This window comes from Salvelinus alpinus, chromosome 9, assembly GCF_045679555.1.
Source record: "Salvelinus alpinus chromosome 9, SLU_Salpinus.1, whole genome shotgun sequence".
NCBI lineage: Eukaryota > Metazoa > Chordata > Actinopteri > Salmoniformes > Salmonidae > Salvelinus > Salvelinus alpinus.
In genome coordinates this window covers 74,497,621-74,641,799 of record NC_092094.1, presented here as the reverse complement: position 1 = coordinate 74,641,799, position 144,179 = coordinate 74,497,621, and the positions used below count along the sequence as shown (strand labels likewise).

Genomic DNA, 144,179 nt, shown 5'->3' with positions numbered 1-144,179 from the left:
CATCACTGGCTCTGATTGCATCTCTAAAGCCAGCTAGTGCCAGGCCTACGGTATTATCTGCTATTATAAACTTAGCAGTGTATGAATGACTTTCAGTAAAAAAACGACAGTGTAAAACTACTCACTGGGCACAAACGTCAGTTTTAACATCTAGTTTTGATTGACATTTGATTGAGTTGTCAACTAATGTGAATTCAAAGAAAAAACAACAAACATATTATCTTTATAATCTTTATAATCGACCTGGCCCGGGTATCCTGGAAAGATATTGACCTCATTCCGTCAGTAGAGGATGCCTGGTTATTCTTTAAAAGTGCCTTCCTCACCATCTTAAATAAGCATGCCCCATTCAAAAAATGTAGAACCAGGAACAGATATAGCCCTTGGTTCACTCCAGAACTGACTGCCCTTGACCAGCACAAAAACATCCTGTGGCGTACTGCATTAGCATCGAATAGCCCCCGCGATATGCAACTTTTCAGGGAAGTTAGGAACCAATATACACAGGCAGTTAGGAAAGAAATTTGCATCCTGTAGCACAAACTCCAAAAAGTTATTGGACACTGTAAAGTCCATGGAGAATAAGAGCACCTCCTCCCAGCTGCCCACTGCACTGAGGGTAGGAAACACTGTCACCACCGATAAATCCATGATAATTGAGAATTTCAATAAGCATTTTTCTACGACTGGCCATGCTTTCCACCTGGCTACCCCTACCCCGGTCAACAGCCCTGCACCCCCCACAGCAACTTGCCCAAGCCTCCCCCATTTCTCCTTCACCCGAATCCAGATAGCTGATGTTCTGAAAGAGCTGCAAAATCTGGACCCCTACAAATCAGCCGGGCTAGACAATCTGGACCCTCTCTTTCTAAAATTATCAGCCGCCATGGTTGAATCCCCTATTACTAGCCTGTTCAACCTCTCTTTCGGTTCGTCTGAGATCCCCAAAGATTGGAAAGCTGCCGCGGTCATCTCCCTCTTCAATGGGGGAGACACTCTAGACCCAAACTGCTACAGACCTATATCTATCCTACCCTGCCTTTCTAAGGTCTTCGAAAGCCAAGTCAACAAACAGATTACCGACCATTTCGAATCCCACCATACCTTCTCCGCTATGCAATCTGGTTTCAGAGCTGGTCATGGGTGCACCTCAGCCACGCTCAAGGTCCTAAACGATATCCTAACCGCCATCGATAAGAAACAATACTGTGCAGCCGTATTCATTGACCTGGCCAAGGCTTTCGACTCTGTCAATCACCACATCCTCATCGGCAGACTCGATAGCCTTGGTTTCTCAAATGATTGCCTCGTCTGGTTCACCAACTACTTCTCTGATAGAGTTCAGTATGTCAAATCGGAGGGCCTGTTGTCCGGGCCTCTGGCAGTCTCTATGGGGGTGCCACAGGGTTCAATTCTGGGACCGACTCTCTGTATACATCAATGATGTCGCTCTTGCTGCTGGTGAGTCTATGATCCACCTCTACGCAGACGACACGATTCTGTATACTTCTGGCCCTTCTTTGGACACTGTGTTAACAACCCTCCAGACGAGCTTCAATGCCATACAACTCTCCTTCCGTGGCCTCCAATTGCTCTTAAATACAAGTAAAACTAAATGCATGCTCTTCAACCGATCGCTGCCTGCACCTGCCCGCCCGTCCAACATCACTACTCTGGACGGTTCTGACTTAGAATATGTGGACAACTACAAATACCTAGGTGTCTGGTTAGACTGTAAACTCTCCTTCCAGACTCACATCAAACATCTACAATCCAAAGTTAAATCGAGAATTGGCTTCCTATTTCGCAACAAAGCATCATTCACTCATGCTGCCAAACATACCCTTGTAAAACTGACCATCCTACCGATCCTCGACTTTGGCGATGTCATTTACAAAATAGCCTCCAATACCCTACTCAATAAATTGGATGCAGTCTATCACAGTGCCATCCGTTTTGTCACCAAAGCCCCAAATACTACCCACCACCCATCACTAGCTTTAAGCACCAGCTGTCAGAGCAGCTCACATATTACTGCACCTGTACATAGCCCATCTATAATTTAGCCCAAACAACTACCTCTCCCCCTACTGTATTTATTTATTTTGCTCCGTTGCACCCCATTATTTCTATCTTTATTTTGCACATTCTTCCACTGCAAATCTACCATTTTTTTCTACCTGTACGCTCTCGTTGGCTGGCCCTCGCTTCAAACTCGTCTCCAAACCCACTGGCTCCAGGTCATCTACAAGACCCTGCTAGGTAAAGTCCCCCCTTATCTCAGCTCGCTGGTCACCATAGCAGCACCCGCCTGTAGCACGCGCTCCAGCAGGTATATCTCTCTGGTCACCCCCAAAACCAATTATTCCTTTGGCCGCCTCTCCTTCCAGTTCTCTGTTGCCAATGACTGGAATGAACTACAAAAATCTCTGAAACTGGAAACACTTATCTCCCTCACTAACTTTAAGCACCAGCTGTCAGAGCAGCTCACATATTACTGCACCTGTACATAGCCCATCTATAATTTAGCCCAAACAACCACCTCTCCCCCTACTGTATTTATTTATTTATTTATTTTGCTCCTTTGCACCCCATTATTTCTATCTTTATTTTGCACATTCTTCCACTGCAAATCTACCATTCCAGTGTTTTACTTGCTATATTGTATTTACTTCGCCACCATGGCCTTTTTTTTGCCTTTACCTCCCTTATCTCACCTCATTTGCTCACATTGTATATACTTATTTTTTTCTACTATATTATTGACTGTATGTTTGTTTTACTCCATGTGTAACTCTGTGTTGTTGTATGTGTTGAACTGCTTTGCTTTATCTTGGCCAGGTCGCAATTGTAAATGAGAACTTGTTCTCAACTTGCCTACCTGGTTAAAGAAAGGTGAAATAAAAATAAATAAAAGTAGTTATTCCCAAAACAACACCTTTTGACGTCAGTGTGTGTTTGGTCAGGATTCTAAATTTGTTTCTAGATTTTAAATGAATTGTGTACTATTGAGTCCCTGGGTTCAGGAGTCAATTAATTCCATCAGCAGCACCTCGATTGGATCACGACTCTCAACACCTGCAGAGACGAAGATAACAGCTCTTATCTTCACACACTAACCAAGCCCACTGATTTCTCTGAGTTTTCTCTCAATTTTCTCCCAGTTTTCTCGATCCCATCCCATTCCCCTGTGTATGGAGGAGAAGAGAGGAAAACAGTCCGAATGCATCAGTAACTACTGTCTGGGTTCAGGTTGATTAAAACCATGAGGCAGGGAAAAACAGGGACCAGAAATTAGCCTGGGAATTTCTAACACACCGGTCTATTTTTGTTCTCAAGGTCCCGACACCAGTCCATTTTATTCATTGAGGCCTCAGTTATTAGCCAGATCGTTGTCATTCTGCACACAAAAATGAGGTGCTCAAGACGGTCTCTGTTTCCTATAATTCTTTGGGCTTCATTTAGAGATTGGCAGACTGCTTCATCGTGATATGAATACTGTATACTGTAGAAGAAAATGTTTTATTTTGTGTCTTTTACTTGAATTTGTTTGTTGTTCACAGGGGCGCAACTTTGGTTTTAGAAGTGGGGAGACATAACGTGGCGGGGGGGTCTGGGGGTCTTCCCATTTTTCGGGCATTCAATGTTTTGGGGCATCTAAAGCACATTTCCTGCATTTCTACACATCTAATATGACCCATGTCCCTTCTAGCCGTCTATCTAGAACAACAAAAAGTAAGCAAAAATGCCCACAGTCATCAAGCTAGGTAAGAGATGATTAAATATGTTTAAGTGATAAGTCTGAACTCGATCAATGATAATTCAATAATCAATAATGTGTTGCACCTTTAACCAATAGCCTAACAAATGAACAACTCTTATAAATAAAGTACAAAGACTTCACTTTTGATTGTCTTTATTAAGACATACTCTATATCTAATTTCAGCCAGACCACCCAGCCAGCCCAAGCCGCTTCCACGCCTAACTCCCAACAGTCTAGTCAATAACTCAACTCCTTCCTTCCCATCGTTCTTTTATGTCGCAAGGGAAAGGTTTGGAAAACAAAAGTGAATGAAAACACACATACGCCTACACATTAACACAGAAACGGTACACCCTCCATATAATTCATATCATAAGCCTAATAGTACTGTAGAGCTCTTTTTACTTGCACACAATATAGCTGGGTCACCCCGTCTTGCCCTTAGGGGCCCACGGTCCTGTAGCGCCCCAACCCAAGACAACCCACTCAGCTTTAGGATCTTAGTGAAACATTAATTATTGGTTTCAGGTGTGTTAGACCAAGGCCAGAGTGACAACAGTACAGCAGACCCCCAGGGCCAGGACTGAGCAGACCAGCAACTAGGGATTGCCTAAATAGGTATCTCCCCTGATGTGGGCATGTTTTCAATACAGACTCCTTTTATCTTACAGTATTCCATATAAGGCATCCAGGCCTTGTGAAAGTGGCACAGTACACCCTTAATCTTGTAATAAATAAAATCTAGTGATACGTAACTTTACATTTCTCCCATCCATTGTTGGAGGATAACCAACCTTCCAATTAAAGGTAATACATTTCTTAGCCGCTATAAATGCTAGGTACACAGTTTGTTCTGATAACAGTCTCCAGTATCAACATTTCCACGCAACAAAAACAGTGAGAAGGGAGAATCTGTAGACATACTGAGGTAAAATAACATAATCTCTGACAGAATTCAGCCAGCCTTCACAGGACCATAACAAATGCAAATATGTCCCTTTTTGTGTTTTACACCTCCAGCAGAATAATACAATTTCTGCATGATATTCAGTTTCCCTAGCATATAGTACATTCTATGGATGGTCTTATACTGCACTAATTTATGTCTGAGATTATCTGAATATTACTTGTCAGTCTAACATATCTGTATCCATTCATCATCATCAATAGCGTCTCCCAGGTCCTCACATTTTTGTTTTACATGTTTTGTGTCATCGGGGAAAAGCCTCTATCAACCCTTGATACAGTTTGGAAATCAACTTTTAGAGGTTTGTCAGAATGCCTTAAAATAGTTTCAATCTTTGAAGCTTCTTGCTTGTCCAGTGTTTCTATCGGCAAAAGTTCACCTCTGCGCTGTCACAGACTGGTCTTCCCTGGCTGCCTGAATCTGATGAGACCCTGTCACCATCTGATCCTGCTCAGATGAGGCATGACAAAGAATTACCTTGGTGTACATTTATACATTATATTATCCATGAATAGAGTCAATGGTTTAATAATTGAAATGACCATTATTCCCAGATTCCAGACTGTAGCCAACCCATCAACTCAAGATGGAACTTTGTAGCCATCCACTAATTGTTATAATATACTGCAAAATTCACCTGAGCTCCGTAGACTAGTCTTCCCTGGCTGTCTGACCCTGCAGGGACGAACACCTGTCACCATCTGATCCTGCTAAGACATGATGAGCATAGTGTTGTGTACTGAATGTGCACCATAACAGTGAAACCTGTAGAGCTGTTTGGTAGATCATCAAATTACTTCTCTTGAAACGGGACAAAACAAAGGCTACAAAACATTTCCATACACACAACAGCTGTTAGATACTGCTACCTGATAGGTAGCTAGAGGCTAGCTAGAGCTGAACTGGCTGTGGTAGGTACTAGCTAGCTAACTAGCTGCAAGTAGTCCATTCACTTCAGTCGAGAGGGGATGAAACATTCTCTAACGTAACGTCTGTTACTACTAGCTCAGCACTGGGAATACATACAGCAGTTACCTTGCCAGCTCGATCAGTCAACTAAAGTAGCCTGTTTCTGATCTGCTTGCTTTTACAACTCAGAGAAAAATCGAAACACAGCAGCTGCCTCTGTTCATCTCTCCCGTGCTGGTTCTATACACCAGCCTTTCAGAAGCTTTGCCTTCACACAGCCTGTCAGCACAATCTGTAATGTAAATCCAGCCAGCTGAAACCAGAAAACAGCCTACCCTACCACTCTCAGGCATCTGCATGGTCCTAACGCACACCTGCGCCGCGTTTTGTATCACAGTACAATGATAAAACTGGGGGGGACAAATATGCAATTTTAGAATGTGTGTGTGTGTGTGTGTGTGTGGGGGGGGGGGGTCATGTCCCCCCCGTCCCCAGTGAAAGTTGCACCCCTGGTTGTTCAAATAACCCTAAGTTGATGGACGACTAGCCACTATAGTCATCTGTTCATTGAAAGTTTGCAATCTACATGCTCACCTGTGTGGTTAATATCACTCTAGCTAGATTCTCTCAGAAGCAAGCCTCTGCTTGAGATTTTCTCACAACTCAATCTGTAGGATCACTTTCAATGGAAACTGTAAGTGAAATCAATATCACTTCTTCCCTGACCTGAAGTCCTTTTCTCAGCCAGCATAGAAATCAACACATTGTTCGAGTTCACATTGTATCCAAAGAAAAAGTCAACGCACAGAAATGTAAGTGTATTTTTAGACATGTCATTCATTCTCTCTAAATAACTGTTTACCTAGCAGTCATTTCCCCCCAAGGTAATTGTTAATGACTTTCAACACTTTAATTAGCGACGTTGATTAATTTGCACTGCATGCCTTTAAAGCAGACATTATGACTGACACACACACACACGTGCATGCTCACATCCACTACAACACACACACACACACACATATGCAGACACATGAGGGAACACGCGTATGCATGCACACACACACACACACATCCCCCTTTTCATCCTTCTATGGGCCTTTGAAGAGAAGTTACAACTGTGAGACTGTAAGGAAATGGTATTTCATAGAGCACCAAAATGTCTGTGCTCAGGCCTTGTCAAAACTAGTTTGAGTGTAAATAGTGGTTGCTGCCAGCTTCACAAAGAGAGCTAATTGCTAATTTAGCGTTTTGTGTCTCTTCTGAGACCGTCAACATTACAGAATGTGTCATCAGGCACACAACAGTCAGCTTTGTTAGGGAAAACATGGCGTCGTGAAGTGGACTAGATAGCTTTTCCAATGGGGAAAAATAGATTAGAACAGCTGCTATAGTTGTTCTTGAAGGTATAAGGAGAGGGTTAACTCAAGAGTTCGTAAGTATGGACCCTGTAAGTTTAGTCTGCGAGTTTGGTCTGTTTAGTAATATTTGCTGATGATACAATGTGGTATGAGCCACTTACGTTGTTATGAACATTTTATACAGTCCTTGACAAATGTACCGTAGGTGGTGGGCACAACGTGTAACAGTGTGGATCCAGCATTAAAGGGGAAGTTCAGTATTTTACAACTTAATGTGAGATGGTTACTCATCCTGAAAGTAGTCTAATGCCTTGAGAAACTGTACACTGAAAAAAGTGAAATCTAAGCTAGCCAAATATCTTATATTGATTAATAATTCACTTTTTTTTACACAAACATTTGATCTTATTTTGAGAATACGATTAAGTAAGGTAAAATATCTTGAAAGATATCTTGAAATAAGATAAATTACTTGTATTAAGCCTTTTTTAGGTTAAAATAAATGAAATGATCTGCCATTACATTGAAATAATTTAGCTTGGTAAAAATATATAATTTTAAGTTAATTATTAATCAATATAAGATATTTAGGCTGGCTTAGATTTCACTTTTTGTAGTGTAATCCATGGTAATATTTATTTAAGCAGTCACTACACACTTCTGGTAACTTTAGACACCTCTAACAATCAATAGAAGTGATAGGGGCAATTGGGAAAGGGAAAGGGGGATAGCTAGTCAGTTGTACAACGGAAAGCATTCAATTGTGCAAGTTTCGGTTACTTAAAAAGGTGATTTTTCTTTATGTTTCCCAAACAATTTTGCACTGAGACAATTATTATTATTTTTTTTAAATGTCTTGATCCATAAACAATATGAATGTTTCTGGCCACTATCTAGCTGTCGTCTGCAACTCATAAAGGAATCAGCTGCCATCCAGACAGTGGTTCCAGATGATCAGACCCGGCTGTTCAATATGGTTGAACTTGCCATCTTGCAATCCCCATCATAAAAATAGATATTTCAACACATTGTAATTCCAGACAAATCATCGACGTCTCCCTCCATATATGTCATTCTCATCACTGTGTTGTGCAGCAAAGCGCCGCCTGTCGTAACCTTAGTATTGAACAAGCAGTAAAGCCCTGTATGTCCCTGGGACAAGAGCAATGAACCCTTTGGTTTTTATTCACCCATGAAATATCCTCCATTGTCCACCTCCAGACCTCTACAGACCCCTTTGTCTGCCCCGGAGAGTGTAGGGCGACTGGGGCATGGCCTCAGGGTGAATAGTGGTGACCAGAGGCTAGAGAGAATAGCTGAGTGGGGACAAATGGTATTCTTATGATAGAACAGAATGTACATTTTTGTGTTACGTATTCCCCTTGACTTCCTTACCTCACTAAGATTGGCTTCGGGCACACACACACACACACACACACACACACACACACACACACACACACACACACACACACACACACACACACACACACACACACACACACACACACACACACACACACACACACACACACACACACACACACACACACACACACACACACACACACACACACACACACACACACACACACACACACACACACACACACACACACACACACACACACACACACACACACACACACACACACACACACACACACACACACACACACACACACACACACACACACACACACACACACACACACACACACACACACACACACACACACACACACACACACACACACACACACACACACACACACACACACACACACACACACACACACACACACACACACACACACACACACACACACACACACACACACACACACACACACACACACACACACACACACACACACACACACACACACACACACACACACACACACACACACACACACACACACACACACACACACACACACACACACACACACACACACACACACACACACACACACACACACACACACACACACACACACACACACACACACACACACACACACACACACACACACACACACACACACACACACACACACACACACACACACACACACACACACACACACACACACACACACACACACACATCAGAAATACTTTTAAAAGAACTGAAGATGGGAAACTCAATGGACAATGAATGGAGAAACGTATAACGCACCACCCAGCAGACTGTCGACCAATTGGGTTCTCGTTGTCATGCTGCGTCACGCAGTTGCTAATCCAATTGTCACGCAATCCCTTCTAAAAGTCAGGGTATGAGTCGAGAAACATATCTATTTTCCTTGGAAGTAGGTAAGGTCACGATTTTAAAGCTATACGATATGACAGAGAACAAGTTCATTATCTCTGAAAAGATGTGTAATCTTGCTGTTCATGTAATTCATGCTAATGTTGGGTTTTTGACTCCCATTGACTCCTTGAAGGAGTGCACTCTTTGTGGGAGATCACCCAGAATGCACCGCGTGGCCCATTGACGACAAACGGGCAACGTACACAATGGGCGTATCGAATGGAGTTTCCCCATCTCTTTTCTTAAAGTATTTCTGCACACACATATACACACATACGCTCGCGTGAACCACCTAGGGACTACAATGATCTTGTTATAGTTCATTCTCACTTTGAGTGCTGGCAAAAGTAACAGTTCTTCGTTGCACAGGTGTATGCGTGTTTGTATGTGCGTCCATGCGTACGTGTGTCTGAGAGAGAGTTTTGAGTTTAAAACATGACGTCCATTTCAAATGGATCATCGAGTCCCCACCCAGACATTTGCAAACATATCAACGCATTATGCTAACATAATTAATTGTATGCATATACATTATTTTTCTCTTCATGTAAACAAAAATTTTGAAACCACAATTATAAGCTTCAATAGAGTCAATTTATTATTGTTCGATTTGGTATGAAACAAGTTTCATTATGTTGCCAGGTAACTCATGCCTTTGTATAATCAGAGGTAGACTTAATATATATTAAGTTGTAATAGGGTACCAAAGCTTATCATAGTTTTCTCTTTTGTAAGCAGGCTGTATCATAGCATTTTAGCTCCGCAAATTACCCTTATTGATTTCCCTTGATGCTAAACCAACAACACTGACTAATATGAAAATATACAGGAGTTGCAAGGCAACACAAAATCTAATGAGACAATTTACATTTCAAATATGAGTTTAACATTACTATCTGAATATACCATCTAAATATGTGATTTTGACTCTATTACAGAGACAACATATACAGTTGAAGTCAGAAGTTTACATACACCTTAGCCAAATACATTTAAACTCAGTTTTTCACAATTCCTGACATTTAATCCTAGTAAAAATTCCCATAAGTGTTCAATATGGTTGAGATCTGGTCTTACAGACAGCCGTGGCATATGGTTTACATCATTTTCATGCTCAAACAATTCAGGCACTTGTACACTGTGGATAGGGGAATTTCTATCCTTTGGGGGCATAGCCATGGTAGCCAAAATAATGGCTTGCCCAGCATTTTTATACATGACCCTAAGCATGATGGGATGTTAACTGCTTGTTTTATTTCACCTTTATTTAACTAGGTAGGCCAGCTGAGAACAAGTTCTCATTTACAACTGCGACCTGGCCAAGATAAAGCAAAGCAGTGCGACAAAAACAACAACACAGAGTTACACAAACGTACAGTCAATAACACAATAGAAAAATCTACAGTTGAAGTCGGAAGTTTACATACATAGCCAAATACATTTAAACTCAGTTTTTCACAATTCCTGACATTTAATCCTAGTAAAAATTCCCTGTCTTAGGTCAGTTAGGATCACCACTTTTAAATCAAATCAAATGTATTTATATAGCCCTTCTTACATCAGCTGATATCTCAAAGTGCTGTACAGAAACCCAGCCTAAAACCCCAAACAGCAAGCAATGCCGGTGTAGAAGCACGGTGGCTAGGAAAAACTCCCTAGAAAGGCCAAAACCTAGGAAGAAACCTAGAGAGGAACCAGGCTATGAGGGGTGGCCAGTCCTCTTCTGGCTGTGCCGGGTGGAGATTATAACAGAACATGGCCAAGATGTTCAAATGTTCATAAATGACCAGCATGGTCAAATAATAATAATCACAGTAGTTGTCGAGGGTGCAACAAGTCAAAACCTCAGGTTTCATAGCCGATCATTGAGAGTATCTCTACCGCTCCTGCTGTCTCTAGAGAGTTGAAAACAGCAGGTCTGGGACAGGTAGCACGTCCGGTGAACAGGTCAGGGTTCCATAGCCGCAGGCAGAACAGTTGAAACTGGAGCAGCAGCACGGCCAGGTGGACTGGGGACAGCAAGGAGTCATCATGCCAGGTAGTCCTGAGGCATGGTCCTAGGGCTCAGGTCCTCCGAGAGAGAGAAAGAGAGAAAGAGAGAAAGAGAGAATTAGAGAGAGCATACTTAAATTCACACAGGACACCGGAGAAGTACTCCAGATATAACAGACTGACCCTAGCCCCCCGACACATAAACTACTGCATCATAAATACTGGAGGCTGAGACAGGAGTGGTCAGGAGACACTGTGGCCCCATCCGATGATACCCCCGGACAGGGCCAAACAGGCAGGATATAACCCCACCCACTTTGCCAAAGCACAGCCCCCACACCACTAGAGGGATATCTTCAACCACCAACTTACCATCCTGAGACAAGGCCGAGTATAGCCCACAAAGATCTCCGCCACGGCACAACCCAAGGGGGGGGCGCCAACCCAAACAGGAAGATCACGTCAGCGACTCAACCCACTCAAGTGACGCACCCCTCCTAGGGACGGCATGGAAGAGCACCAGTAAGCCAGTGACTCAGCCCCTGTAATAGGGTTAGAAGTAGAGAATCCCAGTGGAGAGACTTTATTTTAAGAATGTGAAATGTCAGAATAATAGTAGAGAGAATGATTTATTTCAGCTTTCATTACTTTCATCACATTCCCAGTGGGTCAGAAGTTTACATACACTCAATTAGTATTTGGTAGCATTGACTTTAAATTGTTTAACATGGGTCAAACGTTTTGGTTAGCCTTCCACAAGCTTGGGTGAATTTTGTCCCATTCCTCCTGACAGAGCTGGTGTAACTGAGTCAAGTTTGTAGGCTTCCTTGCTCGCACACACTTTCCAGTTCTGCCCACAAATGTTGTATAGGATTGAGGTCAGGACTTTGTGATTGGAGTCATTGTCCATTTGGAAGACCCATTTGCGACCAAGCTTTAACTTCCTGACTGATGTCTTGAGATGTTGCTTCAATATATCCACATAATTTTCCGTCCTAATGATGTCATCTATTTTGTGAAATGCACCAGTCCCTCCTGCAGCAAAGCACCCCCACAACATGATGCTCCCACCTCCGTCCTTCACGGTTGGGATGGTGTTCTTCAGCTTGCAACCTCCCCCTTTTTCCTCCAAACATAACGATGGTCATTATGGCCAAACAGTTCTATTTTTGTTCATCAGACCAGAGGACATTTCTCCAAAAAGTACGATCTTTGTCCCCATGTGCAGTTGCAAACCGTAGTCTTGCTTTTAATGGCGGTTTTGGAGCAGTGGCTTCTTCCTTCCTGAGTGGCCTTTCAGGTTATGTCGATATAGGACTCGTTTTACTGTGGATATAGATACTTTTGTACCTGTTTCCTACAGCATCTTCACATGGTCCTTTGCTGTTGTTCTGGGATTGATTCTCACTTTTCACACCAAAGTCTCCTTCCTGAGCGGTATGACGGCTGCGGGGTCCTATGGTGTTTATACTTGCATACTATTGTTTGTACAGATGAACGTGGTACCTTCAGGCGTTTGGAAATTGCTCCCAAGAATGAACCAGACTTGTGGAGGTCTACAATTTTTTTCTGAGGTCTTGGCTGATTTCTTTTGATTTTCCCATGATGTCAAGCAAAGAGGCACTGAGTTTGAAGGTAGGCCTTGAAATACATCCACAGGTACACCTCCAATTGACTCAAATGATGTCAATTAGCCTATCAGAAGCTTTTAAAGCCATGACATCATTTTCTGGATTTTTCCAAGCTGTTTAAAGGCACAATCAACTTAGTGTATGTAAACTTCTGACCCACTGGAATTGTGATACAGTGAATTATAAGTGAAATAATCTGTCTGTAAACAATTGTTGGAAAAATTACTTGTGTTATGCACAAAGTAGATTGCCAAAACTATAGTTTGTTAACAAGAAATGTTTGGAGTTTTTGAAAAACAAGTTTTAATGACACAACCTAAGTGTATGTAAACTTCCGACTTAAACTGTATCTGTCTATACCTGCTGTTTAAAATTCATGCAGGTTATGATGCGCTCTGATTTGGAAAATAATATGGAATAATGGTACAAGCTATCAACCAAGGGTCAAAGAGTGAAAACAAATGCTTGTTGGTCCATTTCTGCTACACCAGAAGATAAGAGCGCTCCATATTTCTGGAATGGTTGGCTAGGATCTGTCCATTATGAAAGGTGTTGAAAATACTAGCACTTTCAAGATGCACCCTTCCTTCTGCCCCTTCCTCAAGGTAATCATTGACCTGGCCCGTTTTATCCCTTTTCACCTATCCAACATTGCCAGTTTGGTTTTGAAATGTATTTGAACGAGGCCATGGACTCTTTTCACTTTGCATCTCTCACCACCCAAGCCAGAGTCTCACTCCAGGGAGAGGTAGGTAACATAATATGATAATATATGCCATTTAGCAGACACTTTCATCCAGTCGTGTTTGTCATTCTTTTTTTCCCTATTTTAAAGATACGGGTGGTCCCGGGAATCAAACCTACTATATGCCATGCTCTACCAACTGAGCTACAGAGGACCAATGATAGCACAATGATATCTGGCCTAGATTTCAAAAGAACATTGATACTGTACTGCCCTAGAAATATTTATTACACTGAAAGTGTAATGGGGAAATCTCTCAAAGCTTATTTTGTTACACTGTAATTCTGTACCGTGATTGGTGCATACAGTGGTATAGCCTCTTCTGTATCCTGATTAGTGTGCCTTGTTCTAATTTTGGTGTGTTTCGTGGGTTCTGTTTGTCCTGTAATTGCAAATCAATGGCCTTATGACTCATTCTCATCATCCACCATATCAGTAATATAACTCAATTATACATGTCTTGTTTTGATTCATCCCCCTTCAAACATTTGTCTTGTCTAAGTGTCTGTCCTCGTAAAGGGCCAGGCCCCCGTGCCCTCATACATCTATCTGTCTATCTTGGTGTGTGTGCACACACTCGCAAATGTGTGTATACTCGCCCCTGTGAGTGTGTGCGTAGCGTGCGTATGCAAGCAATTATGTGTTTGCGCACGCCTGTGTATGTTGGGCCTCCTCTCAAGGCCGGCCCGGCATAAGCGACATAAGCGGTGGCTTAGGGGGCTCCGAACAAAAAACAAACAAGGAACTCAGTCGGTGTATCAACTTACTATTGAGAGTAAGTATAGTAGAGGTGCAATTTCGAAATTTGCTTGTGCAACATCAGTTTTTTATCAGACACTAACTGTCACTCAATTAGCCATGTCAACTAACAATATCTAGATTGGTAGTTAGCCTGCTATCATTGATTTGCTATTCATTCTCACTCAGACAATCGCAGGGCTCTTCAGAGGGTGGTGCGGTCTGCCCAATGCATCATCGGGGGCAAACTACCTGCCCTCTATGACACCTACAGCACCCGATGTCACAGGTCAAGGCCATCAAGATAACCAAGGACAAGAACCACCCGAGCCACTGCCTGTTCACCCCGCTATCATCCAGAAGGCGAGGTCAGTACAGGTGCATTAAAGCTGGGACCGAGAGAGTGAAAAACAGTTATATCTCAAGGCCTTCAGACTGTTAAACAACCATCACTAGCACAGAGAGGCTGCTGCCTAGAGACAGACTTGAAATCATTGGCCACTTTAATAAATGGAACACTAGTCACTTTAATAATGCACTTTAATAATATTTACATATCTTGCAATACTCATCTCATATGTATATACTGTATTCTATACTTTCAAATTGCATCTTAGCCTATGCCGCTCGGACATTGCTCATCCATATATTTATATATTCGTATTCCATTCCTTTACCTTATACCACCCCTATCTTGTTAAAAGTTAGTTTGTGGAATTTCTTTCCTTCATGTGTTTGAGCCAATCAGTTCTGTTGTGACGAGGTAGGGGTGATATAATGAAGATGGCCCTATTTGGTAAAAGACCAAGTCCATATTATGGCAAGAACAGCTCAAATAAGCAAAGACAAACGACAGTCCATCATTACTTTAAGACATGAAGGTCAGTCAATCAGGAACATTTCAAGAACTTTGAAAGTTTCTTCAAGTGCATTTACAAAAACCATCAAGCGCTATGATGAAACTGGCTCTCATGAGGACCGCCACAAGAAAGGAAGTCTCAGAGTTACCTCTGCTGCAGAGGATAAGTTCATTAGAGTTCCCAGCCTCAGAAATTGCAGCCCAAATAAATGCTTCACAGAGTTCAAGTAACAGACACATCAACTGTTCAGAAGAGACTGTGTGAATTAGGCCTTCATGGTCAAATTGCTGCAAAGAAACCACTACTAAAGGACACCAATATGAAGAAGAGACTTGCTTAGGCCAAGAAACACGAGCAATGGACATTAGACCCTTGTAAATCTGTCCTTTGGTCTGATGAGTCCAAATTTGAGAATTTTGTTTCCAACCGCCTAGTCTTTGTGAGACGCAGAGTAGGTGAACGGATGATCTCCGCATGTGTGAACCCACCGTGAAGCATGGAGGAGGAGGTGTAATGGTGTGGGGGTGCTTTGCTGGTGACACTGTCAGTGATTTATTTAGAATTCAAGGCACACTTAACCAGCATGGCTACCACAGCATTCTGCAGCAATACGCCATCCCATCTGGTTTGCGTTTAGTGGGACTATCATTTGTTTTTCAACAGGACAATGACCCAACACACCTCCAGGCTGTGTAAAGCCTATTTGACCAAGAAGAGTGATGGAGCGCTGCATCAGATGACCTGAACTCCACAATCACCTGACCTCAACCCAATTGAGATGGTTTGAGATGAGTTGGACCACAGAGTGAAGAAAAAGCGGTAAACAAGTGCTCAGCATATGTGGGAACTCCTTCAAGACTGTTGGAAAAGCATTCCAGGTGAAGCAGGTTGAGAGAATGCCAAGAGTGTGCAAAGCTATCATCAAGGCAAAGGGTGACTATTTTGAAGAATCTAAAATATAACATATATTTTGATTTGTTTAACACTTTTTTGGTTACTACATGATTCCATATGTGTTATTTCATAGTTTTGATGTCTTCACTATTATTCTACAATGTAGAAAATAGTAAAAATAAAGAAAACACCTTGAATGAGTAGCTGTGTCCAAACTTTTGACTGGTACTGTATATTGTTTGCTTAGTAAACTTGTGGGGGGGGGGCAAATAAAACCACCCGCAGGTGAAATTCGGGCCATCAGTTGGGGAACCTTGGTATAGCCTAGTGCCGTAAGCCTATAGCACATAACGTTGTAGTCACTGTGGGTAAATTGAAGACTGTAACAAAGGAATTTGTGGACAAAGGGATGTAATTGTGGGTAAACAGAGGCAATACCTTCACACCCATATTTAGAAGCCATTTTAGAGAGGCTCTGTTTGCTCGATGAGGCTAAACATGATGCATCATCAGCAACATAGGAGATTCTCACACAGTCCAGAAATACACTGGCGTTTAGTTCTGAAATGAATGAAAATATACTTTTCAGATTAGGTTCCATTTAGCCATGTACTTTTACAGTGCTCTCACATATAGTATGTTTGGATCCTTATAATTGGCGTTTCTTGGTGATAAGAAAGCACATTTTTATGACACACTGACTTCTCCTTGCTATGAATTCCCTCCTGTGAACCAGTCAGGGCATGTACCTTCCCAGTGAGCACGAGAACGTTGAAAAATACACATTTTCAATCCCAAAAATATGTACACATAACTAAAATATAAACGCAACATGTAAGTGTTGGTCCCATGTTTCATGAGCTGTCATAAAAGATCCCTGGAATATTCCATAAGCACAAAAAGCCTATTACTTTCAAATTTTGTGCACAAATTTGTTTGCTTCCCTGTTAGTGAGCAAGTCTCTGTTGCCAAGATAATTCACCCACCTGACAGGTGTGGCATATCAAGAAGCTGATTAAACAGCATGATCATTTACACAGGTGCACCTTTTGCTGGCGACAATAAAAGGCCCCTCTAAAATGTGCAGTTTTGTCGCACAACACAATGCCAATGAACTAAATTACTATCGCCCCGTAACACTCACTTCTGTCATCATGAAGTGCTTTGCGAGACTAGTCAAGGATCACATCACCTCCTCCTTACCTGTCACCCTAGACCCGCCCCAATAGGTCCACAGATGATGCAATTGCCATTACACTGCACACTACCCTATCCCATCTGGACAAGAGGAATACCTATGTAAGAATGCTGTTCATTGAGTACAGCTCAGCATTCAATACCATAGTACCCTCCAAGCTCACCATTAAGCTTGAGGCCCTGGGTCTGAACCCTGCCCTGTGCAATTGGGTCCTGGACTTCCTGACGGGCCGCCTCCAGGTGGTGAAGGTAGAAAACAACATCTCCACTTCGCTGATCCTCAACACTGAGGCCCCACAAGGATGCGTGCTCAGCCCCCTCCTGTACTCCCTGTTCACCCATGGCTGCGTGGCCATGCATGCCTCCAACTCAATCATCAAGTTTGCAGACGACACAACAGTAGTACGCTTGATTACCAACAACGACGAGACAGCCTATAGGGAGGAGGTGAGGGCACTTGGAGTGTGGTGTCAGGAAAACAACATCTCACTCAACATCAACAAAACAAAGGAGATGATTGTGGACTTCAGGAAACAGCAGAGGGAGCACCCCCCTGTCCACATCGATGGGACAGCAGTAGTGAAGGTGGACATTTTTAAGTTCCTCGGCATACACATCACGGACAAACTGAAATGGTCCACCCACACACAGTGTGGTGAAAAAGGCGCAACAGCGCCTCTCCAACCTCAGGAAGCTGAAGAAATGTGGCTTGTCACCTAAAACCCTCACAAACTTTTACAGATGCACAATTGAGAGCCTCCTGTCGGGCTGCATCACCGCCTGGTACGGCAACTGCACCGCCCATAACCGCAGGGCTCTCCAGAGGGTGGTGCGGTGTGCATAACGCAATACCGGGGGCAAACTCCAGGACACTTACAGCACCCAATGTCACAAGAGGGCAAAAAGATCATCAAGGCCAACCATCCGAGCCACTGCCTGTTCACCCCGCTACCATCCAGAAGGCGAGGTCAATACAGGTGCATCAAAGCTGGGACCAAGACACTGAAAAATAACTCTCTATCTCAAGGCCATCAGACTGTTAAACAGCTATCAATAACACAGTGAGGCTGCTGCCTACATACAGACTTGAAATCATAGGCCACTTTATTAATGCCACTTTAATAATGTTTACATATCCTGCATTACTCATCTCATATGTACAGTTGAAGTCGGAAGTTTAGAGTGATTTATTTCAGCTTTTATTTCTTTCATCACATTCCCAGTGGGTCAGAAGTGTACATACACTCAATTAGTATTTGGTAGCATTGCCTTTAAATTGTTTAACTTGGGTCAAACGTTTCGGGTAGCCTTCCACAAGCTTCCTACAATAAGTTGGGTGAATTTTGGCCCATTCCTCCTGACAGAGCTGGTGTAACTGAGTCAGGTTTGTAGGCCTCCTGGCTCGCACACGCTTTTCAGTTCTGCCCACAGATTTTCTATAGGAATGAGGTCAGGGCTTTGTGATGGCCACTCCAATACCTTGACTTTGTTGTCCTTAAGCCATTTTGCCACAACTTTGGAAGTATGCTTGGGGTCATTGTCCATTTGGAAGTCCCATTTGCGATTAAGCTTTAACTTCCTGACTGATGTTTTGAGATGTTGCTTCAACATATCAACATAATTTTCCTAACTCATGATGCCATCTATTTTGTGAAGTGCACCAGTCCCACCTGCAGCAAAGCACCCCCACAACATGATGCTGCCACTCCCGTGCTTCACGGTTGGAATGGTGTTCTTCGACTTGCAAGCCTCCCCCTTTTTCCTCCAAACATAACGATGGTCATCATGGCCAAACAGTTCTATTTTTGTTTCATCAGACCAGAGGACATTTCTCCAAAAAGTACGATCTTTGTCCCCATGTGCAGTTGCAAACCGTAGTCTGGCTTTTTTTATGGCGGTTTTGGAGCAGTCGCTTCTTCCTTGCTGAGCGGCCTTTCAGGTTATGTCGATATAGGACTTGTTTTACTGTGAATATAGATACTTTTTTACTTGTTTTCTCCAGCATCTTCACAAGGTCCTTTGCTGTTGTTCTGGGATTGATTTGCACTTTTCACACCAAAGTACGTTCATCTCTAGGAGACAGAACGCGTCTCCTTCCTGAGCGGTATGACGGCTGTGTGGTCCCATGGTGTTTATACTTGCATACTATTGTTTGTATGGATGAACACGATACCTTCCGGCATTTGGAGATTGCTCCCAAGGATGAACCAGACTTGTGGAGATCTAAAAATAAAAAATAAAATAAAAAATATTCTGAGGTCTTGGCAGATTTCTTTTGAATTTCCCATGATGTCAAGCAAAGAGTCACTGAATTTGAAGGTAGGCCTTGAAATACATCCACAGGTACACCTCCAATTGACGCAAATGATGTCAATTAGCCTATCAGAAGCTTCTAAAGCCATGACATAATTTTCTAGAATTTTCCAAGCTGTTTAAAGGGACTTCTAACCCATTGGAATTGTGATAAAGTGAATTATAAGTGAAATAATCTGTCTGTCAACAATTGTTTTTTAAAAGTGACTTGTGTCATGTACAAAGTAGATGTCCTAGCCGACTTGCCAAAACTATAGTTTGTTAACAAGAAATTTGTGGAGTGGTTGAAAAACGAGTTTTAATGACTCCAACCTATGTGTATGTAAACTTCCAACTTCAACTGTATATACTGTATTTTATACCATCTATTGCATCTTGCTTATGCCTCTCGGTCATTGCTCATCCATATATTTATATGTACATATTCTTATTCCATTCCTTTCTATGATTTGTGTGTATTAGGTAGTTGTTGTGGAATTGTTAGATTGCTTGTTAGATATTGCTACAATGTCAGAACTAGAAGCACAAGCATTTCACAACACACACAATAACATCTGCTAAACCTGTATATGTGACCAATAAAATTTGATTCAGTGAAGTCTTTTCAAAGTATTTTGCTGATTGGGTTGTTTGCCTTGTAGACGGAAGGGAAATTATACTGTGCTTGTATTTTGTGAAGTTTTATGTAACCTAACACCGAGCTAAAGTTTAGTGGTTAGTGAGGTCAGAAGGAGGGTCAGTAAATAGACAGTGATTGGTTGGCCTGGAGTGTTTAATTGGACCCTAAGGTAATGAACTCGATGTAAGGTGCAGACTAACAGATCTTAAAGTTAGAAAAAAACAAATAGCCTAAATAGAGTCACAGACTCTAGAATTCTCCATGTTTTTTACACTAGAACTGGTTTTCATGTCAATAGAAATAGAATCCTCATTGACTTGAATGGGGAGGCTCGTTCTATAGTCTATTTCTATGGTCATGTCAATTTGCAGGCAGCCCATGATGTCAATTCCTTCAGTGACACGTGTTGTGAGAGAAGTGTACCCACTGCAGAAACGGGAGGTCTTTGACCTGTGAGGGGTGTGGCTGCAAAGTGAGAGATGAAGTTACAGATTCAAAGACGAGGTAACAGCACCACACGTGTCCACTATTGAAGTGTACAGTAGGCTGTCACACCAACCACTCCAACTCCACGTGTCCTGCTCTATAATATCCCACATCACCACACTGACCTCACACACCCAGGTCCACCATTGAAATATACACGTGTCCGGGTTTTCCAGGGTTTAAAAAAGCAATAGAATATCATATCAATAGAAAATAGTATTTGGACAACATTGTCCAGATCAAATTTTAAGTTTTATTAGTCATGTGTACTGGTATACACCGTCCAACAAAATGCTTACTTGCAGGTTTCTTCTCAACAATGCAACAACAACAATAAATAATATAAGATTAGAATACAAACAAAGTAAATGGCTCAGTAGAATAGAATAAATGTTTTAGCATAACTATACAGAACAAAATATAAACACAACATGCAACTATTTCAACGATTTTACTGAGTTACAGTTCAGATAAAGAAATCAGTTAATTGAAATACATTCATTAGGCCCTAATTTATGGATTTCACACGACTGGGAATACAGATATGCATCTATTGGTCACAGATACATTTTTTTAAAAGGTAGGGGCATGGATCAGGAAACCAGTCAGTATCTGGTGTGACCACTGTTTACCTCCTGCAGCGTGAAATCTCCTTCGCATAGAGTTGATCAGGCTGTTGATTGTGGCCTGTGGGATGTTGTCCCACTACTCTTCAATGGCTGTGTGAAGTTGCTGAATATTGGCAGGAACTTGAACATGCTGTAGTACACGTCGATCCAGAGCATCCCAAACATGCTCAATGGGTGACATGTATGAGTATGAAGGCCAATGGAAGAACTGGGACAATTGGAGTCGTTTTCAGGTATAGAAATGAACATTGAATTCTATGGCAACAGCTAGGTAGACATTCTGTTAAATCAGCTTCTTGATATGCCACACCTGTCAGATGGATTAATTATCTTGGCAAATTCTCACTGACAGGAATGTAAACAAATTTGTGTGCAAAATGTAAGAGAAATAAGCTTTTTGCGCATATCAAACATTTCTGGGATCTTTTATTTCAGCTCATAACATTTTGGACCAACACTTTACATGTGTTGTTTATATTTTTGTTCAGTATATAATACAGGAAGCCACAATTTATAGTTAAAATTTACATGTGCTTTGGGAGAAGGGGGGATTGCGGGGCAAGTGTTTCAATTGTGCAGTATTTAATTTGCTCGAAGGACTAGTGTCTGGTAGGAGTGATACCTCCTGACATAAGACAAGGATTTGGACCGAGCATCAGTGGAGTTCACAGGAACTAAGACAATCTAAATGAGTTGCTTTTTGTTGTACAGGAGAGGACCTGTGATTCTGATGCACTCCAGGGTGGAGCCAGCCACCAGTTCGTCACAGGACAAATGGACACACCAGCTCAATCTGGCTGGACATTGGACAGCTAAGTGGCTAGAGTAGTACAGTCATTAGGACTTGAGTGCAACATAAGAATTGTATTTACCTTGTCTGTGGGTGAAGTAAAAAAGGTCAAGATGATGAGTTTGTGACGTTGGTGGTAGAAGTGCTGGGAAATGGGGGGATTGTGTGTTTGTTCTAAACAAAACTATTTCCTAACGATGCACAGTGCAGCAAGTGACAAACACACACAAACAGGAACACACAACTACTTGAATTGGTGATGAATGGTCTTAATTAAAGCCTTGGGACTGTGAGCCATATAGAAATCTCCATCTATGGCTATGTTGGGACTGTAATAACTATATCCCAATGGGATGATTTGATTGACTCTAACCTACTTAAAGGTTGTGAATCATTGCGGTTGGATTTTTCTTCTCTGGCTAGATGAACCAAGGCCACGTCATTAGCTGTCCAGATAAGGCTGAGAGATTAATGGATTGGAACATTGATTCAGGCCATGGTTTAGAGATAACAAAATGAGATTAAAAGAGATTGCCATGGCGCCATGAGGTAGCCTAGGCAGAGAGCTCTGTAAATATTGTAAATGTTTTATTTTTTAGTGTTTTTATTTAAAAAAAATATCAACTTTTTTTGTTTTTGATAACTTGATAACTAGATGAACTGAAATATCTGGTGGTGGCCCACAGAATTGCAGGACTGATTATGGCAAGTCAGTTTATATTTGGCTTGGCTAGCTAGCTAGCTAGCTTGTAGTATGATTTGAATGACTCAACAACACCAGATCAACAGCATCGGCCTTTTGGCCCCCCTGCCCCAGTTTCTAGAGGGAAGTGGACTGAAGTGTGAGGTGATTTGTTGGACCACTGCTGAGTGTGTTGGTCTTAGTGGTGCTTTTACAGTCGCCGAAGCATCACCCCGGTGGGTGCTACATTTCAATAGTGGACGATCATACTTACGGAGGAGGAAGAGTTGTGACTATCGAAGACGACGAGGTTCCCTGAGCTCTGTGTCCTGACTGTCAGATGTCTCTACATCCCTGCCCGGCTGTATCATCTATGCCGCCTCCTCTTAAGATACAATCTTTCCAAGCTGCCTATCATATAAAGCTGTGGAAGACCTTCGCTCAAGAACTGCTAGATCCATACATTTGTTTCGTTAAATAGTTTTTATTTTTTTATTTTTTTAAAGCGACTTTGAAATTCTACTTTTAATGAAAAGCGCTATATAAAATAAATAAATATATTATTATTAATGTTACTGGTCCCAGGGTTGAGACCAGGAAAACAGATTATATGTTTCCTGAGCCTTCGTTTAATAAAATAAAGTCATCAAGAGCTTATAAATGTACTTTACAACTTATAAAAGTCTGTGACGCCATTTTGTTAGGTTCACCTCCTTGTTAAATAATTTCCACCGAGCATGACTTCATTACTTATAATGGAGACACTTAGCATTTTCTAGCTCTGACAAAAACAACCAAAAACTGTGTCTTAAACATCACACAACCCATGAAACATGTTATCTTACTATTTTGAGGTATATTTTGTATAGTTGTACATTACAAACCTGTAAAACAAGAGAAAATATGAGATGAGAAATTTGTCCGGTTTCAGAAAAAGTTATCTCAATAGAATGAGGAAGTAAGGTCACGATCACCAGTGTCAAGGCCACCAACCAACAGATCTGCTGGCTCCACCTAGTGTTACCAATACCTTTCAGTGCATATTAACCTAGATCATTTTATAAAAGTAATAAAAGTTATGGCCCACAAATAATATACTGAACAAAAATATAAATGCAACATGCAACAATTTCAAAGAGTTTACTGAGTTACGGTTCATAGAAGGAAATCAGTCAATTGAAATAAATTAATTGAAATACATTTTCCCCGACAAGAGGGCTTTATTACAGACAGAAATACTCCTCAGAACTATCAGGTTGATGGATTATCTTGTCAAATGAGAAATGCTCACTAACAGGGATGTACATTATGGGGATCTTTTATTTCAGCTCATGAAACATGGGACCAACACTTTACATGTTGCGTTTTATATTTTTGTTCAGGAAAGAGGGTGGCAGGTGGTTAGTGTTGGGCCCGGCCTCCGACCGCAAGGCACTACAGAGGGTAGTGCGTACGGCCCAGTACATCACCGAGGCTAAGCTTCCTGCCATCCAGGACCTCTATACCAGGTGGTGTCAGAGGAAGGCCCTAGACTCCAGCCACCCTCATCATAGACTGTTCTCTCTGCTACCGCACGGCAAGCGGCACCGGAGCGCCAAGTCTAGGTCCAAATGGTTTCAAATGGCTTCTACCCCCAAGCCATAAGACTCATGAACAGCTTCTACCCCCCCCCCTTCTATGCTGCTACTGCTATTCACTGTTATTATCTATGCATAGCCACTTTAATAACTCTACCTACATGTACATATTACATCAATTACCTCGACACCGGTGCACCTGCACATTGACTCTGTACCGGTACCCCCTGTATATAGCCCCGCTATTGATATTTACTGCTTCTCTTTAATTATTTGCTAATCTTATCTCTTACTTTTTGGGGGGGGTATTTTCTTAAAACTGCATTGTTGGTTAAGTAAGCATTTCACTGTAAGGTTGTATTTTGACCATTAAAAAAAAAAAATGATTTAACCAAGAATGCAAATTGCTAAATAAACTAAAGGAAAAATAGTAAAACAAGAAAATAACAATAACAAGGCTATATACAAGGGGTACCGTTATGGAGTCAATGTGCAGGGATATGGTTTAGTCAATGTAATTGAGGTAATATGTACATGTACAGTTGAAGTCGGAAGTTTACATACACCTTAGCCAAATACATTTAAACTCAGTTTCACAATTCCTGACATTTAATCCTAGTAAAATTCCCTGTTTAAGTCAGTTAAGATCACCACTTTTTTTTAAGAATGTGAAATGTCAGAATAATAGTAGAGAGACTGATTTATTTCAGCTTTTATTTATTTCATCACATTCCCAGTGGGTCAGACGTTTGCATACACTCAATTAGTATTTGGTAGCATTGCCTTTAAATTGTTTATAACTTGGGTCAAATGTTTTCGGGTAGCCTTCCACAAGCTTCCCACAATAAGTTGGGTGAATTTTGGCCCATTCCTCCTGACAGAGCTGGTGTAACTAAGTCAGGTTTGTAGGCCTCCTTGCTCGCACACACTTTTTCAGTTCTGCCCACACATTTTCTATAGGATTGAGGTCAGGGCTTTGTGATGGCCACTCCAATACCTTGACTTTGTTGTCCTTAAGCCATTTTGCCACAACTTTGGAAGTATGCTTGGGGTCATTGTCCATTTGGAAGACTCATTTGCGACCAAGCTTGAACTTCCTGACTGATGTCTTGAGATGTTGCTTAATAAATATATCCACATCATTTTCCTGCTTCTCTTTGTCCCCATGTGCAGTTGCAAACCATAGTCCAGCTTTTGTATGGAGGTTTTGGAACATTGGCTTCTTCCTTGCTGAGCGGCCTTTCAGGTTATGTTGATATAGGATTCGTTTTACTGCATTTGAAGGTAGGCCTTGAAATACATCCACAGGTACACCTCCAATTGACTCAAATGATGTCAATTAGCCTATCAGAAGCTTCTAAAGCCATGACATCATTTTCTGGAATTATCCAAGCTGTTTAAAGGCCCAGTCAACTTAGTGTATTTAAACGTCTGACCCACTGGAATTGTGATACAGTGAATTATATGTGAAATAATCTGTCTGTAAACAATTGTTGGAAAAATTACTTGTGTCATGCACAAAGTAGATGCCCTAACCGACTTGCCAAAACTATAGTTTGTTAACAAGATATTTGTGGAGTGGTTGAAAAACAAGTTTTAATGACTCCAACCTAAGTGTATGTAAACTTCCGACTTCAACTGTATGTAGGCGTAAAGTGACTATGCATAGATAATAAACAGAGAGTAGCAGCAGCGTATGTGAAGGAGTGTGTGTATGTGTGTGTGTGTGGCGTCAATATGCATGTGTGTGTTTTGTGTGTTTGTCCGTGTATGTGTGTTGGAGTATAAGGGGGTCAGGGGCCTCCCGAGTGGCGCAGCGGTCTAAGGCACTGCATCGCAGTGCTTGAGATGTCCCTACAGACCTGGGTTCGATCCCAGACTGTGTCACATCCGAACGTGACAGGGAGTACCATAGGGTGGCCCACAATTGGCCCAGCGTCGTACAGGTTAGTGGAGGGTTTGGCCGGGGGGGCTTTACTTGGCTCATCGCACTCTAGCGGCTTCTTGTGGCGGGCCGGGCGCCTGCAGGCTGACTTCGGTTGTTAGTTGAACGCTGTTTCCTCCGACACTTTGGTGCAGCTGGCTTCCGGGTTAAGCGGGCGGGTGTTAAGAAGTGCGGTTTGGCGGGTTATGTTTCGGAGGACGCATGACACAACCTTCGCCTCTCCCGAGCCAGTTGGGGAGTTGCAGCAATGAGACAAGATCGTAATTGGATCGCAACTGGATTTCACGAAATTGAAAAATAGATACAAATAATATAAATATACAAAAAAAAATAAGGGGGTCAATGCAAATAGTCTGGGTAGCCATTTCATTAACTGTTCAGCAGTCTTTTGGCTTGGGGGTAGAAGCTGTTAAGGAGCCTTTTGGTCCCAGACTAGGCACTCCGTTACCGCTTGCCGTTACCGCTTGCCGGACTTGGGTGGCTGGACTTTTTTAGGGCCTTTCTCTGACACCGCCTATTATAGAAGTCCTGGATGGCAGGAAGCTCAGCCATTCACACTACCCCCTGTAGCGCCTTGCGGTCAGATGCCGAGCAGTTGCCATACCAAGCGGTGATGTAACCAGTCAGGATGCTCTTGATGGTGCAGCTGTAGAACTTTTTGGGAAGTCCCATACCAAATCTTTTCAGACTCCTGAGGGGGAATAGGCATTGTAGCGCCCTCTTCACAACTTGGTGTGTCTTGGTGTGTTTGGACGATGATAGTTCCTTTGTGATGTGGACACCGCTCCACTACAACCCTGTTGATGTGAATTGGGGTGTGCTTGGTCCTCCTTTTCCTGTAGTCCACGATCAGCTCCTTTGTTTTGCTCGTGTTGAGGGATAAGTTGTTGTCCTGGCACCACACTGCCAGGTTTCTGACCTCCTCCCTATAGGCTGTCTCATCATCGTCGGTGATCAGGCCTACCACCGTCATGTCGTCTGCAAACTTAATGATGGTGTTGGAGTTGTGCATGGCCATGCAGTCGTGGTTGAACAGGCAGACTAAGTACGCACCTCTGTGGGGCCCCCGTATTGAAGGTCAGCGTGGCGGATGTGTTGTTGCCTACCCTCACCACCTGGGGACAGCCAGTCAGGAAATCCAGGATCCAGTTGCAGAGGGAGGATTTCAGTCCCAGGGTCCTTAGCTTAGTGATGAGCTTGGAGGGCACTATGGTGTTAAACGCTGAGCTGTAGTCAATGAACAACATTCTCACTTAGTGTGTTCCTTTTGTCCAGGTGGGAAAGGGAACTGTGGAATGCAATAGAGATTGTGTCATCTGTGGATCTGTTGGTGCGGTATGCGAATTGGAGTGGGTCCAGGGTTTCTGGGATGTTGGTGTTGATGTGAGCCATGACCAGCCTTTCAAAGCGTTTCATGGCTACAGATGTGAATGCTACAGGCGGTAGTCATTTAGGCAGGTTACTTTGGCGTTCTTGGGCACAGGGACTATGGTGGTCTGCTTGAAACATCTAGGTATTACAGACTGGGTCAGCGAAATTTGGAAATGTCAGTGAAAACACTATATTTTATTATTTTATCTGCTACTTGGCCAGGTTTGATGACAATGTTCTGTGGCCTGACTGCATCAGTCTGTACCCAGTTAACTATGGTCTTACCTTTGTCATCTTGAATTGCCATAGCCCCACTGATCAGATTGACAAGGGTTGGCATGACTCGGATCTTGTTGCCCTTTAACCAGTTCTTTAATCACATTGAATCCAAGCAGCGGACTCTCAAGCTCCATGCAACTCACCAGAAACGGGTCCTGGATGGATAGGTTGGGGTCCTCATTCCCAGGTAAGTTTACAGTGATTTCGACCCAACCATCAAATGGTATAATGTCTCCATTCATGGCATACACGTCAAATCTTCTGATGTCATGCCTAGGTAGGTATCTGTCCTTCCAGGCATGGACTATGATGCTAACTTGGGCCCCTGTATTGAGTAAGGCACTGGCTTTAAGTCCACTCATGTAACATTGAATGATGCCCTTATTCCCTATGAGCCAGACTACTTTATCCTTCTTCACAGCTGTTTGACCTGTTGAGCATGAAGTAGAAGTTTTCCTTGGCTTGCCTCTCTTCTTGACACTAGCTGCTTCTCTGGATACGCATGGTGAGGCCATACTGCTGAAGTGCAGTCTCTGTACCTCGGCCCCTTGTAAACCTTCAGCTTGCTGCGGCCCGGTCACTGGTCGTTCCTCCGCCATGACCTGCTCTCATTTCCCAAACGCCTGAGGTTCTTAAGACAGCCTAACACCCTGTGTCCTTCCTTGTCACAATAGAAGCATTGTTCGAAACATTTCACACAGCCATATAGTCTCACTCATTTAGGCATAGGCGGGAACACTACCATGTGTGCTCAGGCTGTACTGGCTGTTTCAGGGAGTCTGTTATGCTTGCTAGAGATTCAACCTCTGCACTGAGTTGTTGTGTGGGGGTATTTTTGCTTTTACGGTCGGGGACCTCTTCCTTAGCATTAGGATCTTTACCAGGGTCTTCCTCAAGCTGCAAACATTTGTAGGTTTATGACAGTGTTGATCCTACCTACATTGCCTCCTGCTTTCATCGTTTGTCATTTTCATTACATGCCTCAGTATAGCTTCATCACTTAGTTGGTTGCCTGAGAGGAGAGGTTTCAGCTCCCTGCAACAACACCATGTCTTTTCCCTAGTCCTTGGTAGGAATACACCTTGGACTATATCTGAGCTGTCCTATATGTCAGCATTGGCTTGTTTTTAAGTGAACAGGGTTCTTTGTTTTAACCCTATAACTCGGTAGAGGAACTGTTGTGGCGTCTCATGCTTGTTTTGTTTGGTGCATATTAGCTCTTGGAATAGTTATGTGCTATTATTTTCACCCATATGAGACTGGAGAAACCCCTTCAGCTCAGCTACTGTGATGTCATCCTTATTTATGAGCATGTCCTTTAAGTTCCCTGGCTTTATTATCCTTCTGACTATCTATGGATCACTGACGTTCTCTTCGGCACCTTCTTGTTGGCAAATATCGTTGTAGCTTATGTTGGACGCATGGTCGCCTATTGGACCCCCCCGTATTTTGAATTCCCTCCAGTGTGGGTAGGAGAGATCTCTTAGGAAGACCACTTTGTCATGTGTCTGGTGTGATACAGATTCAGAATGACTACTACTGTGTGGTAGATTACTGTGTGGTTCTGTGTGCCGGGTCTCAACAAGCTGTAGTGTAGGAGTAAGTTTACATGAGGGAAGTTTCTTACCTAGCTCCTCATAGCCTGAGAGTAACCTCTGGTACTCTGTGTGTGGTATGTCATGGGCTACATTAGCTGTGGTTACATTAGCTGCATCAGTGGATAGAGAGAGTGTGTTGTGTGACTCGACATTAACCTCTGTGCTCGCAGGTGGTGTAACAGTTACACTACGGGCCTAGATAAGAGCTTAAATGGAATCTTTCAAAACGAACATTTCAACCATCCCCATATCCTCAGACTCAAGCAAAGGCTTACTACACATAAAAGTATTGACAAAATCAAAACACTCCTCATTACCCACTTCAAGCTCTGATGGATCTTTGTCTGGTATCTGACCCACAGTGTTGGCGACCTTAAAGAGTTCCTTAGCCCGACAGAACGTGCAGGCACTTCCTGATGTCCCACACTAGGGCTCTTCCTCCTGTTGTCTGACATGGCAACCTCTTCTTTTATCCCTCACACAGTCCCAGATGTCTGATTTACAGCCTCAACTCTCACTCTGATGTTCTGGAACACAGCCTCAGCTTCTGCTTGGTGCCAGATGTCATAGATCACTGGATCAGGTCCCAACCAGCAGGTGTCGCCGATCCCGGACGAGCCCCCAAAAATCTGTTACAGGTCCCAGATGATATGTTTCCTGAGTCTTCATTTAATAAAATAAAGTCAACCGGAGCTTAAAAATGTACTTTTACAACTTAAAAAGGGTTAACCTCTATGTTAAATCATTTCCACCTAGCGTGACTTATTACTTACAATGGGGAGACTTAGCATTTTATAGCTTCAACAAAAACTACTCCAAAATGTACCTTAAACATCACACAACCCATGCTGGCAAGATGGCGCCGACAGACATGGCAGCTCTGCTTCTAGCTCGTAAGCACAAGAATTTCGCCAAACCCGCAATAACATCTGCTAAATGTGTGTATGTGACCAATAAAATGTGATTTTAAATAGATAGCAAAACATGTTATCTTACTATTTCGAAGTATATTTTGTATAGTTATATATTACAAACCTGTAAAACAGGAGAAATTATGAGACAATAAGTTTTCTCAATAGAATGAGGAAGTAAGATCACAATCACCAGTGTAAAGGCCACCAACCAACAGATCTGCTGGCTCCACCTAGTGGTACCAATACATTTCAGTGAATATTAATGCTAAACCTGGAGGGAGGACTGCAATAATTAAATAAAAGTAATGCGTGTTATGGCTCAGAAATAATAAAACAATTTCTTAAAAATCTAAAACACACATCAAATTAACATAAAACTGTAAACAGTTTACATTTTGGGCGCGTCACATTAAAGTGATTATGACTTTATCATCTGGAAACGACTCAATGAATACACTTTTAAAAAATCTATCTTATGATGTTTTTATGCTGTACTAAGACAGTGAAATTACAGTAGATCTAGACCTGTGTTCCTTATCTTGTGGGTATCTTTTAGGAGGCCTGAATAACGGCGAGAGAGGGATGGTGATGAGAGAGAGAGATGCAGAAAGAGAGAGAGAGAGCGAGATGCAGAGAGAGAGAGCGAGATGCAGAGAGAGAGAGAGAGATGGAGGAAGAGATGGTCTTGGGGTGATATTGGTACATAGTTTGTCTGTATTTTTAGCCCATCACAGTTTGTTCCCAGGAAGTGTGTTGGTCAGATGACGTAGGAGACCGCAGGTTAGATAGCCGCATTGATACACTGATGCGTCTGTCCATCATAAATAATAAGCCCCCTCTCTTCTCTTTCCCTCTGTATCTTTCACCCGCTTTCAATTGCCCCCTCTCTTTCCTCATCCACCCTCTCCCTCTCTCCATGTCTCCAACCCTTCCCTCCCTCTCTCTCTAACTCTCCAACCCTTCCCCACTCTCTCTTTCCACCCTCTCCCCCTCTCTCCAGCCCCCCTCCTCTCTGTGATGAAAGTGAAAGAGGGATGCAGGGGGCTGCACCAAAGGGAGGGGTGTGTCCCTCTATAAGAGGTCTGAGCAACAGCCTGTATGTATAGATGAAATACACTGAGATAGAAGACAGGACACTTACTAGAACTACTGTACTGTAGACCTAAATCACCCAAAAGACCTACGCCCAAACGCCTCATACACAGGTAAGTCTGACCTTAGACCTTCGGGCTTTGGCTTAAGGTGTGGGGGTGGAGGAGAACTCACCTGGCTTGGTTTGAGATGGGACCCTTCCCTGACTGCCACTGAAGGAGTTTGGGTTCAGCTTTAAAGCCGAGAAGTTGCCAACGGCTTAGTGCAGTTTGGCATATCTTATGGTGGCTAGTTTATTTATAGTTTGGCATATCTTATGGTGGCTAGTTTATTTATAGTTTGGCATGTGTTGGGAATTGGGTTATTAGGGTTCGTTAGCTTTGAGCAGCGTATCATTTCTCTCTGGGTTTTCGTTGAAGTTGGGTGGACTTTTCCACACTGTCATTGAAATGCGAGGCATGTACACTGCACCTGAAACAAATGAGAAGAACTGAAAAGAGGGAAATGGAAAAACCACAACAATAAGTTGGTTGAATTCGTCTGATAAATGTATCTGATGTGACACAAACACATAAGGAGAAAAGCAGAAAATAGCATTGCTCATACTGCAATTTCTTTCACTGAGAATGTGAAGTAACATGGCAATATATTACAGTAACTCGTTGGTGTTATCTCCTTAGCGATTTAATTGGGTTGTACGGTATATACCTCGGGGAGTTTTGCGATGTGTATCAAGCACTCTCTCTTTTATTCCCTTTTACTGCGCTCTTTCTCTTTCCGTGCTCTCCTCTTTGGGTGCACTCTTTTTCTCTTTCCGTGCTTTCTTTCTTCAATATCTTTCTGTGCTGTTTTTCTGTCTGTGCTCTTTCTCGCTCTTCCCGGTGCTTGTGGCACAGTTAAAGTCCTGACCCATGACAGGAGCATATTTTTCCCATTACTCTCATTATTATCCTATTGATCCCCTCGTCCTCAAATCAATGCATCTCCACAGAGACGATGCAAGACTATTATTTTACACAGTTAATACCCGAGGGAGAAGATTAAATGTTCAATCTCTACGCTTAGGTGCAAAATACTAGCTGCAAATACATTTACTGTTGATGATCTAATGACGGTAGAGAATGAACCACATAGCTGCCTATAATGCCTGCGAAAGCTCGGGGGCAGTTTCTGTTGCTTTCCAGGACTCAGTTTGTGTGTTCTGTCAATGGAACACCACCACCACTTAAATGAGTGGCTATTCTACAATTAATGAATTCCTGCCTTTTAATTGGCTTTGATTAAACTTGACTATTTTAAAGGTTCATTCCAAACCTGGTTTAACAGTGGTTTGTTTGATGTAGGGGTTTTCCTTTGAATATCAGTCAATATCAATTTGGGTTTATTTAAAGGAGTCAATCAGGATTCCCGGCTCTTGACTAGCTTTTAACTGATTATTGGCTTAAGCTGTACATGACTAGCAGCCTCTTGGGTGATAAAGGCTAGTTGGTGGGCTAATACTGGTGTTTCCAGTGGTGAAGGCACAGAGGGACCCAGGAGGTCAGATTTAAAGCTGCACATCGACCAGAGCTGCTATCGGTCAAATTTCATTATAGGCTGATATTTGAGAGCACAGCGGGACTCTACTTAAGCAAATTACCTTTATCTTTTTCTGAAAATATACTCTGTATAAACGCTGTGTTTCAAATAGAATTTGAACATAATCCAAATAGGCTTTTTTTAGGATGACATCTTTTCATTTGTAATTCCTCAAATGAATGGAATGATGTGTTATTTCCTTTTAGCATATTCCTGAAGACTTGCGTTAGCTCCCCAAGCATATGCTTACAACCCTGGTTAAAAATCCAGTCGGTCACATATGAGCTCCGTGACCAATATTATCGTCTCAGGGACCAGGTTTTTCTGCCGTTACCCTACGTCTTCACTACACCGATTAGACTCAGAATGTGTGTGTGTGTGTGTGTGTGTGTGTGTGTGTGTGTGTGTGTGTGTGTGTGTGTGTGTGTGTGTGTGTGTGTGTGTGTGTGTGTGTGTGTGTGTGTGTGTGTGTGTGTGTGTGTGTGTGTGTGTGTGTGTGTGTGTGTGTGTGTGTGTGTGTGTGCTTGTGTGTGTGTGTGTGCTTGTGTGTGTATGCGTGCATCTGCGTACTTGCTTGCTTGCACCCGCCCGTGTGTCTGCGTGTCTGCATGACTGCATGCATATTTGCTTGTCTGCGTGTGTGTGTAAGAGAGAGCGAGAGGAGTGTATAAATGTTATTTTAAAGGGATTCCAAGACAATTAAACGCTGTCTCCTCAGACCTGGGGGCAGAATAATTCTAAGCTTTCCCCATCCGGCACGACACAGATTTGCGGAAACTGTGAAATTAGCCCTTGATTAGCTCTCTTGTTGTTCTTCTGTGCAGCTGTTTGAATGGGCCTCAGCATCAGATAGAGACACAAAATACCTTCTACTCTTGAGTCATGTTAATGACACGGTTTATGTTATGTTGTAATAGTTGAAAAGTTGTTGGAAACCCTCAAATATAGTTGTGGATCAGTTGTGTAGTACTACCGGCAGTACTAGGCAGCCACTCAGTCTGAAGAGAAAAGAGAGTGAAGACTAACGGCATCCATATCAGGAAGTTGTCAAACTGCATTCCTAATATGGACGCCATCAGTGATGTAGTGGTAAAGAAGATGGTTGGTTATGTGAAAAAAGTAACACTCTCTATACTTAATTTTTTTGGTGTGATTTTTATTTTTTATATACAACACATACAACACAAAAACAAAACGGCCATTATAAAAAACATTCTCAAAGATTTTCAAATTCTGTCAAATGTGTCTGGTTTATGTTTGATTTTGTAATATATATATAGTCTAATGGGATGTACAGTACCAGTCGAAAATTTGGACACACATACTCATTCAACGGTTTTTCTTTATTTTTACTATTTTCTACAATGTAGAATAATAGTGAAAACATCAAAATTATGAAATAATGCATGGATTCATGTAGTAACCAAAAAAGTGTTAAACAAATCAAAATATATTTTAGATTCTTCTAAAATAGTTCCCACATATGCTGAGCACTTGTCGGCTGCTTTTCCTTCACTCTGCGGTCCAACTCATCCCAAAACCATCTCAATTGGGTTGAGGTCGGGTGATTGTGGAGGCCAGGTCATCTGATGCAGCACTCCATCACACTCCTTCTTGGTCAAATAGCCCTTACACAGCCTGGAGGTGTGTTGGGTCATTGTCCTGTTGAAAAACAAATGATAGTCCCACTAAGCGCAACCCAGATGGGATGGAGTATCGCTGCAAAATGCTGTGGTAGCCATGCTTGTTAAGTGTGCCTTGAATTTTAAATAAATCACCTACATTGTCACCAGTAAAGCACCCCCATACCATCACACCTCCTCCTCTATGCTTCACAGTGGGAACCACACATGCAGAGATCATCCGTTCACCTACTCTGCGTCTCACAAAGACACGGCGGTTGCAACCAAAAATCTCAAATTTGGACTCATCAGACCAAAGGACAGATTTCCACGGTCTAATGTCCATTGATTGTGTTTCTTGGCCCAAGCAAGTCTGTTCTTATTATTGGTGTACTTTAGTAGTGGTTTCTTTGCAGCAATTCGACCATGAAGGTCGGTTTCACACAGTCTCCTCTGAACAGTTGATGTTGAGAAGTGTCTGTTACTTGAACTCTGTGAAGCATTTATTTGGGCAGAAATGTCTGAAATACAGAATACAGTTAACTCTAACTTATCCTCTACAGTAGCGGTAACTCTGGGTCTTCCTTTCCTGTGGCGGTCCTCATGAGAGACAGTTTCATCAAAGCGCTAGATGGTTTTTGCGACTGCACTTGAAGAAACATTCAAATTTCTTGACATTTTACGGACTGAATGACATTCATGTCTTAAAGTAATGATGGACTGTCGTTTCTCTGCTTATTTGAGCTGTTCTTGCCATAATATGGACTTGGTCTTTTACCAAATAGGGCTATCTTCTGTATACCATCCCTACCTTGCCACAACACAACTGATTGGCTCAAACACATTAAGAAGGAATGAAATTTCACAAATAAAGTTTTAACAAGGTACACCTGTTAATTGAAATGCATTCCAGGTGACTACCTCATGAAGCTGGTTCAGAGAATGCCAAGAGTGTGCAAAGTTGTCATCAAGGCAAAGGGTGTCTACTTTGAAGAATCTCAAATATAAAATATATTTTGATTTGTTTCAAACTTTTTTGGTTACATAGCTCAGCAAAATAATAAATGTCCCTTTTTCAGGACCCTGTCTTTCAAAGATAATTCGTAAAAATCCAAATAACTTCACAGATCTTCATTGTAAAGGGTTTAAACACTGTTTCCCATGTTTGTTCAATGAACCATAAACAATTAATGAACATGCACCTGTGGAACGGTCGTTAAGACACTAACAGCTTACAGACAGTAGGCAATTAAGTTTCAGTTAAGAAAACTTAGGACACTAAAGAAGCATTTCTACTGACTCTGAAAAACACCAAAAGAAAGATGCCCAGGGTCCCTGCTCATCTGCGTGAACGTGCCTTAGGCATGCTGCAAGGAGACATGAGGACTGCAGATGTGGCCAGGGCAATAAATTGCAATGTCCGTACTGTGAGACGCCTAAGACAGTGCTACAGGGAGACAAGACGGACAGCTGATCGTTCTCGCAGTGGCAGACCACGTGTAACAACACCTGCACAGGATCGGTACATCCGAACATCACACCTGTGGGACAGGTACAGGATGGCAACAACAACTGCCCGAGTTACACCAGGAATGCACAATCCCTCCATCAGTGCTCAGACTGTCCGCAATAGGCTGAGAGAGGCTGGACTGAGGGCTTGTAGGCCTGTTGTAAGGCAGGTCCTCACCCGACATCACCGTCAACAACGTCGCCTATGGGCACAAAGCCACCATCGCTGGACCGGACAGGACTGGCAAAAAGTGTTCTTCACTGACGAGTCGCGGTTTTGTCTCACCAGGGGTGATGGTCGGATTCGCGTTTATCGTCGAAGGAATGAGCATTACACCGAGGCCTGAACTCTGGAGCGGGATCGATTTGGAGGTGGAGGGTCCGTCATGGTCTGGGGCGGTGTGTCACAGCATCATCGGACTGAACTTGTTGTCATTGCAGGCAATCTCAATGCTGTGCGTTACAGGGAAGACATCCTCCTCCCTCATGTGGTACCCTTCCTGCAGGCTCATTCTGACATGACCCTCCAGCATGACAATGCCACCAGCCATACTGCTCGTTCTGTGCGTGATTTCCTGCAAGACAGGAATGTCAGTGTTCTGCCATGGCCAGCGAAGAGCCCGGATCTCAATCCCATTGAGCACGTCTGGGACCTGTTGGATTGGAGGGTGAGGGCTAGGACCATTCCCCCCAGAAATGTCTGTGAACTTGCAGGTGCCTTGGTGTAAGAGTGGGGTAACATCTCACAGCAAGAACTGGTAAATCTGGTGCAGTCCATGAAGAGGAGATGCACTGCAGTACTTAATGCAGCTGGTGGCCACACCAGATACTGACTGTGAATTTTGATTTTGGCCCCCCCTTTGTTCAGGGACACATTATTCCATTTCTGTTAGTCACATTTCCGTGGAACTTGTTCAGTTTATTTCTCAGTTGTTGAATCTTGTTATGTTCATACAAATATTTACACATGTTAAGTTTGCTGAAAATAAACGCAGTTGACAGTGAGAGGATGGTTCTTTCTTTTACTGAGTTTACATGATTCCATTTGTGTTAACTCATATTTTTTTAATATCTTTTCACTATTATTCTAAAATGTAGAAAATAGTAAAAATAAAGAAAACCCTTGAATAAGTGTCCAAACTTTTGACTGGTACTGTAGGTACGGTAGATAGTTCAGTCCTCCAGTTTGTTATTGAGGGTGGATATGAGGCGTTCCAATTCTTGTCAATAATTTAAAAAAAAATCAATTAGACTTACATTACAAAACGTTCTCTGATATTGATCACCAGTATTTACATATCCAACAAACATAATCGTGAAGATGGATGGATATAAATTCCTAAACACAATGAAATGATAGCACATACATTATTCCAAAATGGTGTCAGTTGTCACAGGACCACAGCATGTGTTTGTGCTTTTTGCATCTCCAACAGACATGTGACATTTCTGGGTGCATTACATTCATTTTGGCAGGAGTGTAGTAAGTCGTATGAATTATCTTAAATTGAGGTCGTTTATGTCTTACGTTGTAGGAGCAGGTATGAACACTTTCACATATACAGTTGACGTCGGAAGTTTACATACACTTAGGTTGGAGTCATTAAAACTTGTTTTTCAACCACTCCACAAATTTCTTGTTAACAAACTATAGTTTTGGCAAGTCAGTTAGGACATATAGTTTGGGCATGACACAAGTAATTTTTCCAACAATTGTTTACAGACAGATTATTTCACTTTTAATTCACTGTATCACAATTCCTTTGGGTCAGATGTTTACATACACTAAGTTGACTGTGCCTTTAAACAGCTTGGAAAATTCCAGAAAACTATGCCATGGCTTTTAAAGCTTCTGATCAATTGGAGGTGTACCTTTGGATGTATTTCAAAGCCTACTTTCAAACTCTGTGCCTCTTTGCTTGACATCATGGGAAAGTCAAAAGAAATCAAGACTTCAGAAAAAAATTGTTAACCTCCACAAGTCTGGTTCATCCTTGGGACCAATTTCCAAACGCCTGAAGGTACCACGTTCATCTGTACAAACAATAGTACGCAAGTATAAACACCATGGGACCACGCAGCCGTCATTCCGCTCTGGAAGGAGACGCGTTCTGTCTCCTAGAGATGAACGTACTTTGGTGAAAAAAGTGCAAATCAATCCCAGAACAACAGCAAAGGGCCTTGTGAAGATGCTGAAGGAAACAGGTACAAAAGTATCTATATCCACAGTAAAACGAATCCTATATCAACATAACCTGAAAGGCCGCTCAGCAAGGAAGAAGCCACTGCTCCAAAACCGCCATAAAAAAGCCAGAATACGGTTTGCAACTACACATGGGGACAAAGATCGTACTTTTTGGAGAAATGTCCTCTAGTCTGATGAAACAAAAATAGAACTGTTTGGCCATAATGACCATTGTTACGTTTGGAGGAAAAAGGAGGAGGCTTGCATGCCGAAGAACACCATCCCAACCGTGAAGCACAGGGGTGGCAGCATCATGTTGTGGGGGTGCTTTGCTGCAGGAGGGATTGGTGCACTTCACAAAATATCAAGACATCAGTCAGGAAGTTCAAGCTTGGTCGCAAATAGGTCTTCCAAATGGACAATGACCCCAAGCATACTTCCAAAGATGTGGCAAAATGTCTTTAGGACAATAAAGTCAAGGTATTGGAGTGGCCATCACAAAGCCCTGACCTCAATCCTATAGAAAATGTGTGGGCAGAACTGAAAAAGCGTGTGTGAACCAGGAGGCCTACAAACCTCACTCAGTTACACCAGCTCTGTCAGGAGGAATGGGCCAAAATTCACCCAACTTATTGTGGGAAGCTTGAGGAAGGCTACCCGAAATGTTTGACCCAAGTTAAACAATTTAAAGGCAATGCTACAAAATACTAATTGAGTGTATGTACACTTCTGACCCACTAGGAATGTGATGAAAGAAATAAAAGCTGAAGTAAATAATTCTCTCTACTATTATTCTGACATTTCACATTCTTAAAATAAAGTGGTGATCCTATCTGACCTAAGACAGGGGATTTTTACTAGGATTAAATGTCAGGAATTGTGAAAAACTGAGTTTAAATGTATTTGGCTAAGGTGTATGTAAACTTCCGACTTCAACTGTATATGACCAATGGTTTTTCCACTCAAGATCTGTTTCCAAGTTTTTCCTTTTTCCAGGTAGAGTTTCAATCAACACTTGATATAACGTGGCAATCAACATCTTTGGTGTAGCAGCTTCTTTCAGTATTTTGTTCTATGTTGGATCCATTACGTCCATCCAGATTCTGTTGAAGTGATTGAATAAGAATTCTGAGTTGTAAGAACTTAATGAAATTGACCTTGGATTATCCAAATCTTTCTTGTAATTGATTGAATGATAATAGAGATCCATCATAGTACACATGGAAAAAATGAATGATACCACTTTGGAACCAGGACTTAAAGGTGTAGTCATTCAACTCTAGAGGTAAGGTAGGGTTATTCCAAATAAGGGTGCCTGGTGATATTGGTTCTTTCCACCTCATGAATTTGTGTAAATTTTCCGAAATACAAATGGAATTGAGAATCATTTGGATTGTATTTTTTCTTCAATGCCTTGGACCCGAAGTCGTGAATATACAGTATTTTAGATAATATGGTATTCCATTTGTGGCTTCAAAACTTTCAATACATTTTTTCACAAAAGGTGTGTAAAAAGCTCACGCAAAATTACAAAGGTGTGTAAACGGTGTTTACATGTTTTTACCCTCACCTACACCACTGGATACCGTACTAGACACGTTTTACATGTCTGATCAATTGAGGGAGAAATAAGAAATGAGTTGACTGTTTTTCTAATATTACTTTTCAATTGCAAATGCTTCGTTACGTTGTGCCCTATTGAACATTGTCCTAAATCTCCCTGGAAAAAATGGATTAAAAAAAGTATTGTTCCTCTTCTTTCTAAGTGGCTCATCCTTGTTGGATAAATTGAGAGCTGAACAGAATGACACGCAATGACATGTGTTTGGAGGAAGAATTAGAGGTCTGTATCTCTCCATTCTCCTCATTATTGACAGCTCATGGGGTGTTCTTTGATAAAGGGTCGGAGGTCGTGTGTGTGGTGGTGAACACCTGGCGAGGACTGGTCTAAACTCACAGGATTAGAGTGTGTTAATCCAATCATAATGCCACAACTCAGTTGGGCTCCTCTCTCTCTTTGTGTGTTTCCAGGATCTTATGAGATCTCTCTGTCCCGTTTATTATCCCTTTCTACAGTCAGGGACGAGGTGTTTGCAAATATGTGTGCTTGTGTGTGGCTGTGTGCGTGCGTAGGTGTGGACATGCATATACACATTTGTGTGCATGTGTTTGCGTATATGTGCGCATGTGTGTAACACACCTCTGAACTGCCTCACCTCTACTCCTAACCTCCAGTGAAGTGAATTAATCTCAATAAAGAGAGAGATTGATTTAGGTCCATGTGTATCTCTTAATGCCTTCTCCATTAGATCAGCCTCTGCCACGTCATGGTTGTCACGGCAAATCAACTCTGCTGCTGCCTCTCACTGCATCATAGGTCTGAAGTGTGTCATGCTATTATTGATATATACACTCATCGGCCAGTTTATTAGGTACACCCATCTAGCACCGGGTCTAGTACCATTGCCTCCAGAACAGCCTGACATTCTTCTGGGCATTTCTACAAGGTGTCAGAAACGCTCCACAAGGCTGTTGGTCCATACTAATGCAATGGCATCACGCAGTTGCTGCAGATTGTGTAGCTGGTGTAGAGGCTCCAGCAGCGCGCCGACACTGACCTCGGGGACGACCCGGAGGACAAGGCGCAGGGCGATCCGGATGGAGACGGTGGAACTCCCGCAGCAACGAAGGGTCCAAGACGTTCTCCACCGGCACCCGGCATCTCTCCTCCGGACCGTACCCCTCCCACTCCACGGGAGTGGGAGGCCCCTCGCCCGAGGCCCCTCAGGCCGGTGGTGGCTGGTCCACTCCAGGAGTCTGAGGTGCGGGAGGCCCCTCGCCCGACACCTCGAGTCCAGGATGGCTGGAACAGCATACGCCGGGGCCCCCTCGATGTCCAGAGGGGGCGGAGGAACCTCCCGCACCTCAGACTCCTGGAGTGGACCAGCCACCACCGGCCTGAGGAGAGACACATGGAACGAGGGATTAATACGGTAATCTGGGGGAAACTGTAACCTGTAGCATACCTCGTTCAGTCTCCTCAGGACTTTGAATGGCCCCACAAACTGCAGGGCAGGCGGAGGGGCAGGTTTCGGGTCGAGAGCCAGACCCGGTCCCTCGGTGCGAACACCGGGGCTTCACTGCAGTGGCGGTCGGCGCTCGCCTTCTGCCGCCTCACGGCTCATTGCAGGTGCACATGGGCGGCGTCCCAGGTTTCCACCGAGCGCTTAAACCATTCGTCCACCGCAGGAGCCTCGATCTGGCTCTGATGCCAAGGTGCCAGAACCGGCTGATACTCCAGTACGCACTGGAAAGGAGAGAGGTTAGTGGAAGAGTGGCGGAGTGAGTTTTGGGCCATCTCTGCCCAGGGGATGAACGCCGCCCACTCCCCCGGCCTGTCCTGGCAATATGACCGCAGAAACCTACCCACATCCTGGTTTACTCTCTCCACCTGCCCGTTACTCTCGGGGTGAAAACCTGAGGTGAGGCTGACCGAGACCCCAAGATGTTCCATGAACACCCTCCAGACCCTGGACGTGAACTGGGGACCCCGATCAGAGACTATGTCCTCAGGCACCCCGTAGTGCCGGAAGACGTGAGTGAACAGGGCCTCCACAATCTGTAGGGCCGTAGGGAGACCGGGCAAAGGGAGGAGACGGCAGGACTTAGACAACCGATCCACAACGACCAGGATCGTGGGAGGAAGATCCGTCACAAAGTCCACCGACAGGTGCGACCACTGCCGTTGTGGAACGGGTAGGGGTTGTAACTTCCCTCTGGGCAGGTGCCTGGGAGCCTTGCACTGGGCGCACACCGAGCAGGAGGAAACATAAACCCTCACGTCCTTGGCCAAGGTGGACCACCAGTACTTCCCACTAAGACAGCGCACCGTCCGACCGATGCCAGGATGACCAGAGGAGGGTGACGTGTGGGCCCAATAGATCAACCGGTCACGGACAGCAGACGGAACGTACAGGCGCCCAGCTGGACACTGGAGAGGAGTGGGCTCTGTACGTAACGCCCGCTCGATGTCCGCGTCCAGCTCCCACACCACCGGTGCCACCAGGCAAGAGGCCGGGAGTATGGGAGTGTGATCCATGGACCGCTCCTCTGTGTCATACATCTGGGACAGTGCGTCTGCCTTAGTGTTCTGGGAACCTGGTCGGTAGGACATGGTGAACACAAAACTGGTCAAAAACATGGCCCACCTTGCCTAGCGAGGGTTTAGTCTCCTTGCCGCACGGATGTACTCCAGATTGCGGTGGTCAGTCCAGATGAGAAAAGGGTGTCTCGCCCCCTCAAGCCAATGTCTCCACGCCTTCAGAGCCTTGACGACAGCCAACAGCTCCCAGACCCCCACATCATAGTTTCGCTCCGCCGGGCTGAGCTTCTTCGAAAAGAAGGCACAGAGGCGGAGCTTCGGTGGCGTACCCGAGCGCTGAGAGACAACGGCTCCTATCCCAGCCTCGGACGCGTCCACCTCCACTATGAACGCCAAAGAGGGATCCGGATGAGCCAGCACGGGAGCCGAGGTAAACAGAGCTCTCAGGTGACCAATAGCCCTGTCCGCCTCAGCCGACCACTGCAGTCGCACCGGTCCCCCCTTCAGCAGTGAGGTAATGGGAGCCGCTACCTGACCAAAGCCCCGGATAAACCTCCGGTAGTAGTTGGAAAACCCTAGAAACCGCTGCACTTCCTTTACCGTGGTGGGAGTCGGCCAATTAAGCACGGCTGAAATGCGGTCACTCTCCATCTCCACCCCTGACGTGGAAATGCGGTACCCTAGGAAGGAGACGGACTATTGGAAGAACAGACATTTCTCAGCCTTGACGTACAGGTCATGATCCAACAGTCGAGCAAGCACCCTGCGCACCAGGGACACATGCTCGGCGCGTGTAGCGGATTATATCAGAATTACGTCGATATTCACCACTACACCCTGCCCGTGCAGGTCCCGGAAAATTTCGTCAACAAAGGCCTGGAAGACTGATGGAGCATTCATCAACCCGTACGGCATGACGAGGTACTCATAGTGCCCTAAGGTGGTACTAAATTCCGTCTTCCACTCGCCCCCCTCCCGGATACGCACCAGGTTGTAAGCACTCCTGAGATCCAATTTTGTGGAGAAGCGCGCCCCGTGCATTGACTCGATCGCACTGGCGATGAGAGGCAGCGGCTAGCTGTACCTCACAGTGATCTGATTGATACCCCGATAGTCAATACACGGGCGCAGACCTCCATCCTTCTTCTTCACAAAAAAGAAACTCGAGGAGGCAGGTGAAGTGGAGGGCCGAATGTATCCCTGCCCCAGGGATTCGGAGACATATGTTTCCATAGCCGCCGTCTCCTCCTGTGACAGAGGATACACGTGACTCCTGGGAAGTGCTGCGTCTACCAGGAGATTTATCGCACAAGCCCCCCGTCGATGGGGTGGTAATTGAGTCGCCCTCTTCTTACAGAAGGCGAGAGCCAAATCGGCATATTCTGAGGGGATGCGCACGGTGGAGACCTGGTCTGGACTTTCCACCATAGTCGCACCGATGGAAACCCCTACACACCTCCCTGAGCACTTTCCTCCTGCGTAACCATGCCTAGTGGAGCGGTGGCCTCCCTAATCACCCCTGACCCTAAAGGTCGACTATCTAGGGCGTGCACAGGGAAGGGCATATCCACAGGCACAAGGGGGATCCCTAAACTATGGGCAAATGAACGGTCAATAAAATGTCCCAGCTGCGCCTGAATCTACGAGCGCCTTATGCTGGGAATGCGGGGAAAACTCAGGAAATTTAATAAACACATACAGTACATGTGAGCAACAGGGGGCTCTGGGTGAGCCTGGTGCCGACTCAACTGGGGTGACACGATAGTGCCCTGCCTGCTGCCTCGACTCACGGTGGAACCCCCCCAGCACCGACCAGAAGTGTGCCCTCTGCGGCCACAGATGGTGCAGGGATTGGCCCCTCCTCCGGTCGCCCTAAGCGCAGCACCTCCCAGCTCCATGGGCTTCGGAGCGGAGGTGCTGGGGGATGGAACTTACAGGCCCCAATCCGGACGTTCGTGGGTAGCCAGCAGGTTGTCCAGCCGGATGGACTGGTCCACCAGCTGGTCCAATGTGAGGGTGGTGTCTCGGCAGGCCAACTCCCGACGGATGTCCTCGCGCAGATTGCACCGGTAGTGATCGATCAGGGCCCTATCGTTCCATCCCGCGCTGGCGGCCAGGGTCCAGAAGTCCAAAGCGAAATCCTGCGCGCTCCTCCTCCCCTGCCTCAGGTGGAACAGACATTCACCCACCGCTCGACCCTCAGACGGGTGGTCGAAAACTGCCCGAAAGCGGCGGGTGAACTCTGCGTAATGGTCCAACGCCGCGTCTCCTTCACTCCATACGGCGTTGGCCCACTCCAGGGCTTTGCCTGAGAGGCAGGAGACGAGGGCGGACACGCTCTCACATCCCAAAGGAGCCGGGTGGACGGTCGCCAGGTAGAGTTCCAGCTGGAGTAGGAACCCCTGGCATCCGGCAGCCGTCCCATCATACTCCCTCGGGAGCATGAGCCGAATCCCGCTGGGACCGGGTGAAGGAGGGGTGGACAGTGGGGCCTGCTGTAGTGGGGCTGGTGGAGGCGCTGGAAGACCTCCTCCTCTCTCCCAACGATCCATCGTCTGCAGCACGCAATCCATGGCGGTGCCCAGACGTTGCAACATGGTCGCGTGCTGCTGGACGCGCTCCTCTACCGCCACAGGGAGGGCGTCTGCTCCTGCTGACTCCATTCGGCGGGTGAGTGATTCTGTAATAGTGCCTGTGTGTAGCTGGTGTAGAGGAGTCAGGCGCAGGACAGCAGATATGAGTAATAAACGTAATTTACTCAAATATTCACAAATACAAACACAATAAATTCGAGCCCACGATAACGGACCGTATTACAAACAACTGAGGGGGAAAAGAGGGTTAAATAATGAACAAGTAATTGGGGGATTGAAACCAGGTGTGTAAGACAAGGACAAAACAAATGGAAAATGAAAAGTGGATCGGCGATGGCTAGAAGGCCGGTGACGTCGACCGCCGAACGCCGCCCGAACAAGGAGAGGGACCGACTTCGGCGGAAGTCGTGACAGGTACATTCAGGACTGCCACTGACTGGATTTTTTTTGTTTGTCGCACCATTCTCGGGTAACCCGCACTGTCGTGCGTGAAAAGCCCAGGATCGTGGACATTCAGATACTAAATCCGGCGTGCCTGGCACCGACGATCATACCATGCTCAAAGTCGCTTAGGTCAGTGGTTATCAAGCCTGTCCTCGGGGACCTCCAGTCGTTCCGTGTATTTGATTTATTCCAGAGCTAGCACACCTTCTTCAACTTGTCAACTAATTATCAAGTTTTGAGAACCACTGGCTTAGGTAACACGTTTTTTCCCATTCTAGCGTTCAATCGAACAGTAACTGAATGCCTCAATGCCTGTCTGCCTGATTTACATAGCAAGCCACTGCCACGTAACTCACTGTCTGTAGGAGCAATCAATTTTCATGAATTGGGTGGTGTACCTAATAAACGGTCCGGTGAGTGTATAATTATATTATGGTTTATTAGTCAAGGTTCACAATGGTCTCTCCTTGCCATGGTCATTTTGAGTCAGTGTGACCCAAATAGAAAGAAGATATTTGTCGGTCCGTTCAGATTGTGGGTTCATCTTCATTGACTTTTAGCGGTGTTTGACATTTCCCACCCAGGGGATACCTGTTGTGTCATTGATGGTGTCAATGATGGTCAATGATGGTGTCAATGACCGTCAATGATGGTGAATGATGGTATCAATGATGGTGTCAATGATGGTAAATGATAGATGGTTCGGCAACAGTGTGAACGGTGTGTGAGTGAATGGTGTGGTGAGGTTTGATAGATCAATGTTTCCCAAACCTCCCCTCGAATATACCCCTAGCTCTGCCATTTCATTTATTGTATCTATTTATACAGTTGAAGTCGGACGTTTACATAAACCTTAGCCAAATATATTTAAACTCAGTTTTTCACAATTTCTGACATTTAATCCTAGTAAAAATCCCCTGTCTTAGGTCAGTTAGGATCACCACTTTATTTTAAGAATGTGAAATGTCAGAATATTAGTAGAGAATTATTTATTTCAGCTTGTATTTCTTTCATCACATTCCCAGAGGGTCAGAAGTTTACATACACTCAATTAGTATTTGGTAGCATTGCCTTTAAATTGTTTAACTTGGGTCAAACGTTTCGGGTAGCCTTCCACAAGCTTCCCACAATAAGTTGAGTGCATTTTGGCCCATTCCTCCTGACAGAGCTGGTGTAACTGAGTCAGGTTTGTAGGCCTCCTTGCTCGCACACACTTTTTCAGTTCTGCCCACAAATGTTCTATAGGATTGAGGTCAGGGCTATGTGATGGCAACTCCAATACCTTGACTTTGTTGTCCATAAGCCATTTTTCTATAACTTTCGAAGTATGCTTGGGGGTCATTGTCCATTTGGAAGACCCATTTGCGACGAAGCTTGAACTTCCTGACTGATGTCTTGAGATGTTGCTTCAATATATCCATATCATTTTCCTGCCTCGTGATGCCATCTATTTTGTGAAGTGCACCAGTCCCTCCTGCAGCAAAGCACCCCCACAACATGATGCTGCCACCCCCGTGCTTCACAGTTGGGAAGGTATTCTTCGGCTTGCAAGCCTCCCCCTTTTTCCTCCAAACGTAACGATGGTCATTACGGCCAAACAGTTCTATTTTTGTTTCAACAGACCAGAGGACATTTCTCCAAAAAGTATGATCTTTGTCCCCATGTGCAGTTGCAAACCATAGTCTGGCTTTTTTATGGTAGTTTTGGAGCAGTGGCTTCTTCCTTGTTGAGCAGCCTTTCAGGTTATGTCGATATAGGACTTGTTTTACTCTAGATATAGATACTTATGTACCTGTTTTCTCCAGCATCTTCACAAGGTCCTTTGCTGTTGTTCTGGGATTGATTTGCACTTTTCGCACCAAAGTACGTTCATCTCTAGGAGACAGAACGCGTCTCCTTCCTGAGCGGTATGACGGCTGCGTGTTCCCATGGTGTTTATACTAGCGTACTATTGTTTGTACAGATGAACGTGGTACCTTCAGGCGTTTGGAAATTGCTCTCAAGGATGAACCAGACTTGTGGATGTCTACAAATGTTTTTCCTGAGGTCTTGGCTGATTTCTTTAGATTTTCCATGATGTCAAGCAAAGAGGCACTGAGTTTGAAGGTAGGCCTTGAAATACATCCACAGGTACACCTCCAATTGACTCAAATGATGTCAATTAGCCTATCAGAAGCTTCCAAAGCCATGACATCATTTTCTAGAATTTTCCAAGCTGTTTAAAACTTCTTATGGCTGCAATCCCGTTAACGGGACCGATATGACAACAGCCAGTGAAAGTGCAGGGCGCCAAATTCAAACAACAGAAATCTCATAATTAAAATTCCTCAAACATACATGTATCTTATACCATTTTAAATGTAATCTTGTTGTTAATCCCACCAAAGTGTCCGATTTCAAATAGGCTTTACAGCGAAAGCACCACAAACGATTATGTTAGGTCACCGCAAAATCCCAGAAAAACACAGCCATTTTTCCAGCCAAAGACAGGAGTCACAAAAAACAGAAATAGAGATAAAATTAAACACTAACCTTTGATGATCTTCATCAGATGACACTCATAGGACTTCATGTTACGCAATACATATATGTTTTGTTCGATAAAGTTCATATTTATATCCAAAACCTCAGTTTACATTGGCGTCATGTTCAGAAAAGCCTCCAAAATATTTGGAGAAATTGCAGAGAGCCACGTCAAATAACATAAATACTCATCATAAACTTTGATGAAAGATACATGTTTTACATAGAATTTAAGATACACTTGTTCTTAATGCAACCGCTGTGTCAGATTTCAAAAAGCTTTATGGCAAAAGCACAATATTCAATCATCTGAGAACAGCGTTCAGCCACAAAAGGAAGCCATACAGTTACCCGCCAAATTGTGCAGTCAACAAAACTCATAAATAGTATTATAAATCTTCCCTTACCTTTGCTGATCTTCGTCGGAATGCACTCCCAGGACTCCCACTTCTACAAGAAATGTTCGTTCTGTTCGGTAATGTCCATCATTTATGTCCAAATAGCTATTTTTGTTAGCGTGTTTGGTAAACAAATCCAAAGTCAGGAAGCGCGTTCACTAAAAGCAGACGAAATGTCAAAAAGTTCCGTAACAGTCAGTAGAAACATGTCAAACGATGTATTGAATCAATCTTTAGAATGTTTTTAACATAAATCTTCAATAACGTTCCAACCGGAGAATTCCATTGACTTCAGATGTGCGATGGAACAGAGCTCCCTCTCATATGAACGCGCATGGTCAGAGCATGGTCAGGTCATGGTAGACCTGACTCATTCCTGTCTCCTTCGGCCCCACTTCATAGTAGAGGCATCAGACAAGGTTCTACAGACTGTTGACATCTAGTGGAAGCCGTAGGAAGTGCAAACTGATCCATATCCCACTGCGTATTCAATAGGGGCTGGGTTGAATATCGACCAACCTCAGATTTCCTACTTCCTGTTTGGATTTCTTCTCAGGTTTTTGCCTGCAATATGAGTTCTGTTATACTCACAGACATCATTCAAACAGTTTTAGAAACTTCAGAGTGTTTTCAATCCAATACTAATAATAATATGCATATATAGCAACTGGGACTGAGGAGCAGGCAGTTTACTATGGGCACCTCTGGGCACCTTTTATCCAAGCTACTCAATACTGCCCCTACAGCCATAAGAAGTTAAAGGTACAGTCAACTTAGTGTATGTAAACTTCTGACCCACTGGAATTGTGATACAATGAATTAAAAGTGAAATAATCTGTCTTTAAACAATTGTTGGAAAAATTACTTGTGTCATGCACAAAGTATGTGTTAACCGACTTGCCAAAACTATAGTTTGTTAACAAGAAATTTGTGGAGTGGTTGAAAAACGAGTTTTAATGACTCCAACCTAAGTGTATGTTAACTTCCGACTTCAACCATATGTGGCAGACAAGAAAACATATCTCCAGCTTAAACTGACAGATTTTGATCGGGATTTTTTAATATGTTACTGAGATTGATGCTCTGGTGTATCAATAGACTCTAGGGGGTTTAATTACCTGGATGGTGAAAGCATTGGTGGGCATCTCCTGCCTGCATCTAGCTGACATAGTGTGTAATCATTAGTCCAACCGTTGCAAACGAGAGTTTCTATTGGACAAATTCAGGTATGTTTATCCCTGTTTTGTTCCGTTTAAGAAACGTTTTCAACAGAATCGTCGGAATGAAACACAGTTCACTTTTATAGCAGCCACGTTGTATTCCTTCTCGCATCTATGCGCTCTCCTCTCAACTTTTCCCTCGCTTGTGGACTTCAATGCACAACACATCAGCTGTATTTGACCAGGCAAAAAAAACTTTCCAAGCTAAACCATACAGTGTATCATAACCGCTACACGGCCGACATCGTTGTCACCCTATTAGCTAAAGTAACGTCATAGTCAACATAGCTAATGGAATAATGTGTTAGTAATCCTGCTACAATCATGCAGTAACGTTAGTGTACAGTCAGTAAGTAGTTTAGCACTTAAACTGGCGGACCCAAAAGTTTACCTTGACTTGGAAGAGTTCCAATGTTGTGTTGGGTATTCATTGCCAGTTAGCTAACATAGCATCCCTCTGTTTGAGCAGGGTGTTTGATTAGGCTAAACTAGCTAGCTGCATTTGCTAGCTAAGTATGTAAGTGAAACTCAAAGTGAAGAAAAATGACGATCTCTCTCTCTCTTGCTTCTCCTTAATTTTGGAAGAAATACATTTGTTCAAAACTGTTCAATTATTGTCTTTCTCTCTCTTTGAGTCAACTACTCACCACATTTTATGTAGTGCTAGCTAGCTGTAGCTTATGCTTTCAGTACTAGATTCATTCTCTGATCCTTTGATTGGGTGGACAACGTCATTTTATGCTGCAAGAGCTCTGATAGGTTGGAGGACGTCCTCCGGAAGTTGTCATAATTACTGTGTAAGTCTATGGAAGGGGGTGAGAACCATGAGCCTCCTAGGTTTTGTATTGAAGTCAATGTACCCAGAGGAGGACGGAAGCTAGCTGTCCTCCGGCTACACCATAGTGCTACGCTACAGAGTGCTGTTGAGGCTAAAGTAGACCTTAATTTCAAAATAGTGTTTTTTAATCAATTATCTGCTAATGTGATTATATTTAGTACAGTTTTATATAACAATGATAACTTTTTAATGTTTAATTATGTGTTCTTTAAATAAAATTCACTGAGGAAGATGGTCCTCCCCTTTCTCCTCTGATGAGCCTCCACTGCTCTAAGTTAATATCAATCTATCGCTCTATTGATCCGTGGTGCTGTGGGACCAATATTGATGTGGTTTTACAGGGTGGAAGATGATACATTTTACTGATAGTTAGTGATGTATAGTATTGATACGGAGGCTGATGTTTGGCATGGTATATCGATGTTTGTCACTGATCCGCCCTCGTTCATCGATAAAGTTGTAATGTGTTGAAGAACATTGTCGTGACTGGCATTCTCGGTAGAGGTTGTGGTTGTTAATTTCCCTCGGTACCATTCTATCCTAATAGCTTGTCTTTTTTGTATCCATTGAAGTCATGAGCTTGAAATGTTCTAGACACGGACCACACAGGATGTCAAGTTGAAGCACCTTGTTTACAATCTATTATTATTTTCAATCATAATCTTCAACATCATTCGAAACTACAGTATAACTGACCGTATTTATGGTATTCGCTGCATATATCGGCTCCATCAGAAATGACCTTTAAATGGTGCATAGCAGACAATGCGCGATCGGATTGAACCCCAGCCTTCCCCAGTACACTGGTCCTATTCCTTTGACTGTAGTGGGAACAGACAGACAGAGTCTGGATAATTTATGGGGTTATTATTAGCAGGTCTAGCAGTCAGATTCACCAGAGGACTTTGATAACCCAATTACTGTGTTTAATTAAGTGATTTACTCAGCAATAAGCTGGTTAATTAAACAATTATAGCTGGGCTATCTGGAGAGGGGGACCTGCTGATGAGCTGCAGGTGTGAAGGAGGGAATGAGAGCGTGAGGGACAAACTCTGCAGACACTGGGAAAATAATATTTCATACGGTATTGTGCCTGGCAAAATCGTGTGTGTGTGTGTGTGTGTGTGTGTGTGTGTGTGTGTGTGTGTGTGTGTGTGTGTGTGTGTGTGTGTGTGTGTGTGTGTGTGTGTGTGTGTGTGTGTGTGTGTGTGTGTGTGTGTGTGTGTGTGTGTGTGTGTGTGTGTGTGTGTGCATTCTGCTCCTGTGGTACATTCCCTTTCTAATTGAGTGATGATATAAACACCTCTTAGATAGTGGCAGCCGTAGCTTTTTTAACCTCTGATCACTTACATTACCTCTCTTTGACTCACACACAGGGCCGGTTCCAGGCATAAGCAACGTAAGCGGTCGCTTAGGGCCCCCGACCAAAAAAATTAATTTGTGCAATTTTGAAATTTGGTTGTGCATCAGCAGTTTTTATCTTGTTTTTTTCTTATTATGTCAGTCAATGACAGTCCTTCCATTATCCATGTCAGCTAACAATTTTTAGATTGGTAGTTAGTCTAGTCAGCATGCAGGGCACGTGCCCAGGAGCCCTGATCTCTAGGGAGCCCGTATTGCCTTTGTTATTCTCACTCAGCTGCAGTGCCTTCAGAAAGTATTCATACCCCTTGACTTATTCCACATTTTGTGTTACAGCCTGAATTCAAAATTGGTTAAATGAATAAAAATACACAAGAGAGATAGTGCCGGCCCTTCTCACGCATCACTTATGTGGTGAAAATGATGGGGTGAGAAATAAATGTGTGGGATTGTGGTTCCTTTTCCTCTCTCTCTGTGGAACACTGGAGCTGGCTTGAGTTTCAACTGTACAGTATGAGGCTCATATGGTGTTAGACTTTGGAAGTGTAAGTCAGAAGACATCCAAATGCCTCTATCTCAAAAGTGTTGAATGATCTATGCCAACATTGGCAAACAGTTAATCTATCCTTCACTCTCTCTCTGGCTGCTGTATCCAACATTTAATTCCATTTCAGTCCAGCTTGAATGTTCACCATGTTAGACACGTTGTTCGACAGAAGAATGTTCTGGATAAAGTATTTGAATTCGAACCCATTCTGATTCTATGGTTCCGGATGAGTTAGTGTTCCGGTCGCATCATTGGTCCACTTTCTCTCTGTATCTCTCCGTTGTTCTCTCAACACTTTCTCTCTGTATCTCTCCGTTGTTCTCTCAACACTTTCTCTCTGTATCTCTCCGTTGTTCTCTCAACACTTTCTCTCTGTATCTCTCCGTTGTTCTCTCAACACTTTCTCTCTGTATCTCTCCGTTGTTCTCTCAACACTTTCTCTCTGTATCTCTCCGTTGTTCTCTCAACACTTTCTCTCTGTATCTCTCCGTTCTCTCAACACTTTCTCTTGTTCTCTCAACACTTTCCTCATTACTGCAGTGTCCTCATCAAGGCCAGGAAATGTCAAATAATTTACTAATCTCAAGGAAAGTGTTAAATCCGGATTATTCACCCATGGCTGATTCTCCTACAGCAATTTGTCTGTCTAGGCCTCTCCCTCCTATTTCAAGGCAACGTGATAAGTTCAACTTAATTGCAAATATGTCTTTGTTTTCTCTTATCATAGTTTTCCTGTGCTTGTAGAGAACTTTTCTGACAATAGCTGTAGAGGGCTTTTGTACAGTAGCTGAAATTCCTCTAAATATTTTTCTTAATCCATGATTTTCATTTGCAGTGCCACACTCACAACCTGTTGTGATGTCATAATGCACATAAAAAGAACACACACACACACTCACACACACACACACACACACACACACACACACACACACACACACACACACACACACACACACACACACACACACACACACACACACACACACACACACACACACACACACACATATGAGCATACACACACGCACACACACACACACACACACACACACACACACACACACACACACACACACACACACACACACACACACACACACACACATACACATACACATACACATACACACACACACGAGTGCTCAATGGAGCTTGAGAACCCAATGGTGCTTTCAGCACAAGGCTCATTTGTCAATCATATCAGTGGCTCAAACCCAGTGGTATTTACACTGGTACTGGTACTGGCATGGCTGCTTTGGTCTGATAATGAACCCTCATAGAGATGGTCTCCGTATTTCATATCATGAATGTATCTGAATGGGGTACCCCTGCATACAATAAACAGTATTTGTGGGTAGGTAAGAGCAAGTTATAATAACGTTCAGTAATAAACCATTTAAAAGTAATGAACAAACAGTTCTCATTATTTATTAATTATTGCTCTCACAATAGTAAACGTTAGTAAGCTAGTTATTCACGCATGTATTAAACAACTTTTAAATTCTGTATTAATGATTCAAAGGATAATTCATGAGATGTTTAATATAGGTCCTTATAAACCATTTACTCATCATCACTAATCACTGGCAAGTGTCTTCACTGACATTTTCAACCTCTCTGACCGAGTCTGTAATACCTACGTTTCAAACAGACCACCACAGTCCCTGTGCCCAAGAAAGCAAAGGTAACCTGCCTAAATGATTACCGCCCCGTAGCACTCACGTCGGTAGCCATGAAGTGCTTTGAAAGGCTGGTCATGTCTCACATCAATACCAACATACCGGAAACCCTAGTCCCACTCCAATGCCCCATACCACCCCAACATATCCACAGATGACGCAATCTCAATCACACTCCACAGTGCCCTTTGCCACCTGGGCAAAAGGAACATCTATGTGAGAATGCTCCCTCAATGTTAACAAGATAAAGGAGCTGATCATGGACTATAGGAAAAGGAGTGCCGAACAGGCCCTCATTAACATCGACGGAGCTGAAGTGGAGCAGGTCGAGAGTTTTTCAGGTTCCTTGGTGTCCACCTCACCAACGAACTATCATGGTCCAAACACACCAAGACAGTTGTAAAGAGGGCACAACAACACATTTTCCCTCTCAGAAAATATTTGGCATGGGTCCCCAGATCCTCAAAAAGTTCTATAGCTGCACCATCGAGAGCATCCTGACCAGTTGCATCACCGCCTGGTTTGGCAACTGCTCGGCATCTGACCATTAGGAGCTACGGAGGGTAGTGCATACGGCCCAGTACATCACTGGGGCTAAGCTTCCTGACATCCAGGACCTATATCCTAGGCGGTGTCAGAGGAAGGCCCCAAAAATTGTCAAAGACTCCAGCTACCATAGTCAGACTGTTCTCTCTGCTACCGCACAGCAAGCGGTACCGGAGCACCAAGTCTAGGACCAAAAGGCTCCTTAACAGCTTCTACCTGCAAGCCATAAGACTGCTGAACAATGAATGAAATGGCCACCCGAACTATTTACATTGCTGCTACTCAATGTTTATTATTAATGCATAGTCACTTTACAAATTACCTCGACTAACCTGTACCCCTGCACATTGTCTCGGTACCGGTACCCCCTGTATATAGCCTCGTTATTGTAATGTAATTTTCTTGTGTTACATTTTCATTGAATTTTTACTTTAGTTTATTTAGTAAATATTTTCTTAACTCTATTTCTTTGATCTGTATTGTTGGTCAGGGGCTTGTAAGTAAGCATTTCACGGTAAGGTCTACACCTGTTGTATTCGGCGCATGTAACAAATAACATTTGATTTGATTTAAATATTTATAAATGTTTTGAGTGACCAGTGTAATTTCTCACAAAAAGATGGACATGCAATTGGTAGAGATTCCATCATTACCTGATGCTCCTTCAGGTGTCAAAATGAACATATCAAGGGTTAAAGAATAAGCACACAACACAGAGGATGTTTAAGGAAATATATTGAACATTTCACTTGCTGAACATTTCAAGTGCAGTGTTACCTCTGAGCCTTGGGCTTTTCTTAACTCATATCAATCCCATATCCCCTTTTCTCAAATCCGGACTTTGAGGCTAGAAACACTGCTGATTTTCATTCTTAATTAAGTGCATTTCTTGAATTTTTCGAGTGCCTTCACTAATTCAACGTGGTCCTTCGAGCCAGATAATCAAGGACTGATTTCAGACCTGGGACACCAGTTGAGTAGACTCTCTGGCCAACCAGTGATATCAATCAATTAATCAATTACCTACCAGGTAGAAGAAGAAGAAAAAACAGTAGAACACTCCAAACCTCCAGTCTGATTCTTTGTGACATTTGCGGGTAAAAATGCTTGATTTTGCTATGGAGATTCTGACATTTTGCATGGCAATACGCAATTATTTTATCCAATTTGTCGCAAAAATGCGCTGACGAGGGCGTTTGTTTAAGTGTGGCTTGATTGAACTATATTATACAGTAAATTTGCAGTGATTGGTTGAAATTGTGAGCCCTCTTTTTGTACTGCGATGATGGGTCCGTTTTATGTGATAACGTTGCGATGATTTGATTTTTTTGTGCCGTGACTGGTCAAATTTGCAAGCCCTCGCACAACATGCAGGGAATGGTTGATTTTGCAAAACAGATTGCAATCGCAGAATGGCGGAATCCTGGAGGGACTGATGTACTGTAGATAGCCTATAGAACCTCCTGGGATACACAGAGAACATCATACTTCAGCCTCAATCTCATTACCTTCCCTTCAACCGGTCTTCCAATGTCTAGCCATGAGGAACGAACCAAGCTATCTCCTGTAAAAATCTATGTAACTTAATAAGGTGGTTTTAAAAGCACACCATCGGCAACCCCTCCTTTGTCTGCCCTGCCCGATCCCCTCGTATCGTATTTGTAATTCACTCCCCTACATTATAATCACTCGCCACCTGCCGGCCTTTCTTTAGCTTTTCCACGGGACACCATTAAGTAAAAACTCACTCAAGGAGGATATCGATTCGATGAGGAGTGGTGAAGTGGCTTTTGTGTCTTGACTGAGTTAGTGGAGGGTGGCCGAGAAGAACAACATGTCACAGTTTTTGGACGTGAAAGAGATGTGTTTCTACTGTTTGTAGTAGAAGTGCTGATTCTACAATAGAGAGAGGCGATTGGAAGTGTCCAAGTTCACTGCAATGGGGAATAATAACCAGTAAACACTACAGATTGTTAATGAAATACAGGCACTCTCTTGTACTTACCTCAAGGGAATGACATAGAGTAACAACTATGGACAACACATTGTACTTTCTGATACTTTGCAGTACTAGTTCCCCTTGGGGTCGCACGTGAATGGTCAGCGCTGTCTGGATATGTAATGTTCTCAGTGTATATCCATGTCTCATACAGTAGAGACTTAATTTGTTGTATCCATTTAGTTTGTATGAAAAATAAATAGGAATGTTTGTGATGCTGCATTGGGGCCTGCATTTCCCATTGGCACACTAAACTCAATGAAGTACTTGAAAAACTGAAAACATAAAAAGGGGTATGAACTGTCCTCGAAAGGAAAGAAACTACTTTCAAGATAACTACTTTTCCCTTTATCTGTGTTCATTCACACATGATATTCTACAATCACACTCATCCTTTTCCAACTACCGTTTATCTATACTAAAGCAGTGTAGGTAAGCTGCTCTCAGGATATGAATGATAACATTGAATCATCGTTACCCCATCGTTACTGCAAGTTAATAAAATAGTTCAGTACAATTCAAATGTAATGTCCCTGACAAACAAGTTTAATCTCTAATTATTTTAATTCTATAATAGATACACATCTATTAATTGCAGTTTTCAGGCATTAATGCCTTTGTGTGTGCGTCATTGACATATACATGGTGTGGTCAGTGATATCATGCTTGCGTGTGTGTGTGTGTGCATCAGTGCATGGGCATATTCCTTGTTCTCTGTTTGTTACAAGTGCAACACAGCTTCGGATTCCTCTCTCCATATATCTCCATATTTCCCATCTCTTCCTGATGACTAATCCAGTAAAACAAAGACTCCGAAATGCATCAATGCTTCCGAAATGCTTCAATGCTTCCGAAATCACCCCATTTCCTTTGGCCATTGTGCTCCCTCCCATCATGCCAGAAGCGCTAATTCAGGGTTCAATTAAGGCAATGATGAGTTTGGTTAATGATCTACAAATAGCTGTTTGTGTCTTACGTCGTTGTTGTCACAAAACAGCGGACTGGTTCACTGCCAAGGTCAATACAACTCCCAGACAAACAAAGGCTTTAGTGTTTATCAGTTATCTTTGTCTGTCGGTCGGTCGGCCATGTCTGTCTGTGTCCTTGTATCTCTCTCTCTCCCCGATTCTCTCTCTCTCTCACTCCTTCCTTCCCTCCCCCTCTTTCAGTCTGACTGTTCACTGTAAATTATGACTGTGCAGAAGACCATGAATTGACCTCTGACTTCTCTCCTGTGTCCTGTCCCAGGTTGTCCTATCGATACTGAGGACAATGAAGACCCCCCTATGGGCCCTGTTGCTGCTGTGTCTCTGTGTTCCAGGACACTGTAGTGACTGCCAGGAGGACTGCCTGGCCTGTAGCCACATCCTACCCCAGGAGATCAACTTTAACACACTGGTGAGGGTCTCTAAAGCCACCTACAACACCTATCCTCCATCCGTCTATCACTCTATTCTTCTACACTGAACAAAAATATAAACGCAACATGTAAAGTGTTGGTCCCATGTTGCATGAGCTGAAATAAAATATCCCAGAAATGATCCATACGCACAAAAATATTATTTCTCTCAAATTATGTGCACACATTTGTTTACATCTCTGTTACTGAGCATTTCTCCTTTTGCCAAAATAATCAATCCACCTGACAGGTGTGGCATATCAAGAATCTGATTAAACGGCATGATCATTACACAGGTGCACCTTGTGCTGGGAACAATAAAAGGCCAGTCTAAAATGTGCAGTTTTGGCATGCTGACTGCAGAAATGTGCACCAGAGCTGTTGCCAGAGATTTGACTGTTAATTTCTCTACCATAAGCTGCCTCCAACGTCATTTTAGAGAATTTGGTAGTACATCCAACCGGCCTCACAACCGCAGACCACGTGTATGGCGTAGTGTGGGCGAGTGGTTTGCTAATGTCAACATTGTGAACAGAGTGCCCCATGGTGGCGGTGGGGTTATGGTATGAGCAGACATAAGTTACGGACAACGAACACAATTGCATTTTATCGATGGCAATTTGAAGGCACAGAAATACAGTGAGGAGATCCTGAGGACCATTGTGAGGCCCATTTTTTTAAGGTATCTGTTACCAACATATGCGTATCTGTATTCCCAGTCATGAGAAATCCATAGATTAGGGCCTATTCAATTGATTTAAATTGACTGATTTCCTCATATGAACTGTAACTGAGTAAAATATTTGAAATTGTTGCATGTTGCGTTTATATTTTGGTTCAGTATATGTCTCTATTCCTCTTATTTGTCTATGTCTAACCCTGCCTCAGTCACATAATGCTCGAAGAGATCAACTTCAACACAGATTAAATCCCCTGTTGTCCATCTCGCTGTCATAATCTAGATCTGGTTATGACACCTGTACCATGTCAGATATAGAGTTGAATTGTATTCAATTTTGAGTCTGCATTTCAATATTACACTTTATATACATCACATAAGACTGAAATATAACAAAACCGTTTAACATAGGAACACCAGATTTTTTTCATTTTTATATACACTATATATAATGCTTATTAATTATGAAATTATTAAAAATATTAACGCTCCACCCATGAGGCCTCTAGAGGGCGCTTTTGGTCACTCGACTGCAGGAAAGGGGTACTATCTCAAGGAACTCTGACTGTGTTACCAGTGGACTGACTGAATCTAACAGTGTTTTAAATTGTATATTTAAATCATCACTGTATGTCTAATAAATTACTGTGTGTGTATATTTCATAAAAATAACTCAAAATATATCTGTGATCATTTATTTCCCTGAGCCTCCTTGTGCTATTAAAATGCTCAGTCTGATCGTGTGGGAGTGTTGATACAAATTTAAAATATTTACATACACAACCCTGATTGGCGGATAGGATCGTTTAGACTCTAGAGCCTACCTGTTTACCCCTTCAAAGTAGTAAGATACAAATGGTCATTGGTCAGAATAATCAGATCAGATTGTGATGTCATGCTGTGGGCCAAAAACTCCATTCCACCTGAACAGGCTGAAATTCCACGTGTTTTTAAATTTTTTTTTATCAACTCTTACACTAAAAGGGAATTATCATTTTCACAACTTCTGAGTGTTATTTCCGACCTCATAGTGTGGAAATATAAAAAAAAACAGGAAAAGCACTGCCCCTTTAATAGGTTGTTTGTCTGTGGGGTGATAGAGCTAATTCACTCAGGAGATGCTCCTTTGGCTTTAAACAGCTCTGGTGATTCAGTTAACTTAGAGCGTAGGCTAATTATGCACACACAATAAACAGCAGCTGGTTGGCCCACTGCCGCCGCCTGGAGAGATTGATGATGTCACAAATAGAGCGCTCGCAGTCGTCGAAGAGAGAGAGATTGGGACCCCCCCATAGAGAAACACCTACCACTTACCATCTCCCTCACTCCCCGCACCCCTGCATCCATCACTCTCTGCCCTCATCCTCTAAAACTACCCTTCCCTCACCACAGTCATTCTCCCCACCCTCTATCTCCTATATTGTTGACGATATCTGACTCTTAGCATTATGCCCTCCCAGCCTCCCGGCATCTGGCTTTTAATTTGCGCTGGCTAATTGATTCCTGAGGATAGAAGTGAGTGTTCTGCCCTCTCCATTCTCTCCATCTCACTGCTGGAGGTTTAGCGCACCACCGACCCCCTCTTTGTCTCGTGGCTTCAGTGTATTCTGCTATGTTCTCTCCTATGTAAGTAAGTAGCCTTGGCTTGTACAAGCCGGAACGGCTCATAGGAGCAGGAGTTTATCTCCTGTTTCTGTAGCGTGAGGCAGCTTGATGTACAAGTACACCCTATGGACAGGACGCAAGTCTATCGCAGGGCCGTCCCCCAGATCTATCAGAGACGCATAGGGTCCCATGTTTTATATTCTTTGGTATGACTCGGCACCCTGAGATAAGGATAATATTTGTGTGTGTATGTGTTGATAGCAGGTTCAGCTCTGATGTGGAGAATCTCCACTGAGAGACTGCGAGACTAGACTGTGATGCGTTCAGAGAAACCCCAAACCCACTGACTGATTCTAGATATATATTCACACAAAGACCATTTAGATAGCATGGATGCCGTACTAATTCAAGGTGAGGTATTTGTAAGACAAAGAAAGGACTCTATGTTCGGGCGAGAGAAGAACAGTACGATGTCTTCATGGGCATCATAAACATTTTGCTATCATTCTTTAAAAAATACATATACTGTATGTCTTATTGTCACATACACCAGATAGGTGGGTTGAAATGTGTTGTTTTACAGGGTCAGCCATAGTAGTACGGCGCCCCTGGAGAAAATGAGGGTAAAGTGCCTTGCTCAAGGGCACATCGGCTCGGGTTCTCGAACCAGCAACCTTTCGGTTACTGGCCCAACGCTCGAGCCTGCCACCCTCACAATGGGAATCCCAGTGTCTGACGGTGTATCATCGTCTATCTCAATCAAATGCAAAGCAATTTTTACGTCAGCATTTGACAGAAAGTATACTGGTGCCATCTTATTTGGGGAGGACGGGCTTATAGTAATGGCTTGGCTGGAATGGAAAAAAATGTAGTGGTATCGAACACATCTAGCACGTGGTTTTCATGTGTTTGGTAGAATTCCATTAACTCCATTCCAGCCATTATAATAAGCCATCCTCCCCTCAGCAGCCTCCTCTGCTCTTTACAGCCCCTGGACAAAGTGGTGACTGGGGAATGAACCAATAACTAACAAATCATAACTTTGGTTTGTCCTTTCTTTCTTTCTTTCTTTCTTTCTTTCTTTCTTTCTTTCTTTCTTTCTTTCTTTCTTTCTTTCTTTCTTTCTCTCTCTCTCTCTCTCTCTCTCTCTCTCTCTCTCTCTCTCTCTCTCTCTCTCTCTCTCTCTCTCTCTCTCTCTCTATCTATCTAACGATCATGTGCTCTGTGTTTTCCTCCCTCTCTCCTCTCAGGTGTGTCTGGTGGAGTGTGACAGTAACGTCTCCCCTGCCTTCATTTGGGACCTGTGTCGCAAGGTCTTGGCACCGCCACAGTTACCATTCCTGTCCATAGGGGGCGCTGCCATGCTGAAACGGGCCCAGGAGGAGGTGGAGGCCATGCTGCCAGAAGAAGAAGAGGAACAGGGGGACGAGGGGCTGATGTACCCAGCAGCCCTGCAGAGGTTTGACCACGTGGCCCGTGCTCTGGGGACAGACGAGCTGGGCAGTGAGAGCCAGCTAACCCTCGCCAATGCTGCCTACAACTCCCAGCTGCCCCGGGAAATGGAGGAAATGGACGAGGAAGAGGGGGATAGCGTGACAGAGAAAGAGCAGGACGGAGCGGCGGGTATAAGTCTGTCAAAGCGCTTTGGGGGGTTCCTGAAGGGAAGGCACGGCTACAGGAAATTGATGGGCCCTGGAAGGCCCTTGCAGAAGCGCTACGGCGGGTTCATAGGCGTCCGGAAATCTGCACGCAAGTGGAACAACCAGAAACGCTTCAGTGAGTTCCTGAAGCAGTACCTGGGCATGAGCAACCGAGCCAGCAAGTCCTACAACAGCTACTCCACTGACATCACCCAACAAAACGAGGTGTAGCCATGCCCAAAGCAATCGTATCCCTGCCATAACCTAGCAAATCCCAGACCCTCCCCTACATATTCAAATCCGTCACCACGGTGATGATTCTGAACACAACCTCTCATGAAAATCCACACTGGAGCATTATATATTCAGTCTTGTATATTTCTCATTGATAGCGATAACAACATATCATGAATTAAAGCTAAAAAAATAATTTAAAAAATACAATGTATACAGCTATTAATGGTTTATCAGAGAATCACTCTGGATTATTATTATAGTCACACAAACACACTGCATTTGTTTTGCTTTTCCATACTGTATCTGTAATGTAACTTTTTTAAACAAATTTTGCCTTCATCAATCTTGGCTATTACATGGGTAAATTCAGTGGAAACTTCATGAATTTCCATGACTTACTAGTGAAGTTCTCATTGATTTCCTGAACCAGTAGAGTACATCCACAAAGTTTCTAAACCCAGAGGCGAAACATCGCGAGACTTCGGTAAACACTTTCGAAACAGACCAAGCAGACCAAGGTTTGGGGTTTGAGAAGTCAATAATGAGATAAGTGAAAAATGATTCCTTAGATGTTCATTTAAACACTCTAAAGGCACAACCTAGATTCGAGCCAATGTCATAAGTAGTTGAACATGCTATTACTCCAACCTCGTAAAAGTGACAAACTGGCACGTTTTTATTTTCGTCAAAAACAACTGTATATCGAAGGAGTGCCTTTAACTTGACAGGTTGCACACGCGCAGTTCTGCGCGAGACGACCGTTAGACCCGATTGCGTGTTCTACGCGGGAGTTTAGCTAGCCAACGTCGCCATGACATCGCCTACAAGCGTTATCGGGGATGACTTGGAGAAGCAGTTTCTGCCTATGGATAGGCTACTGTACTGCCTTCGGTACATCTGTCTTTGGCGGATCAGGGCGTCACTCTCTTTATTGTGCTACCCTCTAGTGGCTGACCAAAAATTATCGTTCAGATTTCCAATTGAAAATGTGCTAGGATACGTTCATGACTATTTGATATATAACACAAACTCATTATTGGGTGTGTGGATGGCTCAATCTGTAATCTATTGACATGTTCAGAACTTCTTAATATTCTCCAAACTTCAATATCAACCCTGATAGTGTCTACTATAATTTGGTGCAAAACATCTCAACGAACTATTCCTACTGTATAAGACTGCAGGAGGTTATCCATGCTCATATACAAATGATCTGTTGGCAAAACTAATGTTCTGATTTGAAATTAACCTTGGCATGTGTTTGTTGAAGCAGACACAGATGTAGCCCACTGTATGTATGAACAGTGTTCTTTTTCTTTAAATTGTTATTATGTGAAACCATTTTGTTGTGCAGTATAAAACCTGTAAATAGCAGAAATTGAACATATCAATAAAGATAGTTTACTATTTCTTTTGTGGCTTGTCATGCAGCAAATGATTCTGTGTCTTGAGGTGTTTTGTTCCAATGTTCTAGAATGTTCACAAGATGATGACATCAGTTTATACTGTATCAATCCCACAACACTCCATTTATTACACAGAACATTTCCAGACCAATATTGTCTTGTATAATAATAATCATTATCATCATCATGTTCTCTTGAATAAAATCTCCTGTATAGATACAGGCTCATAAGCCAAAATGGAAAGCCTAGAGTAGTTTCCGTCACATATTTTGGAGCATATTTAAATATAACTTTACATCTTACTTAAAAGGCCCGGGACAAGATTTTTTTTAAAGACTACAAAATAGAAGACTACTTTCGACAGGATACATCTTTATCAAGTATATTTCAACATCAAAAAGACAAAAACATTTCAGATTCCATATAAAATGAGTGCATCATAATACAAATTATACTTTATTCAACGGTTGTTTTTTCTCTAAGTACATACATAGGACAATATATATAAATACAATTGTTTTGTTTTTTTGCTTCTGTGGATTCATTGGCTTACTGCAAGGAAACATGAGTTTCAATAAAAAATCATGAATATATTTTGGGTCTTAAACAGATGTTTCATATGTTATGCCGAACGTTCATTAAACGCTTTGTCAACAGAGATGTTTTTTATTTTTTTTATTTTACCTTTATTTTACTAGGCAAGTCAGTTAAGAACAAATTCTTATTTTCAATGACGGCCTAGGAACAGTGGGTTAACTGCCTGTTCAGGGGCAGAACGACAGATTTGTACCTTGCAACCTTTCGGTTACTAGTCCAACGCTCTAACCACTAGGCTACCCTGCCGCCCCGATGTATGCATGTTAATTTACAATAGGTGGTAGAGTGACAAGGGTTTGGGTTAGGGCCACAATGCCCTCGAGCAGCATACCATTTTAAGATAAGCCTAACTTAGTCTGGTAAATGCATTCAGACTCAATGCTGGCACCATATTTAAGATATTATTATTGGTACCATGTGGTACATTCCACATCTAACCAGGAACCTCGATAATTTTATTAAATTAGTGTATCGCCACTACTGAGAGCGGTACGGGTTATTGGCCATCCAAGTATATGACAAATGTACGGAGATAGATTCCTGCCCAAATATATTATACAAATGTATAATTTTATTAAAATTATGTAAGACACAACCTGCCAATGACCTCCATGTTGTAAAAGGACCCAATACTTCCATGCCCTATTCTGTCATAGTGTCTCTTTAACAATAAACTACAGTGCTTAAAATGATATCTGTTAGTGTAACTAAAGCCTGTTACAAGGCTATATTATAGACCATTTCTGGTGTAACCCCCCAAAAAAAGACTCTGCTCTTACAAAATGGCTGCTCTTACAGATTATCTGTTGACCCGAAACAAAGAAGACTAAGGCAAAACAGGAAGGATAGCTATAGTAGCTGCTAACAACAAGGACGAGATACTGAGTCTTTAACTTTTAACAGTTGCTTGCACCATAGTCAGAGAAGTGAAAATCAGTGCGTATGACATCTGACTGGTCTAAAGTATGTGAATTGATTCCTATATCCCACAACATGGTAATTCTTGGAGGAACATTGTATTTAACACAACTTAGAAAAAACGACAAGTTGCAAAATATAGACACAACATTGCTGGATAATATAACGAAACACACAATACAAATTACATAGTCGACGTCGACAAAACATTATTTTTGTTTCCTTAAAAAAGCCAATTACAATAAAAAAAGCTACATATGAATTTGCAGGAATAAATGGCTTATAAACACATCATCGTTGGGCATGGGGCATATGACTCCCAAATCTGCATTTTACTTCTCCAATTACAACTCTCCAATCAATTCTCAATGTTTAAGACACAACTTACTGGTTACTGTTGATTGGTAGATCATGAGCAGATGGAATCCTATAGGTCAAGGGGGATTCTCCCAGCCAATCAGCGCACTTTATGGAATTGACAACAGATGGTATACATTATTAACAAGTAACTGAACAAGTTGATGGCCAGCAACTCTCCTCTCTGACATAGGTCCTGTATTTAGCATGCTTGTTACTAAGTATTTAATGAAGCTTCACCTCTGCTACTTAGGGCTAACTCCCTCCTTGTATCACTTTACTTTCTTCTCCTAATCGTTCATTCTCCACCACCTACACTGACAGAAAGCCAAAACGTGAATGTATCAGTTAATCTTTGTATCATATGGATCTGTTCTTGCCCAGGCATTTGGAAGTTGGATTGATTTACAGATCAGATATTCTGCTCAGCACCTGCCTGGCTCATGTCCACCCTTGGCAACAAGCAGAAAGCCTTGTTCCCAAGCCAAGTTATGGACGGCATGATGTCATAGAGCAATAGGCATCCCCTATATAGCTGCTGGGTATAGAAGAGCTGCTGGTTATAGGTTACAGCCAAAGATTTGGAAGAGAAGAAGTCTGCTTCCTGTATAGCCCCTCCCTGGGCAGGAAGACAGAGGAACTGAGATGCGGGACTATGCTGCAGGTATAGCTCATAGGTTACCGGTCATAGGTCATTAAGCTGCGCCCGCCAAGTTCACCGTGAGCACCAACACACAAGAACCCGAAGTTCTCAAAGACATGAACAAAGTACATAAAAAACGTTTAGTTTTTAGTAAAGTTGTAAAAAGTACAAAAAAAGAATAAAAAAAGAAAAGAAATAAACACCAACGTACATGTTGCTCCACTGGTTGACCCCCAGATCTTTCCTCAGTCTTCACTTGAAGAGGTGACTGCTCCTCTCTTCTGGCAGTCTCTCACTTTCTTTCTCTCCTCCATATCTCTTTTTTTCTCTCTTCGTCCCTCTCTTCTTCGGGTTAGGAGTTCAGTCGAGGAAGCGCTGGCAGGCTTTCTTCCAGCGACAGGCGGTGCACCACTGATCCCGGTGCTCGATGCCGTAGACCTTACGACACTTCTTAGCCTCGCCGCGGATCCTCCTGTAGAGAGAAAGGGAGGGAGGGAAAGAGAGAGGAGATGGAAGAGGGAGAGAGTCAGAGATTGAGTTAATTGACAGTAAATGTATGAATGGAAATGGACAGAGAGACATGTGTAGAGAGGGATGCGAGAAGGGAAATGACCGTAGACTCAAATTGACTGAGGCAGATATGTTATCAAAAGCAATACAGTAGTAATAGTATATAGCATAGTATAATAGCTCACCTTGTGGTCCAGTGGCTGCGTGGGGGAGAGGTGCTGGCAGGGTGTGGCCTAATTGGGGCATTCTGCTGCTGCTGCAGCCACTGTCCTCCCACACTGACTGACCGCACAAGGAATGGTGCGCCCTGGTGGACAGAGGGGGAAACAAACAGATGAAGAGCGGAGAAAAACTACAGAACAAACACATATTATTACTGCCTGCGTTATAGGTAATGAAGAGGGATTTGAGCAGAATCGCAAATCCCATCCAATCAAAAGGCTTCTTCACCACGTCTCCTCTCCTTCATCTGCACTGATGTGAAAAGATCTGCAGATTAAGGAAGGAAACAAGGACAGGGTGCCACTATACAGTTGAAGTCGGAAGTTTACATACACTTAGGTTGGAGTCATGAAAACTTGTTTTTCAACCACTCCATAAATTTCTTGTTAACAAACTATAGTTTTGGAAAGTCGGTTAGGACATCTACTTTATGCATGACACAAGTCATTTTTTCCAACAATTGTTTACAGACAGATTATTTCACTTATAATTCACTATATCACAACTCCAGTGGGTCAGAAGTTTACATACACCAAGTTGACTGTGCCTTTAACTTCTTATGGCTGCAGGGGCAGTATTGAGTAGCTTGGATGAAAGGTGCCCAGAGGTGCCCATAGTAAATTGCCTGCTCCTCAGTCCCAGTTGCTAATACTGTATATGCATATTATTATTAGTATGACTGTGGCCTTGGATAATTCCAGAAAATGATGTCATGGATGTAGAAGCTTCTGATAGGCTAATTGACATCATTTGAGTCAATTGGAGGTGTACCTGTGGATGTATTTCAAGGCCTACCTTCAAACTCAGTGCCTCTTTGCTTGACATCATGGGAAAATCTAAAAAATCAGCCAATACCTCAGAAAAAAATTGTAGACCTCCACAAGTCTGGTTAATCCTTGGGAGCAATTTCCAAACGCCTGAAGGTACCACGTTCATCTGTACAAACAATAGTACGCTGGTATAAACACCATGGGACCACGCAGCCGTCATACCGCTCAGGAAGGAGACGCGTTCTGTCTCCTAGAGATGAACGTACTTTGGTGCGAAAAGTGCAAATCAAACCCAGAACAACAGCAAAGGACCTTGTGAAGATGCTGGAGGAAATAGGTACAAAAGTATCTATATCCACAGTAAAACGAGTCCTATATCGACATAACCTGAAAGGCCGCTCAGCAAGGAAGAAGCCACTGCTCCATAAAAAAGCCAGACTACGGTTTGCAACTGCACATAGGGACAAACATCGTACTTTTTAGAGAAATATCCTCTGGTCTGATGAAACAAAAATAGAACTGTTTGGCTATAATGACCATCGTTATGTTTGGAGGAAAAACGGGGAGGCTTGCAAGTCGCAGAACACCATCCCAACCGTGAAGCAAGGGGGTGGCAGCATCATGTTGTGGGGGTGCTTTGCTGCAGTAGGGACTGGTGCACTTCACAAAATAGATGGCATCATGAGGATGGAAAATTATGTGGATAGATTGAAGCAACATCTCAAGACATCAGTCAGGAAGACCCAAAGCTTGGGTCTTCCAAATGGACAATGACCCCAAGCATTCTTCCAAAGATGTGGCAAAATGTCTTAAGGACAACAAAGTCAAGGTATTGGAGTGGCCATCACAAAGCCCTGACCTCAATCCCATAGAAAATTTGTGGGCAGAACTGAAAAAGTGTGTGTGAGCAAGGAGGCCTACAAACCTGACTCAGTTACACCAGCTCGGTCAGGAGGAATGGATCAAAATTCACCCATCTTATTGTGGGAGCTTGTGGAAGGCTACCCAAAATGTTTGACCCAAGTTAAACAATTTCAAGGCAATGCTACCAAATACTAATTGAGTGTATGTAAACTTCTGACCCACTGGGAATGTGATGAAAGAAATAAAAGCTGAAGTAAATCATTCTCTCTCCTATTATTCTGACATTTCACATTCTTAAAATAAAGTGGTGATCCTAACGGACCTAAGACAGGGGATTCTTACTCGGATGACATGTCAGGAGTTGTGAAAAACTGACTTTAAATGTATTTGGCTAAGGTGTATGTAAACTTCCGAATACAACTGAAATTTCCTGCAATTCTATGCATTTGGCCATGGCTAATGCTGTGTTGTTTTACTCAAACATAATAACAACATTTTCATCGCTAAATTCATTGTTTTGGGAATTTTCAAATCTCCCAGATGATCTAGCTTTTATTTTGGTGATTGTTAGTTCTCAACAATTATATTATCTGTCCTACATACTTTATATCTGGTTTTAGTCATTTAAGTTAACATTGAAAGCATTTTTCCATACCGAAAATTTATAAAACAATAAAAATATATATATACAGCACCAGTGGTGTAAAGTACTGAAGTACTCGTTACATTTTGACAGGAAATTGGTCCAAATCACACACTTATCAAGAGAACATCCCTGGTCATCCCTACTGCCTCTAATCTGATGGACTCACTAAACACAAATGCTTCATTTGTAAATTATGTCTGAGGACTACAAATTAAGTCCTCAGACTTAATTATGCCGTCTGCACCACTCGGGCTCCCGAGTGGCACAGCGGTCTAAGGCACTGCATCTCAGTGCACGAGGCATCACTACAGTCCCTGGTTCGAATCAAGGCTGTATCACATCCCACTGTGATTGGGAGTCCCATAGGGCGGCGCACACTTGGCCCAGGGTCGTCCGGGTTTGGCCAGGGTAGGCTGTAATTGTAAATAAGAATTTGTTCTTAACTGACTTGCCCAGTTAAATAAAGGTTAAATAAAAAATATAAAGAATTTGAAATGGTTTTTACTTTTGATACTTAAGTACATATTAGCAATTCTATTTGCTTTTGATACTTAAGTATATTTAAAACCAAATATTTTTAGACTTTTACTCAAGTAGTATTTTACTGGGTGACTTTCACTTTTACTTGAGTCACTTTCAATTAAGATATCTTTACTATTACTCAAGTATGACAATTGAGTAATTTTCCACCACTGTACAGTACCAGTCAAAATTTTAAACACACCTAGGGTTTTTCTTTATTTTGCTATTTTCTACATTGTACAAAAATAGTGAAGACATCAAAACTATGAAATAACACATATGGAATCATGTAGTAACCAAAAAAGTGTTAAACAAATCCAAATATATTTTAGATTCTTCTAAGTAGCCACCCTTTGCCTTGATGACAGCGTTGCACACTTTTGGCATTCTCTCAACCAGCTTTACCTGGAAAGCTTTCCAACAGTGTTGAAGGAGTTTCCACATATGCTGAGCACTTGTTGGCTGCTTTTCCTTCACTCTGCGGTCCTACTTATCCCAAACCATCTCAATTGGGTTGAGGTCGGGTGATTGTGGAGGCCAGGTCATCTGATGCAGCACTCCATCACTCTCTTTCTTGGTCAAATAGCCCTTACACAGCCTGGTTGTGTGTTTTGGGTCATTGTCCTGTTGAAAAACAAATGATAGTCCCACTAAAAGCAAACCAGATGGGATGGCGTATTGCTGTAGAATGCTGTGGTAGCTATGCTGGTCAATTGTGCCTTGAATTCTAAATAAATCACTGACAGTGTCACCAGCAAAGCATCCCCACACCATCACACCTCCTCCTCCATGCTTCACGGTGGGAGCCACACATGTGGAGATCATCCGTTCACCTACTCTGCGTCTCACGGCGGTTGGAACCAAAAAATCTCAAATTTGGACTCTGTGAAGCATTTATTTGGGATGCAATCTGAGGTGCTGTTAACTCTAATGAACTTATCCTCTGCAGCAGAGGTAACTCTGGGTTACCTCTTCCTTTCCTGTGGCGGTCCGCATGAGAGCCAGTTTCATCATAGCGCTTGATGGTTTTTGCGATTGCACTTGAGGAAACAGTGGGGAACAGTGGGGGGTAGAACCTTGTCAGCTCAGGGATTCGATCCAGTATCCTTTTGGTTATTGGCCTAACGCTCTAACCACTAGGCTACCTGCTGCCCCGATCATCAAGGCAAAGTGTGGCTATTTTGAAGAATCTCAAATATAAAGTATATTTTGATTTGTTTAACACTTTTTTTGTTACTACATGATTCCATATGTGTTATTTCATAGTTTTGATGTCTTCACTATTATTCTATAATGCAGAAAATAGTCAAAAATAAAGAAAAACCCTGGAATCTTTTACACTATTTGGACGATGCGGCCCACCCAAGGATTTCAAATCACATCAAATTTTATTAGTCACATGCGCCGAATACAACAGGTGTAGACCTTACAGTAAAATGCTTACTTACAAGACCCTAACAAACAATGCAGTATAAAAAATACAATATAAGAATAAGAAATAAAAGTAACAAGTAGTTAAAGAGCAGCAGTAAAATATCAATAGCAAGACTATATACAGGGGGTACCGGTACAGAGTCAATGTGCGGGGACACCGATTAGTCGAGGAAATTTAGGTAATATGTACATGTAGGTAGAGTTATTAAAGTGACTATGCATAGATAATAACAGAGAGTAGCAGTGGAGTAAAAGAGGGGGGGCAAAGCAAATAGTCTGGGTAGCCATTTGATTAGATGTTCAGGAGTCTTATGGCTTGGGGGTAGAAGCTGTTTAGACTCCTCTTGGACCTAGACTTGGCGCTCCGGTACCGGTAGCAGAGAGAACAGTCTATGACGAGGGTGGCTGGAGTCTTTGACAATTTTTAGGGCCTTCCTCTGAGACCACCTGGCATAGAGGTCCTGGATGGCAGGAAGCTTGGCCCCGGTGATGTACTGGGCCGTACGCACTAACTACCCTCTGTAGTGCCTTGCGGTCAGAGGCGGAGCAGTTGCCATACCAGGCAGTGATACAACCAGTCAGGGTGCTCTCGATGGTGCAGCTGTAGAATCTTTTGAGGATCTGAGGACCCATGCCAAATCTTTTCAGTCTACTGAGGGGGAATAGGTTTTGTCGTGCCCTCTTTACGACTGTCATGGTGTGCTTGGACCATGTTAGTTTGTTGGTGATGTGGACACCAAGGAACTTGAAGCTCTCAACCTGCTCCACTACAGCCCTGTCGATGAGAATGGGGGCGTGCTCGGTCCTCCTTTTTCTGTAGTCCACAATCATCTCCTTTGTCTTGATCACGTTGATGGAGAGGTTGTTGTCCTGGCACCACACGGCCATGTCTCTGACCTCCTCCCTATAGGCTGTCTCGTCATTGTCGATGATCAGGCCTACCACTGTTGTGTCATCAGCAAACTTGATGATGGTGGAGTCGTGCCTGGCCGTGCAGTCTAGAGTGAACAGGGAGTACAGGAGGGGACTGAGCACGCACCCCTGAGGGGCCCCTGTGTTGAGGATCAGCGTGGCGGATATGTTGTTACCTACCCTTACCACCTGGGGGCGGCCAGTCAGGAAGTCCAGGATCCAGTCGCAGAGGGAGGTGTTTAGTCCCAGGGTCCTTAGCTTAGTGATGAGCTTTGAGGGCACTATGGTGAACTTCCGGCGCCGAAAAAGAGATGGCCGCCTCGCTTCGCGTTCCTTGGAAAATATGCAGTATTTTGTTTTTTTATGTGTTATTTCTTACATCGGTACCCCAGGTAATCTTAGGTTTCATTACATACAGTCGGGAGGAACTACTGAATATACGATTAACGTCAACTCATCATCGTTCCTACCAGGAATATGACTTTCCCGAAACGGATCCAGTGTTTTGCCTTCCACCCAATACAATGGATCTGATCCCAGCCGGCGACCCTGTGCGACGCCGTAAAAGGGGCAAACGAGGCGGTCTCGTGGTCAGGCTTCGGAGACGGGCACATCGCGCTCCACTCCCTAGCATACTACTCGCCAATGTCCAGTCTCTTGACAATAAGGTTGATGAAATCCGAGCACGGGTAGCATTCCAGAGAGACATCAGGGATTGCAACGTGCTCTGCTTCACGGAAACATGGCTAACTCAAGAGACGCTAACGGAGTCGGTGCAGCCAGCTGGTTTCTTCATGCATCGCGCCGACAGAAACAAACATCTTTCTGGTAAGAAGAGGGGCGGGGGGGTATGCCTTATGATTAACGAGACGTGGTGTGATCATCATAACAACACACAGGAACTCAAGTCATTCTGTTCACCTGATCTAGAACTCCTCACAATCAAATGTCGACCGCATTATCTACCAAGGGAATTCTCTTCAATCATAATCACAGCCGTATATATTCCCCCCCAAGCAGACACATCGATGGCCCTGAACGAACTTTATCTGACTCTTTGTAAACTGGAAACCACACACCCTGAGGCTGCATTCATCGTAGCTGGGGATTTTAACAAGGCTAATCTAAAAACAAAACTCCCTAAATTCTATCAGCATATCGATTGTGCTACCAGGGCTGGAAAAACCCTAGATCATTGTTATACTAATTTCCGCGACGCATATAAGGCCCTCCCCCGCCCCCCTTTCGGAAAAGCTGACCACGACTCCATTTTGTTGATTCCAGCCTACAAACAGAAACTAAAACAACAAGCTCCCGCGCTCAGGTCTGTTCAACGCTGGTCCGACCAATCTGAATCCACGCTTCAAGACTGCTTCGATCACGCGGATTGGAATATGTTCCGCATTGCGTCCAACAACAATATTGACGAATATGCTGATTCGGTGAGCGAGTTCATTAGGAAGTGCATTGACGATGTCGTACCCACAGCAACGATTAAAACATTCCCAAACCAGAAACCGTGGATTGACGGCAGCATTCGCGTGAAACTGAAAGCGCGCACCACTGCTTTTAACCAGGGCAAGGTGACCGGAAGCATGACCGAATACAAACAGTGTAGCTATTCTCTCCGCAAGGCAATCAAACAGGCTAAGTCCCAGTACAGAGACAAAATCGAGTCGCAATTCAACAGCTCAGACACAAGAGGTATGTGGCAGGGTCTACAGTCAATCACGGATTACAAAAAGAAAACCAGCCCCGTCGCGGACCAGGATGTCTTGCTCCCAGACAGGCTAAACAACTTTTTTGCCCGCTTTGAGGACAATACAGTGCCACTGACACGGCCCCCTACCAAAACCTGCGGGCTCTCCTTCACTGCAGCCGAGGTGAGTAAAACATTTAAACGTGTTAACCCTCGCAAGGCTGCAGGCCCAGACGGCATTCCCAGCCGCGTCCTCAGAGCATGCGCAGACCAGCTGGCTGGTGTGTTTACGGACATATTCAATCAATCCTTATCCCAGTCTGCTGTTCCCACATGCTTCAAGAGGGCCACCATTGTTCCTGTTCCCAAGAAAGCTAAGGTAACTGAGCTAAACGACTACCGCCCCGTAGCACTCACTTCCGTCATCATGAAGTGCTTTGAGAGACTAGTCAAGGACCATATCACCTCCACCCTACCGGACACCCTAGACCCACTCCAATTTGCTTACCGACCCAATAGGTCCACAGACGACGCAATCGCAACCACACTGCACACTGCCCTAACCCATCTGGACAAGAGGAATACCCATGTGAGAATGCTGTTCATCGATTACAGCTCAGCATTTAACACCATAGTACCCTCCAAACTCGTCATCAAGCTCGAGACCCTGGGTCTCGACCCCGCCCTGTGCAACTGGGTCCTGGACTTCCTGACGGGCCGCCCCCAGGTGGTGAGGGTAGGTAACAACATCTCCACCCCGCTGATCCTCAACACTGGGGCCCCACAAGGGTGCGTTCTGAGCCCTCTCCTGTACTCCCTGTTCACCCACGACTGCGTGGCCATGCACGCCTCCAACTCAATCATCAAGTTTGCGGATGACACTACAGTGGTAGGCTTGATTACCAACAACGACGAGACGGCCTACAGGGAGGAGGTGAGGGCCCTCGGAGTGTGGTGTCAGGAAAATAACCTCACACTCAACGTCAACAAAACAAAGGAGATGATTGTGGACTTCAGGAAACAGCAGAGGGAGCACCCCCCTATCCACATTGACGGGTCAGTAGTGGAGAAGGTGGAAAGTTTTAAGTTCCTCGGTGTACACATCACGGACAAACTGAATTGGTCCACCCACACAGACAGCGTTGTGAAGAAGGCGCAGCAGCGCCTCTTCAACCTCAGGAGGCTGAAGAAATTCGGCTTGTCACCAAAAGCACTCACAAACTTCTACAGATGCACAATCGAGAGCATCCTGTCGGGCTGTATCACCGCCTGGTACGGCAACTGCTCCGCCCACAACCGTAAGGCTCTCCAGAGGGTAGTGAGGTCTGCAGAACGCATCACCGGGGGCAAACTACCTGCCCTCCAGGACACCTACACCACCCGATGTCACAGGAAGGCCATAAAGATCATCAAGGACAACAACCACCCAAGCCACTGCCTGTTCACCCCGCTATCATCCAGAAGGCGAGGTCAGTACAGGTGCATCAAAGCAGGGACCGAGAGACTGAAAAACAGCTTCTATCTCAAGGCCATCAGACTGTTAAACAGCCACCACTAACATTTAGCAGCCGCTGCCAACATACTGACTCAACTCCAGCCACTTTAAAAATGGGAATTGATGGAAATTATGTAAAAATGTACCACTAGCCACTTTAAACAATGCCACTTAATATAATGTTTACATACCCTACATTACCCATCTCATATGTATATACTGTACTCTATATCATCTACTGCATCTTGCCATCTTTATGTAATACATGTACCACTAGCCACTTTAAACGATGCCACTTTATGTTTACATACCCTACAGTACTCATCTCATATGTATATACCGTACTCTATACCATCTACTGCATCTTGCCATGCCGTTCTGTACCACCACTCATTCATATATCTTTATGTACATATTCTTTATCCCTTTACACTTGTGTGTGTGTATAAGGTAGTAGTTGTGGAATTGTTAGGTTAGATTACTTGTTGGTTATTACTGCATTGTCGGAACTAGAAGCACAAGCATTTCGCTACACTCGCATTAACATCTGCTAACCATGTGTATGTGACTAATAAAATTTGATTTGATTTGTTAAACGCTGAGCTGTAGTCAATGAATAGCATCCTCACACGGGTGTGTTCCTTTTGTCCAGGTGGGAAAGGGCAGTGTGGATGCAAAAGAGATTGCATCATCTGTGGATCTGTTAGGGCGGTATACAAATTGGAGTGGGTCTAGGGTTTCTGGGAAAATGGTGTTGATGTGAGTCATGACCAGCCTTTCAAAGCACTTAATTTGTAGTAAAATCTCTGTATACACTACTGCACATAACTGCTGCAGATATGAACTGAAGGGGGAAGATAAATCTGGTGCAATGCATTTGTTGTGGATGGTCCCTGACAAATATACTAATCAAATAAATTAGGACATATTGCATTTGATGTGGACATCTCACAATACTGCAAGGTAACAGTCCAGCAAAACAACACAGATGAATTAGCAAGGAAAATCTTTATCCACTATTTTAGCATTCATGACAAACGATCTGTCCAAATTGTCAAAATACAATGCATATTTAGTGCACATCAAATTGAACAATCCATGTTTACTGCTGAAAGGGTATGTGCAATGATTGTTCTGTGTGTGCACTGCAGCTGATCTACTGCAGTGACTCGATCGTGCTATTGACCACGTGTTGTTTACAACACATAAAAATGACCCCCAGTTCCTACTAACGATCGATAGGTGGCAGTGATGTAGCACCACAGAACGGGAGTCTATGGGCCAGTGGAGACAAAGGCGATGTTCGGTAATGGAAAATATGATCAAATCAACAAGGGGATTGCCTGGTAAATACCCACGACATGCTATTGGCAGTATAGAGCAGCTCAGGAGGCAGGGCAATAAATCTATCCTATAAAACAAGCGTTCTTTGTCCCTGATGGACTGACTGACTTCTATTCCACAAACACATACTGGGAAAGGCTCTGTAGGGGGAAATGTTTACGCAAATGCACGCTTTTCAAGAAAATACGTGATGAATTCAGAAAGCTTGGAGATATGGAAAGCTCTGTGTTTAAAGGGGGAAAATGAAGTGAAAATAGCATATACCTGGACATACAGCATGAACCATGAACAGCAATTGTGGTGTTCTTAACTGAGTGTTTATACGCAAATTATCTATGGGAATTTCCCTTCAGATTATCCTATTGGATTCTACAGTCAGGGTTGCGTTCAAGAGCCTCAGGAGTCAGGGTTGCGTTCACTGTCATTTCATTGCTATACCAACACATTTCTTTCTAGGTGCATTTGTATTAATTATCAGCTAAGACGCGGGATGTGCAGAGTTTGCGCATTTGAGAACATTCCTTTGGTCCCAAAGTGCAGCTCTACCCACCCGGGACACCAGGGTTGTTACATCAATTCAGGGGCCTTCTGAGATGTGTATAACTTGGTGGATTTTTTGTTGTTGATTTCACCCAATTTTAACATGCTGTCATAAAGAGAACATGTTCAACTCAATAAAAAACAAGTGTTCCCATCTAAAGAGGTTAAACAATAAAATGACTAAAGCACGTGCCTATTAAATCCCAAATTAAGTAACAGGGTTGACGATTTCAACTTAAATCAGCCATAAATCTCCTTGTGACAGGTGAAATGGAAGCTTGTTGTGTACAACAGGGAAGGGCAATTGAATGCAACCCCCCCCCCCCCCCCCAAATGAAATTGTTAAACCATTTCTATCCTGTCTATCTATGGGTAACAGGGTTGACGTGTTATACTTGACCCGCTCAGTTTCCCGCCACAAAACACCAGAAAATTTCCAAAAACAGTAGAACCAACTCACCTGCTTTAAAAATATTATTTGTCTATTAGATGTTCAATGTTTCTTTTGAAAAAAAAATCTTTACAAAGGAATACTATATTAAAACGAGAGTTTAGTTCACGTAACAGGGTTGACCTTAAAATGAGGGAAAGTAAAAATGTTTACCTTTAAATGAATCAATAATCACATGAAATCAATAATAATCTTCAGAAATTACTTTGTCAAAGCAACAAAATAACTAGGGCTTTAGAATGATGGTGACATTTCTTTAGAAATGTTGGGGTTAAGGATTGGGATTAAAATCTTCCTGGAAGTCACAGAAGGTACACGGAGGGCCATGTCAAAATGCATATAAAAATCAGCTTTATTGAATTCTCCATGTGGTCTATATTAAAGGGCACAGGCTTTTAAAATTCAATATTGGTGCACAATTTCTACTTAAAATATCAAAGGGATGCAAAAGGCACTCATTTCGCGTAACGACCCACCAGGCAAGGTAAAATAAATGCATACTTTCAGTTTTAAATCGTAATGCAAGCCTACCTGACTTGGTTGAGGGGTGGAGGTGGGTTTGGTCCAACGGCAGGTGGAGGAAACAGAGACGGGTGATGCCACCACCTGGACTGAAGCAGCAGCCTGCAGAAGTAAACAATGTGGTCAATGGTCGCGATCAGGTTGGAGCATTAAATGCAAAATACAAAACAAAAGGCTGTATAACCACTTGCAAAACAATACAGAGGTTTCAATAGCTGCTCATAGCGTGTTTGTAATGTATTCAAACCAAGAAACATATGTTTCCCACTTTTTATGTCCAGAACAGAGAAAATGTAAACATTTATCAGGTACAGTACAACATCATGTTCATGGAAATGGTTCTCTCCTACAGACGGTGGGCATCGAGGCATTCAGTTACTTTGAGCATGGTATGATCGTCGGTGCCAGGTGCGCCGGTTCCAGTATATCAGAAACGGCCGGCCTCCTGGGCTTTTCACGCACGACAGTGTCAAAGGTTTACCGAGAATGGTCCGCCAAACAAAAAACATCGTGCTAGCTAACAGGCGGTCCACAAAAAGGCAAAATAATGGCGCAATACAACAGTGGTGTGCAGAACGGCATCTCAGAACGCACAACTCGTCGGTCCTTGTCACGGATGGGTTATTGCAGCAGACGACCACACCGGGTTCCACTCCTATCAGCTAAAAACAAGAAGAAGCGGCTCCAGTGGGCACGCGATTACCAACACTGGACAACTGAGTGGAAAAACATTGCCTGGTCCAACGAATCACGGTTCCTGTTTCGTCATGCTGATGGCAGAGCCAGGATTGGTGTAAGCAGGTGTCAATGGTACAGGCTAGTGGCGGTGGTGTAATGGTGTGGGGAATGTTTTCCTGGCACATGTTAGGTCCCTTGATACCAATTGAGCAACTATTGAACGCCACACCTTGTAGAATCCATACCCTAAATAATTCAGGCTGTCTCTGGAGGCAAAGGGGGATCCGATCCGGTACTAGATAGGTGCACCTAATAAACTGTCTACTGAGTGTATATCTCTATTATGCGTGGGAATACTTTGGGAACAAATTAAAATCACTTGGATCTGATTTGCTGGTGTTTTTACAGTATTTTATGTCCAACAAATCACCCACCACCAGTTGGGGAACCCTGTCCTAGTGCCTACCTGGTAGGAGTGCTCAGAGTGAACCTGCCCGAAGCACCCTGGGATGGAGGGGGCAGACTGGCTGAGCTGGCTGGGCTGGGGGTTCACTTCTGTTGGGGAGTCTCCTCCAGCTCCTGCTCCTACCCCTGGTTCTCCTGGTCCTACCCCAGAGGGAGAGGGGCTGGAGGGGGAGGCACAGGCCAACCAGGGGGTGCTGGTGCTAGTGGTAGGGATAGTGGTGTGGGTGGAGACCCCAGGAGGTGGGGTGAGGGGCTGCAGCTCCCGCTGGTGGATCTCTGTGTAGTAGAAGTCCTCCTCGCTGCGGGAGCAACGCTCATGCTCAACACTCTGGCTGTGGAAGGGAAAACACATAGATATACGGTACATAGATTAATGCAACTGTTGTTTTTTTTGTATTCTTCTGCCAATACCACTGCTAGTAGAAGCACTCCCACATCATCTAACAATACAAGTATTTTAGAAAGCTTTGTGGATACATAATTGGAAATGTTATTGTCACTTACCCCAGGTGCAGGGTACGGATGTGACGTTTCATCCCCACGACAGATGTCAAAACCTTATCACAGTTGGGCCACAGACACCTGTAGGCCAACTTCACTGAGTTCTGGAGAAAGGAAACACAAGTTCACAGTTAAGCAAGGTTGGTGGAACTGACTCAACTCTAAATGAAGAACAAATAGCTAATAGCTGATGTGTTTGCCAGTCAATTCTGGTCAATTTTAGCAAGGTTATTTCCGTGACTACCCTACTCACCCTGCGTTTCCGTGGCGCAGGCTCGTCAAACAGCACCTGCTCCAGCTCCATGTCCAATCCCTCATCAGTGGGCGTGGCCAGGCTGTGACCTTCTGTCTCTGTGGTTGGCGGAGATGGGGCCGGGCTTCTGTAGCCACGGTCACAGCTCCAGTAGCCACTGCTGCCGCTGTCTGAGAGTTCCCCCGCTCCGCACTCCATGCCAGTAGAACCTGCTGCACACACACACATTAGACCTGCAATGATTAATGAAAAATGTACAGGAAAAATATAACTAAGAGCTTATCAATCAATTAATATATCAATGAATTACCTATGACTGTGTCTCTGTGAGGTGGGCTCTGAACAACAGGGCTGCAGGACAGGCTGGTCAGAACCAGGGCTGCCATCATCTCATCCATATCCACTGACTCTGGACTCCTGGAGCAGGTACATTCACACAGAGAGAGAGAGAGAGAGAGAGAGAGAGAGAGAGAGAGAGAGAGAGCGAGAGAGAGAGAGAGAGAGAGAGAGAGAGAGAGAGAGAGAGAGAGAGAGAGAGAGAGAGAGAGAGAGAGAGAAAAAAGAGGAAGAGACAGGGACATGTATACCCTGCTCCCATAAACACACACTTGCCCAACCTCCCACCCTACATTACACTACCCTTACCTCCCCACACTACATTACACTACCCTTACCTCCCCACACTACATTACACTACATTACACTACCCTTACCTCCCACACTGCATTACACTACCATTACCTCACACACTACATTACACTACCCTTACCTCCCCACACTACATTACACTACATTACACTACCCTTACCTCCCACAATACATTATACTACCCTCACCTCCCCACCCTACATTACACTACCCTTACCTCCCCACACTACATTACACTACCCTTACCTCCCCACACTACATTACACTACATTACACTACCCTTACCTCCCACAATACATTATACTACCCTCACCTCCCCACACTACATTACACTACCCTTACCTCCCCACACTACATTACACTACATTACACTACCCTTACCTCCCACAATACATTATACTACCCTCACCTCCCCACACTACATTACACTACCCTTACCTCGCACACTACATTACACTACCCTTACCTCCCCACACTACATTACACTACCCTTACCTCGCACACTACATTACACTACCCTTACATCCACACACTAAATTACACTACCCTTACCTCCCCACACTACATTACACTACCCTTACCTCCCCACACTACCCTTACCTCCCCACACTACATTACACTACCCTTACCTCCCCACACTACATTACACTACCCTTACCTCCCTACATTACATTACACTACCCTTACCTCCCCACACTACCCTTACCTCGCACACTACATTACACTACCCTTACCTCCCCACACTACATTATACTACCCTTACCTCCCCACACTACATTACACTACCCTTACCTCCCCACACTGCATTACACTACCCTTACCTCCCCACACTACATTACACTACCCTTACCTCCCCACATTACATTACACTACCCTTACCTCCCCACACTACCCTTACCTCCCACTACATTACACTACCCTTACCTCCCCACACTACATTACACTACCCTTACCTCCCCACACTACATTACACTACCCGTACCTCCCCACACTACATTACACTACCCTTACCTCCCCACACTGCATTACACTACCCTTATCCCCCCTCACTACATTACACTACCCTTACCTCCCCACACTACATTACACTACCCTTACCTCCCACACTACATTACACTACCGTTACCTCCCACCCTACATTACACTACCCTTACCTCCCCACAATACATTACACTACCCTTACCTCCCCACACTACCCTTACCTCCCCACACTACATTACACTACCCTTACCTCCCCACACTACATTACACTACCCTTACCTCCCACACTGCATTACACTACCGTTACCTCCCACCCTACATTACACTACCCTTACCTCCCCACAATACATTACACTACCCTTACCTCCCCACAATACATTACACTACCCTTACCTCCCCACACTACCCTTACCTCCCCACACTGCATTACACTACCGTTACCTCCCACCCTACATTACACTACCCTTACCTCCCACACTACATTACACTACCCTTACCTCCCTACATTACACTACATTACACTACCCTTACGTCCCCACACTACATTATACTACCCTTACCTCCCCACACTACATTATACTACCCTTACCTCCCCACACTACATCACACTACCCTTACCTCCCCACACTACATTACACTACCCTTACCTCCCCACAATACATTACACTACCCTTACCTCCCACACTACATTACACTACCCTTACCTCCCCACACTACATTACACTACATTATACTACCCTTACCTCCCACCCTACACTACACTACCCTCACCTCCCCACACTACATTATACTACCCTTACCTCCCCACAATACATTACACTACCCTTACCTCCCCACACTACATTACACTACCCTTACCTCCCCACACTACATTACACTACCCTTACCTCCCACACTACATTACACTACCCTTACCTCCCACACTACACTACACTACCCTTACCTCCCCACACTACATTACACTACCCTTACCTCCCACACTACATTATACTACCCTTACCTCCCCACACTACACTACACTACCCTTACCTCCCACACTACATTACACTACCCTCACCTCCCCACATTACCATTACCTCCCCACACTACATTACACTACCCTTACCTCCCCACACTACATTATACTACCCTTACGTCCCCACACTACATTACACTACCCTTACCTCCCCACACTACATTACACTACCCTTACCTCCCCACACTACATTACACTACCCTTACCTCCCCACACTACATTATACTACCCTTACGTCCCCACACTACATTACACTACCCTTACCTCCCCACACTACATTACACTACCCTTACCTCCCCACACTACCCTTACCTCCCCACACTACCCTTACCTCCCCACACTACATTACACTACCCTCACCTCCCCACACTACATTATACTACCCTTACCTCCCCACACTACCCTTACCTCCCCACACTACATTATACTACCCTTACGTCCCCACACTACATTACACTACCCTTACCTCCCCACACTACATAATACTACCCTTACCTCCCCACACTAAATTATACTACCCTTACCTCCCCACACTACATTATACTACCCTTACCTCCCCACACTACCCTTACCTCCCCACACTACATTACACTACCCTTACCTCCCCACACTACATTACACTACATTATACTACCCTTACCTCCCACCCTACACTACACTACCCTCACCTCCCCACACTACATTACACTACCCTTACCTCCCCACAATACATTACACTACCCTTACCTCCCCACAATACATTACACTACCCTTACCTCCCCACACTACATTACACTACCCTTACCTCTCCACACTACATTACACTACCCTTACCTCCCACACTACATTACACTACCCTTACCTCCCCACACTACATTACACTACCCTTACCTCCCACACTACACTACACTACCCTTACCTCCCCACACTACACTACACTACCCTCACCTCCCCACATTACCATTACCTCCCCACACTACATTATACTACCCTTACCTCCCCACACTACCCTTACCTCCCCACACTACATTATACTACCCTTACCTCCCCACACTACATTATACTACCCTTACCTCCCCACACTAGATTATACTACCCTTACCTCCCCACACTACATTATACTACCCTCACCTCCCCACACTACCCTTACCTCCCCACACTACATTATACTACCCTTACCTCCCCACAATACCCTTACCTCCCCACACTACATTATACTACCCTTACCTCCCCACACTACATTATACTACCCTTACCTCCCCACACTACATCACACTACCCTTACCTCCCCACACTACATTACACTACCCTTACCTCCTGGGCACATTGGGCACATCGATGCAGGAGGACACTTGGTATGGTTTGCTTGTGCTCTGTGTTGCAGCAGGAGGCTGAGGAGGGACAGTGGGGGAGGTCCAGACGTCCTGTAGTTTCCTGAGGACATGCTGTCCCAGAGCAGGCAGCAGGATGGCCACCTCATTATCCACATGGTTGTGTTGCTCCACCACCCCTGTGCACTCACGCCCTCCACACAACACATACACCTGTGGAGGGAGGGAGGGTTTAGAGACAGTGACATGTTAAATCGGGGAGGGAGGGAGTGGGAGGGAGCGAGCGAGAGAGAGAGGCAAAGCGAGAGACAGACAGAGAGAGAGTGATAGAGAAGTACAACGACAAGTCAAAAACAACAAGTCAGAGTTAGTGTCACGCTAGGGGGAGAGTGGTGCGAAAGACATAGCGAGACAGAGATAAAGAAAAAGAGAGACCGATATAAAAGAAAGAGAGAGAGCGATGCCTTGAGGTAATCGTGCCACTGTGGCCATCAAACAGCCCAGTGGACAAAGGCAGAGTGACAGTGACAGAATGACAGTGGACTGCTGCCCAGCCTGTTCACCTGAGAGGAGTGAAATACTGTAGATGAGAAGAGATGGGATAAAGGCCAAGAGATACAGATTTACATCAACACTGAAAACGAGGGAAAGATAATGGGAACAGACAGTGACAGACAGACACATTGGCTGTTTTTCTCTCAAGCAGAAAACAGAAGGCTGAGACCACATGGGGATAGATACAGATCACCCTGTTGCAGGAGAACTTTCCTGCAATGCAGGAAATTGAAAACGTGTAGTGTATTTGAGGTTTAGGCTTCTGAATTTTGTAGTTTCCACTTTGAAATTTCAGACATGATTTTCCCTTACAAAAAATGTATCAACCCTTTCAAAAATGTCCATTAACTAAAGTAATTTCCTGTTGCTGCAGGATTCTTAAATTGGCTCAAATGAAGATCCTACATCTGTAGTAGTTATGAAAAGTTACATAAGAACAGTGCATTCCATTTTTTCTCCCTCCCTCCCTCTCTTCTCTCACCTACTCTTGTCGATCTAGCCCCTTCTCTCCTCTACACTCGTCCCTTTCCCACTCTCCCTTCTCACCCTCTCTCTCCCTCCCTCCCCCTTCTCTCCCCACCGCTCCCTGTCTCCCCTCTCCCTCACCTTCTGTCCAGGGTGTAGTTTGTAGTTGAACCTGCTGAGATGCTGGGGCCCTGGTGGTCCCATAGTTGGGCTCCCCACACCCCCCTCAGGGTCCCCGTGGGCCCCTGTCTCCAGTGTGCTCTCCATGGAGGGGCAGGAGGTACACAGCAATGCCCCTAGGGGGGAACGCTTCCCCAGACGAGTCTTGGGTAACATGGTTGGGAGTAACACTGTGTCTGTAGACTCAGAAGATCTATTGAGGTTTGGTTCTCTGGAACAATGGCAAAGACTGGTCGTAGAATAGGACAGAGTGAAAGAGAGGTACAGCTGAAAGAGAAGAAACAAGATTGGAGAAAACGTCTTCCGCGATACTTCTGCGATGCGAATTGAATCCAGCCCTTAGAAATTGACCATCTGCTTTCAATACATTATATAACAGAAAAAATCTTTGTGCTCCATTTGCTATTGTATTTCACGCTTCAAAGCCCTATAAAGTTGCCTTCATTGACATAGTCATATCTGTCCAGATGCATGTGTTGATGCCATGAACCTTGATGGATTGATTAAATGTGCGGGGAAGGCATTTTTGGTAGCTAATAACATCACTGTTTTTCATCAGAACTTGAATGAACACCCGTCTCAGACCACAATCTACCCCTCTCCCCACCTCCTCCTCTTAAACGCTCTGGGTCGAAATTGCTCCTGATCTTGGATAAGATTACCATATCAACCCTATCCTTGACCATTAGAGGGATAAAAACAAATTTGACCCCAAATCAGTGGGTAGAGGCGACCCCTTTTTTACACCACCCTCTGACTATATACTGTATGTGTAGTGGCTTGGGATTAGATGGCTCAAGCTAATAAAGCTACAACTAGTGTTGCACGGTATACTGAAACTTCTGTACTTTTTCGATACTAGAACACGAAAAACAGTTCGGTACTAGAATATTTGTTACTTTCGGTATTTCTGTCAAATGTGTCTCATGGATCAAGCCCGTCTATATCAGCGCAGCCGACCCCTTATCATAGCTCACCCTGCCTGCTCCACTTACTCACTGCTAGCCTGCACTGGGAGTCTGGGCTGCATCGTGTTAGCTCCACTTACTCACTGCTAGCCTGCACTGGGAGTCTGGGCTGCATCGTGTTAGCTCCACTTACTCACTGCTAGCCTGCACTGGGAGTCTGGGCTGCATCGTGTTAGCTCCACTTACTCACTGCTAGCCTGCACTGGGAGTCTGGGCTGCATCGTGTTAGCTCCACTTACTCACTGCTAGCCTGCACTGGGAGTCTGGGCTGCATCGTGTTAGCTCCACTTACTCACTGCTAGCCTGCACTGGGAGTCTGGGCTGCATCGTGTTAGCTCCACTTACTCACTGCTAGCCTGCACTGGGAGTCTGGGCTGCATCGTGTTAGCTCCACTTACTCACTGCTAGCCTGCACTGGGAGTCTGGGCTGCATCGTGTTAGCTCCACTTACTCACTGCTAGCCTGCACTGGGAGTCTGGGCTGCATCGTGTTAGCTCCACTTACTCACTGCTAGCCTGCACTGGGAGTCTGGGCTGCATCGTGTTAGCTCCACTTACTCACTGCTAGCCTGCACTGGGAGTCTGGACTGCATCGTGTTAGCTCCACTTACTCACTGCTAGCCTGCACTGGGAGTCTGGGCTGCATCGTGTTAGCTCCACTTACTCACTGCTAGCCTGCACTGGGAGTCTGGGCTGCATCGTTTTAGCTCCACTTACTCACTGCTAGCCTGCACTGGGAGTCTGGGCTGCATCGTGTTAGCTCCACTTACTCACTGCTAGCCTGCACTGGGAGTCTGGGCTGCATCGTGTTAGCTCCACTTACTCACTGCTATACTGCACTGGGAGTCTGGGCTGCATCGTGTTAGCTCCACTTACTCACTGCTAGCCTGCACTGGGAGTCTGGGCTGCATCGTGTTAGCTCCACTTACTCACTGCTAGCCTGCACTGGGAGTCTGGGCTGCATCGTGTTAGCTCCACTTACTCACTGCTAGCCTGCACTGGGAGTCTGGGCTGCATCGTGTTAGCTCCACTTACTCACTGCTAGCCTGCACTGGGAGTCTGGGCTGCATCGTGTTAGCTCCACTTACTCACTGCTAGCCTGCACTGGGAGTCTGGGCTGCATCGTGTTAGCTCCACTTACTCACTGCTAGCCTGCACTGGGAGTCTGGGCTGCATCGTGTTAGCGCCACACTCATGCTGTACAGAAGTTAACAGTCTTGAATAATGGAGAAGGGAGCAATTCGGGGCGTTCCTGCATGTGGTCATTCTCGCATCTGCAGGAACCCCTCTTGATACTTGTATTGTTACATTTTTAAGCTAGGACAGGTAAGGGGGTGGGGGCGCTCCAGTACATTAGGTATCATAAGGGACTACTTTGATACAAAGTGATTTTCGTAGCAGGTTAGGAGAGCATTTTCGCTAACCCTAACCCCATTCCTAACCTTAACCTCAGTTTCCTAACCTGCTACGTTAATTATCCTAACCTGATGCGTAAATTCTCCTAACCTGCTACGAAAAAGTAACTTCAGTATCGAAGTGGCATGAAAAGATTGTTTCCCGGTAGCGACCTTCGCCCCCGCCTGTCGGGAACTGTTGACGGCAAGGGCAGGTGTTCGGAAGGCTGAAGCAAAGGACACTGTGTGCTAGCTAGCTAGTCCTACGGAAGACTCTGCTACACAGCAGGTGGGAGGTGACGAGCAAGCAAGCTAGTTCGCTAGCACACGGTGTCACCCTCGCTTCCCGCCTGCTGTGTACCGGAATAGCTAAAGGGAAGCGGGGGCAACACCGGTAAACAGTGGGTGTGTTCGAGCGGTAAGTCTAACGAAGCCGACTGTAGACAAAAGTTGGCGAGTGATGTCAGGGAGGTGCATCTGCGATTGCCGAAAGTTGAACACTGTAGTGCTTTTCAAACAGCAAGGCTCAGATCAACTCAACATGGCAGTATCAACATAGATGCTATTGCTTATAAAAGTTTTTCTTTATAAATGTAGAAATAAACTTCTCTATACACCCCCTATTCCACACTCACAAAATGAAAACATAGCGTGTGTGTGTACAATTAATTGGTTAGAGATATCAAATATCACTTTCATTTGTAGCCTAGAATCGTGGCAAAGTTGTTTGCTGTTTCAGTCATGTCTTTGGCCACGTTCGTGTGGGTCAAACAAAAACACCCCAATGATTGGTTGACAAATAGTGCCTCCCACAATGCAGGTGATGGCTGCATGGTGTAGTTGGTGAGAAGCAACTACAGTGACTTGAAGGCGACTTCATAAAAAACTGTATGACCTTTGATCACATGATTTTTGTAAAGTTAATGCAGTCGACATGTAGTTGCAAGTCGGAAAAATGTTATACCCATAATGCAACACATTTGAAAGGTGGTGACCAACATTGGTCAACATCTTGACAAAAGTGATCTGCTTGAATGCGCCCGGTGTTCTTCGCACCTGCCTGTTGGGCACCGTTTTCCTGCAGTTCTGTTAACAACAATGAGGGCAGGTGTTCGGCAGATGGGAGCAGTGGACACAGTGTGCTAGCTAGCTAGTCCTAGGAGGACTCCGGTACACAACATGCGGGAGGCGGGGGAGACACTGTGTGTTAGCTAACTAGCAAGCTAGCTAGTACATGGTGTCACTAACTAGTAAACTAGCTATTTAGCTAGCACATGGTGTCACTAACTAGCTAACTAGCAAGCTAGCTAGCACATGGTGTCACTAACTAGTAAACTAGCTATTTAGCTAGCACATGGTATCACTAACTAGCTAACTAGCAAGTTAGCTAGCACATGGTGTCACCCCCGCCTGCTGTGCACTAGAGTAGCTGGCGGAAGGCGGAGTCGACAGGTAGACAATGTCCTTCGCCCCTGCTTGTCGGGCACTGTTTTCCCACTGTTCTGTGAATGAAGGTGAGGGAAGGTGTTCTGCAGGCAGGAGCAAAGGACACTGTTGAATGTGAAGGACACATTCCAAAGAGTCACACAAGCATGAAGTTGTCGTGCTCGGCGGGGGGGGGGACACCAATAGGATGCTCGGGGGGGCATTTATGAAGGAACTAATGGGATGCTTGAGGGAGGGTGTTCCTGCAGTTGCAGAAAGGCCCACACACAGAAACGCCCCGAATTGCAGACTAATAGAATAATGCGACACGGCATGTAGAAATGTTCACTTTACAGTGACCAGGTTTACATTCACATCCATATCCCGTTACTATTCGGGATACTCAAGTACTCTGTTTTATAAACATCATATTCTGTTTACAATAACCCCCAAAAACTTGTATCCCAGTTATGAGAAACCCAGATAAGATGCCTGGGATATGCTGTTCTAAGACGGGATACTGTGGCATGTAAACATCTTATCCCCTTTACTGTTGTTTTTGCGGTCTGCGCAGGCTCAATTTCGCAAATCACGTGTGTTGTGTGATGATGTTTTCATCCGATTGTCAAACAAATCACCATAATAATTCCATAATAATTTTGCCTACTATAATTAATTTACTATAAATTAAATTAAGTTTCTGCTTATAATTTACGACATTTGGTAGGCCATATTATAACTTCCGACATTTGGTAGGCCATTTGTTTGTCAACTATAGTTTGATAAATGCAGCTTCTCTTCTGTCATCATTTGTTGCCCCAGAAGACTAAATAAAGTAGTGGTCACCAGAATAATATCTTACATTGATAGAATGAATGCATTTGTAATCTAGTTAACACTGGTAAAGTTGTCTGTTTCGTTTAGGGACCGGGGAGAAAACACAATAACTACACAAAACAGTGGAAAACGGAAATTAGGAAATGAAAAGCTGAGAAAAGGACAGAACACATTTCTGATAAGGCTTCCATTCATCTTGGGTGCATATTTTATGTGGTTCAAATACTGTCTGCTGATAGTGTCAAAGATAACACATTCCACGCAAATTCCCATTTTCTCAAACGATGCTGAAAGAAAAAAATAATATTTCTCCGCTCCTGTTCCCGAGACAAAATTAACATTGGTTGTATAATTTCACTGCAAAAATGCACAATTCTGCAGGAGTTCATATTATATTACACTACATGTGAGCGGTTATAGGCCTACAGTCAGTGTCCATATTTCAGTTACTATTCCATTTAACCAATATGAACTTAAATGAGGAATATTCTGTTCATTCATAGATACAGGGATACTCATGAGCAGGATATCAAAGGTGCATGTAAACAGCATATCCCGAATAAAATGTTAAGCGGGATATGAGCTGCTATCTGGAATACTGTGTGCATGTAAACGTGGTCAGTAGATGAAGATACTGGTAGCTTCCAGCTTTGTAGGCTTCCCTTGCTAGCTGACAGATAAAGCTAACATCAATCCACTACCCAAGTACTTTGGTTGCAGTGGTGTAAAGTATTTTAGTAAAAATAATTTAAAGTACTACTTAAGTCGTTTTTGGGGGTATCTGTACTTTACTTTTTATATTTTTGCCAACTTTTACTTCACTACATTCCTAAAGAAAATAATGTACTTTTTACTCCATACATTTTCCCTGACACCCAAAAGTTTTTGTTAGATTTTGACAGGAAAATGATCCAATTCACACACTTGTCAAGAGAACATCCCTGGTCATCCCTACTGCCTCTGATCTGGCAGACTCACTAAACACAAATGCTTCATTTGTAAATTATGTCTGAGCGTTGGAGTGTGCCCCCTGACTATCCACCAATAAAAAATACAAGAAAATTGTTTAATATAAGGAATTTGAAATGGTTTGTACTTTTACTTTCACATTTGATTGTCACGTTCCTGACCTTATTTCCTTTGTTTAGTCTTTGTTTAGTTGGTCAGGACGTGAGCTGGGTGGGTGATTCTGTAATGGCTTCCGTCGGTAGAAGGAGAGGAGGACAAAAGTGCAGCGTGGTATGTATCCATATTTATTAGAATACTTTTTCAATAATGAACAAAACAATAAACAGACGAAAACCCAACGAAGCTACAGTCCCGAACTAGAGAACACAAAAACAGATGAACGCAAGAACAGGAACAATCACCCACAAACCAACAGTGAAAACAGGCTACCTTAATATGGTTCCCAATCAGAGACAACGTAAAACACCTGCCTCTGATTGAGAACCATATCAGGCCAATAAGGCCTAACCTAAACAAAGAAACACATAACATAGACTACACCCACCCAGCTCACATCCTGACCAACTAAACAAAGACTAAACAAAGGAAATAAGGTCAGGAACGTGACATTGATACTTAAGTACATTTTAGCAATTCCATTTACTTTTGATACATAAGTATATTTAAAACCAAATACTTTTAGACTTTTACTCAAAAACTTTTACTCAAGTAGTATTTTACTGGGTGACTTTCATTTTCTATTAAGATATCTTTACTTTGACTCAAGTATGACAATTGAGTACTTTTTCCACCACTGTTTGGTTGTGAATCACATAACTATACAAAAATGATACATTTCTTAAAAATAGTATTTGATAGGCTGAATTATTCTTTTAGTACTTTTCTCAGCACTTCAAAAATGTGCAAACCATAATGCTAAATATGCTTATTTCAAAGCTAATTGCCACCAAAAGCATTAGTCATTCACTTATTTGGTCTCTCTCTCACATCTCTCCCAAAGAATAGCAGCAAATGAAGTCATTACTGGTTAAAGAGACAGTGCACAGTTTGATAAAAGAGGCTACTTCTATGCAAATGTTGTTGACCAGTACAATAAAATAAGTCCCAAATGGAAGGGAAACATATTGTTTGTCATCTGTAGCCCCATGAAATCAGGCAAAACAAGCTCAATAACTCCATGCATGCACACACCTATTGACTATGCATTCACCTGTATTGTGGATAGGCCTAGGCTACATCTTGATTTACCCCGTTTATCAATAGATACTTACAATTTACCTTACTACCATAATGCAGTTACATTGGTAAAAACAAAGTCAAATTGATTGTATGATTGTATAATTGATTCATTAATGCATACACGCATACATCAAAAAGAAATTGCTGTAAAAAAAATTCTAACTCAAAAGATTGTCGTGGTATCGTTTTGGTATCGAGTATTGTGATACTAAACCTTGTATCAATATCGAAGTCAAAATTCCGGTATCGTGACAACCCTAATTAGAACACAAAAATTTCCCATGATGACCTATTTTGGAGCCCTTCTATTTCGGACACTGTTCATCATTAGATTGGTCTTGATACTTCTTTAAAGAGAGGAAGGGCTGGTTGCTGGTCAGACCACCTACACACAGACCTAAAGTTAGCTGCAAATCAACATCCCGATGGAATGTTTAGGCCTACCTTAGGTTTCAACATACAATTACGTAAAATTAGCCGGTAAATATTATCTTCAAACCAGACAGTATATTAATTACATAGTTATTACAAAAGAGTGCACTACTAATGACTCTTTCCACTTGTTGAATTTCATGTTATTCAAGTTACCCTGCACATATTCAAAATACATGTTTACGTCAAAATACTTTGTATTTACCCTGCTTAGGAAAAAGGCTAAAAGTCAAGACACTGCTCCAATGATAGTCTCCAATAAGTCTCCAATAAGTCTCCAAATAGTCTCCAATAAGTCCCCAATAAGTCTGCAATCAGTCTCCAATAAGTTGAGGTGGGATTCTTCAATAATACTCTCACAATAATTACTGAACGTTCCCCTGCAAAGCGGAGGACTCATTCTACCACCAATCACCCTTCCTGTCTCACGTAGTCAATAAAATCACTATTTGGATGTCATCATGAAACTGATGCAAGTCTCAATACCAGAGAGCAAGACAGACACAGTGAGTCATCCCTTCTACAGAGTACAGAAGAAGAATTTACAGGTGGGAAAGATTTGGGGTGGGGAGTGTGGAGTGGAGTGCAGGTGGGGGAGAGAGGAGGGGAGTGTGTGTGTGTGTGTGTGTGTGTGTGTGTGTGTGTGTGTGTGTGTGTGTGTGTGTGTGTGTGTGTGTGTGTGTGTGTGTGTGTGTGTGTGTGTGTAAGCAACACCAACGCCACCAGGGGAGCCAAAGACTGAGTAGTACAGATATTAATTTCAAATCAAATGTATTGGTCACATGCACGGAATACAACAGGTGTAGACTTTACAGTGAAATGCTTACTTATGAGCCCATTCCCAACAATGCAGAGGTAGAAAGTAAGACAAATATTTTCTAAATAAAAAAGGAAATAGAAACACAATAAAAACATTAACGAGGCTATACAGTTGAAGTCGGAAGTTTGCATACACTTAGGTTGGACTCATTAAAAACTTGTTTTTCAAACACTCCAAATTGTTATATTGATATATTGAAGCAACATCTCAAGACATCAGTCAGGAAGTTCAAGCTTGGTCGCAAATGGGTCTTCCAAATGGACAATGACCCCAAGCATACTTCCAAAGCTGTGGCAAAATGGCTTAAGGACAACAAAGTCAAGGTATTGGAGTGGCCATCACAAAGCCCTGACCTCAATCCTGTAGAAAATTTGTGAGCAGAACTGAAAAAGCGTGTGAGAGCAAGGAGGCCTACAAACCTGACTCAGTTACACCAGCTCTGTCAGAAGGAATGGGTCACAATTCACCCAACTTATTGTGGGAAGCTTGTGGAAGGCTATCATAAACGTTTGACCCAAGTTAAACAATTTAAAAGCAATGCTACCAAATACTAATTGAGTGTATGAAAACTTCTGACCCACTGGGAATGTGATGAAAGAAATAAAACTGTATAAAACTGTACATAGAAGGTGTATCAGTACTGAGTCAATGTGCAGGGGTACGAGGTAGCTGAGGTAATTGAGGTAATACAGTATGTACATGTGGGTAGAGGTCTGTTTCTGAGAATTTTCCTGCACGTCAGGAAATGCAAACTTGTAGTGTATTTGAGTTTTAAAAAGGCTTCAAAAGTTTGTAATTTCCACTTTGAAATTTCAGACTCGATTTCACCGAATGAAAAGTTTATCAACCCCTACAAAAATGTGCATTAATTATAATCCGCATAATAATTCACATTTTCCTACTGTAGCAAGATGGCTCAAATTAAGATCCAAATCTGTATGAAAGAAAACATTTGAGAGACTAGGAGAATGAGAGTGAGAAAGAGGCGTCTCTGAAGGTCTGGTTGGTAACTGCCATAAAAAAAAACTCAAATTACAGTCAGGTTTTTTCTCTCCATCCCCCTCCTTGATTCCAGTAATGGTTGACTCACTGGTGTAATAGTAAACTGATCTGATCGTAACAGCATTTTCTTTGATTGCACAACATTGGCCTTCTGTGTTACAGTAGCTCTCTACTGTACATGCCACAATGGCCAGTCACAGACGGCATACTTTATTTATTTATTTAACCTTCATTTAACTCGGCAAGTCAGTTAAGAACAAATTCTTATTCTTATTTCGACTACTGGCCCAATGCCACTAGGCTACCTGCCGCCCCATACTGCCAGGAATACTAGGGAAAAAACACATCCTAAAAAGGTGTTAATTCTGACCAGAACTTGATTATTATTATTTAACTATGCAAGTCAGTTAAGAACAAACTCTTATTTACAATGACGGCCTACACCAGCCAAACCCGGACAAAGCTGGGCCAATTGTGCGCCACCCTACGGGACTCCCAATCAGGGCCAGCTGCAATGCAGCCTGGAATCGAACCAGGGTGTCTGTAGTGTCACCTCTAGCACTGAGATGCAGTGCCTTAGACTGCTGTGCCACAAGGGAGCCTGCGAGAGCAAGGGGGGGGCCAATCCCCTTAAATGACAGATGAGCCCCCTTTTATTTTTATTTATTTAACCTTTATTTAACTAGCTATGCATGTGCATGCAATGTAATCCTCTAATTTCTTAATATTTGTTTCTAAATATTATTTTCAGGAAAGTAATATTGTTTTTATTTCAAATCAGTTTGCTCTGAAGAGTATGTCATTGTAGGCGACTATATTGTCAATGACAGAAAGGTGGGGGTGTTCGTTTCATTTGGAACACACTTTTATATTCATATTTACCACTGTAACAGTTCAAAACTGCATTTTAAAGAAATAGAATCGGCAAATTAGCATTATTTAGAGCCCCGCCAAAGTTTGGCTTTTGTCCCCGCAGGAGGCCTTTTGCCTTTTGGTAGCCCGTCATTGTAAATAAGAATGTGTTCTTAACTGACTTGCCTAGTTAAATAAAGGTGAAATAAAATAAATAAATAGCTTTATTATCACTGTCATCATCATCGTCATCATCATTCTCATCAGTGTATATCTCCACATCTTTACTATTACTTAATGTAATAACATGATAATAACAACGCAGCATAATAACTTTGACCAGGGAGTGAATGGGAGGCTTTAATTCAAGGTGTCAATCAATGTCATCATCATTGCATTAAGCAGCGACGTGCTTACAAAAACATCACTCTGAAGGAGTGTCCACCCCCTATCGGTAAAGAGTGGTATAACCACGCATGCCCGCACTAACTGCCCATTGTGTATTTCCCTTACCAAAACAACTTCTAGGTGAGCTTACAAACCATGACGGTACAGCAAAAAAATACCATGAAAATACCACCATGTTATCCCTATTGCAGCAATATTCTCACTACAACACTTTTAATGTCAATATTTTATTCACTATAATGCATAATAATTTGTTGATTAGTATACATGTTTTGTGCATGTTTACAGGTTCCACAATAATAGGATAATCTTGTAAATTAAACGGAATAAATTCATCAACAAGGTTGTTGTAACAAAGGACCACTGCGCACAAGAGAGTTTAAGGATGAAAAACATGACTTTTACAGTAGCCCAGCCTACATTCTGATACGCTGTTATGTTTCGAAAGAAAATGTCCTTACAGCGCTACTCAGCATTGCTTCATTGACGAGTGATTGATGGCTCACAAATAAAAAGAGTGCGTCTGTTTTGACTGCGTCCTCCTAATATTACTTGCCACTCGACAGTTGATCAACATGGTCATATAAAAATGAGCCCCAATACATTTTGCAGCGATCAGATCAACACGTTTTTTTTGTTGTTGTTCATGTTTACAATGAAAAACATACCATTACAATCGAATCCTTATGCAATACATAAGAAATCTACTAGAATGTTGACACGCATCGGTGAAAAATGCATCATAAACAGCACTTTTCTTTGAAAAAAACAACCCAAAGTTTCAATGGGTACAGTGCACTTACCTCCGCCAATTTTTTAACACACCCCCTTCCTTCAAGCTCGCTTTAACCGGCTGTAACTTGAAATGCTATTTTCTGTGCCTGGAAAAAGGGTTGTATGCTGGTTATATCCAAACCCGATATGGAGTCAGGGGCAGGATCGGAATGGAGCCTTTCTTCTGCTAAAACAGTCTCAAGTAAATACCATACAATGCCCTTGGACTCAAATAACCGTGTACTTTACATTTAGCCTCAATTGGATAGATACATCAGCGGCGGTGAAACCATTTTAGTGTGGAAATATAGCTGTAGGTGTCAAGTTTTGATATTAAGAAACGAAATTCAATTCCGGCTTTTCTTAACTCTCTATTCAGCGGGTTTTCAGGTCTTCTAGTAAACAAGCTAACCATGTGGTAAAGATGTCAGCGTTCATTGGTCAAACCCTGTTTTTCAAGACACACGTCCCACAAATCTCACTTGTTTACAGTAGCCTGGAGTTGGGCGTGTTTGAGTGGAGGGGAGCTCACAATGGACATACAGTAACTAAACTAGGTTACATTGTTGTATCTCTGCCCTGCTGCAGAAAGCAAATAACTACATTTAACGTTGTAACATTGCTTCAGTGCTAGCTTGTCATAGGCTACAATAGGGAATTTGGGGATGTTTGAAATTAATGAATAGAGAAAGACAAGCCTACTGATTATAAATATATGTTATCTACTATTATTTTTATTAGGCCTACAATGCTGTTGTTGTCATATCATACCCCTCTACAACATGAACAATTTAGCTACTGTATGTAACGACGTCATCGTAATCTCACTATTGATCAGCGTTTGACAAAACATTGCAGCGTTTGACAAAACGATTCGGACGAGATTTGCTGTGACTGACACAGTAGGCTAAATGCAGTCCACACTGCCTCCGTTTACACTAATGTTAAGATGTTGTTGGTTTTCCTTTTCTTGAGGTGAAAACAACAAATCCCTACTGTATGTGTAGTTTGGTATGCGGATTGCTTGTGTGGGCGGGAAGTCCCCTATATGGATTACATAACATAGCCTACAGCAGCAATATAGACGCAGGGATGATGTTTGTACAGCAATATAGATGCAGGGATGATGTTTGTATGGCTTTAATTGTTTCACCTTTTCTGAACGGCACCTTTTCTGAACGGCACAAGATTTAACGTCCCCATGCCGCCGCTGCATGGCAAGCGCATGCTCTACATTCGGGTGAACATGTGGTGGTCGGTCGGGCGAATATATATGCGCGCACGGCCGAACGCGTTCACTCACACACATACACAGACTGAACAGCTGCATCGAGAGAGCATAGGCTAACGCACGGTGGGTGTGTGGGTGAGTCATTGGCGCTCTAGAGACTGGTGTTGCGAAGCACTGGTCCAATGACCCAGATACAGCAGGATTATTATACATAGACCCCTCCATAGGCCCCCTTCTCAGTTTTCATCCACCTGGCTACTAAATTACCCATCTCAATCATGCCAAAATAAGTGCTCTATTGGCAATTTTTTTTTATACAAGCATAGTCTATTCACTTCAGCAAATCATCTCTTTTTCTCTCTCTCTCTCTCTCTCTCTCTCTCTCTCTCTCTCTCTCTCTCTCTCTCTCTCACACACACACAGAGACTAACATGTCTCTCTCTCTCTAACACACACACACCTCTGCACGTTAACCATTACAAAATCGGGCATGCAGGCCTAGGTTAATCGCTCATGGACTGACTACGTAAACTAAGCTTTTAGTTCTGGGTTAACTGAGATTAGGCCAAGGTTGGTGGTGATGTTCGCCTGTCGTTTCTCTCATGTGTGTTTCCCATTACTATGAGAATCTGAGGTTCCCTATAGTCCACTCCCCACATTCCTACTATTGGTCCACTCCGTGGGTGTGTCGCAGTTACCCTATCAGTGCCATGTCTGATTCTCTTTTTTTTTTTTTTTGTATACAATGGAAGAGAGTGCCAACAGATTTATAATGCTTAGCATTATACACTCCAAATGTTCCACATGGAGATGCAAGGATTGGATTTTACACTTTAAAATATTCAAACTAAAAATAACTTGTAAAAATAATAGAGGACTGCTTGTTAATGTGCATGATATCAGTTTGCGAAGCAGATGTACAGTTGAAGTCGGAAGTTTACATACACTTAGGTTGGAGTCATTAAAACTCGTTTTTCAACAACTCCACACATTTCTTGTTAACAAACTATAGTTTTGGCAAGTCGGTTAGGACATCTACTGTGTGCATGACACAAGTAATTTTTACAAAAATTGTTTACAGATTATTTCACTTATAATTCACTTTATCACAATACCAGTTGGTCAGAAGTTTACATACACTAAGTTGACTGTGCCTTTAAAACCTCTACGGACCCCCCATCCCGGATGGGACTAGAATAGCCTAGCATAGCGCCACAGGGATATCATATAATATAATTTCATGAAATCACAAGTCCAATACAGCAAATGAAAGATAAACATCTTGTGAATCCAGCCAACATGTCCGATTTTTAAAATGTTTTACAGCGAAAACACAACATATATTTATGTTAGCTCACCACCATATCCCAAAAAACACAGCCATTTTTTCACCGCAAAGATAGCTTTCACAAAACCCACAAATAGAGATAAAATTAATCACTAACCTTTGAACAACTTCATCAGATGACAGTCTTATGACATCATGTTATACAATACATTTATGTTTTGTTCGAAAATGTGCATATTTATAGCCAGAAATCGTGGTTTTACATTGGCACCATGTTCAGAAATGGCTCCAAAATAGCGAAAGTAATTACAGATAGCAACGTGAAATACAGAAATACTCATCATAAACTTTGATGAAAGATACATGTTTAACATATAATTAAAGATACACTGGTTCTTAATGCAACCGCTGTGTTAGATTTAAAAAATAACTTTAGTAAAAAGCACAGCATGCAATAATCTGAGACAGCGCTCAGCCATTCTCCACCATGTTGGAGTCAACAGAGTCAACAGAAATACGAAATAACATCATAAATATTCCCTTACCTTTGATGAACTTTCATCAGAATGCAGTGCCAGGAATCCTAGTTCCACAATAAATCGTTGTTTTGTTTTATAATGTCCATTACTTCTGTCGAATTAGCAACTTTGGCTAGCATGTGTAGCTCACGTGTCCATACACATTTGCGCAATGAACGAAAACTTCAAAAAGTGATATTAAAATTCGAATAAACTGGTCAAACTCAGTTGAGAATCAATCTTCAGGATGTTTTTCTCATATATATCCAATAACGTCCCAAACGGAGCATTTCTTCATGTCTATCTAACGCAGTGCAGACAAAGACATCACATTCCCTCTGCGCGTGGCCAAGAACTGGCAATCTGCCTGACCTGTCACTCCAAAGGCTCTCATCCGGTCCCACATGAAGCTATATGCTTTATTCCACGTTCTACTGCCTGTTGACATCTAGTGGAAGGCGTATGAAGTGCATACAGATCCATAAATATAAGGCAATTGAATAGGCGATGCCTTTCACAGCGACCCATTTCAGAATTTTCACTTCCTGTTTGGAAGTTCTGTTTTACTCACATATATAATTCAAACAGTTTTAGAAACTTCAGAGTGTTTTCTATCCAATAGTAATAATAATATGCATATCATATGATCTAGGACAGAGTACGAGGCCGTTTAATTTTGGCACAAATTCATCCAAAAGTGAAAATGTCGCCCCCTAGTTCTAAGAAGTTGCCTTTAAACAGCTTGGAAAATTCCAGAAAATAATGTCATGGCTTTAGAAACTTCTGATAGGCTAATTTACATAATTTGAGTCAATTGGAGGTGTACCTGTGGATGTATTTCAAGGCCTACCTTCAAACTCAGTGCCTCTTTGCATGACATCATGGGAAAATCTAAATAAATCAGTGAAGACCTCCAAATAAAAATTGTAGACCTCCACAAGTCTGGTTCATCCTTGGGAGCAATTTACAAACGCCTAAAGGTACCACATTCATCTGTACAAACAATAGTATGCAAGTATAAACACCATGGGACCATGCAGCCGTCATACCGATAAGGAAGGAGACGTGTTCTGTCTCCTAGAGATGAACGTACTTTGGTGCGAAAATAGCAAATCAATCCCAGAACAACAGCAAAGGACCTTGTGAAGATGCTGGAGGAAACAGGTACAAAAGTATCTATAGCCACAGTAAAATGAGTCCTATATCGATTTAACCTGAAAGGCCGCTCAGCAAGGAAGAAGCCACTGCTCCAAAACCGCCATGAAAAAGCCAGACTATGGTTTGCAACTGCACAAGGTGACAAAGATTGTACTTTTTAGAGAAATGTCCTCTGGTGCGATGAAACAAAAATAGAACTGTTTGGCCATAATGACCATCGTTTTGTTTGGAGGAAAAGGGGGGAGGCTTGCAAGCCGAAGAACACCATCCCAACCGTGAAGCACGGGGGTGGCAGCATCATGTTGTGAGAGTGCTTTGCTGCAGGAAGGACTGGTGCACTTCACAAAATAGATGGCATCATGAGGCAGGAAAATTATGTGGATATATTGAAGCAACATCTCAAGACATCAGTCAGGAAGTTAAAACTTGGTCGCAAATGGGTATTCCAAATGGACAATGACCCCAAGCATTCTTCCAAAGTTGTGGCAAAATGTCTTAAGGACAACAAAGTCAAGGTATTGGAGTGGCCATCACAAAGCCCTGACCTCAATCCTATAGAAAATTTGTAGGCAGAACTGAAAAAGCGTGTGCGAGCAAGGAGGCCTACAAACCTGACTCAGTTACACCATCTCTGTCAGGAGGAATGGGTCAAAATTCACCCAACTTATTGTGGGAAGGCTACCCGAAACGTTTGACCCAAGTTAAACAATTTAAAGGCAATGCTACCAAATACTAATTGAGTGTATGTACACTTCTGACCCACTGGGAATGTGATGAAAGAAATGAAAGCTGAAGTAAATCATTCTCTCTACTATTATTCTGACATTTCACATTCTTTAAATAAAGTGTTGATCCTAACTGACCTATGAAAGGGAATTTTTACTAGGATTAAATGTCAGGAATTGTGAAAACTGAGTGTAAATGTATTTGGTTACGGTGTATGTAAACATCCGACTTCAACTGTATGCATATCCTCTTAATCCTTAACTCATATGTGCTGTATATGTCAATCTGTTAACCCACAAAACCTTTTTTATGACAATTCATGTGATTGACAGATTAGTGCATCTGTCTTTAATACCATTCCTATTATAAGCAGTAGTCAAGGTTTTCTGGCCATGAGATAAATCTCTTAGTGCCCAGATTTTTTCCTGACCATGTGACTCAACTACAGAGAAACTTTGGGTCCCATTTAAAGGCTATATCCTAGACCCTGGCCAGATCACACATGGTCATGCATGAAAAGCTCCTGGCCCACTGTTTGAGATCAGGAGAATGGATTAGTTAGTGATTATTTCAAAACTATAAAGCCGGGGACAAAACCTGACAAGTTGATGTTGTGGTGTTATCTCACCCTGATACAGTAGTCTCAAGTTAGCACATTCCCAAGACTTGTTCATCCCTCGGCTGTTGGAGAGTAAAAGGCCTCCTATGATCCGCTTTAGTCCTCTTGTTGAAAAACAAACAAAAGGCTTATTTCATAGGATGTAACCTACAACTTACACATTACAGACCATTAGAAGGAGTTGGTAACACTTTGTGATGCAGCTCTAATACATTGTAACTAAGACTTGTCATGAGCCTATATGACTCCTTATAATGTCCTATGAACCGTATTATAATACCAACCTCATGATCTCAGAGTTCCACTTCGGATTTCACGTAATTCGATGAACGTACATTTTTGACCCATTAATTCAATGTGATTACAGGGTTAATTCCGCGAGGTCACAGGGTTAAAACAGAAACAACTCAAAAGGGTTAAGTTTAGGCATTCATTCATAGTGGTTAAGGTTAGAGCTATGGTTTGGGTAAAGCATAAAACTAAATAATACATTTAGAAAAAAGTGCTATTTCCATTTAGTATCATGAAGTACTCTCATCAAGTGTGCGTTGGGGTTGGAGTGGACATCCCGCATTCTAGTGTCCTCTGTCCACCCCCGCCCTGTCCCGCCCCTTACTACTCTCCCCGAGGTGTAATGTGACCACAATGGACTAAATGTCTAGGCAGTAGCGAGATGTAAAGTCCCTAGAACGCACACTCTCTCTCTCTCTCTCTCTCTCTCTCTCTCTCTCTCTCTCTCTCTCTCTCTCTCTCTCTCTCTCTCTCTCTCACACACACACGCACACAAAGACACACACACACACCCATACACACTACACAGACACACACACTGTTCGTTCACACACTGCTGACGAATCACAAGACAAATTCCACTTCTCACCATGTTATGCTCTTGCCTCTGATTGCAACAGATACTTCAGCCGCTCCCAGCGAATTTCAGAAATGTCATGACAGTGACCTCAATGCCAACAGGTGATAATGAGAAATGGATGTCCCCCTGCACTGAGGAGAGGCAGAAGCGGGGGGGAAAAGATAAGCACACTAGGTAACATACAGTAGTGTCAAAAACCAGCTTATCGTAAATTGAGACAATATTCCTTCCCCCTCCCCCAAATACAATCTAGACTCTACTTTCCCCAAGTAACTGTTCTTCTCTATGAAGTAACGTTAGAAGTAGCCGATGTCAATGGGCTACGTAGACACTGAAAAGACACTACCAACGAGGAACTATAGCATGTGCATCAATAACTGTTCTATGGATGGGGTGGGTGTAGGTGTGGGTGAGTGTATGTGTGTGTCTGTGCATATGAATAGGAGTGTGAGGGAGGTTGAATGTGAATATGTTTAGGAGGGCGGGCGGGCGGGAGAGAAAGGATGTGTGGAAGCATTGGGTGCACGATGCATGTGAAAGAAGGAGAATGGACGAGGAATGGGTATAAATGTGCCTGAGAAGAAGGGAGGGTGGGAAAAGACGGGAGCTTGGGACAAGCTTGGCTTGGGTGGGTAAGAGTGGGCAAGGAAAGGAGGTTGTGACAAGCTTGGCTTGGGTGGACAAGGATGGGAGGGTCGCCCAAGCTTGGTTTAGGTGGGTAAAGGGGGGAGGAAAACTTGGAGGGGGTGGTGGAGAGGGACACGCTTGGCTTGGGAAAGAGGAAAAGAAGGTTTTACCTATACTACAATGTAATCTAATTTATTTTTGTCACTTGCAAACCTACTGTCAAATGAATATCGGAGAGAACGTCAAGTCATTATTATTCCTTGTTTGCCATTATAGTTAAGATCCAATGGTGGTTATTGGCAAGAGTGGAGCTGGGAGGGCATCAGACACTTCCTTGAAGTATGTCTGGTGCTTCCACTCATCTCTCTTCGGTCTCTCGGTGGATCCACTCTCCCCAAGTAGAGCCCCACCAACCACTATACTTTGACCACATTATTTAAGTGGCAGTCTTTCTCCAATGTATTTAAAATGACATAATCCACAGATTTGTGGTACATTAGAAGAGGAGTAGGAGCTTAAAAGCCCTAAAAAGGCATAGCACCTCAAAGTACAAAGTACTTACTTTATGTTTTTTTATGTGTTCTCTGTTAAATGTTTGCTCAGCCTACATGTTCACACGTTTTATATGTAATGACTACAATAACTACAGTGGGGCAAAAAAGTATTTAGTCAGCCACCAATTGTGCAAGTTCTCCCACTTAAAAAGATGAGAGAGGCCTGTAATTTTCATCATAGGTACACTTCAACTATGACAGACAAAATGAGAAAAGAAATCCAGAAAATCACATTGTAGGATTTTTAATGAATTTATTTGCAAATTATGGTGGAAAATAAGTATTTGGTCACCTACAAACAAGCAAGATTTCTGGCTTTCACAGACCTGTAACTTCTTCTTTAAGAGGCTCCTCTGTCCTCCACTCGTTACCTGTATTAATGGCACCTGTTTGAACTTGTTATCAGTATAAAAGACACCTGTCCACAACCTCAAACAGTCACACTCCAAACTCCACTATGGCCAAGACCAAAGAGCTTTCAATTAAGTATTGTGAAATAGCTACAATGTTGTTGATCTATCCTCAGTTTTTTCCTGTCACAGCCATTAAACTCTGTAACTATTTTAAAGTCACCATTGGCCTCATGGTGAAATCCCTGAGAGGTTTCCTTCCTTTCCGGCAACTGAGTTAGGAAGGACGCCTGTATCTTTGTAGTGACTGGGTGTATTGATAAACCATCCAAAGTGTAATTACTAACTTTACCATGCTTTAAGGGATATTCAATGTCTATGTATTTTTTTTTTTTTACCCATCTACCAATAGGTGCCCTTTGTGAGGCATTGGAAAACCTCCCTGGTCTTTGTGGTTAAATCTGTGTTTGAAATTCATTGCTCGACTGAGGGACCTTACAAATAATTGTATGTGTGGGGTACAAATCTAAAGTAGTCATTCAACTTATTATGTGACTTGTTAAGTACAGTTTTACTTCTGAACTTATTTAGGCTTGCCATAACAAAGGGGTTGAATACTTATTGACTCAAGACATTTAAGCTTAAATTTTGAATTAATTTGTAAACATTTCTAAAAACATAATTGCACTTTGACATTATGGGGTATTGTATGTAGGCCAGTGACACAAAATCTAAATTTGATCAATTTTAAATTCAACAAAATATGGAAAAAGTCAAGCGGTCTGAATACTTTTTGAAGGCACTGTATATCCCCCCCAGGGGCACACCTGGTGTTTTTATGTAGAATTCAAGCTATAGTACGTCAAATCCAGACAGGAATTATTATTTTAGCAAAAAGTTAAATCTGAGTTAGAAATTACAATGAAAGATAAATAAATCACTATCTTAGAAAAAGCCCATAAAAAATGTTTACAAGGTAAATTACATTTCTGAAAACCTTGCAGCCCTCACAAAATGAATACACGCCAAACCAGTTATAATTAAAAAACTTAAAGATACAAATGCTTTACCTAGAAACAACAACTCTATTTGTACTTTACCTATAATACAGTGCATTCAGAAAGTTTTCAGACCCCTTAACTTAATTCACATGTTGTTACGTTACAGCCTTATTCTAAAATGTATTAAATATTTTTCCCCCTCATCAATCTACACACAATACGCCATAAAAAAACAGATATCTTCTTTACATAAGTATTCAGACCCTTTGCTATAAGACTCAAAATTGACCTCAGGTGCATCCTGTTTCTATTGATCATCCTTGAGATGTTGATTGGAGTCCACCTGTGGTAAATTAAATTGATTGGACATGATTAGGAAAGGCACACACCTGTCTATATAAGGTCCCACAGTGCATGTCAGAGCAAAAGCCAAGCCATGAGGTCCCTAAGAACACAGTGGCCTCCATCATTCTTAAATGGAAGAAGTTTGGAATCACCAAGACTGGCCATCCGACCAAACTGAGCAATCGGGGGAGAAGGGCCTTGGTCAGGGAGGTGACCAAGAACCCGATGGTCACTCTGACAGAGCTCCAGAGTTCCCCTGTGGAGATGGGAGAGCCTTCCAGATGGACAACCCTCTTTGCAGCACTCTACCAAGGACTTTATGGTAGAGTGGCCAGACGGAAGCCACTCCTCAGTAAAAGGCACATGACAGCCCACTTGGAGTTTGCCAAAAGTCATCTAAAGGACTCTCAGACCATGAACAAGATTCTCTGGTCTGATGAAAACAACCGTCACGTCTGGAGGAAATGTCCTTCCCCATATTGACTGATATCATTCAATTCAATAATAAAAAAAGACAATACAAGAAAAAGTTGTGTGTAGTAAAAATGTTATGCCGAGTGCCAGGTCTTTCTCCTTTCAGAGACATCAGTATCAAGCCCGTCTGTCAGTCTGGACTCCATCACATCATCTTGCAAGTCACCATGTGCTGGTGCCATAAATGTTTCTGTGAACACAGTCACTGTTCTACCAATGGCAGATAGGATAGGTAATATCTGACACACAAACAGGTACAATGTTGAAGTTTGAACAGGTTAGATAAAACCTTGCCAATTACGGTCTTCCCATCAAACGACTGAGGCTGCCGTCTAGCAAAAGCATCTCCTGTCCATCTGTAGAAATAGGCAGAGTTGAGGCAGAGTCCATCAGTGACACATAGAATGAAAAGGGTGTTGCTGTTACTGGATATTTGTGCTGTCACTGTGCGAAAAGGGACCATCTGTCACGCCCTGACCTTAGAGATCCTTTTTTATGTCTCTATTTTGGTTTGGTCAGGGTGTGAGTTGGGGTGTGTATTCTATGTTCTATTATTTGTAGTTCTATGTTTTGGCCGGGTAGGGGTCTCAATCAGGGACAGCTGTCTATCGTTGTCTCTGATTGAGAACCATACTTAGGTAGCCCTTTTTCCCACCTGTCTTTGTGGGAAGTTGACTTTGTTTAGGGCACATAGCCTTTAGTTTCATGGTTTGTTTTTGTAGTGTTTATTGTTTTGTTCGGCGTAATAAATAAATAAATAAAAGGAAAATGTACGCTCACACGCTGCACCTTGGTCCTCTTCTTTTAACGGCTGTGACACCATCCATATCAGGGGAAATCTTCACATGACACGTTTGTTATACAGTTGAAGTCGGAAGTTTACATACACTTAGGTTGGAGTCATTAAAACTCGTTTTTCAACCACTCCACAAATTTCTTGTTAACAAACTATAGTTTTGGCAAGTCCAGTGGGTCAGAAGTTTACATACACAAAATTGACTGTGCCTTTAAACAGCTTGTGTTAGGCTTGTCGTCGGATGATAAATGACCGGACCAAGGTGCAGCGTGGAAGGCGTACATTCTCTCTTTATTTGAAAACGTAACACCGGGAAAAAACAATGAACACAAACCGAACGTAAAGCTAGTCGTGCAGAAATCAACAAACAAAGACAAGATCCCACAAAACCCAAAAGGAAACTGACAACTTATATCTGATTCCCAATCAGAGACAACGATAGACAGCTGCTTCCGATTGGGAATCAAACACACCAACATAGAAACAGAAAATCTAGAATGCCCACCCTAATCACACCCTGACCTAACCAAATAGGGAAATAAAAAGGCTCTCTAAGGTCAAGGCGTGACAGCTTGGAAAATTCCAGAAAATGGTGTCATGCCTTTAGAAGCTTCTGATAGGCTAAGTGACATCATTTGAGTCAGTTGGAGGTGTAACTGTGGATGTATTTCAAGGCCTACCTTCAAACTCAGTGCCTCTTTGCTTGACATCATGGGAAAATCAAAAGAAATCAGTGAAGACCTCCAAATAAAAATTGGAGACCTCCACAAGTCTGGTTCATCCTTGGGAGCAATTTCCAAACGCCTGAAGGTACCACGTTCATCTGTACAAACAATAGTACGCAAGTAGAAACACAATAGGACCATGCAGCCGTCATACCGATAAGGAAGGAGACGCGTTCTGTCTCCTAGAGATGAACGTACTTTGGTGCGAAAAGTGCAAATCAATCCCAGTACAACAGCAAAGGACCTTGTGAAGATGCTGGAGGAAACAGGTACAAAAGTATCTATATCCACAGTAAAACGAGTCCTATATCGATTTAACATGAAAGGCCACTCAGCAAGGAAGAAGCCACTGCTCCAAAACCGCCATAAAAAAGCCAGACTACGGTTTGCAACTGCACAAGGTGACAAAGATCGTACTTTCTGGAGAAATGTCCTCTGGTGCGATGAAACAAAAATAGAACTGTTTGGCCATAATGACCATCGTTATGTTTGGAGTAAAAAGGGGGATGCTTGCAAGCCGAAGAACACCATCCCAACCGTGAAGCACGGTGGTGGCAGCATCATGTTGTGGGAGTGCTTTGCTGCAGGAGGGCCTGGTGCACTTCACAAAATAGATGGCATCATGAGGATGGAAAATTATGTGGATATATTGAAGCAACATCTCAAGACATCAGTCAGGAAGTTAAAGCTTGGTCGCAAATGGTTCTTCCAAATGGACAATGACCCCAAGCATACTTCCAAAGTTGTGGCAAAATGTCTTAAGGACAACAAAGTCAAGGTATTGGAGTGGCCATCACAAAGCCCTGACCTCAATCCTATAGAAGATTTGTGGGCAGAACTGAAAAAGCGTGTGCGAGCAAGGAGGCCTACAAATCTGACTCAGTTATTTTTTACTAGGATTACATGTCATGAATTGTGAAAAACTTACATTAAATATATTTGGCTACGGTGTAGGTAAACTTCCGAATACAACTGAAATTTCCTGCAATTCTATGCATTTGTCCATGGCTAATGCTGTGTTGTTTTACTCAAACATAATAACAACATTTTCATTGCTAAATTCATTGTTTTGGGAATTTTCAAATCTCCCAGATGATCTAGCTTTTATTTTGGTGATTGTTAGTGTAACAGTATAACTTTACGTCCGTCCCCTCGCCCCGACCCGGGCGCGAACCAGGGACCCTCTGCACACATCAACAACTGACACCCACGAAGCGTCTTTACCCATCGCTTCACAAAAGCCTTGCAGAGCAAGGGGAACCACTACTTCAAGTCTCAGAGCAAGTGACATCACCGACTGAAAGGCTGCTAGCGCTACCGCTACCTAGCTAGCCATTTCACATCGGTTACATTAGTTCTCAACAATTATATCATCTGTCCTACATACTTTATATCTGGTTTTAGTCATTTAAGTTTACATTGAAAGCATTTTTCCATACTGAATATTTATAAAACAATTAAAAAATATATATATACAGCCCCAGTGGTGTAAAGTACTTAAGTACTCGTTACATTTTGACAGGAAATTGGTCCAATTCACACACTTATCAAGAGAACATCCCTGGTCATCCCATCATATTCTAGAGAATACAGACCATTTCCAATGCATATTTTGAGTTTTGTGGATATACACCATTCTGTAAAATTTAAAAAAGCAGACACTGAATATCCCTCTGAGCATGGTGAAGTTATAAATTTGGATTTTGGATGGTGTATCAATACACCCAGTCACTACAAAAGATACAGTCATCCTTCTTAACTCAGTTGCCAGAGAGGAAGGAAACCACTCAGGGATTTCACCATGGGGCCAATAGTGACTTTAAAAAGTAACTACAACATTGTAGTTACTCCACAATACTAACCTAAACGACAGAGTGGAAAGAAGGAAGCCTGTACAGAATAAAAAATATTCCAAAACATGCATCCTGTTTGCAACAAGGCACTTAAGTAATACTGCAAAACAAATAGCAAAAAAAGCAATTTTTTTCCCCGAATAAAATGTTTTATGTTTGGCGCAAATCCAACACAACACATCACTGAGTACCACTCTTTATATTGTCAAGCATGGTGGTGGCTGCATCATGTTATGGGTATGCTTGTCATCGGCAAGGACTAGTGAGTTTAACATAAAAAGAAACAGAATACAGCTATAAGCACAGGCAAAATCCTAGAGGGAAACCTGGTTCAGTCTGGTTTTCAAACAGACACTGGGAGACAAATTCACCTTTCAGCAGGACAATAACCTAAAATACAAGGTCAAATATACACTGGAGTTGCTTACGAAGACGACATTGAATGTTCCTGAGTGGCCTAGATACAATTTTGACTTAAATCAGCTTGAAAATCTATGGCAAGACTTTCTAAAAACATGTTGTAAAACTTTGTCATTATGGGGTATTGTGTGTAGATGAGTGAGAAAGAAAATCTATTTAATAAATGTTTTATTCAGGCTGTAGCAACAAATTGTGCATTAATTAATTTGTACAATGTCTAAAAACATATTTCCACTTTGACAATATGGGGTATTGTGTGTAGGTCAGTGACACAAAATCTCAATTTAATATATTTAAAATTCAGGCTGTAACACCACAAAGTGTTGAAAAAGTCAAGGGGTGTGAATACTTTCTGAAGGCACTGTATGTGTCCTAAAAAACACTAATGTTTTTTGAACTTTCTTATGTCTCCTAGATATAGGACAGACACTTCAAAACCTTAGTCCTGATGATTTATTTTTTGACTGTCTTTTTTGCCGTTTATGAATGTGTTATTCAATGCCTTTCTATGGGGTATAGTAGTAAAGGCCTATTTTTTTGTATATATTTTTAATACCTAAAGGGGTCCTAAAATTCCAAAATCAAACTGCTAAATGATCCATGGTATGACCATCTTAAAACAATTCCATATGTTACAACCCAGTCTGGACTCCGAGGGACCATCGCTGACGACCTAATCTGCACCCATCCCATCATCCATAGTAACACAGGGCAGGCAGGAATATTGAGGATGTGCAACTTGTATTTTCTGTTAAATAAATAAAATAAATGTTTCGCAAAGATTGGCCTACGTTTACATCTTTCCAAAAAACATGTGTAAGGGATAGGTGATATCTGACACACATTATACTCTGATGAAGACAGCTTGGCTGTCGAAACGTTGGACATTACATTTTTGCATCTGAGCTCCTAGAGTGTGCGGCTCTCTTTTGTTTTCAAGTTTTCTACTCCGCTGGCCAGCACCTCGCCTAAATAGGTGTGCGTTTCTTTTTCTTCTAGATATCTGACACACAAACTGTCAGGTTTTGGCCAGGACTGTTCAGGTTTTGGTCACTAGATGTCCCCATTGCACCTTTTTTGTACCTTTTGTTTTTTCCTTGCTCTAATTATTGTTTGCACCTGTGTGTCGTTCCCTTGTTAGTATTTAAACCCTGTGTGTTCCTCAGTTCTTTGCTCAGTGTTTGTATGTTAGCACCCAGCCCCAGCCTTGTTGTGAACATATTTCTCTTATTGGATTTTCCAGAGGTTCTCTGGTTTAGTGCTTGTGTATTTTTGAGTAGTCTTTTGAGGTTTGTTTTTCCCTGCTGTTTTTACCACTTTGTGGAGTTTCTTTGTATTTTGGAGGATATCCATTTTGTGCCTCTTGGCTTTATTTTTGGACGTGGTGGATTTATATTCTTTGCCTGAAGATCTTGTCCTTTTATTAAACCACCATTTCTAGTACTGCTGAGTCTGCCTCATCTTCTGGGTTCTGCCGACTATTAGTGACTGTTTCTCTCACCGGGTCCTGACAGAAACACTGAGCCATTAAAATGAACCCAGAGGCAGCCAGTACCCAGGACTTTTTTCCCATGCTGTCCCACCACGAGGGGACTGTCCAACGTCACGAAGCTGCTCTGGTTCAGCAAGAGGCCTTACTGGCTGGACATTCTCAACTTCTGTCGGAGATGATGACTTCCATAAAACAGATTTCTGATCAATTTTCCCCTGCAACCGCTTCTGCTCCAGTTCATCAGATTCAAGTGCCCGTGGCAGTTAACCCCCTGGCTGAACCTCGTCTGCCGCCTCCCCAACGGTTCTCAGGTGATCCGAGTGTTTGTAAGGGGTTTTTCACCCAATGTTCTCTCTCCTTCGAGCTGCAACCCTCGTCGTTTCCCACCGACCGGTCCAAGATAGCATATATCATCACCCTGCTGTCGGAAAAAGCCCTAGCCTGGGCTACTGCTGTGTGGGATGCCCAAAGTCCCTGCTGTGCCAGCTACTCTACCTTTGCTGAAGAATTCAAGCGAGTGTTTCAAGATCCCACCAGGGGTCCTGACTCAGCCAAACAGCTCCTGACTCTCAGCCAAGGTCGGCGCAGCGTGACGGACTATGCCATCCAGTTCCGCACGGTGGCAGCAGCGAGTGGCTGGAACGACGAGGCGCTCACAGTGTGTTTTTTGAAGGGTCTTTCCGACACCATCCAAGATGAACTGGCCACTCGGGAACCACCGGACAACCTCGAGTCCCTGATCAAGTTGGCTTCACGCATAGACCAGCGTCTGAGAGAGAGAGAGCTCAACCGTAGATCTCTCACCCTAGCTCCTATCGGTCCCAGCTCCGAGTCTCCACCTTTATCCTCGCTGACTCCACCGGAATCCATGCAGGTTGGACGCATCTCCCAGGCTGAGAGAGACCGCCGGATAAGGGAGCGATGCTGTCTATATTGCGGAAAACCGGGCCATTTCCTCTCCACGTGTCCCGGGCTCCAGGGAAAACGCACTCTCCCGTGCAGGCCTGGGAGGACTGTAACGGGAAACATAACCTCCTCCCATCCATCCAACTCCCGCCTGCTTATTCCAGTTACCCTTTCCTGGGACAACCACGAGCTTCCCCTTCAAGCCTTGGTAGACTCTGGAGCCGCAGGTAACTTCATGGATGGTGTTTGGGCGAAGGAGAATGGCGTTCCCTCTGAACCTCTTAGTGACCCCATAAGGGTTACTACGTTGGATGGAAGCCCTTTGGGATCTGGACTTGTCACTCGTGTCACTACCCCCTTGCGACTTTCAGTTTCCCACCACCAGGAAGTGATGAACTTTCATCTGACCTCGTGTTCCGAGTTCCCTCTCGTCCTTGGATACCCCTGGCTTCACAGCCATAACCCTCACATCGACTGGTCTGTGGGCACTATCAAGCAGTGGGGTCCTACGTGCCAAGCCACTTGTATCTTCCCTAGTTCCCCGAGTTCCCCTCCCGAGTCTCTAGAATCCATCGACCTGTCCCGAGTTCCCGAGTGTTACCATGACCTCAAACCGGTATTTAGCAAACAGAGGGCCACCAAACTACCACCCCATAGACCTTACGATTGCCCCATCGACCTGTTTCCGGGCACCTGCCCCCCCAGGGGTCGGATCTTTTCCCTATCTCCTCCCGAACGAGCTGCTATGGATACCTACATCAAGGACGCTCTGGCAGCAGGCCTCATGCGTCCATCCACCTCGCCGGCGGGAGCAGGGTTTTTCTTTGTGGCCAAAAAAGACGGTGGATTACGACCTTGCATCGACTACCGGGGACTTAATGCCATAACCGTCCGTAACCGCTACCCGCTACCCCTTATGGCCACAGCCTTTGAGCTGCTCCAGGAAGCAGTGGTCTTCACTAAGCTTGACCTACGGAACGCATACCATCTTGTGCGGATCAAACCCGGTGACGAGTGGAAGACCGCTTTCAACACGCCTACTGGTCACTACGAATACTTGGTGATGCCCTTCGGCCTGACCAACGCCCCGGCTGTGTTCCAAGCGCTCATAAACGATGTGCTTAGGGATATGCTTAACATTTTCGTGTTTGTTTACTTGGATGACATCCTCATCTTTTCGAGCTCCCTTCAAGAACACACTAAGCATGTCAGACAAGTGCTCAAACGCCTCCTAGACAGCCATTTGTACGTTAAGCCGGAAAAGTGTGAATTCCATTCCTCTCGAGTACAATTCCTGGGATTTGTAGTGGAACCCGGTCGAGTCCAGATGGACCCCAAGAAGGTAGGGGCGGTAGCGGATTGGCCCACCCCCAAGTCCGTTAAGGAAGTTCAGCGTTTCCTGGGCTTCACTAACTTTTACCGCAAGTTCATCAAGAACTTCAGCTCGGTGGCAGCCCCTCTCTCAGCTGTAACCAAGGGTGGCAACACAAGGTTTCTGTGGGGAAGAGAAGCTGAGACGGCCTTCCAAGGACTCAAGCAGCGCATCCTCTCTGCTCCCATCCTGACACTACCGACGGCGGATGAACCTTTTGTGGTGGAGGTAGACGCATCAGAGGTTGGTGTTGGAGCTGTCCTGTCTCAGAGGGGGGAAGACAAGAGGCTTCATCCTTGCGCCTTCTTCTCTCACCGGCTTACCCCGGCCGAGAGGAATTACGATGTGGGGGATCGTGAACTCCTAGCGGTTAAGATGGCATTGAAGGAATGGAGACACTGGCTCGAGGGGGCTTCTCAACCATTTCAAGTGCTTACGGACCACAAAAATCTGGAGTATATCCAGCAGGCGAAGCGGTTGAACTCCAGACAAGCTCGATGGTCTCTTTTCTTCAGCCGATTCCAGTTTATCCTCACCTATAGACCCGGGTCGAAGAATCTCAAACCGGACACCTTGTCACGAGTCTACTCTCCTGCCATTCGAGAAGATACTGACATGACTGTTCTTCCTGCTGCTAAGATCGTGGCTCCAATCTCGTGGCAAGTTGAGGATACCGTGAGACAAGCTCAAGCCATCGAACCGGGTCCTAAGGGAGGTCCTGCCAATCGGTTGTTTGTTCCCAAGGCAGCAAGATCCCAAGTCCTTCTGTGGGGGCACTCCTCTCGCCTCACCGGTCACCCGGGCGTAGGTCGCACCTTGGAGTTCATTCAGCGTAAGTTCTGGTGGCCCACCATAAGAGAAGACGTTGCCACTTTCGTCAAGGCCTATCCCGTGTGCTGCCAGGGCAAATCTTCTCACCTCCGCCCTCAAGGACTCCTTCACCCTTTATCTATTCCCCACCGACCCTGGTCCCATATCTCGTTGGACTTTATTACTGGCCTTCCTCCGTCCCATGGTAATACTACTATCCTAGTCATCATCGACAGGTTTTCTAAGGCGGCCAGGTTTGTTCCCTTGACCAAATTACCTTCTGCCAAGGAAACAGCTGAGTTGGTGATTAACCATGTGTTCCGAGTCTTTGGCATTCCGCAAGATATGGTTTCCGACAGAGGTCCCCAGTTCGCCTCAAGGTTTTGGAAGGCCTTCTGCCAACTCATAGGGGCCACGGCCAGTTTATCTTCAGGGTACCATCCGGAGTCCAACGGCCAAACCGAGAGGATGAATCAGGAGCTGGAAACCACCCTCAGATGTATGGTTTCCAACAACCCGTCCACATGGTCATCCTTCATTGTTTGGGCCGAGTACGCGCACAACACCTTGTGCTCCTCCTCCACTGGTATATCCCCGCACGAGTGTCAGTTTGGCTATGCTCCTCTATTGTTCCCGGACCAGGAGGCAGAAGTCAGAGTGCCTTCAGCCTCGAGGTTCATCAGACGCTGTCGGCTTACGTGGAAGAAGGCCCGTCTTAATCTTCTGCGTTCCTCACAGCAGTACCAGCGACAAGCCAACAGACGTCGCCGTCCCGGTCCTACCCTGTACCCCGGCCAGAGAGTATGGCTCTCAACAAAGAACTTACCGCTACGGGTGGAGTCTCGTAAGCTGTCCCAGAGATTCATCGGTCCCTTTAAGATTGCCAGGAGAGTCAATCCCGTTACTTTTCGCCTGCACTTACCCAGATCCCTTAAGATCAATCCAACATTTCACATTTCTTTATTAAAACCTGTTGTTTTTTCTCCCCTTATCCCGGCAGGCAGACCTCCCCCTCCGCCCCGTGTCATCGGAGGCCAGTCGGCTTATACCGTCCACCGGATACTGGATTCCCGCCGGGTGCAGCGGTCCTGGCAGTATCTGGTGGACTGGGAAGGCTACGGTCCCGAGGAGCGCTCCTGGGTTCCTGCCAAGGACATACTGGACCCTGACCTCATTCGTCAGTTCAGGGCCCTCCACCCTGAGAAGGCTGGTAGGAACGTCAGGAGCCGTTCCTAGGAGGGGGATTCTGTCAGGTTTTGGCCAGGACTGTTCAGGTTTTGGTCACTAGATGTCCCCATTGCACCTTTTTTGTACCTTTTGTTTTTTCCTTGCTCTAATTATTGTTTGCACCTGTGTGTCGTTCCCTTGTTAGTATTTAAACCCTGTGTGTTCCTCAGTTCTTTGCTCAGTGTTTGTATGTTAGCACCCAGCCCCAGCCTTGTTGTGAACATATTTCTCTTATTGGATTTTCCAGAGGTTCTCTGGTTTAGTGCTTGTGTATTTTTGAGTAGTCTTTTGAGGTTTGTTTTTCCCTGCTGTTTTTACCACTTTGTGGAGTTTCTTTGTATTTTGGAGGATATCCATTTTGTGCCTCTTGGCTTTATTTTTGGACGTGGTGGATTTATATTCTTTGCCTGAAGATCTTGTCCTTTTATTAAACCACCATTTCTAGTACTGCTGAGTCTGCCTCATCTTCTGGGTTCTGCCGACTATTAGTGACTGTTTCTCTCACCGGGTCCTGACACAAACATATTTTGTGTTGAAGTTTGAACAAGTCAGACTAAACCTAAAATGCAATGCAGATAATCCGGGTAACCATTTGATTAGCTATTTAGCAGTCTTATGAATTGGGTATCTGAGCCTGTTGGTCCGAGACCCGATACTCTGGTAGCAGAGAGAACAGTTTAGGTTGGCTTTTTTAGAGTGTTGCCTTCCAAAGGCACATGAATTTGTAATTTTACTCAACAAGCTTTTTCAAAATCAACTAATTTCAAGCAAAGTTTGTTGAGCAAACAAACTTTAACACATTAGCTAAAATTATTTTCCTTTTGAAGTCCACACAACTCACAAAATAACGTTTGTTTACAAACAATGGAGTTAAAACAAGCATATTTTTCGGGGTTCTGATGGGTTAGACATAAACTAAGCACTCATGATGAGCTAAGTTCAACTAAGTTATATTCTTTAAGAATCAATGGGTATATATCATTAATTTAAAAGTCCCAAAAATGGATGTAGCAATCGCAGATTGCAACTTTAATACTAAGGCCTATACGCCATGGTGTCAACAATGACATAACAGATGTCATAAACACTCGGCTGTTACAAACAGGAACTGACAGTACTGTTCTATTAAGACTTACCAAATTAAAATACAGAGACCAAGTGGCCATTGTGACGGCCAATAAATCCAAAATACTGTACGTATTTGGTATTGTTGACTATACTTTTCATGAACCCTTCAAAGTATACAAAAATGACTTAAGGCATTAACTAAACCTGAACCCCTTTTTTCACTCATAATGCAAAGGCCTTTGCCATCTCAATGCTTGGGGATATACCCTTTGTGAGCTCAGCCCAACACACTATTCAATGCATGTAGCCTATTGGTTGATCCAAAGTCAAGGCTACAGCTGCTCTGTCTGCCTACTGGTATACAATTTCACTTTGCTACAGGGGGAGATATTAGCGGCTCAGGTTCAACCAAAGGTAGATTGAGACAGATTGAGAAGTTAGGCTAATGTGCACATGGGTGATTTGAAGTACTGGTGTTGATATGGTTACAGCTCTGTGAGTCCCGTTGGCAATCTGCGAGGCATCTGGAGTGGAGAGTTACCTACGGTATAAGGTTTCAAAACACCAGCACATTAATACTCAACTATGACAAAAATAATTCTAATGGCTACTTTAAATCAGTGATTCAGAGATGTTTACTTGGAATTTGGTTTCAGTTATTTCTTTTGATCTACTTGCCCCATTAGAGACAATAATGTTGTAGAAGAACGTAAGGGCAATAGAAATGTTAGTGTGTCCATACATGTGCTTGTGTGAAAGACAAAAAGACACACACACATAGAGAAAGAGAGAGGGAGAGAGAGAGCGAGAGAGAGAGAGCACGAGAGAGAGCGAGAAAGAGAGAGCGAGAGAGCGAGACAGAGAGAGAGAGCGAGACAGAGAGAGAGAGCGAGAGACAGAGAGCGAGAGAGAGAGAGAGCGAGACAGAGAGAGAGAGAGAGAGCGAGAGAGAGAGAGCGAGACAGAGAGAGAGAGAGCAAGAGAGAGAGAAAGCACGAGAGAGAGCGAGAAAGAGAGAGCGAGAGAGAGAGAGAGAGAGCAAGAGAGAGAGCGAGAAAGAGAGAGCGAGAGAGCGAGACAGAGAGAGAGAGCGAGACAGAGAGAGAGCGAGAGAGAGAGAGCGAGAGAGAGAGAGAGAGCGAGACAGAGAGAGAGAGAGAGCAAGAGAGAGAGAGTGAGAGAGAGAGAGAGAGCACGAGAGAGAAAGAGAAAGAGAGAGCGAGAGAGAGAGCAAGAGAGAGAGAGCACGAGAGAGAGCGAGAAAGAGAGAGCGAGAGAGCGAGACAGAGAGAGAGAGCGAGACAGAGAGAGAGCGAGAGAGAGAGAGCGAGAGAGAGAGAGAGCAAGACAGAGAGAGAGAGAGCAAGAGAGAGAGAGAGCGAGAGAGAGATAAATAGTGGAGGGAACTACCTTGATGATCTGGTGCCCCCGTGTGGCTCCTCCAGGGTTTACGCACAAGACATGTGACCATAGGCCTAAATCTATTCTACCAATTCTATTTCAGTCATACACAAAGCGCAATGCAAGATCACCAAAAAATGTATAGCGACAACAATGTTTTTTCTCCAGCCCTGCTCTAACACACAGTATAGTCTAAATACTGCAACAACTGATGGCAAATCCGTGTTTTTGATAGATGAATCTGAGAGTGGGTACCAATTATTCACACTGATGCAACCAATCCACCAACACAACTGATTTTCCATTCTGATAACAAGGTAGCAGCAGACAGTCACACTTGGCCTATGTGTTTCTGCCATCTGCTGGTAAACGCGTAAAATTTCAGCTGATTTAACTTATCCACAATAGAGTACCACAGTATGAGTCATAATACCCATAAAGCCTCGCGGTCAAACATGGAAATGGTTCCAATAGTTTCCCCACCATTTTTCCCATAGTGGAAACACTTAACATAAGGGCTATGTTTCGTGTAGGCTTACCCTGGAGTGGTGTTTTGATAACCGTGTAAATCCCTCTCGGACAAGGTGACGTTTATCAATATATTCGGCTGTATTTACCCCCCCCCCATGAAGATTTGGACGAGACTGCTGAATCGAGGCAAAGGTAAGAATCTCTGGATTAACTATCTAATGGTAGCTAAATGTAGTAAAAAATAAATGCTAATTAGCATTTTCTAATCTGAGAGTAAATAGAGCCATATATATAGATAGAAGTCACCTTTTCCGAGAGAGATTTACACGGTCATCAAAACGTCAGTGTAAGCCTACACAGCCCTTATTTGAAGTGATTCTAAAATCCCCTATGGGAAAAATGAATGGAGGAAAAACGATTGGAACCATTTCCCTGTTTGACAGCTAGGTTTTATGGGTATTATGACACGTCCACTGTGGGGCTCTATATCACATCTCAGATTCATAGTTCATACTCATATCAAATCAAATAGCTTATTATTATATGTTATTATGAGAAATGTTTTTATGAGAACAAACAAGATGGTTATGGACACAGTATGAACATGTAGATTTGAGCAAGTGTGATGTCATTAATGTTTGTTGGAATTCATGTGTCTGAGTTGGTGTTTTTTTTGTTGCCTTTATTTGTAATTTTTCTTTATGTTGAAGGTTGGGCATTACAGTTTTTTACAATCTCTAGGACCCATTTCTCAATACTTAGGTCACTCTTTCAAAACTCTTCACACAGTTCTCCTAATCAACTTTCAGCTTGGCACAGCAGTTCATTTCACATCCAAAATGAACTAAAACTACCAAAACACTTCATACAAGTCTCAAATCAACTAATTCTTCCATAACACTAGCAAAGGTTGTCACCCAACAAGCACACTTTGTCACTCATAAAACAATGACCTAAAAAACACTAACAACAGGTAGCATTACACAATGTTTTCTTTTGTATAATGTCTTTACAAAACAAGAATGACACCTCTACTGTTTAGAATTCACTGCAGTATATGTTACAGGAATGAATCAGACATGATGCAATATGCTTTAATATGTTTTATGTCCATTTTTAGCATTGATATACACCATCTACCGATACAGATACAGTAGCAATGCTAGTCAACCCTGTCTTCTGCATTTGCTCACAGGTTCTCATCCACATCACATCTTATGTCATCTTGGGCAATACACCTAGGAAAGAATATTTTGGCATGCCTGGTCCATCCCTGGCAATCTTCTGCAGATATGTCCAGGCATCCAGCATTCATTGCATCCAGGAGGGACATTTGATCATGTGGATGGTGGTCATAAACCTTCCACCTCCATGAGGAAAATAATTCCTCTATGGGGTTGAGGAATGGAGAGTAAGGTTGGAGGAAAAGTGACACCAACCTGGGATGGGCTGCAAACCACTCTGTGACAGCACGGGAGTGGTGGAATGCCACATTGTCCCATACAATTACAAACGTTGGCCAATTTCGCCTCACTGCAACCCTTTCCTCACCTGGCACAACCCTTCCATAGAGATCATCCAGGAATGAAATGAGAAGCTCTGTGTTGTATGGCTCAATTAGCGGTTTGTGTAACAGCAATCCATCAGAGAATATTGCTGCACACATTGTGTTGTTGGCACCTCTCTGGCCCGGGACATCCACTGTGGCTCTTTCCCCAATCACATTCCTTCCTCAACGCCGTGTTTTGGCCAAGTTGAAACCAGCCTCATCCACAAAGATGAATATGTGGGGTGCTTGCCTGGCTTCAATCTCCATGATTCTTTAAAATAAATCTACAAGGCAACATAAGAGTTAGGCTATCACGGTAGTTTACATTATACCTAAAAACATGCCATTGTGTGCCTCTGCCCTGTTTGGTTTTGTTCAAAACCAGTTCTGTATTTTATAGTCATCTTACCTGGACATTGGCCTTTCTAGGGAGTTTTTCCTAGCCCCCGTGCTTCTACACCTGCATTGCTTGCTGTTTGGGGTTTTAGGCTGGGTTTCTGTACAGCACTTTGAGATATCAGCTGATGTAAGAAGGGCTATATAAATACATTTGATTTGATTTGATATTGGTTCCTGAGTTGCTTGACTCGTTCAGAGTTCCTCTCAAAGGTGACAGTGTACAACTGCTTCATCCTGACTTGATGTTGTTTCAGGACTCTAGAAATAGTTATTATGCTTACATTGTGAATATTTCCAAAAGTAATGTGAGTTTTGTTTGTAATTGTTTTTGTATTTCTGCTTAGGACCCAACGGTTACCTCCCACAGAGAGGTAGGATTTTCACTGCTGTGCAGGAAACTGCCATCATTGATATGGTCATCAGAAACAATGGCATAAGTAGGTTTGAAGGCTTTGCTCAATTTACTTCTGTAATGTGCAGTCCAGTCAGATGCCCTTGCAGAATGCACATCTTACCTGTTGTTTTGCCGGAAATTTCTCACAATAGATGCCACTGTTGAGCGTTGCAGATTAGGCTGCACTCTCAGACCAGCCTCTCTCATTGATAGACTATGAGTTATTACATGATCAATTATAGTATCCCTAATCTCATCTGAGACTACAGCTCTTGATCTTCCTCTCAGTCTTCTTCCACCATGCATACGTACTCCTCTCCCTCTCCCAGCCACTCTTCTTCCTCTGTCAGCCACTTTTCTATCTCTGGCTGGGTCCATGTTTACATTACAGTACAGCATTATTCCTAAGATGTCCCCTTTTGTATAGATGGTAATGAAATTGAAGACTAACACCTGTTCAGCTGCGATGGGAAACAGCTGTGGTTGGTCTAATTGTTTTGATAGTATTTCATTTTTTAGATTTTGAATATATTTCAACACTGTATTACTGTAGAAATGTAGAAAAGTGCTGTCTTATTCAATTTTGTGTTATGTTAGGTTTTGAATTTAAGTTTAACAGTTTTGAAAAGAGTATGTAAACATGTGTAAATTGTCCTGTAGGTACATAGAGCTGTCACGATCGTCTTGACTTGGAAGAGAGGACCAAAACGCAGCGTGTGAAAAATACATTCTCTTTTATTAGAGAGACGAACAACGAACGAAACAAAACAACAAACTGACGACCGTGAAGCTATATAAACAAATGGTGCTGACACTGACCACTACACAATGACATAGACAATTACCCACAAACGCATAATGCCTATGGCTGCCTTAAATATGGCTCCCAATCAGAGACAAATGGAAGACAGCTGTCTCTGATTGAGAACCACTCAGGCAACCATAGACATACCTAGACACATTCACTAAACACAACCCCATACACTAAACCCAACACCCCCTTTACCATATAACCACCCAAGACGAGACAAAACACAAACATTCCCCATGTCACACCCTGACCTAACTAAAATAATAAAGAAAACAAAGAATACTAAGGCCAGGGCGTGACAAGAGCTTTGGTGGTGGTTGTGTCTGAGTGAGAATATAATTCATGAAATTTGAAAGATGTAGTCATTGAATGAATTTTGTGCCAAAGCAATGAAAAATTATCCACAGTTTATTCCACAGACTGCTGTTGTGCTCACTGTGTGAAGAGTTTTGAAAAGGTGACCTAAGTATTGAGAAATGGGTCCTAGCGATTGTAAAAAAAATTAAATAAAAACTATAAGTTCCAGCCAATGTCATGTCTCATTTAGTGGATCCCTGTCTGTGGAATGTTCAGTTGTCTATTGTCTTTTGTCTATGTCTATTGTAAATGTTTTTAAACAAACATTTTTACAAAGATTATCAGTAGCTGAAGCACTTGAAGACCAATACTATACTTACCTATCTTTAACTTTACAATCATATCATCAAAAACACATGGGTCATTAGCTAGACAGTATTGAATTCCATATAGTTTTATTGACTTTGATCCACAATAACAGCAAGGTAACCTATTTTCTCTCTCACCCAGGACAGGTGGATATTTTGTGTGGATGTTTTCCACCGTCCTCAGACACCGAGTGAAATATAAGACCGATTTAATGTTTGCTTCATACCAGAAGAATTCCCAGAGCTGTCAAAGCAGAAAATTCGGTCCATCTGGTGTGTGTGTGTGTGTGTGTGTGTGTGTGTTAGAGAGAGACATTATTCCATGAGAAAAAAATATTCATGGGATTTAAATGGTAGGCATAGAATAGCCATATTTTTTCCTCACTTGATAATCTTTTGATAAACAATATATAATTTTTCGTTGCTTTAATTGAATGAATGTATAGAGATGAATGATTTATGAACACACCACCATTGTCTCACCTTATAGTGTTATTATGTCGACCAAGCTGAATGAATCCAAATGAAATCAACCAGTAACCTAAACTCATAGTTTATCACTGGTTTATTAGTTTACCATGTCATTTTGTTTGTTCAACCATGTAGCCTAATGAATGTAGTTGTCAATACAACAGTTGCCACATAACATCTTAACAAAAGGTAGACCTAAAATACATGATGATAAACAAACGCTAGTAAATAAATCAACATGAGATTTTTCTTAGGTAAAATACCGTATCTTTATCGAGGATAATAACACATTAATAACACATGAATGTCATTCAGAATGGAGGGAGGGCAGTGAAATCCATATTACAATATGGTTTCAGAAAGCCTATGGCTGCGTCCTGCAGCAGGTCACCACAGGGTATGCCGGGTCCATCCTGGCATGCGGTAACCATGGAGGCCATTACGCAGAGTGGAACCATCACGGTCAAGGCGAGCATCCCTGCGTGGTAGGCCGCCTTCTGCAGACCCCCGAATATACTTGTCCTGAACCAACTCTCGGTCGGAGCAGAAGGAGATGCCACCTCCTCCTTCTTCGTCTGCTTGACGATTTGCGCGGCATACTTCTCTGCCTGCACAATTTCCTCTGCGAGGGTGGGAGGCCTTGTCCTGTGCGTAACGGTACAGTCGCCGTCTTTATCCGCGCCGTAGCAGTCTTCGTCCTTTCTTCCAGCGTTCTTGGCTTCGGCAATTCGCTCCGCCAAGTCTTCCAACCTCTCCTGAAACACCTGGACGCAGGATACCGATTCAGCGACGTGGCTTTGCATCTCCTCGATTTGGGAGGTTTTTCTCTGGATCAACTTATCTTTGTGAAGAATAGTGATTTGGGCCTCTTCGTCTTGATATTGTAACAGTCCAACAAAACGGTTTAGGTGCTTTATTGTAGTCTTGCCCTTCTTTCTCTCGGATTTAAGGATGAATAGATCATCCTTCATCATTTCAATCTTATCCCTGATGGAGTCATTCTGCTGTTCAAGCTGCAGGCGCCGAGACTCCAGCTGTGCGCTTTCGTGGCTACGCTCATGCAAGTCTCTACGCGCCTCCCGGATATTGTCACGCAGGGTGTCCAAATAATCTATGGTGCTCCTGAGATTTTTCACCTGTTTCTTTAACTCAATGTTCTCTTGACTTAGAGACAGGTTATTCTCCTCGGCATACACTTTGAGTTTTTGCAGCTCTGCGTTTTCCATCATTTTCAGGTTTTTACTGTAGTTGAGTTCTGCCATCAGGTCGCTTGTCCTGTTGTTCACAGGTGTCTTGAGCATCTTTGCGCCATCCATTGTGTCATCCATAGAGTTTGTCAGCGGATGTTTAGCCTCATCCACAGTGCCTCTCTTTGTAAAATTGTATTTATTGGTTTTATCCACAGTGTCTCTCTGCGGAGTGGGTCCATCGTCTGTTTCAGCGGCTACCTTATCCTTGTAGTCATCCGGTGCGAAACCCTTTCGGCCGGCCTTTGATTTCGACCTTCTGCCGGGGGGTCGCGGGCGGCGGGCAGGTGCAGTAATGAGCTGGTCACCCTGGTCCTCAAACACGTCTTCGGAGGTCTGACTGGTCCAGTCGGCCGGGAAAGTGGAGACCCTTGACGAGTCCAGGGAATGCTCAGTAACTGTGAGCCGCAGGTGGCGAGAAGAGTATTTGCGCGGCATCTTGGAGTATATTCAGCCTAAACTTTGGTCATCTGTTTATGTAGCAGGCTCTCGGAGTTATCAGTGTTTTACTTGAAACAATAATGATGCTGCATGCTTTTATAGCCTTGGTCATTATGACGCAAGGCACGCCAAACTTTAACATCGTTCTGTTATGACGTCATAATGTGTCAAGTCAAAAGTCCAATTGGCCTATTAGTTTTGTTGGTCTATGTCCCTAGAGTTGGAAAATGTGTGACAGCAGTGCAGCAACAATGGCAGCTTTCGGGGTGTTATCACTCTTTCTTTCGTTCCTCCATCCCTTATACTACAAGTTATTGCTCACTTATACCATTTAATCATATGTCATTGGAATGCTTAGACTCACAGATATTTGTCAGACACATTTTCAGGAAATGTTCAGGTCAACAAATGTGGACCCAATTTGACCTCTAGGGTACATATCATAATTACCTGTATAAATTGCTTTGAAAAGGAAAGCTTGATACATTTTAAACTTTGACAAGTGGTTCGGAAAGGTCATGAAATTACCTTTTAAATTATATATAACATAACCAACTTTGAAAGCACCAGCTACAACTGTTTAAAAATCACCCATATTGTGCCATTGACATTAGAATGTTGGAAGTTTAGCAAGAGAATTGCATGTAATAGAGTAGCTTTGTTTTTGGATTGTAACTTTGTCTGACCACAAGGTGTCACTTGTGAAGTCAGATAATGTTGCTTTTGTCCACAAGGTGTCAGTGCTAGACACAGTCTCAGAAAGCATGAACCCGTTCAACCCAGAGAGGAAGTATTGTGTAAATCGGTCAGTAAGGCAAAGGGGCGGGTAATTCAGAAACCCAGTCTATTGGTCGCACCCCCCTACAGTTCGGGTTTCTCACAATCGGATTGGAGGACGGTTGTTACCGGGTGTGGAACCACAGCGGCATAACAGAATACAGATAATGATGGAAGTGTGTGTTTATGTAATACTGAATTTCCAACCTTCAAGGATGACAACTGGGCCATAAGCTATTCCAGATAAGGCATATATTAGACCTTCATTAGACATATAAATCCATATTATTAAATGAGCCCGGGGACTGATCAGTTATCAATTGGTACAGAAGTAAAAATGTAATGTTACTTAATGATACTGGTGAGGTCTTACCAGTATTACAGGGGAAAAACAATTGGCCAAGATCTTGTAAGTACAGAGGCAAGGATATGAGTGCCTAAACTTCCCAGATGCCTCATAGCATAGCTTGGATTAGAGCTGCTGAATGGAGCAAAAGGTCCCCTGCCTGCACGTTCCACTAAGCCAACAGGATGTGGTCCAGTCCAGAGCAGTGGTCAGTCAGCACATTGAGCAGGAAGTGTTTCAGCTGACCGTCAAGACACAATCTCACCGACTCACACAGGATGTGGCAAGACACCACTATTCCTCTACCATAGGACTAGGGGAGTGACTGGAAAGGAATGCTGACTAACAACTAGAGCACTGTTCTGATTTGTCATGTTTTTCAGAAAAAGAGAACCATCTTGTGATTTCCAAAGGTTACGTTTAGGGCAATGGGAGAGTTTAAACACCAGTTAATCATATTTTTCTTTATTACAAATGTATTAAATAATATGAAAGGTTAAAGAGTAAGTAATTGTCACAGTATAGATTACTATCCACGTAGATTGTTGTACAAATTACAACATTTTCCCAAATTAATAAATGCAGTTCAGAGTACGATACGAATACATTCACATAGATATTATGTACAACTATACACACACAAAAAAGACAGGTGAAATGCGTGAGACAAACTTCATTACAAAAGCTTTGGCAAAAGAGTGCATACATACATTTTCATAAAATATCTGAAAAGTAAACAAAAATAATGCATTTCTTCAACAACAAAAACTGTGCAGTAGAGGAAAGAGTCCAGTGCATGTCTTTAGAAATGTTCCATTAGTAAAATGGCAGTTTGTGCACTTGGCTGTCCCTATCCCTGTCATAGTTTTGGGTAAGAAGTCACTAGTGGGTAGATGTTGGGCTCAATCTAAATTGAGGCAGGTACCAGCATACTGAGGGAGAGTGGGGCGGTGTTTGACGGCGGCGGCTTGGGAAAGGCCATTTTGTTGAGGCTGCGCACCTCAGCCTGCCAGGAGGGGATCTTCTTGGTGGTCATGTGACGGCGGGCGTGTTTGGTCAGGTGGTCGCTGCGCATGAAGCGCCTGTCGCACACGGGGCACACAAACTTCTTCTCGCCCGTGTGGGTCCGCCTGTGGCGCGAGAGCTCGTCGGAGCGCGCAAACTTCTTGTCGCATCCCTCCCAACTGCAACTGAAGGGCTTCTCACCTGAGAGGGAGACAGAGAGATAATGAGTTTGCAAGTCATCATTTTTTCACCAGCAAACCCACACATGCTCCGAGTCAGATAAACGACATCATAGACTTCAGTTAAAATCGTGATACAATATCAAGATCCTACAATTTAATCCCCATAAAATGTCACGTTCTTTCCCTCTCATTCCCAGTCATCCATGAGGAACACTTTTCTCTCTTACCTGTGTGTGTCCGGAGGTGTGCCTTGAGATGGGAGCTCTTGAAGTAAGTCTTCCTGCACCCGGAGAAGTTGCACACATAGTTCCTCCGGCGGGAGAAGTCCATTTTGGTGCCGCTGCAGGGTCCGGTGGGCACGTAGACCGGGGCGGGGGCCAGCGGTAGCAGCTTAGTGTGGCCCAGGGTCATGACAGTCTGTGGAGAGCAGTGGGGGGCCTGAGAGACATGGGACTGGGGGAGAACCAGCATCACCGTGCCCTGGGGCATAGCCTGGCCCATGAGGAAAGGCTGCTGCAGTGCCCCGTTAGGACCAGACTGGGGCAGGATGGATGTGGGGGTCCTCGAGGTCTGCACCGGGCCCTGGATGAACGCCGAGATCATCCCCGATTGGTTACCCACCGGGAACATCTGGCAGATGATTGGAAGGCTGGAGGTGGGTGGCGGGGAGAGGCGTGTAGGCAGGCTATTTTGTGGTTGGGTGTTAGCAGGAAGGTGAGAGTGGCTCCCCTTACAATGGATAACCTGTGGCTCTTCGTTCTCAGTCTTGACCGCCTCTTCCTTGCAGGAGGAGAGGAGGGCAGGGTTAGGTGTGAAGGGGACCAATGGAGGTGTGATGCTCTGTTCAGTCTTTGCTGTGTGCTGTTGACAGACCAACAGCTCAGAAGCTCTGTGTTGCTTTGTGGGGGGTGCTGGAATGTGCTGGCAGAGGTGTGTGTCTGCGGTGTGGCGGATGACACTGGTTGCCATGGCTCTGCAGGGTGGCAGTGGTGGGGTCTTTCCGTTGGTTGGGGACTCCGAGATGGACGCCATGGGCGTTTGTGGGACCCCACAGACCCTTACAGAGAGGCTGGAGCTGGGCCGGCTCAGAGGGGAGGTGATGGTGTGGATGGCAGTGGTAGAGGTCTCAGCAAAGCTGGGGCTGTGAGGGGGAGTCATACACTAGAAAACAAAGAGAAGACAGAATTAGTGTGTGTGACCAGGAAGTAGAACAACCACTGTATACATACTAATACATAAGTCTTAGGTTGGATGTGTTCAGTTTGAAAATGGATGTTCAATACAGCTATTGGGAGAGATAAGTTGCCACAGTAGGCAGGTACATACACTAAACGACTACTTAGAGCTGGGTAGCTGCAAAACAGCGATGTTGACAACCAGCAGCTGAGAGAGATGAGCACGGGTTGCAGTTCAAACCCTCTATCCTACTTGCCACCTGTGCAGCAACCTTCCTAACCCAGCCCGTGTGGCTCAGTTGGTAGAGCATGGCGCTTGCAACGCCAGGGTTGTGGGTTCATTCCCCACGGGGGGACCAGGATGAATATGTATGAACTTTCCAATTTGTAAGTCGCTCTGGATAAGAGCGTCTGCTAAATGACTTAAATGTAAATGTAAATGTAACCCCTCCAACCCCTATAAACCCTCACAAAGTTTTCCTGATATAAAGACACTATCTTCATGCTAAGTGCTACAAATCCCAGGAGTTTACACAGTAAGTAAAAGCTGGGACTACTGTATTTACTAATCAAACACAGCCCACAGATGCTTCTTAGTGATGGCTGTTTTGGGATGTGTGGTGGTTACGGTTGCCAAGAGAGGAAGCACTCTTACCAAGGAGGAGAGCGAAACAAAGTCTTTTGGGGGCTCCAGTGGGTCCGGAGGCAGGAGGGAATCGCAGGAGTCCGAGGCAGGGGTAAGGGGTCTAGGCTTGCAGGGGCTGGGGCGGTGTTGGCCCCAGGAGCTCATGCAAACCAGAGCCTCAGCAGCCTCCAGGTCTGTGTACTCCAGGTTGCAGCCTGAGGAGGACTCCTTACTGTCATGCCTCCTCCTCTTCAGATAGGAGCCACACTGGTCCATCATCATCCCTTTTGCCTGGGGAGGAGAACAGGAAAGAACATTAGGTCTGATGATGACATCACGTAATAGAAGACTGGTGAGTTACCATAGGGACTAATCACCACAAAAGGGAGACCCAATCAAGACCATACAGCTAGATATACATTAGCATACCAAGGGAAGCTTCCAAAATGACATCAAATGAACATCTGAAGAGTTTATTTTCTCACCAGTCACTGGCATAATGCTCAAGCACCTGTTGCTTAGATGTTTGTCTCAGAGGGTAGATGGAGCAGGCTTGAGACTACACCCCATCTACCCTAGCCAATGCGCCAAGCCTTCTCCCATTGTCATATTGACCAACTAGTGATATCTCCCTACCACTAGCCACGTGAGACCCCCATGCACAGGGCATGTATAAACCAGTGTTAACACTGCATCAGGAAGTGCCTTGTCTGCACTGACACTATCAGTGGTCCTATTGCAGGGTTCCCCAACTTGAAGCCCAGTCGGTGATTTTATTTTCCCCCCAAGTAATGAGCAAAATATGTTTTATACATGATTGTTAAAAAAATCTCTTCAAAGTATTCTTGCGGTCAATTTGCGGTCTACAAATTATTTGTAATTATGTTCCAGCCCCCTGATCATCCGCTCAAGAAAAAAAATCGTCCGCGCGGCTGAATCTAGTTGATGATCCCCGTCCCATGGCCACTCCCCAGATAAAATAATGTGACCAGTTTCACATAGTGAAAGAGTAGCCAACAAGGCAAAACAAGACTACTCGACTAGGCTTAAGAGGGTTTACCATAAATTGATGTTGGGTAACATTAATAAATGATTGCATAATTCTGTCAACTGGTCACAGTTGATTGTCTAATATCTTTAAAACAGTCAATCACTGGTAACGTTAAGTCATTGGATACTATCATTGGATGTATTAATTTACCAGCTGTAATAACAAATAACTGTCTCAATAAAACAATTTAAAACTCTATTTCTTGACATGATTCATTTACAAATTAAATAATATTGTAACCTAAAAAGTAAAGTGCTACTAATAAACTGGAGCCAAAAACAAATACAGTTAGTAGCCCACTCATTATTCGAATGCTGGACGTTATTCATATGAAATAACACGGTTTAAATAATAATCTTCTTACCCCACATGATACTTCAAATTCTGAAGATTTTCGTGAAGGCATTGTTGAGATATATTTTATTTCAGTTTAGTGTCAAGCCGACAAAGAACAAAAAAGCGATGACACTGCCACCGCTCAGTTAACTGGCTGTTGAATTCGTCTTTCACTAGGTCCTCTCTCAGCTGTGTAAAACATGAGGATAAAAAAAGGAAAACAACATTCACAACACACTGGCGGGAGGCAACATGCCACCAATGAAAAACAAATGTGTGTGAGACATTAGCCAATGGCAGGCGAGATGACACGTGATCAGTGCATGGTCGCCTGAGGATTGGAGGAAATAGGGTGCGTGGCTGTTGGTGGGCGTGCAGGGGGAGTCATCGGTGTCAGAAAGAACCTGATGAACTGCAAGTCTGAAAACTAGGCGAAAGGTCGTAGTGCCGAATTAGGCGAAACCTGAGTTTCTCCCATGTGTTTTTGGCGTACATTTTTTTTTACAGGTTATCTTATCTTTTAGAGTTGGCCAAGGAAGGCACACATTCTTTGTCAGTTAGAGTAGCTGGTCAACTGCTATTTAGTCGTGCTTGTGAAATGTAAAGCACCATGCTCTATTTTACTCTTATGATTTCCCTCCAAAATGATGTGCATTCCAAGATACAACTGTGTTTCATTTTATCAGATCACAGTTACATTCATGCTCTAGCTGCTACTTATTGCTACTTATAATATATATGTTACTATATATTACATGTTTAGCACGTCTTACATTGAATTTTTCGAATACTATAAGACCAACATGAACTACAGAGGCCTCAGGATGCCTAAAGCATAAAATGTATAACTAAAAAAACAACTATTCATCTAAAGAATATTGGAAATTCAACACCCCACAATATTATACACATTGTTTGGTTATATTGGAATTAAAGAGTGTTTTTAGACATAGGATAGACCACTTTAGATCCACCCCCCCCCCCTCAACTCCAAATTTTGGCCTATGGTCTTGAACTCCATGACTTCTTCTCTGTGGTTGACCCAGTAAAACAACAAATTTCACTGCACCTATTCGGTCGGTGTATGTAACAATAAAAAATCGTAATGAATTCTTCCTTTCAAGGAATTCTAGGGTGGAGCTTGTGATCAACCTCACTTCTCTGTTTTAGTCCATAGAGGCAACAGGTAGCAGTATCAAACAGCTGTTGTGTATATGGAAATGTTTTGTAGCCTTTGTTTTTTCTCATTTAAACAGAAGTACATTTGACCATATACCATTGTACCATTTGCTAGAGCTAGCCAAAAGTTGGCTAACGTTAGCTAGCTCACTAACTTCAGCTATTATTTTTGCCTCAATCACACTAGACCTGAATCAAACGATGAAACCAGCAGCCAAACGATTGAAGACCGATATTCTGACATTTTTTCAATGTAATGTGAGTTTTATAAGCAAGTATAGCAATAAAACGTTATCGATCTGTCAGTTTCCCTAACTAATCCCCTACTTTTCACACTGACACAGTATAAACAGCTCTACATGCTTCACCGTCATGGTGTACAGTCAGTACACAACACTATGCTCATCATGTCTTAGCAGGATCAGATGGTGACAGGTGTTCGTCCCTGCAGGGTCAGACAGCCAGGGAAGACTAGTCTACGGAGCTCAGGTGAATTTTGCAGTATATTCTAACAATCAGTGAATGGATACAAAGCTCCATCTTGAGCTGATGGGTAGACTACAGTCTGGGATCTGGGAACAATGGTCATTTCAATTATTGAACTATTGATTCGATTCATGGATAATATAATGTATAAATGTACACCAAGGTCATTCTTTGTCATGCCTCATCTGAGCAGATGATGACAGGATGGTGACAGGAGTCTCATCAGGGTCAGGCAACCAGGGAAGACCAGTCTGTGACAGTGCAGAGGTAAACTTTTTCAGATGCAACACTTTATTCTCTCTGTGCAGCAAACACTGGACAAGCCAGAAGCATCAAAGATTGAAACTATTTTAAGGCAGTCTGACAAACCTCTAAAGTTGATTTCCAAACTGTACCAATGGTTGATAGAGGCTTTTCCCGATGACACAAAATATTTAAAACAAAAACGTGAGGAAGACCTGGGAGACACTACTGATGATGATGAATGGATACAGATATGTTAGAATGCCCGGTCATGTTTCAATAATCTCAGACATAAATTACTGCAGTTTAATACCATCCATAGAACATACTATATGCCAGGGAAACTGAATATCTGCTGAAGATGTAAAACACAAAAAGGGACATATTTGCATATGTTATGGTCCTGTGAAGGCTGGCTGAATTCTGTCAGAGATTATGTTATTTTACCTCAGTATGTCTACAGATTCTCCCTTCTCATTGTTTTTGTTTGCGTGGAAATGTTGATAGCGGAGACCGTTATCAGAACAAACTGTGTACCTAGCATTTATAGCGGCTAAGAAATGTATTACTTTTAATTGGAAGGTTGGTTATCCTCCAACAATGGATGGGAGAAATGTCAAGTTACGTATCACTAGATTTTATTTATTACAAGATTAAGGGTGTACTGTGCAACTTTCACAAGGCCTGGATGCCTTATATGGAATACTGTAAGATAAAAGGAGTCTGTATTGAAAACATGCCCACATCAGGGGAGATACCTATTTAGATCATCCCTGGCTGCTGGGCTGCTCAGTCCTGGCCCTGGGGGTCTCCCGTCCTGTTGATTGTCACTTTGGCCTTGGCCTAACACACCTGAATCCAATATTGAATGTTTCACTAAGATCCTAAAGCTAAGTGGGTTGTGTTGGGTTTGTGTGCTGCAGGGCCCTGGATCCCTAGGGGCAGGACAGGGTGACCCAGCTATATTGTGTGCAAGTAAAAAGAGCTCTACAGTACTATTAGGCCAATGATATGAATTATATGGGTGTACTGTTTGATTTAATATGTAGGTGCATATGTGTTGTTATTTAACTTCTGTTTTCCAAACCTTTACCTTGAGACATAAAAAAAATGTGAAGGAAGTTGCGTTGGGGAGAGAGTTGAAGTACTTGACTAGACTGTTGGGGGTCGTGCGTGCAGGCGGCTCAGGATGGCTGAGCGGTCTGGCTGAAATGCTTACAAAAGCAGGTTTCGCTCCTGTATCCTGCAGGCTTTATGAGGAGAGATACTCTTGTACTGTCTGACAGGTGGTAGGCTATTCTGCTCCTCAAACTACGCTCTTTATGCTGTATGCCTGTGATAAATACAATTCAATGACGACTAACGAAAATACACACAAGCCAATTTAATTCCACACAATTATGCAAATTGCCCCAATATAGACAAATAAGCATGACCAGTCAAATGTATTTTCAATTAATGGTTAACCAGATGCCCCCAAAAATGGGAGGACCCCCAGACACCCCGCCAAGTTATGTCCCCCCCCACTTCTAAAACCAAAGTTGCGCCCCTGTTCTTAGGCACAATGCAAAAAAACTAAGTATGTTTTTTAATTTTTTAATTTGATTTATTTCACCTTTATTTAACCAGGTAGGCTAGTTGAGAACAAGTTATCATTTGCAACTGCGACCTGGCCAAGATAAAGCATAGCAATTCGACACATACAACAACACAGAGTTACACATGGAATAAACAAAACATACAGTCAATAATACAGTAGAAAAAAGAAAACAAAAAGTCTATATACAGTGAGTGCAAATGAGGTAAGATAAGGGAGTTAAGGCAATAAATAGGCCATGGTGGCGAAGTAATTACAATATAGCAATTAAACACTGGAATGGTAGATGTGCAGAAGATGAATGTGCAAGTAGAGATACTGGGGTGCAAAGGAGCAAGACAAATAAATAAATACAGTATGGGGATGAGGTAGATAGATGGGCTGTTTACAGATGGGCTATGTACAGGTGCAGTAATCTGTGAGCTACTCTGACAGCTGGTGCTTAAAGCTAGTGAGGGAGATATGAGTCTCCAGCTTCAGTGATTTTTGCAGTTCGGTGTTCGAAGGATATATTGGCACGAGTGTTGTTAGGTCCAAGATTTCACCTTGCATGGACAATGTGCTCACTCGTCAGGACACTGTTATTCAGAGAAGCTACCCAACAACACAGCTAACACAATCACATCAAACTGAAGCTGGAAAAACTGCAAAGTAGCTGCACTTTGTTTCATTTCTTTGTATATACAGTGTGTTCGGAAAGTATTAAGACCCTTTGACTTTTACCACATTTTGTAACGTTACAGCTTTATTCTAAAATTGATAAAATAAATACAAATCCTCAGCAATCTACACACAATACTCCATAATGACAAACTGAAAACAAGGTTTTAGAAATTGTTGCAAATGTATTCAAAATAAATAACTGAAATATAAAGACCCTTTGCTATGAGACTCAAAATTTAGCTCAGGTGCATCCTGTTTCAATTGATCATCCTTCAGATGTTTCTACAAATTGATTGGAGTCCACCTGTGGTATTCCATTGATTGGACATGATTTGGAAAGGCACACACCTGTCTAAATAAGGTCCCACAGTTGACAGTGCATGTCAAAGCAAAAACCAAGCCATGAGGTCGTAGGAATTGTCCATAGAGCTCTGAGACAGGATTGTGTCGAGGCACAGATCTGGGTAAGGGTAACAAAAAAGTTCTGCAGCATTGAAGATCCACAAGAACTCAGTGGCCTCCATCATTCTTAAATGGAAGACATTTGGAACCACCAAGACTCTTCCTAGAGCTGGCCGCCTGGCCAAACTGAGCAATTGGGGGAGAAGGGCCTTGGTCAGGGAGGTGACCAAGAAAGCGATGGTAACTCTGACAGAGCTCTAGAGTTTCTCTGTGGAGATGGAAGAACCTTCCAGAAGGACAACCATCTCTGCAGCACTCTACCAATCAGGCCTTTATGGTAGAGTGGCCAGACGGATGCCACTCCTCAGTAAAAGGCACTTGACAGCCCGCTTGGAGTTTGCCAAAAGGCACCTAAAGACTCTTAGACAATGAGAGACAAGATTCCTGGTCTGATGAAACCAAGATTGAACTCTTTGGCCTGAATGCAAAGTGTAACGTCTGGAGGAAACCTGGCACCATCCCTACGGTGAAGCATGGTGGTGGCAGCATGATGCTGTGGGGATGTTTTTCAGTGGCAGGGACTGGGAGACTAGTCAGGATCGAGGCAAAGATGAACGGAGCAAAGTAAAGAGGGATCCTTAATGAAACCTGCTCCAGCACGCTCAGGACCTCAGACTGAGGCGATGGTTCACCTTCCAACAGGACAATGACCCTAAGCACACAGCCAAGACAACGCAGGAGTGGCTTCAGGACAAGTCTATGAATGTCCTTGAGTGGCCCAGCCAGAGCCCAGACTTGGACCCGATCGAACATCTCTGGAGAGAACTGAAAATAGCTGTGCAGCAACCCTCCCCATCCAACCTGACAGAGCTTAAGAGGATCTGCAGATAAGATTCCCCAAATACAGGTGTGCCAAGCTTTTGGAGCCAAAAGGGTTCGACCTGGAACCAAAAAGGCTTCTTCAAAGAGTTCTCAAATGGGGAGTGGGGACAGCCGAAGAACCCTTTTTAGGTTCTAGGTAGCACATTTTTTGTGCTAAGAATGTACAACTTGATTGGAGTTCACCTGTGGCCAATTCAATTGTTTGGACATGATTTAGAAAGAAACTCACCTGTCTATATAAGGTACCACAGTTGACAGTGCATGTCAGAGCAGAAACTATACCATGAAGTCCAAGGAACTGTGCGTAGATCTCTGAACTCAAATTTTGACGAGGCATATATTTGGGGAATGGTAAAAAACATTTTCTAGACTGCTGAAAGTTTCCAAGAGTACAGTGGTCTCCAACATTGGGAAAAAATGTCTACACAGATTCTGCCTAGAGCTGGCCTTCCGACCAAACTGAGCAACCGGGCAAGAAGAACCTTGACCACTCTGATAGAACTACAGAGTTCCTTGGCTGAGATGGGAGAACCTGCCAGAAGGGAAATAGTCTCTCTACAGCACTTCACCAATCTTTACTTTATGGGAGAGTGGCCAGACGGAAGCCACTCCTGAGAAAAAAGCTCAGCACAGCACATGTAACTCAGTAAAATCTTAGGAAAGAGTTTCAAATAAAACTTATCATCTTCATTCTCTTTGTAATTCTACAAACCAGTTTTCACACCCAAATGGTACAGTCCTCAGTCTGCCCTGTGGCCAATGGGAATGTGGCAGGTGTGCCCACCTGGCATCCGGCGTGGCAGGAGTTGCAGGGGAGGCAGTGCCCCGATGTGACATAAGCATGACCTCAAGACCTCAGGCAACAGGGCTGAGTAGGGCTTGGTTGTGCAATACAGCCCAGTGCCAGCAGCGCAGAAGTAAGCAGTAAGCAGTGAGAGGTGTGGAGGGAGGAGGAGGAGGAGGGCTAGAGAGAGAGAGAGAGTGCAGCAGCAGCAGAAACGGTTTGTGATATAAGTGGGGTAGAACCGCATGAACTCAGCCAACAAGGAAACTGGAGGAAAGGTTAGCGCTGGTCATATCTAGGCTCATACCTCCCCTGCCAATTCCTCTTCTTATGAACTTCCACAAGGGGGACAAAGGAAGGGGGAGTTGGGGGTAGTCGCCTCGCTAGAGTTAAATATAGCATGCACCCCCAAGTCCATAATTGAATCCCAGCCACACTTAAGCACTGATATGCAGAGGAAATGACATTCACACAGGAATAGCCCTCTCAGATATGCGTTATCGAAAACTTGTGCTGACTATACTCCAAATAGTGTGTATTAACCATAACAAACATGCTTGGATTTGTCAAGACTCAGGAGTCAGCGCCACAACAGATGGTTCGGTTTAATCAGCTGGTGTGATGGCACAACGGACAGGAATTTTGTTTTGGTAGCAACATGAGAATAATGATCAAATGCCTGATTGGAACACACAGACAAGGGGCCCTCAAAATGATGGATCAGCTTATCAACATTGTGCATTACAGCATTATAACAAACTACTACTGGGGTAAAGTTAATCCCACAGGCACAAATTAAATGGATGACTTAGAGTTCTAATTTTAACCAATACCCTAATGTTGATTAATAAATAATAGTTTGTTGATAGTATGACCATCTGTAGATCATCTATATGGGACTATCCAAATAAAGTGTGACCATAAATTCAAAGCCCTTATTAGGGCTAATTACTATGTATTATAAAAAGGAAATCATGGAAAACACTATGTCCAGTTCATATGATATCAACATCTAGTTCAAAGGTGAGAACTGTGTATGGCTCTGGGTTCCAGTCACCTGGAAAGCACACCAACAGCAGCTGTTGACATCTACATATACACCTGTCTGCACCCGCACTGGTGTATTTCTGCTCTGTCATTCCAGACAGGCAGCCAGGAGGAACGCTGATCCCGTACCCTAGTGGAAGCTTCACTGGGCATGGGACCATGAGGTCCCGAGGAGGGCCTTCTTAAAATACCTCAGAGAGATGACATGTCACTCTGACAGTCGGCCATGACAGTCATGTTCACCACAGGGGAGTTGGCATCTGGGTGAAAGGACACCAGCATGGGAGTCTACTGTGCCATACCTGTCATGCCTGGCATAGGTAGGGGATTAGTAGTACTTCTTCCTTTTACGTCGTTGATAAATTGTCGGCCTATGCTCTACTTGGATGTCAATCAGTGTGTTAGCCTGGAAAATAGTTTTGGCTTGGGTTATGTCATTTTTCCATGGTGCTCATAAAGTCTTACCCTTAAGACTGACTGTTTGACCAGAAGCTTCTTTGTCCCTCCATATTCTATTTCTTTGTCCATTAGATTAATACAAAATCACGATAAAGTTCAAGTTCAAAATTAATCAAATTAAGCATGATAGACAGCAAATTATTAAGCAAATGAATGGTAATACGCAGTTCTCACCAGATTTAAACGTGCAATGCTCGTTAAGCAACAATCTAAATGTTCAGCTGAACCAAATTCCATACTAGGCTATCCGTTAAAGTCGTCCATTTTCCTTTTGTGAGAGTACTGTCTATAAATCACCTGACAACAGGCCACGCCCCCCACAGACACAGCAATTCACAACAGGATTCGCCTCAGGATTGGTACATATTGGATGCCAAAGCCAATCTGTTACCATGACACATGAACACATTAGCTGCTAATTTGCCGGCTGTTATCTAGGTAACGGCGGGCGGCGAGGCAGGTTTGAAGGCTTGGCGGTTCACTAGTGGTGCTCCATTGAGACTGTCTGGGCATGTGTGGTGTGTTTGATGATTACCTCTGAAATGGAAGGGAATTGGAGGTATTTATATTTGGACAAGCTATTGGGATCCGTCATCCACTGTTTTATCGTGTGTAGTCCTGCAAGATATGGGATTTTGGCACCAGGATCAATAGAAAGATAGCAGCATCTAACATCCCTCTGTGCTCCTCATCTCTCCCTATTAAGCAAAACTCAAGCTGAATCTGCAGTTGCATTGATGTTTGCGTTGCTTCTTGTATGTACGCAACAAATGAATGAACCAAACCTCTAACTCCAGGGTGTCAAACTCTTCCCACGGAGGGCCTAGTGTCTGCAGGTTATTTGTTTTTCCTTTAAATTAAGACCTAGACAACCAGGTGAGGAGAGTACAAGTACAAGGGAGGAGCAAAAACCCACAGACACTTGGCCCTCTGTGGAATGAGTTTGATACGTGCTCTGATGGAACCATCAGGTTGAAGAGATATTGATATATACTATGGTCCTAGCTCCATGACAACTGGAGAAATCGGGTTTCTCATTCTTCATGGGGTGCTCTACCGAAAAGTGAATCTAATTCGACACTCTAATAATCAAATAAACTGTGCCCACTAACCAAATATACATTAAAGGCCTTTTTCAGATTCCACTCTGTGAAGATCCCTCCTTGGCCAAGTGCACTTAAGCCCAATAATGTCACATATGGATCTCCATTGGACCTCCAATGCCAGCTCACTGTGCTGTGTATGGACACATCAGGATCGATGTGCTGTATATACTGTAGACACTCACTGATAGGCTGTATGTGTATATGTGTGTGATAGATAGATGGATGAGTTTATTCGTCACATACACAGGGTTGCAGATGTATTTGCTGGACACAGTGAAAGTATTCATCTCTGCGCTTCAACAGTATGTGTATGCATATACACTGCTCAAAAAAATAAAGGGAACACTTAAACAACACAATGTAACTCCAAGTCAATCACACTTCTGTGAAATCAAACTGTCCACTTAGGAAGCAACACTGATTGACAATACATTTCACATGCTGTTGTGCAAATGGAATAGACAAAAGGTGGAAATTATAGGCAATTAGCCAGACACCCCCAATAAAGGAGTGATTCTGCAGGTGGTGGCTTCCTGGCTGATGTTGGTCATTTTGCAGGGCTCTGGCAGTGCTCCTCCTGCTCAAAGGCGGAGGTAGCGGTCCTGCTGCTGGGTTGTTGCCCTCCTACGGCCTCCTCCACGTCTCCTGATGTACTGGCCTGTCTCCTGGTAGCGCCTCCATGCTCTGGACACTACGCTGACAGACACAGCAAACCTTCTTGCCACAGCTCGCATTGATGTGCCATCCTGGATGAGCTGCACTACCTGAGCCACTTGTGTGGGTTGTAGACTCCGTCTCATGCTACCACTAGAGTGAGAGCACCGCCAGCATTCAAAAGTGACCAAAACATCAGCCAGGAAGCATAGGAACTGAGAAGTGGTCTGTGGTCACCACCTGCAGAATCACTCCTTTATTGGGGGTGTCTTGCTAATTGCCTATAATTTCCACCTTTTGTCTATTCCATTTGCACAACAGCATGTGAAATTTATTGTCAATCAGTGTTGCTTCCTAAGTGGACAGTTTGATTTCACAGAAGTGTGATTGACTTGGAGTTACATTGTGTTGTTTAAGTGTTCCCTTTATTTTTTTGAGCAGTGTATATGCATGCGGGTGTGTACATTATATGTGCATGTGACAGATATACTGTATCTTCACCCCAGGTCACTGAGCTTCAGTACCTGCAGGCTTAAGGAAACAGATCAACAGTGAGTTGGAAAAGTCAGGGCTTTCCCATGACAGACAGGTTTGGAATGCATCTCAAACAGGGTTCTTTCGAGGATTCTGTGTTGTGTTTTTTTGTGTAGGTCAAATTACCACCACCTAAATAATCATTGTACATATCCATGTAAAACATTATGATGATGATATCTATATATCTATCTATGTGGTGTCCCACCTAGCTATCATCAGATGAATGCACTAACTGTACGTCGGTCTAGATAAGAGCGTCTGCCAAATGACTAAAATGTAAAATGTAAACAATTTTCAAGGAGTGAGTCAGTGAATGAGTGAGGGAGATGACCTCACAAGTGGTTGAATGCATTCAGTTGTGCAACTGACTAGGTATCCCCTTTCCCACCCAAGACTAAAAAGGACTTGTTGAAGTGCAGGGGGCTCGTCTATATCTTGAAGTATGGCTACAGTAGTCTGCAGGGGTTCTGAGAAACTACATTGTATACTGTATACAGGAATTCTTTCCACATTACTTTATTAGTCACCATTTCCCAGTAGTATTTCAACCAGCGTTGTTAATCATGACTTGTGTGATCGAGAATGTCCTCCTACCAAACACCGAAGAACCAACCAATCATTAATGAAGGCCTTTCACAGAGTCAATAGTCCTCACAATGAGTCCACACACGAGGATAGACTAAACACCAACATGATACAACTGATACAGGATGTTGACTCCAATTATACAACTCCCTATAAATATCTCTTCAATCTCGCACAGACACACAGACTAAAACAGAACCATCACTGATTAAAATACACATGTTGACCCCCATTTGAGGTCCAAAGTCTGTCTTACTGTCCAAACAAAGAAACATTATACAGTCAGGCTTTCCCTGGGTTTTCTCACAGTAGATCATTCCAGAGTTACAAGCCCTTGGAAGCAAAACAAAACAAAGTTCTCGAAAATACGTTACTCAACTCACTTGGGATTTTGACATACAAAAATTTAAAACACACGCTTAATATATTGATGAAATTGTAGACTGGATTACACAAGATGTTATTATTATTATTAGTAATTAATAAAGGGTATTAATATCCCACATAATGTACATACTGAACTGTTCAAACTCAACCTGAATGTTTGTTTTGAGCAAATAATGACTTGTTATGGAGATAAAGACTCAAAACAAACATGTGAGTGGCCACAGGTGAGACAAAAGAGTCTTTGGGGTAAAAAGCAGAACATTCTGAGAAAATGCCACTCGAGTTGCTAAGCAACCATGTCACCATGTCCTCCCCATCCCCCAGTCTACAGCCAGGCCCATTCAGTCTCTGGTACTACTTCCCTCAAGCTATTCAAGTCTGTCTCTCTCTCCATATAAGGGCAGAGTCTATGGACCCCAGCCAATAAGGACTTTACAGGAGGTTGCCTTTCTTCTCGGGTGTTCCTCCTCTACCCAGACCTGTGCCAGACAAGAGAAAGGGAGGGAGAAGAGAGCAGATGGTTTAGGGCTCAAGGGTAGCGCCTGAGGCTCGACTGGGTGGAAGTAGAACTAAATTTGTCTGCCTTGCCTCTGATCTCCGTATCCAGAAATCTCAGTTAGTGGCTCAGTCATGGCTGTATACCTCCATTCTGTCCACCCACTCAGCCTCAGATTTAGATTGCTTTCACAGAATCATGCTTTGGTTATAGCAGGCCAGGCCCATTCACATCCACAGCCATTTAGGGGTCTCTGTCGATCTGTCTTGTTGGATGGTGTACTTAGAGTGTCTAGGATCCAATGAGCCACTTCATACACACTAAAAAGAAAAGGTTCCTGGAGTATCATTTAGTCATTTAGGGGTTTTTCAAATTGAAACTGTGGTGGAACCCTTATAAGTTCTTTGAAGAACCCATTTTAATGGACAGATTTTCGAGTTAAGTGCCTGCACCGGCTGTCCTTTCAAATCCAAATGTTTCAGTTGAGCAGTTAGGTTCCTGCAAGAACCCCCACAAACTAAGGAGGTTCCTTGATGAACACCACACTACCTGTTGAATGAGCTCGGTTTGTTGTTTTGGAAAGTTTGTTTTAAAAGTGTATTTAAATGTTTATTAGTAGCTAGCTAACTTTTTAGTTTGGCATTCGTTGCTGGGACTGCTACTCTCTGTCCAGTGATCTGACCAAGGCCGGGTCTGAGGAGCTTTTTGAGGTAGTAGCTAGCCTAGCTGCTAGCTAGCTGCCTATCAAGCTAGCGGGATTTCTTGAGGGCTTGAACATAGCCCGTGACGCAGTTAGCCATTGTGGCGGATTGTCCCGGGTTTGTTGCTGTCTAGATCTTTGCTGTTTGTTGTTTTAAATCTTCCCGGCAAGATGACAGAAATCTGTAAGTCATTGAGAGAGGATATCAGTTCTGTGTGTGAATCCATGATAACAATGACGGATAAAGCAGACAATCAAGGCGGAACAACATGGTTGTGGATGGAATTGCAGAATCTCCACATGAGACCTGTACGGTCTGAGGACAAAGTGAGGGAAATGATCTCTGAGAAATTGAACATGGACCACAGGAAGATTGAGGTGGAGCGCGCCCAAAGGACTGGAAAACCCACCATCGGCCCAGGTGACAGGCTCAGGCCGATAGTAGTCAAGTTCCTGAGGTTCAAGGACAAGCTAGCTGTTCTGGAAAGAGCCAAGAACTAGAGAGGAACGTAAATCTTCCTCAACGAGGAATATCCTGAAGCTGTGTGCTAGAAGAGGAAATAACTTATCCCAGCCATGAAAGCTGCCAGAGTGCATGGGGACATTGCTTACATCTGCTATGACAGGCTCATTGTCCATCCTCCCTCCCAGAAGCCTGGAAGGGATGAGAGAGCCAAGCCTATGGGTTCATAGTTTCATAACATTCATATATGAACCATTTCTGAGACTCACTTAGATAATTCATTTGATGATACAGCAGTAGCAATACAAGGATATAACATCTATAGAAGAGACAGAAATGCTTATGGGGAAGGTGTTGCTGTATATATTCAGAGCCATATCCCTGTAATGCTTAGAGAAGATCTTATGTCAAATGTTATTGACGTGTTGTGGTTGCAGGTTCACCTGCCTCATCTAAAGCCTTTTCTTTTGGGGTGTTGCTAGAGGCCACCAAGTGCTAACAGTCAGTATCTAAATAATGTGTGTGAAATGCTTGATAGTGTATGTGATGTAACCAGAGAGGTCTACTTTCTTGGGGACCTGAATATTGACTGGTTTTCATCAAGCTGTCCGCTCAAGAGGAAGCTTGTCACTGTAACCAGTGCCTGTAATCTGGTTTAAGTTATTATTCAACCAACCTTGGTGTTTACAAACACTAAAGGAACAAGATCCTCCTGTATCGATCACATTTTTACTAATACTGTAGAACTTTGTTCTAAAGCTGTATCCGTATCCATTGGATGCAGTGATCACAATATAGTGGCTATATCCAAGAAAGCCAAAGTTCCAAAAGCTGGGCCTAAAATAGTGTATAAGATATCATACAAAATATGTTGTTGTGAATCTTATGTGGATGATGTTAAACATATTTGTTGGTCTGATGTGATTAACAAGGAGCATCCAGGCTCTGCACTTGATGAATTATGAAATTGCTTCTTCCAATTATTGATAAACATGCACCTGTTAAGAAACTGACTGTTAGAACTGTTAAGGCTTCATGGATTGATGAGGAATTTAAAAACTGTAGGGTTGAAAGAGATGGGGCCAAAGGAGTGGGTAAGTTTGGCTGCACATCTGACTGGCTGACTTACTGCAAATTGAATTGAGAAATGATGTGACTAAACTCAACAAAAAGAAGAAGAAACTGTATTATGAAGCCAAGATAAATAATAAAAACTTGAGTATTATGGGCAGAAAGACAAATACAACTCCATCTTTCATTGAATCAGATGGCTTATTCATCACAAAACCATTTGATGTTACCAATTATTTTAATGATTGCTTCATTGGCAA

At 43.3% G+C, this 144,179-nt stretch overlaps 3 protein-coding genes and 1 long non-coding RNA gene across 7 annotated transcripts; 2 read left to right on the top strand and 2 right to left on the bottom strand.

Annotated features, from left to right (window-relative positions):
• Nucleotides 1-31,637: 31,637 nt before the first annotated feature.
• Nucleotides 31,638-63,814, top strand: LOC139530620 (prepronociceptin-like). The gene is made up of 3 exons (XM_071327191.1): nt 31,638-31,783; nt 58,068-58,217; nt 61,753-63,814. The coding sequence occupies exons 2-3, from the start codon at nt 58,092-58,094 to the stop codon at nt 62,371-62,373; spliced, it is 747 nt and encodes a 248-aa protein (XP_071183292.1). The 5' UTR covers nt 31,638-31,783; nt 58,068-58,091; the 3' UTR covers nt 62,374-63,814.
• A 2,797-nt stretch (nt 63,815-66,611) lies between these two features.
• Nucleotides 66,612-96,569, bottom strand: LOC139530619 (zinc finger protein 395-like). 4 transcript variants are annotated; one of them, XM_071327186.1, is made up of 10 exons: nt 96,431-96,569; nt 85,244-85,549; nt 84,066-84,295; nt 80,439-80,545; nt 80,129-80,340; nt 79,879-79,979; nt 79,376-79,706; nt 78,241-78,333; nt 66,996-67,117; nt 66,612-66,772 (listed from the first exon to the last, which is right to left on the bottom strand). In XM_071327186.1, exons 2-10 carry the CDS (start codon nt 85,436-85,438, stop codon nt 66,661-66,663), a joined length of 1,503 nt encoding a protein of 500 aa, XP_071183287.1. In that variant the 5' UTR covers nt 85,439-85,549; nt 96,431-96,569; the 3' UTR covers nt 66,612-66,660. The 4 variants fall into 4 exon arrangements, with proteins under 4 accessions (XP_071183287.1, XP_071183288.1, XP_071183291.1 ...); XM_071327187.1 differs by having other exon boundaries at nt 80,129-80,337; XM_071327190.1 differs by lacking the exon at nt 96,431-96,569 and having other exon boundaries at nt 80,129-80,337; nt 85,244-85,607.
• A 22,108-nt stretch (nt 96,570-118,677) lies between these two features.
• On the top strand, nt 118,678-122,384 carry LOC139530618 (uncharacterized). Its single transcript, XR_011666082.1, has 3 exons — nt 118,678-118,896; nt 120,997-121,089; nt 121,707-122,384. It is a non-coding gene; the product is annotated as an uncharacterized lncRNA (long non-coding RNA).
• Nucleotides 122,385-126,253: 3,869 nt separating this feature from the next.
• On the bottom strand, nt 126,254-130,416 carry LOC139530616 (Krueppel-like factor 11). The gene is made up of 4 exons (XM_071327185.1): nt 130,207-130,416; nt 128,822-129,082; nt 127,219-128,152; nt 126,254-127,010 (listed from the first exon to the last, which is right to left on the bottom strand). The coding sequence occupies exons 1-4, from the start codon at nt 130,246-130,248 to the stop codon at nt 126,712-126,714; spliced, it is 1,536 nt and encodes a 511-aa protein (XP_071183286.1). The 5' UTR covers nt 130,249-130,416; the 3' UTR covers nt 126,254-126,711.
• Nucleotides 130,417-144,179: the final 13,763 nt, after the last annotated feature.

Excerpts from the sequence above, each read along its gene's own strand:
- LOC139530620 (XM_071327191.1), top strand. The coding sequence starts at position 58,092 with ATGAAGACCCCCCTATGGGCCCTGTTGCTGCTGTGTCTCTGTGTTCCA. Across the intron at positions 58,218-61,752 it reads AGATCAACTTTAACACACTG|GTGTGTCTGGTGGAGTGTGA; the intron begins GTGAGGGTCTCT and ends CTCTCCTCTCAG.
- LOC139530619 (XM_071327186.1), bottom strand. The coding sequence starts at position 85,438 with ATGTTACCCAAGACTCGTCTGGGGAAGCGTTCCCCCCTAGGGGCATTG. Across the intron at positions 80,341-80,438 it reads TCACAGAGACACAGTCATAG|CAGGTTCTACTGGCATGGAG; the intron begins GTAATTCATTGA and ends GTGTGTGTGCAG. Across the intron at positions 79,980-80,128 it reads CTGCGCCACGGAAACGCAGG|AACTCAGTGAAGTTGGCCTA; the intron begins GTGAGTAGGGTA and ends TCCTTTCTCCAG.
- LOC139530616 (XM_071327185.1), bottom strand. The coding sequence starts at position 130,248 with ATGCCTTCACGAAAATCTTCAGAATTTGAAGTATCATGTGGG. Across the intron at positions 129,083-130,206 it reads AATTTGAAGTATCATGTGGG|GCAAAAGGGATGATGATGGA; the intron begins GTAAGAAGATTA and ends TCTCCTCCCCAG. Across the intron at positions 127,011-127,218 it reads ACACCTCCGGACACACACAG|GTGAGAAGCCCTTCAGTTGC; the intron begins GTAAGAGAGAAA and ends TCTCCCTCTCAG.